Source organism: Schistocerca cancellata, chromosome 1 (assembly GCF_023864275.1).
Source record: "Schistocerca cancellata isolate TAMUIC-IGC-003103 chromosome 1, iqSchCanc2.1, whole genome shotgun sequence".
NCBI classification, from domain to species: domain Eukaryota; kingdom Metazoa; phylum Arthropoda; class Insecta; order Orthoptera; family Acrididae; genus Schistocerca; species Schistocerca cancellata.
In genome coordinates this window covers 316,934,412-317,078,590 of record NC_064626.1, presented here as the reverse complement: position 1 = coordinate 317,078,590, position 144,179 = coordinate 316,934,412, and the positions used below count along the sequence as shown (strand labels likewise).

The window sequence follows — 144,179 nt, the reverse complement described above, 5'->3', positions numbered from 1 at the left end:
GTAATGAAGGAGTAAGTGGAAGTACATACTCATAGAATGGACCATCTTTTGTAACTACACTGTGCAAAAGAATTTAAGGATCACTTTTTCGAAACATCGTAATTGCCTTCCATTGCACCACATAACTTTGAAGTTTACCTCAAAGGCGCCTAAGACATTCCTCTGCAACGGTGCAAAATCGTGGCGCCCTCCGTCGTCACACTTCGGCTCGGCGACGCTTCAAACAGCGTGTAAAACACGTGTAAAAAAAGGTCATACTTCAGAAGTTCGTGTGAGCAGCAAAGTTGGCTTATAATGTCACAGAAAATCTGCCCAACGCCACCGTGGATGTTAACACGATGAGAAGGTCGTAACAGCCCCTCTTACCCACATTTTACTCCTTCTTATCATATCTATGCGATGGAGGTGAGATGCGGCAATGAAACCACCCCTATCCCTGGAGATTCCACACGTTTCGCAGCCGAAATCGACAGTTCGCTATACGATGAGCAGCGAGAAGATATTTTTGACAACCTTTGACACTCCCGACTGCTTCGGACGTTTCAACTTTTCTCTAAGGAACTTGTGGGGTTGCATCCCCATCGAACGTCATCGCACCACTTTGGAGTACAGAGCGAGTCCAAGTTTTGTTCTTGTGTATAGATTGAAACCATTAGGGACCGTTCATAGCTACTGAACGACATCTGAAAGTGATCCGAAACAGCAATGGGTACCTGCGCTTTTTCAACCGTTCTGTTTCCGTCCTCCTGTGGCGTAATAATGGAGGAGTGCAACATTAACAAGTGCGTGGGTACAAGGGGTCCATGGAAGACAAACTCAGCCCCCACTCCCCAGATCTGCAACATCATCGCTGTCTCCCACGCACATTAGAAATGTACCTTCAGAAATTACGACACCAAATCAGCCTGGCGGCTGCTCTAGTGCGTGAGGGTTAGGCAGCCCTTTCGACAACCCTTGGGTGTGGTTTGTCTATCTTCAGGCAATAGACCAGTCACCAGACTGCATTCGTGTCAGAGTTTCTCACAGATACGTTTGTAAAGTGCTCAAAAAAGTGCCAAGGGTGGCACCGAGAGTGTTGTCCAACTGGGGGATCTTAGAGGCACCCTTTGCCGTTTTAATAACGCACGAATTAACGTTGCACTCCCGCATGATCACTCTAGACTGCAGGGGCGGGCAGGAATCCTGCACATATGCGGTGCACTTGCACGCGTGCAGTTAACAGGTGTTCCACGTGCACACAGGGGCAAGCTGGCCACCCGCTTATCTTCCATCCCCACCATACCTTCTGTCCGGTCCTTCCTCTGTAATGCGTTTTGTTTCCTAGCTTGTTTTATTGAGTGAATGAATAAGGTTAGTAGGAGTGCTTGACAGAAATCATGGTTTGAAAGAGTACCTATTACCTACGATACGTTTTATTTAATTATCACAGGTGGAGTTTACAATACGTTTAATATCTGGAACAAAATTTCTACATACAGACAAACACAAACAGTTACGTAAATTTTCATCACTGATGTTTGCTCTTAACCGAGACTTATTAATTCAGCAAACGGTTTTCCAGCTCTCGCTATATTAAGCGCAGTCTTATAACTTGCACATACCGCTGGGCTGTTATTGTTGTCGTCCTGAAAACTTGAAAACAGTGCTCCATAAAATGTTAAATCAGTTAGATGAGAGACATGACGAGAGAAAGTCGCAGGTCTCTCGTGACAACAGCAACAACGACAAATTCAAATGGCTCTGAGCACTATGGGACTTAACTACTGTGGTCATCGGTCCCCTAGAACTTAGAACTACTTAAACCTAACTAACCTAAGGAGATCACACACATCCATGCCCGAGGCAGGATTCGAACCTGCGACCATAGCGGTCGCGCGGTTCCAGACTGTAGTGCCTAGAACCGCTCGGCCACTCCGGCCGGCCAACTACGGCAGATTCATCTGGTATCGTCAGATCGCTCTTCTTAAGCTCAGTCAATTCCCCATCCGCTCAAAATCCGACAATAAATTGTACTCGTCCTTGTGAAATTTATTATAATGGCCTTCAATACTAAACTTCCGTTGACCAGCGAAAATACTGCCACATATTAAACATTTCGAATTTTCACGTTTTTGTACAAAGAAAAAATGATTCTCCCATTACTTTTTAAAAGATAGCAAATCTCCTCTTCTCCGTTTCTTGAAATACAACGTTCACTACATAGTGCTCGCTTCGCGTCAACGTCCGCAGCTTAGCCTGGCACTACACTGCCGCAACCTGCCGGCTGTCGCCACAGCCCCGGTCGACGCCTGCATGCGAGCAACACACGTGCAGCGCTGTGCGCTCATGAGCCGCGTGCAACGTTTGCCCGCCCCTGCTCTAGAGGAAGAAGGAAAACAGGTGGGTTGAAAAAGCGTATGTGCCCTTTGCTGTGTTACGGCACAGAGTAATGCGGGTTCCATGTTATGAAATTTTTAACTGAGTTCAACCACCTTGACGTAAGATAGGCTTTTTACGCCACGATTAGCGGCGGGCGAGGAAGCGCCGTGGTGCAAGACAGATGGGCAGCATAGTTTGCAACTGTACAGTAGCTGAGTGAGAGGGAGCACACGCAATGGGGAAAAAAAATGACTAAGCAAAATAACACGCACGGTCGTTCGCACGGGGGATGCTGCAAGAAGCAATATACACGGTTAGGCAAGACTCTCATAAAAACAAGCCGCTGAGAGAATTAAAGCAAGGGGAGCAGAATAACGAGGCCACATGCGGTCATCGTTAGTTAACCGCACGTCGCAGAACTACGGAGAGCTCTTTAAATACCGGAGCCCCAGCTCCAAGTAGAAGCAAACGGTTCAGGTCAATGGGAACGATGGAGTCTGTGTCGACGACATTCCGTTCCATGACCATGTTGTTTTAGTAAGTCTTGTCTTAGATCAACCAGCGCCGTACGAGCTGGTCGTGGAGCGCCGCAGAGCTGAACTCTGCTGACGAACCCCGTACTGTGTCAAACCAACCACTACTGGTGGGAGAGCTGATGAACTACCAGCAGCAGTGCAGAACAGGTGCTGCACTCTATGAGTGTGGGACGGAAGACGACGACCAGGGCTCCCAGCAGACCGCCATCCGAAGCGTCTCCAGGTGCGGGACCTACCAAGCCGACGGTACTGGGTTCGACGCCTGCCGCCTATACCACACCGCGGATAGTGTAGTGGGAAGAAGAGGCATGGAGTAGGATCGAATTCACTTCTTCAGCCGGTAGCAGTTATCCATGCTGTACCAGACTGGGCTAAGCATCCGTATCGATGCAAGAGGAGCAGCGTCTTGTTAGGACGCTGGCGCCAAGGACTGGCGTGACCAGGGCAGGAGGTAGCTATGGCCAACGGTGCACCACTCTTTGTAAAAGTTGTCAAAATAAACGATTCAATGAATGTCTTCTTAGCGCTACAATCGCTTCCAGACCAATCCTGACAACGTGCAGAGGTGTCATCCGCTCGGCCCTTCTGTAACTGTTTCGGATCACGTTCACATTTCATTGAATGGTTTTGAATGGTACCTAGTGGATCCTCTCTGTACACAAGAACAAAAGTTGCTCTCGCACTGTAACCTCCCCCCCCCCCCCCCCCAACGGGTTGATATCATGTCCAACGGCGATGCAGCCCCACAATGTCCTCAGAGATTGGTTGAAACATCCAGCGGTGACAGCAGTGCCACAGGTTGTCAAAAACATCTTCCTGTTCCTCATCGCACTGTGAACTGTCGTTTTGACGGCGAAATATGTAGGAATCAACGCCTCATGGAAAAGGATTGTTTCATAGTCGCCTTTTATGCCACTTCCTCAGGCCTTTTCGTGTCGACTCTGCGCGGCGGTGAGATCTGAAATGTTTTTCTCGGCCACCCATGAGAAAATCACGTGATTCAACGCTGAGTGTCGTGGTTCTGACATACACGGCATAGACGTTAAAAGCAGGGTTTAAAATAGTACCTTTGACGGCTTTCTCATCGTGTGACACGCCCACGATGGCGTTGGCCAGAAGTACTGTGAAATTTGGTGTCAATGTGACTTCATTAACCCACCTTGCAGCTCACATGGCTTTTTTCCAGGTGTGTCCACACTTTGCTGTTTGAAGCGTCATCGACACCGAGGGTGACGCCGCAGGGGGGCACGCTCATGCGCTATTACAGGGGAAGATTTTATGGACCGTGGTGCCAAATTTCAAACTTACTCACTGGGAGGCAACACGGAGATCCGTGAAAGTGATCCTTCAGTTGTGTTGCGCAGTGTAATAGTTACAGCGTTCAGCTTGCCAGGGGATCGTCTACATTTAAAGAACCCAACAGAACGCCGCATTTGAGTGCGAAACATCCCAACATCATGCTGGCGGACAGAATGCACTGTCTGGCAGACGGAATAGGTATTCTGATAGTTGTAAGATATGGAGACGTCTTCCGGACCTCTATTCTGATGTAGTTGAGACGCCCTGCTATGCCCGCAGGACAGGACAAGTAGTAGGAATTGTGGAAGGGGACAAGAATGAGCGGCTGTCAGTTACTCTCCAAACATAACACTTTATTTAGTTGTCCAAACATTACAGCGCAGCTTCTAAGCTTGACTATCGACAGAAAACGTCTTTAATTCTAAAACGGCTAAAGGGCCATGAATTAAATACAACTGCTTTATATATATATTTCCAGGAGTGTGTGTGTATATATATATATATATATATATATATATATACACTCCTGGAAATTGAAATAAGAACACCGTGAATTCATTGTCCCAGGAAGGGGAAACTTTATTGACACATTCCTGGGGTCAGATACATTACATGATCACACTGACAGAACCACAGGCACATAGACACAGGCAACAGAGCATGCACAATGTCGGCACTAGTACAGTGTATATCCACCTTTCGCAGCAATGCAGGCTGCTATTCTCCCATGGAGACGATCGTAGAGATGCTGGATGTAGTCCTGTGGAACGGCTTGCCATGCCATTTCCACCTGGCGCCTCAGTTGGACCAGCGTTCGTGCTAGACGTGCAGACCGCGTGAGACGACGCTTCATCCAGTCCCAAACATGCTCAATGGGGGACAGATCCGGAGATCTTGCTGGCCAGGGTAGTTGACTTACACCTTCTAGAGCACGTTGGGTGGCACGGGATACATGTGGACGTGCATTGTCCTGTTGGAACAGCAAGTTCCCTTGCCGGTCTAGGAATGGTAGAACGATGGGTTCGATGACGGTTTGGATGTTCCGTGCACTATTCAGTGTCCCCTCGACGATCACCAGTGGTGTACGGCCAGTGTAGGAGATCGCTCCCCACACCATGATGCCGGGTGTTGGCCCTGTGTGCCTCGGTCGTATGCAGTCCTGATTGTGGCGCTCACCTGCACGGCGCCAAACACGCATACGACCATCATTGGCACCAAGGCAGAAGCGACTCTCATCGCTGAAGACGACACGTCTCCATTCGTCCCTCCATTCACGCCTGTCGCGACACCACTGGAGGCGGGCTGCACGATGTTGGGGCGTGAGCGGAACGCGGCCCAACGGTGTGCGGGACCGTAGCCCAGCTTCATGGAGACGGTTGCGAATGGTCCTCGCCGATACCCCAGGAGCAACAGTGTCCCTAATCTGCTGGGAAGTGGCGGTGCGGTCCCCTACGGCACTGCGTAGGATCCTACGGTCTTGGCGTGCATCCGTGCGTCGCTGCGGTCCGGTCCCAGGTCGACGGGCACGTGCACCTTCCGCCGACCACTGGCGACAACATCGATGTACTGTGGAGACCTCACGCCCCACGTGTTGAGCAATTCGGCGGTACGTCCACCCGGCCTCCCGCATGCCCACTATACGCCCTCGCTCAAAGTCCGTCAACTGCACATACGGTTCACGTCCACGCTGTCGCGGCATGCTACCAGTGTTAAAGACTGCGATGGAGCTCCGTATGCCACGGCAAACTGGCTGACACTGACGGCGGCGGTGCACAAATGCTGCGCAGCTAGCGCCATTCGACGGCCAACACCGCGGTTCCTGGTGTGTCCGCTGTGCCGTGCGTGTGATCATTGCTTGTACAGCCCTCTCGCAGTGTCCGGAGCAAGTATGGTGGGTCTGACACACCGTTGTCAATGTGTTCTTTTTTCCATTTCCAGGAGTGTATATATATATATATATATATATATATATATATATATATATATATATATATATTCGAGACAGAAGGCTCTACGCTTTAACCTTAAATAGTATTTAGGCCAAGCGATGTAAGACGTGACTAGTCAGATAGACTAAGTTTTTTAAAAGCGCCCGAAGGCCGATAAATTTAAAACAACATAACTACAGTAACCTTTCAATAGGCAGAAGGCCCAAGCTTTATGACCAATAAGAAACCGTACTCCAAAACGACTGAAGGCCTTTGTTAAAAAAAAAAAAATAATTAAATAAAATAAAACTGCAACCAGTTTTCCAAAACAGAAGGCCCAAAGCTTTTAACCTTAAATAGCATTTAAGCCCAAATGATGTAAGACTTGATAAGTAAGAATCCAATATTTTAAAGCTGATGAAGGCCTATCATTTTAAGAACAATACAACTATGATAAATTTTCAACAGGCAGAAGGCCCACAGCTTTATCGTGAAAGAATGTAATACTTGATAAGTAAGATCCTTAAAACTTAAAACGGCTGAAGGCCGATGCTTTAAAACAGTACAATAAATTTTCAACGGGCAGAAGGCCCAAGCAATATCTTCAGACAGTGTAAGACTTCTCCTATTTAGAAAAACTTACTTTTAAAACGGCTGAAGGCCTTTGATTTTAAAAACACAATTACAAGAATATAAATTCCAACCATCGGTTATGAGCCATTAAAAATACACTGTTAAACGCCAAAGGCAGTATAGGCAATGGCGCTCAGAAGTTTCCAGGGGGTTCGGTCTGCCCTTGAAAGCTTAACGTTTTCTTAGATGAGACACGAATTTCGCCCAACTATACTCGATCCGCTGGCAACACAACCAAGAGACAGTCAGGAACCGACCTACAAGACGACTTGCTAACCACCGACCAGCATACGAGAATTCAAAAGCCAAAACGTTACATACATAGCTGCCCACTACCAAAAATACATTTAGCTATCAAAACTACACACCGTGTTGGACAGCGACAACAGGTGAGGAAAGGACACTGCCTTAATTCACGTCAGCGATCAGGGTAGATAACCGGAACACCAACGGCCACAAGGCAGAAAATTCCGCTGGTGTACTTGTATTTCAAACCGACAAATATACTTAATTCCACCACACGGTGGCTAAATCTTCACCAACTCGAACACTCGCTGTTGGTTCCAGGAATACCGCCAACAGCGAACCACCAACCGAGGGCACAACGTGAACAGACGTAGCTTCGGTAATTACATCACGACTCAGCTTTCACGTCCTGGGTCGGTGAGCCACGAACCTCGTAGCACTCGGAGCAGCCCCCACACGCTCTGACACTGCACACAGACCGCCAGGGCACAGCCGACTGCGTCGCGCGGAGACTTACTTGCTGATCCGCTCTAACCGACCGACTCACTGCCAGTACGCGGACAACATTTAAAACAAGTTGTCAGTGGAAATGACACCAACTACACACACAGTTTGACAAACACTTGCACAAAGGCTTGAACGACACTCACCAGTGGCTGTGCAATCACGAAGACAAATCGGGGGTCGATACACACACACACAGCCAACCCATAAGCGATCGGCGAGTCAATTCACGTTGTCCAGTAGGACGACCGACCGACGATCCACGAACACCGTCCCCGGCTCAAGTGTGGCAGCAATGGTCGGGCGAGCCGTGAACATGCGGTCCTCAGTGCTGCTCCAACCCGACTGAACTAGTGCCGCGTTCCAACTCCACGACTGGCAGATCAGAACTGCATTCCTGGCACGTTCCAACTGACTCCACGACAGACGACAACCGGGAAGTAATAGCAGTGCAGCAAAGATAACACGTTAGGGCTATATTTATAGGCGCTGCTTCCCACTGACGAGCAGTCAAAGCAGCAACTCAGTGACAACAGAAATTGAAACTAACATAACGAGGTGGCAACACGAAAAAAAAGAAAAAAAACAGTATGTAAAATAAGAGATGGCACGAGCGCGAGCCACGAACGACTCGGTAGTTGCTGACGTAATTTTCTGATGTAATTTCAGTTTTGTGAGCGACATAAAACTTAGTGACATGGAGCTCAACCGGTGAGCGATATACTAAGACTACCAAGCATATACATATCCGGGTTTCGCTAGGAAGATATGTTTAATCTAGACTAGCATCATCCTCCCTACTCACATTTGTCTACCGTAACAAATTTAGCTTCTTCATAAGTCGAAAATTATCTTCAGCAGCTACACTGTAGTAGCCATACTTGGATACATGACGCCTGCGTTCTGCAGTGTTATCCATTAGCGATCGCGACGCCATAAGACCGATGTCTCTAACGTTTCTGAGCTACTGCACTGTTACAGAAATGTATCTCTTATGTCTTTAATGATGTAGGTGAGGCTTATGTATCACCGAAGTTAATATATTCGAGAATATACTTATGTAGCCGTATGTTCACTGAAGCGCCAAAGAAACTGGTATAGGCATGCGTATTCAAATAAAGAGATATGTAAAGAGGCAGAATACGGCGTTTCCGGTCAGCAACGTCTATATAAGACAACAAGTGTCTGGCGCAGTTGTTAAATCGGTTACTGCTGCTACAACGGCAGGTTATCAAAATTTAAGTCAGTTTGAAGTGGTGTTATAGTCGGCGCACGAGCGATCGAACACAGCATCTCCGAGGTAGCGAAGAAGTGGGGATTTTCCCGTACGACTATTTCAGGAGTATACCGTGAATATCAGGAATCAAGTAAACCATCAAGTCTTCAACATCGCTGCGGCCGGAGAAAGATCCTACAAAACGGGACCAACGACGGCTGAAGAGAAACGTTCAGCGTGACAGAGGAGCAACCCTTCCACAGATTGCTGCGGATTTTAATGCTGTGCCATCAACAAATGTCAGCTTGCGAACCATTCAACGAAACATCATCGATATCGGCTTTCGCATTCGAAGGCCCACTCGTGTACCCTTGATGACTGCACGACCCTAAGCTTTATGCCTACCCTGAGCCCGTCAATACCGGCATTGGACTGTTGATGACTGGAAACATGTTGCCCGGTCGGACGAGTCTCGTTTCAAATTGTATCGAGCGGGTGGACGGACGTTTACGCGTATGGAGACAACCTCATCAATCCATGGACCCTGCACGTCAGCAGGGGACTGTTCAAGCTGGTGGAGGCTCTACGGTGGCGTGGTTCGTGTGCATTTGGAGTGATATGGGACCCTTGATACGTCTAAATACGACTCTGGCAGGTGACACGTACGTAACATCATGTCTGATACATGCCCCCATTCATATCCATTGTGCATTCCGACGCACTTGGGCAATTCCAGCAAGACTATGCGACACCGCACCGTCCATAATTGCTGCACAGTGGTTCCAGGAACAGTCTTCTGAGTTTAAACACTCCCACTGGCCTCCAAGCTCCCCAGACATGAACATTATTGAGCATATCTGGGATGCCTTGCAACGTGCTGTTCAGAAGAGATCTCCACCCGCTCGTAGTCTCACGGATTTATGGACAGCTCTGCAGGATTCATGGTGTCAATTCCCTCCAGCTTTACATCAGACATTAGTAGAGTCCATGCCACATCGCGCTGCGGCACCTCTGCTGCTCGCGGAGGCCCTAGACGATATTAGTCGCTGGACAGTACGTCAGTGACACCGCATGAGAATCGTGTATAAAATGAGCTGTAGCATCTCTGACAAAGACCTGCTTAAAAGTACGACCTGTATTCAGGATGACGCTCCACCCCGTACTGCTACACATGTGAAACATTCGTTGCGCGCGTCGTGTTGCGAGGATAATGTGTCCATCATGCTCGGCCTCCAACGTTCCCAGACCTTAAGAACGTTGTCCCTCGACTACAAGTGTTGTTGATGAATTACGGCTGGCATATTGAGCATTTGTTGTAAATAACATCTTCTTTGCTACAAATCATTAGTGTAGTGGATCAGGGTTTAGCGGCACTAGATACGGAGTGTCAGAGACAGAGTGGAGAAAAGGTCATTATTTTGTCAGGGATTGCGACACGTTGTGAATGGTGGAATGTTTTTTTACTTGGCTCAATGGGTGAGGCGTGAGAGAAACATTGGTGGTTCCACTAACACACATTTACTGAGGCGTAAGTCCCTTTAAACAATCAGAGTAATACAATATATTTTAACTCGCTCAGAATCGTAGCGTGCAGATTCCAGTAACCGCTGATACGGAGACGGCTCGTGTTGTAGCGAAGCACCGAGCGCCGTATTCTTCCATTCAGCACCGTACCCGTGATTCATTGCGGCGGCGGCGCCGTCTTCTCCTTTGAATTCACTCGTTGGGTTATTAACAAGCGGCTAAGGGGCGGCGCGGAATGCTCCGTTCCAGAATCGAACCAGCGACCCTCAGGTTCGAATTCTTCTGGCGGAGTTCATGAACCTCTAGGTTCACAGATGACCCATTTGGTGAGGTCACAGTCCCTTCGTCCTCACCAGCCTCCAGGGTAAGTACCACACGAACTTCTTTCTGGTAAAATCTGGGATGGTATTCACTGTGTTGACCTACTGGCGCAATACCGACCTCTTCTTCTGTGGTTCAAATGGTTCAAATGGCTCTGAGCACTTTGGGACTTAACTTCTGTGGTCATCAGTCCCCTGTAACTTAGAACTACTTAAACCTAACTAACCTAAGGACATCACACACATCCACGCCCGAGGCAGGATTCGAACCTGTGACCGTAGCGGTCGCGCGGTTCCAGACTGTAGCGCCTACAGCCGCTCGGCCACTTCGGCCGGCCTCTTCTTCTGTCGAGCAGTGTAAGCGGCTAACTCGTTGTAACGAAGTATGACGTCCACTGATTAACCATAGGTCCGTCCGTCCAGGCGATGTTTCTTCGTCCTTTCTTTCTCCTCTCGAAGGACGCCCTCATGCCTGTTTGTCGGGGGTATTTATACGATGTTTTCGCCAATGTCGCGAAGTTTGATCTGTGCTTCTCACGTTGTGCAGAAACGTGACAAATGTTGACACAAGTTCCGGCTTTCCATTCTTTTACCTCTATGCTGCCGCTATCGGGCATTGCCCTTTCTACCTCCTCCGCATCGCCAGATACGTCATGCACTTGAGTTCAGTATGCTGACAGTTCCTGGAGCTTTGACCGCTGATGTGCGAAATGCGCTGCTTGTTGTTCTCCTTGGAAGCATTGACCGTCTGCTTGGCCCTCGACCTGTCGAAGTGCTGACAGGTGCTGCGCAAACTCAGCTGGTCATCGGCCTTCTCACGTTGGGCAGAAACGTGAGCAATGTCGACACACGTGCCGGCTTTCCTTGTTCTACTGCAGCTGCTCCCGAATATTGTAGTTTAACGTGCAAAAGTGTCTAAAAAGTGTTCACTTAACCTGTAATAAGTCTTTACGTATTTTTCTACTGTATCTCTGCTTTGAACAACTATAAATAACACATAATTATGACATACAACCACAAATAACATTTAATGCATACGTGCATCCCCTTCACGTGTTTATGCTAATTATTACGCACATTTATGCGATCGGGAAATCTCAGTAGCCGCCAGGCTACATGCCCATCTGACAATTATGCGTCAGCAAGGGGCATAACGAAAACATCATAACTGGCAATGTTGTGCAACATTAGTAGGGATAAGATACGACTATTTTGGAGTAGTATCTTACAATCTGAGACAGTTTGCGAGAGAAGTTTCAGTCACAATATCCGCAAACGTGACGTCAGATCCGCCTGGCAACAGCGATCTAAGCGCCCATTGGCTTAGAGTTTATATACTCTAAGCCAATGGGCCCTTAGATCGCTGTTGCCAGGCGGATCGGTACAGTAGTAGCGCTCAGGCACCAGGTTCAAGGTAGGTCTGTGATCCTGCTGAAGTGGGGTATGTGGGGATGCCAACTGTTAAATGTTAACAACGTTTTGTAATATACTCGTTTTAATGAAGAATACTTTGAAACACTCACACACACACACAAATTATTACAAATGATTGAAGCGATTTCACAGCTCTACAATAACTTTATTATTTGAGATATTTTCACAATGCTTTGCACACACATACAAAAACTCAAAAAGTTTTTTTAGGCTTTCACAAATGTTCGATATGTGCCCCTTTAGTGATTCGGCAGACATCAAGCCGATAATCAAGTTCCCTCCCACACTCGGCGCAGCATGTCCCCATCAATGAGTTCGAAGGCATCGTTGATGCGAGCTCGCAGTTCTGGCACGTTCCTTGGCAGAGGAGGTTTAAACACTGAATCTTTCACGTAACCCCACAGAAAGAAATAACATGGGGTTAAGTCGGGAGAGCGTGGAGACCATGACATGAATTGCTGATCATGATCTCCACCACGACCGATCCATCGGTTTTCCAATCTCCTGTTTAAGAAATGCCGAACATCATGATGGAAGTGCGGTGGAGCACCATCCTGTTGAAAGATGAAGTCGGCGCTGTCGGTCTCCAGTTGTGGCATGAGTCAATTTTCCAGCATGTCCAGATACACGTGTCCTGTAACGTTTTTTTCGCAGAAGAAAAAGGGGCCGTAAACTTTAAAACGTGAGATTGCATAAAACACGTTAACTTTTGGTGAATTGCGAATTTGCTGCACGAATGCGTGAGGATTCTCTACCGCCCAGATTCGCACATTGTGTCTGTTCACTTTACCATTAAGAAAAAATGTTGCTTCATCACTGAAAACAAGTTTCGCACTGAACGCATCCTCTTCCATGAGCTGTTGCAACCGCGCCGAAAATTCAAAGCGCTTGACTTTGTCATCGGGTGTCAGGGTTGTAGCAATTGTAAACGGTAAGGCTTCTGCTTTAGCCTTTTCCGTAAGATTTTCCAAACCGTCGCTGTGGTACGTTTAGCTCCCTGCTGGCTTCATTCGTCGACTTCCGCGGGCTACACGTGAAACTTTTCCGCACGCGTTCAACCGTTTCTTCGCTCACTGCAGGCCGACCCGTTGATTTCCCCTTACAGAGGCATCCATAAGCTTTAAACTGCGCATACCATCGCCGAATGGAGTTAGCAGTTGGTGGATCTTTGTTGAACTTCTTCCTGAAGTGTCGTTGCACTGTTATGACTGACTGATGTGAGTGCATTTCAAGCTTTAAACTGCGCATACCATCGCCGAATGGAGTTAGCAGTTGGTGGATCTTTGTTGAACTTCTTCCTGAAGTGTCGTTGCACTGTTATGACTGAGTGATGTGAGTGCATTTCAAGCACGACATACGCTTTCTCGGCTCCTGTCGCCATTTTATCTCACTGCGCTCTCGAGCGCTCTGGCGGCAGAAACCTGAAGTGCGGCTTCAGCCGAACGAAACTTTATGAGTATTTCTATGTATCTGTAGTGTGTCGTGACCATATGTCGATGAATGGAGCTACAGTGAATTTATGAAATCGCTTCAATCATTTGTAATAGCCCTAGCAGACGAGTGGAGTGTCCCTAATGGCTGAGGGAGAAAGGTGGGGTCTCTCCTGTGAATCGGGAAGGCAGGGCGAGTTAGCAGGGAGGCGTCACTCAAAAACGCACGGTCGAGTAACCGGAGGCGGCTAGAAAAGAACGGTCGCGAGTAAATATAGCAGTGATAAACAAGATATAAAGTTAAAGTGAGGATGTTAGTTATCAGTGAACGCCACGTGTCGTGGGCAGTATCTATAACGACCAGGGAAAGTGATCAATGTCATGTAAAGGGTTACGTATAAAGGCGTAGCCAAGAGCCGCCATATTGGAAAGTCTGTGACGTGTGTTTCAAAGTATTCTTCATTAAAACGAGTATATTACAAAACGTTGTTAACATTTAACAACTGGCATCCCGACATACCCCACTTCAGCAGCAACACAGACCTACATTGAACCTGGTGCCTGAGCGCTACTACGATGCGGCGAGGGACAACAAAAGCAGCAAGACACCGGATTAGTGATACAGAAACCAGACAAGTAAGGCAGAGGCGCTTCCTTCGTTGTAAACACATAATTATTATACATATTATTATACACCCTACAGTTGTTATGCATAACACCATTTCATTTCAAACATTTGTGTAATTTTTTACCTCTGTACTTACATTATTTCGTGAATTATTGAATTTTCAAATGTTAACAGACTTCTGGGTCACCTTGTATTTCAAAGAAAGAAAACTGTGGACAAAGAACAATACCATACGATATTTCCTACTTACGGGAGTCCATTCTTCATTTTAATATCTGTGACATCATTTATCGCAACATGTCTGAAGTGAAGGACATTATGTGTCGTCATCTTCACCTAAACCCACAGAGTTTCACCATGGAGCGTCGTTCTTATCATTATCGTATTCTCTCTTATCGCAGGGTCATGTAATACACTGACTGACTCTTCCCAATGTTTATTTGCTGTCCAAGTTTGACAACGAGGAAGGAATCTCCCTCCTTAATTCAGCAGTTTCAAACCTTGTGATCAGTTTGAAAAGCTAGACAGTCTTATGAAGAATCACTTCACCACAATCAGTTCACCTTTCAGTGCTTACAGTAATATTTATTGACAGCACTGAAACATTTCAAGCAAATTCGTCAGCCCCATATTGTGCAGTTTTTACCACGGAAGCGATAGCGGTCGGCCGTAGTGGCCGAGCGGTTCTAGGCGCTACAGTCTGGAACCGCGCGACCGCTACGGTCGCAGGTTCGAATCCTGCCTCAGGCATGGATGTGTGTGACGTCCTTAGGTTAGTTAGGTTTAAGTAGTTCTAAGTTCTATGGGACTGATGACCACAGCAGTTAAGTCAGAGCCATTTGAACCATTTGAAGCAGGACAGTAAAATGAATATTCAAATGCTGAAGACTATACGAGAATCATTTCAACGTAAGATAGCGGTATGATAATCTTTTTTTCTATGAGCCCGTGGAAAGACAATGACAAAGTTGACCAATTGGCGATGGAGGCCAGTGTTTGTGGCACTAGACTGGACGTCAGCCTACCATACATCGATTTCAGGTAATGGATACGGAAACCAAGTCGAGGAAGAATGGGCACAGGTACGAATGAGTACTAACCATGGTTCAATTCCTTCGCACTTGCATCGGATAGGCAACAAGCAGAACACTTTCTGTGAATGTGAGAAGAACGAAGAAGGCGATGGAAACCATTTGTTGCTTCCTGCAGTTTCTTAGAAGTACAGCAAAAACCGCTTATCGCAAAATCTTGCGGAACTGAAGGTGCCCCTTCCAACAGGTGCTTCTGTTTTATTGTGTCATGAAGTTCCTCAGATGCATAAAATCCGTTTTGATTTTATACAAGATTGTAATTTTTGTTTATGTAATTTCATTGTCTATCTGTGGTTGCATAACACTCTAATCTCCAGATGTATCCTCCCAGATCTCTGTTGACTTCTTTTTTTATGTTCAGTTTTGTTTGCAGTTGGTCTCATGCCAAAATTTTTGAACTATTAGTATGTCTACGTAAAATAAACTTAAATCGTTGTTCAAACTCTTTATTTTGTAATTTCTCTGTATATATGTTTTAATATAGATATTTATTCCGAATCTGTATAGTTCAATAAGAACAAACCAGAATTTTAAAATAAAAAAAAAAAATTGACAGATTTAGTTTCTCCGCTGTGTTGGTATCCCTCCTACAATTTCATTTTACACATCCCCTTTAACCATTTATGAGATCGATGATTTCTATACCCGCATTTGTACACTAATGCGTCCTGTTTGTACTCTTCTGCTTTAATATTCCATCTGCGGCTGGATCATTAAGGGAGATGGTTGAACAATTCTGTTTGTGTGTAATGCGTGACACCGCCTGTAAATCGCAATGGCCAATGCGTTGTCATGTTGCCAGTTTCCGCCCCTAATTGCCGCATCGCTGCATGCGTCTGTGAGCGTCTCTTGCTCTTTCACTTTTGTCTCCGCATCCCTTCGCGAATATACTATCAGACATGTGTTGTTTTATGGAAACTCTGGTGAGTATCATTTTCAGAACATTTACTATACTACCAAGAAATAAAATATTTACAGTAGCCTCATCCCAGGTTTTAGCGCACACATATCAATTTATTTTACGTATTAATAAATACACAAAAACGTGTTGAACTTTTTTCCGAGTTACCTGTACTGCACACTTATACACAAGCTACCAAATAGGAAGTCTTAATTAAATACACAGAGTGATTCAAAAAGAAAGATCAGATCCGGTCAGAGTGGCTGAGCGGTTCTAGGCGCGACCGCTACGGTCGCAGGTTCGAATCCTGCCTCGGGCATGGATGTGTGTGATGTCCTTAGGTTAGGTAGGTTTAAGTAGTTCTAAGTTCTAGGGGACTGATGACCTCAGAAGTTACGTCCCATAGTGCTCAGAGCCATTTGAACCATTTTTTGAAAGATCAGATTTCAGTTGTTTATTGTAGACCAACTGTGAAAGATTTAAACACATGGCGCATGTCACTGGATAGAGGTAGGTCCAAAGTTTAATGTTCGCACGGACGCTATACCACACACACAACATGAGCACCATGCGTTGTTCAAGAAACATCGAAACGGTAGTCCATTTTATTCCACTCACAAATCAACAGGTGTCTGTTTATCGAATTGACAGCTTCAGTAATTCGATTTCTCAGCTCTTGAAGAGTAGCTGCGATGGGTGGGACAAAGACTCTGTCTTCTACACGCCACCACAGAAAAAAAAATCGCAAGATGTGAGGAATGCACGTTGCACTTGGAAAATGGGTTGACGTTGAGCAACGTCCAACATACAAAATGATTTCTCTTGTAGCGGAGTCTCCATGTTGTTACAAACAAACACAGCGCAGCAATCTCAAAGCTTTGAACCTTCGTCTGTCCAGCGATATGCGCAAAGTATTTCTATCTTTTATAGACCGTCTGTTATAAACAACCGAAATCTATTCTTTCTTTTTGAATCACCCGGTATATATCCACACGCATGATTTATTCCTGGCGTCCAAATGCCACTATTGTTTATGAGTACTTACATGTAAAGTTTTTTTTTAAGTAGTTCATAAATGTATAGCCCCGGTGCATTACCGGTGACAATTTTGAACCCTGCTGTAGTCGTAGGGAGCGGGCAGGACTGGTAGGGAGCTGCACTGAAATTAATTGCTAATTTAATATTTTCACAAATATTTTATTATACTCAGTGTCAAAATACAGTAAAGAAATTACGAAAACTAAAGAAAGATGATAGCTTTAACATTTGCATAAAATGATCCAAAACCACTGATCTGAATTTTCAAGCTAATTGCTTTATAAAGCAAAATTTTCACACACTATTCTGAAGGAAGTTAAATTTTAAGAAAGTAAATTTTAAAAAAAGTTAATGCGGGCAACCACAAAGCGGAAGTTAATGCTACTGCATGGAAAACTAAAGAACCGTCAATACAACCTGAAATCCACTTAAAACTTAAATATTTTTCTATAAAGTCAGTCTTAGCTAACTGTAACTGTAGTTATGTAACATTTGTCGATAACTCAATAACTAAATAACGTGACTTACATAGCCTGAAACAAATGTCTGCTTCTCGAAGCCTAATATTAATGCCTAAAGATAATATCAAGACTCAAGGTTGCAGCAAACATAAAACGGTCAAGGATCAGAATTATGTAATTACAAGAGAGGCAGCTTGTAAGAGAGTAAATGAAGTTTACAAAAATAACTCAGCTGATGCAGATGGCGTCGTATTCAGCCATTAATAGCACGAGAGTCACCCGCTTTTGAAGCGGCCACCGTCATGCGAGTCTGCCGCTTCCTATAGCGCAGGCTGAACTAGCATGCTTTTGGACAGAACGAAACAAGTATGCAACCAAGTGCTTTAACATAAGCGATTGCTACACGCAGCTAACCCTACACAAAGACACACAAGGCTAATCACTTACAATGGAATCTTTTTAGTTACTCGTACTTCTATATTCATAACAGTTCAAATACACTAGAGCAACAAATAACGCGAGAAGCGGCCAGTCACGGTATGTTTAAGGACTGCTTAGAACACTGTAACGTACTTAAGTACTTAATGAATTTTTCTGGGATGGTAATGTGGTAATGGTAATGACACATCAAAATCACAATAGTAATCTGTTGTAGTTGCTACATATTTTATTACAATGGAGAGCATTATAAAATCACAATCACAGTGATACAGGAGACTGCCTTACAAGGCCAGATCACTTGGACAAATAACAAACAAATTTCTTTAACCAAAACAAAACCCATAAAACTTGAAATTTGAATATGACTAGATAAATATACTCATGTAAAGCTTTACTTAAATAGTACAAATGTCAATACAGTTCCCATCAGAACACTCATTACTTCCAATCAGCCGAGAAACAGATTAAGGGTAAGAACACAGATCTTTTAAAAATTTGGCTAGCCAACTTTCATAAACAAAACTAAAACAATTAAGGAGGTGCTTCAAGTTTACTTACTCAGTTGATTAATCAACAATATTCTTAGAATGATTACAACTAGAACACGCCCATATGACAATACCCCTAAAATGAGGTTGCTTCAATATTGAATTAGCGATAGACGCGAGCAGGCCAAGGATCCAAATCAATACGGGAGTTCCACGAGACAGGAAATGACATAGAAATGTACTCAACTTTGCACTGCAACTGAACTTCAGATGTTATAATTCTCCACCGGAAAGATGGAATCACGCAACATTGACAACATAACCCAAGATGTAAAGTTGAGGACAGGGCCGTAAATATCTGTCTGCCCCCGTGGTGCTCTGCTCCCAGTATGCTCGCGTCGACAGCTGCCAATTATCTGTAACACAACACACACCAACGGCAGACAGTATTCTGAGACATAAAATACACAATCTTATCTAGAGAACAGGCGATCAGTACAACTAAATAGAAACAAATTAGCCTCCGTGAGTTACTTGGCCAGTGCCAGTCCTTAAACTTTGGTTAAGAAGTTCGCTAAAATTCGTGCATTAAAGTTAAGATGACCAGAATTATCTCGGCGCACATTTACACGCCAAACAACCAAATGAACTACAAGATAGAGTAGAGGACGTATCTCGGCGTGTCTTGAAACGCCAGAGACGGACTTATTCACTACTCGTTGAACTTTTGGCTACGTCTTTAACCACGCCTCATGTCGGTTGGTTGGGCGTAGCCACACTTCGTCAACGGCCATCAAGGTAAGTGATCAACAACTAAAACAATTCCAACGGATTTTTAGTACACTGACGTATCCAATTAAGCCGCACGCAACCCACCGAAGCAACAAGGCGACTCCAATTCAATCGGCCGGCGTAGCTTATAACAGACTCGAAGGAGCTTGTCCTTCCGACCTCTAGGACAACCAAATCACCACGGGCGGTGGATCTGCCCTCACGAATCAACACGCCGTGGCCGCTGGCCCTGCTCCTTCGTTGTCCGACTCGTCCTCTTGCCGTCCTACCTGCGTACACAGTCCCACGTGACTCTCGCTCACCGCCGATGCCGACAGACCCCCAGCAGAGCGCACCCGCTCCGTTAAAAGCGCCCCGCCAAAGATGAGCAAAAGACAAATAAGCATCGAAGTCAACTCAAAGATCAAAATGACGATCTATGGAAACTGGCGCTAGAAAAGCACCAGCTCACTGAGGTTTCACGTAAACAAACACTCTTCAGCCAGAGGGCAGAGAACTAATCTATCAACACAGTACAATTTCTCACCCCCTTTTAGTGGACCTGAATATTGCGGAACACGGTTTGAATATTATAGTTATCTCTGACTAATTATAGAAACATCGTGGTGATATACTACCGGATTCCCGTGATTAGCTCGTCAAAATTATGAGAACGGGCCACAGTACTAGTGAGAAATCAGCTCTGACGTATATTCCAGACCATTCGGATCCGCAAACATGCACCTCACTGTGCTGACAGAGCACCGCCCGCATGTGTGTAGGCTGCCTTCGCTGAGGCAACTGATACGCCGCCCTTTACTTAACCCTCAGCCGTCGCGATACTCGCCACCTGACTCTCTATAACCTGGCAAATCTGCGACGCTGAAATAAAGTAACCTCAGTTCTCAACCCAAAGGCAGAAAACCCCAAAGCCAATTGCCAACATCACGGCAAAGTCATATCAGCACGAAACAACGATTTAAAAAGAACTTATGCAAAGATCTGCATGGTGAGAAGTACCCCATAAAACAAACGAAATCACCAGAGTATGGTATCAGTATGTAAATGGTCACAAAATGACATACTCCTCCAACATACTAGAAATAATAAGAAAACAAACCGCTAAACAGCTAATTCCACTGCGTAGCTCAAATGACAACGTAACCTGCGGGGTCCATGTAGGAGCAATCTGAAGGAGCAAATCTTGTTTCTCGCCCTTATATCGACATCACATTCTGAGACAGCAACTCTCCCGAAAGTAAAAAGTATACTAAGCTCGTATTCAAATAGTGGGACACCGGAAAACTTTAAACGTATGCCTCCTACTGTAAATTGCGTAACATTATACTTAAGGGGGGTAGAACGTCAAATGGGTCTACTTGGAGCAGGAGAGGCACCACAGAACGTTTCAAATTCCACTGTCTGTTCTTTTACAAATAAATTGAAGAAACTTTGTCAGTATGATCAAGAAGCATTCACGATTCACACTCATAGTAGCAGAAGTTCAAAAACCTAACAAAATAATTTTTTTTTACATGTGAAATTTCATCATTTTTTCACGTACTGCATTTGTTGTTATAGGTACACTTTTCTTCATAAGTAAGAGAGATTCTTCGATGAATTTTGCACAGCATACAAACTTTACTTACAGATGTATGAAACTCTACTATTTTCCAAATCTGTTTGTACTAAAAATTGTGGCAAAAATTGAGATAATTAACAATAAAATATGAGTTTCTTCTAAACATGAAGTTTAAAATGTAACAACTCATTCATGGTTTCATAAATTAAATAAATTCTAGCGTTTCATACACCTGTAAATATGGTTTGTGTGCTGTGCAAAATTAATCGAAAAATCTCTTTCTTATGGAGAAAAGTATACCTCTAGCAACAAATGCAGCCAATAGTAAGTTAAAAAATTATGAACTTTCACATGTAAAAAAATATATTTTGTTATGTTTTTGAACTTCCACTAGCATGAGTGTGAATCCTGAATACTTCATGGTCATGCTGACAAAGTTTTATGAATTTATTTATAAAAGTAAAGACAGTGGAAATTAAAATGTCCTGTGATGCCTTTCCTGCTCCAAGTCGGTCTGTTTGACTTCCTACCCCCTCAAGTATCAAGTACTGGGCAGTCATCAAAGTCACGTGATATAATCGAAAAAGATAACCACTCCCGCCCTATGTTGCCTCGTAACTAATTACTGTACAAACACCGTGATAGTCTGCTCATAATGATACAGTTAACCCGATAATTCGAGATAACGTACGCAAACCAAAACCTAATTAGAACACACCAAAACAACTTACATGTATATACGGCTCAAAAGGAGCCATTTTCTGTGTGCAGTGAAAATGAGCTCCAAAAGCCGTAAAACCGTGTGTGCGGTGGGACCGGGGGGGGGGGGGGGGGGGAGGAGGAGTAGAAACATATCCCATATAACACATAGATCGATACTTCAATGAAACGTAGTGATAAGACATACAATCCGCGTTAGATAAGACCAGACTTTACACAATCCTTATGCCCAAATAAAAATACCACTGTTACAGCAATTGAAGAAAAATAAGACATCTTTAAGCAGTAAGACCGTAACCATTCGTCGATACTAGGTGGACAATTTATCACAAAACTTGCGGGAAAAACAGATTATTTTAGATGCGATTGCTTGTGGTAGTATTGGCAAATGTTTATAGGCACAAAGATCGACGTTTAGCCAAAGATTCGGTGTACTGACAATGTTTATGCTACACTCATAATAGTCAGTCACCTTTGCCCAGCAGCACATGAGAACTCAGTACAATACGTCAAACTACACCTAGTGAAATCCGTGTAGTAGCGATTGACACCACAAAGCGTATATCATTCGTAATAAAATACGGCTCGAGGGTATGATAATATCCGACACTATACAACAAACCCCGCTCGTGAGAATATGTTGTTAGTCCACGAACCCACGCGAATTGCAGATGGTTGCGAAAACACACTTGACCTCTTAACCACAAACAATCCAGAGCTAATAGAGAGCATCATGACTGATACAGGTATTAGTGATCACAAGGTCGTTGTAGCTAGGCTCAATACCGTTTCTTCCAAATTCACCAGAAACAAACGCAAAATAATTTTATTTAAAAAAGCGGATAAAATGTCACTAGAAGCCTTCCTAAGAGACAATCTCCATTCCTTCCGAACTGACTATGCAAATGTAGATGTGGCTCAAATTCAAAGATATAGTAGCAACAGCAATTGAGAGATGCATACCTCATAAATTGGTAAGAGATGGAACTGATCCCCCATGGTACACTAAACAGGTCCGAACGCTGTTGCAGAGGCAACGGAAAAAGCATGCGAAGTTCAGAAGAACGCGAAATCCCGAAGATTGGCTAAAATTTACAGACACGCGAAATTTGGCACGGACTTCAATGCGAGATGCCTTCAATAGGTTCCACAACGAAACATTGTCTCGAAATTTGGTAGAAAATCCGAAGAAATTCTGGTCGTATGTAAAGTACACAAGCGGCAAGACGCAGTCGCTGCGCAGTGCCGATGGTACTGTTACCAACGACTGTGCCGCTAAAGCGAAGTTATTGAACGCAGTTTTCCGAAATTCCTTCACCAGGGAAGACGAATGGAATATTCCAGAATTTGAAACACGAACAGCTGCTAGCATGAGTTTCTTAGAAGTAGATACCTTAGGGGTTGCGAAGCAACTCAAATCGCTTGATACGGGCAAGTCTTCAGAACCAGATTGTATACCGATTAGGTTCCTTTCAGATTACGCTGATACAATAGCTCCCTACTTAGCAATCATATAGAACCGCCCGCTCACCGATAGATCTGTACCTACAGATTGGAAAATTGTGCAGGTCGCACCAGTGTTTAAGAAGGGTAGTAGGAGTAATCCATCGAACTACAGACCTATATTATTGACGTCGGTTTGCAGTAGGGTTTTGGAGCATATACTGTATTCAAACATTATGAATCACCTCGAAGGGAACGATCTATTGATACGTAATCAGCATGGTTTCAGAAAACTTCGTTCTTGTGCAACGCAGCTAGCTCTTTATTCGCACGAAGTAATGGCCGCTATCGACAGGGAATCTCAAGTTGATTCCGTATTTCTAGATTTCCGGAAAGCTTTTGACACCGTTCTTCACAAGCGACTTCTAATCAAGCTGGGGGCCTATGGGGTATCGTCTCAGTTGTGCGACTGGATTCGTGATTTCCTGTCAGGAAGGTCGCAGTTCGTAGTAATACACGGCAAATCATCGAGTAAAACTGAAGTGATATCAGGTGTTCCCCAGGGAAGCGTCCTGGGACCTCTGCTGTTCCTGATCTATATAAATGACCTGGTGGCAATCTGAACAGTTCTCTTAGGTTGTCCGCAAAGCGATTTAGAAAAGATTGCTGTATGGTGTGGCAGGTGGCAGTTGACGCTAAATAACGGAAAGTGTGAGGTGATCCACATGAGTTCCAAAAGAAATCCGTTGGATTTCGATTACTCGATAAATAGTACAATTCTCAAGGCTGTCAATTCAACTAAGTGCCTGGGTGTTAAAATTACGAACAACTTCAGTTGGAAAGACCACATAGATAATATTGTGGGGAAGGCGAGCCAAAGGTTGCGTTTCATTGGCAGGACACTTAGAAGATGCAACAAGTCCACTGAAGAGACAGCTTACACTACACTCGTTCGTCCTCTGTTAGAATATTGCTGCGCGGTGTGGGATCCTTACCAGGTGGGATTGACGGAGGACATCGAAAGGGTGCAAAAAAGGGCAGCTCGTTTTGTATTATCACGTAATAGGGGAGAGGGTGTGGCAGATATGATACGCGAGTGGGATGGAAGACATTAAAGCAAATACTTTTTCGTCGCGGCGAGATCTATTTACGAAATTTCAGTCACCAACTTTCTCTTCCGAATGCGAAAATATTTTGTTGAGCCCAACCTACATAGGTAGGAACGATCGTCAAAATAAAATAAGAGAAATCAGAGCTCGAACAGAAAGGTTTAGGTGTTCGTTTTTCCCGCGCGCTGTTCCGGAGTGGAATGGTAGAGAGATAGTATGATTGTGGTTCGATGAACCCTCTGCCAAGCACTTAAATGTGAATTGCAGAGTAGTCATGTAGATGTAGATGTAAACGTAGATGACTTCACGGTAGCTCAGCGAGTTCGCTCAGAGGGTAAGCTATCCTCTGTAATAAAAAAACTGAGAGAACGGATCAACGAACAAACTAAACGGCTGTCATCGGACGTCCGCAACGCACAAATCAACGAACAATGTACAACAAAAATGAGATTAAACAATAAACAGGAGAAAAGAATGAAACGTAACGCAAGAGAGTACAGAAACAATAGATAATTCCTAAAACAAGGTTTGTAAATCACGAAAACAGTTTAAAAGACCTCTAAATTTAGTGTCGGAAGTTCCATGCGGCTTTTCGCGGATGATGCTGTAATATACAGAGAAGTTGCAGCATTAGAAAATTGTAGCGAAATGCAGGAAGATCTGCAGCGGATAGGCACTTGGTGCAGGGAGTGGCAACTGACCCTTAACATAGACAAATGTAATGTATTGCGAATACATAGAAAGAAGGATCCTTTATTGTATGATTATATGATAGCAGAACAAACACTGGTAGCAGTTACTTCTGTAAAATATCTGGGAGTATGCATGCGGAACGATTTGAAGTGGAATGATCATATAAAATTAATTGTTGGTAAGGCGGGTACCAGGTTGAGATTCATTGGGAGAGTCCTTAGAAAATGTAGTCCATCAACAAAAGAGGTGGCTTACAAAACACTCGTTCGACCTATACTTGAGTATTGCGCATCAGTGTGGGATCCGTACCAGATCGGGTTGACGGAGGAGATAGAGAAGATCCAAAGAAGAGCGGCGCGTTTCGTCACAGGGTTATTTGGTAACCGTGATAGCGTTACGGAGATGTTTAACAAACTCAAGTGGCAGATTCTACAAGAGAGGAGCTTTGCATCGCGGTGTAGTTTGCTCGCCAGGTTTCGAGAGGGTGCGTTTCTGGACGAGGTATCGAATATATTGCTTCCCCCTACTTATACCTCCCGAGAAGATCACGAATGTAAAATTAGAGAGATTAGAGCGCACACGGAGGCTTTCAGACAGTCGTTCTTCCCGCGAACGATACGCGACTGGAACAGGAAAGGGAGGTAATGACAATGGCACGTAAAGTGCCCTCCGCCACACACCGTTGGGTGGTTTGCGTAGTATAAATGTAGATGTAGATGTAGATGTAATAACACAAAACTAAACAACTAAGAGCAGCATAGAAATATAGGAATTCAAAACGTCACAATTTGATAATAATAAACTTGATAAAAATGGATTAAAATTGACCATAAATGTCTACCAAAGAGTGATATATTTCTATTTCTTCTGTAATTTGTAGGGTAACGGCTTTGTTCACACTGTCAAACAATATTCTGGACATCCATAATCTCTTGTTTAGTGTCGAGTAAGTGTGTAACAGATCTTGAACAACTACACCCCTTGAGTTTAGGTACACCTTAAGTCTTTTCCATCGTGCCTGGCTTACATAATATATCTAATAATCACTGCACATTATTCTACAAAAGCCTGTCTGTATATAAAATACAGTCTTATTAACACAGTTTACAAGTTTGTTATTGCACAACTGAAAAGTAATTTTCACTCTGCTTGTGAATAAATGCCTCCCTATTTTATGTGACGAACGAGTAGACCTAAGTATGATATTTACGAAAATATAATCATATCTCTGCTTCCCCTTGGTTAAATTAACTTCATTAATTAAGCTAACAGCATACCACTGATGCATTTGGCACGTAAATGCGGTACTGAACCTTGCGATACCACTAACATCAGTAGCAGGTGCAAGTGCACATTGTCTAAACGCAGGGCCTATAACACCACAGTCCATAATGATGTTAAGTAACAGCCCTCCTTATCACTGACGTCATTATCATCACTTCCTTACCGTCTCGTTATCATCCTCTCCACTTACCTCTCCTACTTCCCTCTTCTTTCCTCCTCATCCCTTCACTAACTTCCTCTCTCCTACAATCAGAGCCTAGTATTTTATCCGCCATTAAAACGAAACAGTCGATCTCAGCATCGTATTTCAGCAGCAGTTAAAATGAAGAGTCAGCTACAAATGTAACATCAGGACAGCCACCTTGGCCATACTCAAAATTATCTGAAAGATCTAAATTTTTGCACCATCTTCAGACGTATTTCCCCAATAAATTACATTAAGGGTGTGACTTACAGTATTAAGATACTTCCATTTCTGAGTTGAGTTCTTCACATTTTCGTCAACCATCATAAGCTTTAATCAATAATCAATTCTTCTCGAAGCTCTTCTTCAGTAGATGTTATTTCTTTATCTTGTGAATTATTGCCTGCTGATTTCGAAATTAGCAAGAAACTAACAGCTCCACCATTATTCCAGCGGACTATACCAATACGTTCTCAGGACTTGGTGGAGAATAACTTCCAGTTACGAACGTGAAATATATTTTCATTCTCTCCCTTACCAATATGTATATTATTTCTTAATAACGTTCAGTATCACTTGCAGCTTATGCAGGCTTGACGAATGGGTATATTTGTAGCCTGTGTTTTAATTTACTTGTCTGGAGGAGAGATATTTCCGTTTATAAGCACAGATAACCATTAAAATATTATTTGCTTTAAGAGATTTAATTTTAAACAAATTATATAATCAGCCCGTTCCTGGGTCTCTTATACTGTGAATTACTAAATCATTTTCAACGACAGTTACCTGTGACTCATCAATCATTCCCGTTTTTTCTATCAATTCAAGTCCGATGCTATATATAGGGTGGCCCATTGATCGTGACCGGGCCAAATATCTTACGAATTAAGCGTCAAACGAAAAAACTACGAAGTACAAAATTCGTCTAGCTCGAAGGGGGAAACCAGATGGCGCTATGGTTAGCCCGCTAGATGGCGCTACAATAGGTCAATCAGATATCAACTGCGTTTTTTGAAATAGGAACCCCCATTTTTATTACATATTCGTGTAGTACGTAAAGAAATATGAATGTTTTATTTGGACCACTTTTTTCGTTTTGTGATAGATGGCCCAGTAATAGTCACAAACATATGACTCACAATTTTAGACGAACAGTTGGTAACAGTAGGTTTTATAATTAAAATACAGAACGTAGGTACGTTTGAACAATTTACTTCGGTTGTTCCAATGTGATACATGTATCTTTGCGAACTTATCATTTCTGAGAACGCATGCTGTTACAGCATGATTACGTGTAAATACCACATTAATGCAATAAATGCTCAAAATGATGTCCGTCAACCTCAATGCATTTGGCAATACGTGTAACGACATTCCTCTCAATAGCGAGTAGTTCGCCTTCCGTAATGTTTGGACATGCATTGACAATGCGCTGACGCATGTTGTCAGGCGTTGTCGGTGGATCATGATAACAAATATCCTTCAACTTTCCCCACAGAAAGAAATCCGGGGACGTCAGATCTGGTAAACGTGCGACGACCAATCCACCTGTCATGAAATATACTATTCAATACCACTTCAACCCATCATGTTGGAAGTACATCGCCATTCTGTCATGCAGTGAAACATCTTGTAGTAATATCGGTAGAACATTATGTAGTAAATCAGCATACATTGCACAATTTAGATTGCCATCGATAAAATGGGGGCCATAATGCCGCACCATACATTAACCCGCCGAGGTCGCTGATGTTCCACTTGTCCCAGCCATCGTGGATTTTCCGTTTCGCAATAGTGCATATTAAGCCGGTTTACGTTACCGCTGTTGGTGAATGACGCTTCGTCGCTGAATAGAACGCGTGCAAAAAATCTGTCATCGTCCCGTAATCTCTCTTGTGCCCAGCGGTAGAACTGTGCACGACGTTCAAAGTCGCCACCATGCAATTCCTGGTGCATAGAAATATGGCACGGGTGCAATCGATGTTGATGTAGCATTCACAACACCGACGTTTTTGAGATTCCCGATTCTCGCGCAATTTGTCTGCTACTGACGTGCGGATTAGCCGCAACAGCAGCTAAAACATATATTTGGGCATCATCATTTGTTGCAGGTCGTGGTTGACGTTTCACATGTGGCCGAACACTTCCTGTTTCCTTAAATAACGTAACTATCCGGCGAACTGTCCGGACGCTTGGATGATGTCGTCCAGGATACCGAGTAGCATACATAGCGCACGCCCGTTGGGCATTTTGATCACAATAGCCATTAATCAACCTTATATCGATCTTTTCCGCAATTGGTAAACGGTCCATTTTAACACGTGTAATGTATCACGAAGCAAATACCGTCCGCACTGAAGGAATGTTACTTGATACGACGTACTTATATTATACGTTTGTGACTGTTACAGCGCCATCCGTCACAAAGCGAAAAAAGCAGTCCAACTAAAACATTCATATTTCTTTACGCACTACACGAATATGTAATAACAAATGGGGGTTCCTATTTAAAAAAACGCAGTTGATATCCGTTTGACCTATGGCAGTGCCATCTAGCGAGCCAACCATAGCGCTATCTGGTTTCTCCCTTCAAGCGAGTTTCGTACTTGTAGTTTGTCCGTTTGATGCTTATTTCGTGAGATATTTGGCCCGGTCACTATCAATTGACCACCCTGTATAGTACCACTTGTTTTGCCTGCTGGTTCGCTAAAAAATGACACTGCCAGTTAACCCCTTCTCTCTCTTAAAATCTCCTTTCGTGGCTCATCATCATCATCATCATCATCGTCACCATCTTCCTTATTATATTCATCTTCTTCTTATTCTTTTTCTCCTATGTCTCCTCCTCCTGCCTTAATAAATAAATTTTTTTCTTTGGGTTCATCTCCTTTGTACTTGTCTATCTTCTTTAACTATCTTCCTTAGCCGTTTAGGAAGAACTCTCTTTTTTTTTATTTTTATTTATTTTTTTTTTTTTTTTTGTAACACCAGTTTCCCGTGGATATTTCGCATCTCGCTGGGACTTTTAAGACTTATCTTTCCTCGAATGAAATTCAAAGACGTGTTGACAACCGTAATACATAATCATATGTAGCAATTATAAGCAAATGTCTCAATATATCACAATAAGGAACTGCTCACATGTAGCAGATGACGCCAAATACAAATGTAGTTACCGAGTTTTAAACCGTGGCATTTATACGGACCGTTTAAAAAACGGAATGGGTTGGAATTACTTTCGCACAGACTGTTTTAAAGGAACAGGTCGGAATTTCATTCACCCAGACCATTTAAGCAACAAAGCAGTTCGGACTTTCATTCAACCATACCGTTTATTAAACTTATCGGGTCTGAGCAGCTACCCCTTGTCACGGTGACGCAAGATTTTGACAAATCAGGACCAGAAAGCATAACACACTAACAATATCTACTTATCCTCGAAACCTAGTCTGTAGACATGTCCTTGGAACCTCAGAAAAGTAAAGCTACACAATATCAAGCACTCTAGTTTCATTTTAACAAATGTCGCCAGAATACTTCCTACAGCGACCTGTTAGCCCGACAGTCTAATACAGGATTGTCCTCGAATAATAACCCTATATCGTTTCTCGTACATCATAAAACAATACAAGTCACAAACCTATGCTTCGGAAATTATAAAAGCAACAGAAATTTCAACAAATGCCGAAAATAGCTTCCATCTCGCTTAGCCGAAGACAAAGGAACAATTTCTAGGAGGCTATTCCTAGAGAGTGAGTGAGAGAGAGAGAGAGAGAGAGAGAGAGAGAGAGAGAGCTGATCGTTGTCTCAAAGTCGGCCAGATAACGTACACGAGTTGCAACAGCCTCTTGTACTGCAGTTAATGCGCGTAATTTCACTTCAGAGTCCCACAGCCTTCTGCCTTTCCATTTCCTATTTCTGTGTGGAAATATACTTGTCGTACGAAGTTACTGTATTATCTTCGAATCAAATGGAGTATGATCTCAATTGTGCAAATGGTGTTATGATCTCCTGTTACGTAGGTTGGTAGTCTTTAACGGGAAGTCATCTAGTAAAACTGAAGTTTGAGGGGTTCTCCAAGGAAGCGCTATACGCTGTATGTTGTTCTTATTCTTTATAAATCTTGTAGGAGACAGTCTGAACACATCCCCTTAGATTGTCTGCTGATGATGCCATTGTCTACTTTCTAGTAATCAAACAGTAAAAACGAATTCTAGAATAATTGAGACAAAATAAGTATGGTTGAAGAAGTGACAAGAATAAAAAGTAACGTCCTCGATATTGATACTAAAAAAATTGGTTACGTGATAAATCACACATATTTAAAGTTCATTATTTGAACTGAGCACCTAGGGATTACAGTTATGAACATCATAAAATGGAAACATCCCATACAAAATACCATGGAGCACGCGAATCAAAGACTGTATTTCTTGGAAGAACACTCAATCGGTGTAACATACATGTGTAACGAATCTACAAATGTGCAATATTGCAATCTACGATTGCCCGTCCTCTTCTGAACTATTCCTACACAGCATGCAACCCTTAGCATATATGATGCACAGAGGTACTTTTCGTTACGAAGAGACCTTTCCGAAATTTCTGTCATAAACTTTCTACTCGTAAGTGTAATTAATTTTTTGATTCCCGTCCGCATAAGGAGAAATGACCAGAGAAATGACAACTCGCCTGGAAAATTTTCTCAAATAATTTTCGAGACTGCGAATTTTTCTTTGGCGTTGCGTTGCACAGAATGTGTACGAGGCAGCTGCTCGCCATCGTCCTCTTCTTTCTCAAAATATCTACCTTTGAAAGTTACACACTTCTGCTGCATGCGTTAGTTTCAAAACTCTGCAAATAGTTTTAACGTTTTGTCATGAAGCTACAGTCGTTTTTCCACAGATTTAAGTAATCTGATAACTGCCTCAGAACATTCCTCAGAAACATTATACGTTACAGAATAGGAACATCTTACATGTCAAGTTTTCACAATACGTGTGGAACGCCACTGACAAACTTCAAATCGAACTGGCAAACACATCGACTGGATTAGTCTGATGAGTGGTTAATACCAACAGTTAAACAGGGAATAAAGTTTGTACAGTAGTAGAGGTGACAGAGCCTATGAGTATTTGGGAAGAAGACTCGCAGCAACGAGTCTTGGCTCTCGCAGGCAGCGGAGCTCAGCTGGCACCAACGATTAGTGGCCCGGCGAGTTTGCAAGACTGGATGATCAGAGCGTCCTTACGAGAGCTACACAACGTTAATTTCACTGCGAAATTATAATTATTGCTAAAAAAAATAGCCACGTAACCGTGCAGTTCAGGCACAGAGGCAATACCTGAATTTGAGTTTCCTGGAATGTGCATATTTGGCCGTCTGCTGTGGCCGAGCAGTTCTAGGCGCTTCAGTCGGGAACCGTGCTGCTGCTAAGGGCACAGGTTCGAATCCTGCTTCGGGCACGGATGTGTGTGATGTCCTTAGGTTAGTTAGGTTTAATTAGTTGTAAGTCTAGGGGACTGATGACCTCAGATGTTAAGTCCCATAGTATTTAGAAAGTCTAGGGGACTGATGACCTCAGATGTTAAGTCCCATAGAACTTAGAGCCATTTGAACCATTTTTTTCAGCATGTTTGTTTCCTGTTGCTTGAAATGTGGGGATACTACATGCAGATTTGAGTCTGGGTTTCCTTCATTATGCGTATCTTGGAGGACACATACCTTTCAGATCATGTTCCTTGAAATGCGGAAACGTAATATGAATCAAACGTCAACAAGACAGGACTTACTGCATATTTGCCTGTTTGAACTGGTTGAAACACGGTTAGATTAAGTGGGAACATAATAAATAGGCATTCCGTTCTAGATAAGAATGATCGCACAATCAGCTTAACAGCTCATGCGTCCAGGTTGCTGACAAGAATAATATACAAAATAATGGAAAATAAAATTGAGGATGTGCTAGATGACGTTTAGTATGGCTTTAGAAAAGATAAACGCACCAGAGAGCCAATTTTTGCGGCTGATAATGGAAGCAAGACTGAAGAAAAATCAAGACACGCTCATAGGATTTGTAGACCTGGACAAAGCCTTCGACAATGTAAAATGGTGCAAGATGTTCCAAATTCTGAGAAAAATTGGGGTAAGCTGTAGGGAGAGACGGGTAATACACAACATGTACAAGAGCCAACAAGGAATAATAAGAGAGGACGACCAAGAACGAAGTGCTCGGATTAAAAAGGATGTAAGACAGGTATGTAGTCTTTCGTCCCTACTGTTCAATCTATACATCAAAGAAGCAATTATGGAAATAAAGAAAGCTTTAGGAGTGGAAATAAAATTCATGGTGAAAGCATATCAATGATACGATTCGCTGATGGCATTGTTATCCTGAGTGAAAGTGAAGAAGAGTTGCATGAAATACTGAATGGAATGAACAACCTAATGGCTACAAAATATGGATTCTTAGTAAATCGAAGAAAGACGAAAGTAATGAGAAGTAGCAGAAATGAAAACAGCGAGAAACTTAACATCGGGATTGATGGACACGAAGTAGATGAAGTTAAGGAATTCTGTTGCCTGGGAAGCAAAATAATCGACGCACAGAGCAAGAAGGACATCAAAAGCATACCAGCCCTGGAAAAAAGGACATTTCTGGCCAATAAAAGTCCCAGCATTGTATGGTAATGAAACATGGGCTGTTGGAAAATCGAAAAAGAAGAGAATCGAAGCATTTGCGATGCGGTGCTACAGGCGAAGTTGAACATTAGGTGGACTGATAAAGTAAGAAATGAGAAGGTTCTGTGCAAAATCGGAGAGGAAAGGGATATGTGGAAAATACTCACACGGGAGGACGACGGTTCAATCCCGCGTCCGGTTGGTTGGTTGGTTTGGGGAAGGAGACCAGACAGCGTGGTCATCGGTCTCATCGGATTAGGGAAGGATTGGGAAGGAAGTCGGCCGTGCCCTTTCAGAGGAACCATCCCGGCATTTGCCTGGAGTGATTTAGGGAAATCACGGAAAACCTAAATCAGGATGGCCGGACGCGGGATTGAACCGTCGTCCTCCCGAATGCGAGTCCAGTGTCTAACCACTGCGCCACCCCGCTCGGTAATCCCGCGTCCGGCCATCCTGATTTAGGTTTTTCGTGAATTCCCTAAATCACTCCAGGCAAATGCCGGAATGGTTCCTTTGAAAGAGCACGGCCGAATTCCTTCCCCGTCCTTCCCTAATCCGATGAGACCGTTGACCTCGCTGTCTGGTCTCCTTCCCCAAAAACAACTCAACCCAACCCAAAACACTCACATGGAGAAGGGACAGGATGATAGGACATATGTTGAGACATCAGGAAATGACTTCCAAGTTACTGGAGGGATCTGTAAAACGCAGAAACTGTAGAGGAAGACAGAGATTAGAATACAAACAGCAAATAATTGACGTCATAGATTTCCATTGCTACTCTGAGATGAGGAAGTTGGTACAAGAGAAGAATTCGTGCCGGGCTGAATCAAAGCAGTCAGAAGCCTGATGAAAAAAAAAAAAAAGAAAAAGATCCTTGGATACGTATGCATACGACCTTCAATAGGAAGGTGGGTTGTAAAAAAAGGGCCTCCACTGAAAGCAAGGCATTGATGTATCATCACAGCTGTCATGCCATATTTATTTCAAGGTAACTTGCAGTAGCGTGAGTAGAGACTGTTGTTTCCTAGAAAAAAAGAACAAATGAAATTCAAAGCTTCTGTGCCACGTTGCAGTTCTGTAGGAGAATCATTATCTTTCGCCTACTACTACTTCTCTCTGAAAAATTTCTGCTTCTATAAATTGTTCGCAGTTTATCGTTCAGACATTTATTATACATGCTTCTGAGTTGCAGTCCTTTCGACAGCTTTCAGTGTATTCAGACCTTGCATATACATGGATACAACAAAATTTACCTAGTTTTGTAACTCAGACAAGCTTTTTCTGGTGTCCAGCTTAGCGGAAGTTGAATGTCAGCCGGAGGAAATAACCTAGATGGCCGTTAGAGGGCATAGTATAGCCACAGCACTGCGCCCGTGTAAGGAGCGCGACACTTGTCTCGTCACTTGAGTAAGCCAGCCAATAGTGCTTCTCGCACACGGCATACATACGGCCATTCGGTGTTCACTCATTCGTGTTGTTGTGGTTCAGCTGGTAGTCGGTTCTGAGGTCCACACAGCGCTGTTGAAACTGAATCACTAATCGTTGGAGGACATCCTTCGCATCGCACACTTGTTCGAAATTGTGCAGGGTACAGACTGTTAACGAATGACTCATGGCGACTTCACGAGTTTTCGCAGTTAACGTGCTACCACGCTTTCCATCCCTGCGTCGCAGGCATAGGACGACCTGCAGATAGTAGCAACGTTCGTCTTTGTCCAACGTCTCTACAGGGTCCGAGCCTCCAACTGCCCCCTGAACCTCGTCGATAGTCCCTTCGTGCCTGCAGTGTTTTTCCGCTCACTCTCAAACAGACTGTCTGGATCGGTGGAGTCTTGTACGCCCTGTGGCAAAGATGGGTGTCTCCACTCAGCAGCACCGAGAGAAGTGGTGCAGTGGTTAGTACACTGGACTCCGATTCGAGAGGACGACGGTTCAAACCCCTTTCCGGCCATCCCGGTTTATGTCTCCCATGATTTCCCTAAATAGCTTCAAGCAAATGCCGGGATGTTTCCTTTGAAAGGGCGCGGCCTACTTCCTTCCCCATCCTTCCCAAAATCCGATTGGACTGATGACCTCGTTGTCTGGCGCCCTCCCCAAATCACCCAACAATGAACATCCGCTCATCATGTCGAAGCTGCTGAACTGTCCTGCCCTATGAGCGTACAATGATACTGCACATGTGCTGCAGTCAGGTACCCTCCAGATGACCCCTTCATGTGGATACTGTTTCTCGCTATACGCATTTTTCATCAGGACACCTATTTCCAGGTGGACACGGGAGCCAGAGATTTTTTGATAAATCAAGCAACGTACACACACCTGGGCTTGCCCGAGCGTTTGGTGGTCTACAGGGATGGTTCTATTTCTCTTCGTGGGCAGTTCTCTATCATTGCAGCCTACAAAAGCGTTATGCAGCTTATGAAGTTTTTGTCGCAGTCTACCCATCTACTACCAACGTTTTCGGCCTCCACGCCTTTACATTGTTTGAGTTCTCTGTTTCTGATGAAGATCCTAATCTCAGTTCCTTTCTAGGAACTGTATGATCTCTGCACTGCATTTTTTATTTCAGACAGATTTGGGATTCGCTTCAGACTTTCAGACACACATCACCCTTCAGCCGAACGTTACAACTCCTTTTTACCGTGACAGACCAACTCGATTTACCTTGCGTGCTGCTGTGAAGCAGCATGTAGACCATCTCCATGCTGATGGGGTTATCGAACTGGTGAAATTTAGTGCACGATAATTTTTCCTATCCTCCCAGCCAGAAGACCTCATCACTAAAATTGCTGGAAGGGAATTCTCTCCATAATTGACCTTGCCGATGCTTACCTCCAGTTACCCCTTTACCCCTAGATGAGGAATCGAATAACATTGTTGTTTTAATATACCTATTGGATTATACAAGTACAGGCAGCTGCCATTTGGCATAGCCTTGGCTCCAACAATTTTCCAAAGGTTTCTGAAACAGCTGATGCAGCGTAGTCCTGCTTGTATGAATTATTTAGAAGGTACCACTGTCATGGGACCGTACGGCCAAGACCATTCGTAAAATCTCTGTAACATTTCTACTATCTTGGGGACGCGGGACTCTGTTATCGTTTAGAGATGTGCATGTGTTTTCAGCTGGAAGTGGCGTATTTTATGCCACTGGCTCACTAAAGACGTAATCAGGCGCACTGCTCAGAATGTAACCTCGGTAGACTCCTTACCCAACCTACAAACTTACCTGAATTGCAGGTGTTTTGGGGCAAAATCAACTGTTCTCCCAATTGCTTACTCCACGTGGCACAAATTGCGTAAGCGCTCAATCAGTTGCGTAAAATGGGCGTACTCCACAACTGGACCCCTGCCTGTGACTGGACTACTACCCAATTGAAAACACTACTGAAATTCATCCCTAGCCTGAAGCCATTCTCTCCCAGTCGCAAGCTTATTAAGGCGGCCGACACATCCGCCCATGGCATTGAGGATAGCTCCAAACAACTTACAGCATCGAAAAGGAGGCACTAGTAATGGTATTTGATGGTAAAAAATATCATGATTGCCTTTTTGGAACACAGTTCTCTTAAGTAGTCGATCTTATAAATATTTAGGGATACTGCTGCGCTGGACATGGTGGAACGCCTCGCATGCCCTTCACTGGTGCTATCCCAATAGACGCTGCCGAACACCCTTCCTTCCTTCAATCGAAGGACGAGGTTCAAAATGGTTCAAATGGCTCAGAGCACTATGCGACTTAACTTCTGAGGTCATCAGTCGCCTAGAACTTAGAACTAATCAAACCTAACTAACCTAAGGACATCACACACATCCATGCCCGAGGCAGGATTCTAACCTCCGACCGTAGCGGTCGCTCGGCTCCAGACTGTAGCGCCTAGAACCGCACGGCCACTCCGGCCGGCGAAGGACGAGGTCTTCACTCGTGCCTCCATCCAACTCTCTGGGGCGTTCCCAGTTATACGAGCCTGTTTCTGAGGGTGGGAGGGAGGGGGAGGAAGGGGGTAAGATGAATCTGGAATCAGCTCGGCAAAACTTGAATACCTGCGAGGAAATGGACCTAGATGTCCATTAGAGGCCATAGTATCTCACACTGTACTGCACTTGCGTAGCGAGTGCGCCACTCGCCATGGCACATGCATACGCCAGCCAGTTGTACTCCTCGTGGCCGCTCAGTGAACGATCAGTTAATTCTGTACTCGTGTCTGACATTGTAGGTTACGATCGTTGTACTACAGACTATTGGATAACAATTTCGCTTGGTTCTTAGTCTCTCTCTCTCTCTCTCTCTCTCTCTCTCTCTCTCTCTCTCTCTCTCGCCCTCTCTCTCTCTCTCTCTCTCTCTCTCTCTCTCTCTCTCTCTCGCCCTCTCTCTCTCTCTCTCTCTCTCTCTCTCTCTTTCTCTCTCTCTCTGTGTGTGTGTGTGTGTGTGTGTGTGTGTGTGTGGTCGTAATTCTGATTGTCTCCCACTTCGCTCTTGGTCTGTTGACATCACTGTGGCGAAGATATCCGCTTTGCAAGTCGTTGTTGCTTACGGGGCACTAGATGTGGTATTGCCCATAGCTCTTGGAGACTTGACGTTGTCAACAACAAATTCATAGCCATTCGTAACGACAAAATTGATGAATATTACATTAAACCAGGATTCTCTCCTAAGAGTCGTCAGCCGCGCGGCAGGGCCGAGCTCGTTAGCATCCGCGTGGTGCCTCACAACGGCAGGAGCACGTGGTCCATCGAGCACTTGGCTGGGAATCCCTCGGTGTCGCTGTGCGCCAGGAAGGCCAAAGATGGCGGACTCTGTGAAACCTTAATGGCAGACACTTCACAGTCCGTATAGAAATTAATAGTAGCCAGATGAATCATTGTACCTCAAAAAGGAACGTGTACATTACTCTTATTTGCACGCGTATCTGATGGTGCAATCAGATTTTCAAAAAATGGCTCTGAGCACTATGGGACTTAACATCTGAGTCATCAGTCCCCTAGAACTTAGAACTACTTAAAACTAACTAACCAAAGGACATCATACACATCCATGCCCGAGGCAGGATCCCAACCTGCGACCGTAGCGGTCACGCGGTTCCAGACTATAGCGCCTAGAACGGCAAGGCCACTCCGGCCGGCTCATATTTTCAATATCTTTATTAGTCTATAGTTTAGTATCTGGTGGTAACTTATACAAGTAACACCCAGCAACGAATTTCCAAAATATAAACACTGCATTCGATTTTGTCGATCGCCATGTCTTTAGAAAGCTATTAGTGTAAACCTAAATTGGTATAAATTGCAGGCATGTAACTTTAATAGTACATGAGTTATTGGAGGTCAAAGTAGCCGATTGCTATCGATCGCGTCAGGCCATAAATACTCCACAGTTATACGAAAAAACGGTAGCAGCATTCTTATAAAAATATTTATTCATCTATTTCCTTGTTTATGTCCGATATATACTATTCATGAAGAAAGTGGTTAAATATTTACTGTGTTTTAGAAAGCACAGAGACTATAGGCTACTGCCCTACCTTTTGTTCTATTCCTTCGATATACGTTTATTTAATTTGTTTATGTGTTTAATAATGTGTGTTAGAGCGTGTTTGTGGTCCAGCCGTAGGAATATTTATTTAATTTCAAGTTATTTAAATGTAAATCCAGTAATTTGAAAGTGTTTTATGTTTGTGAGTGTACGTTGGCCTGGAGACATGGAGGGAGCGCTCTAGCCAGTCACATCGCTCGTTACTGAAAGACACGCATGAAGGTTGTGGAGGAGCATCGTTTCCGGAGAGGACACGGGATAGCTCTGGCAGTGCGGCAGTGCTGGACAATACAGCACAGGACGCGGGAGTGTTGGACGTGACGGCGCGCGGTCGCAGAGTCAAGACAGACTCTTGGGGAGTGAGGAGCAGTTTGCGCGTGGTCCCGGCAGATAGAAATACTTCGGAGCGCCGACTTTTGAACTTGTGAGATTTCGGTGGTTTCGACAGTGAAGATGTATTGTGCATTAAGAAGTGAATATCTCGCGAGCTATGATGTCGTTCATAAATAATTATGTGCTGTAGGAATCTATTGTTTCCCTGTCATTCAACTTATAATTTATTTAATTGCTGGACCATCGACACCAATAAGTGTTTGCCAGAAATATACCGCATTGTCAAAAGTACCTCTACTATTGTACTCATCATTTAAAGTCGTTAAGATAAAACCTGCAGAGTTTATTTAATTGCAATCTTTCATTTATAAATGTCTATATCACCTCAAAATTCTGAATTGCCGAGTAATAGGAACCTTTGACCATTCGATCCATGTATATATTAATATTGTATACTGTAGACTCAGCAGTATTTGGCTTGTAATGCGGCAACTACGTATCCCAGCCCCTAAACTACGAAACCAGCCAAAACTTCTAATATTGCAACATTGAGTCGGAGGGTACGTAGTTGAGGGCCACACCACAACACACCACCAGTTCACATTTATTGTGAAATCCCGCAAACGTGAATGAACAAGCACAAGTAAACCAAGACCAGGCAAAGCTCATGTACTAACGGACAAGGAGCATTGCAGAGAGTGGTTGTAAAAAACGACATTAAATCAGTGATAGAAATCACTCGCGAGTTCCAGTGTCTTACCATCTGTCCAGCTAGTACAATGACAGTGCGTAGGTAGTTAAAAAGAATGGGTTACCAGTGATCGAGCACTTCTTCGTGAGCCACCCATTTCTGTAGTCGTACCTGAGCGATGCGTGTGGTGGTGTACAGCGCGACACCATTTGGCAGTGGATGACTGGAAACGAGTAATTTGGAGTGATGGATCACGCTATAACCCGGGGCAACCCGATGGTAAGGTCAGGGTTTCGTTAGTGCCTGGAGAACACCACCTCCCTCCGTGTCTAATGCTAGCAATGAAGTATGGAGGAGGTGATGTTAGGACGTGGTCCGCTTAAGAAAATGTCAAATATGGAAGGATATGAACAGCTTTTACAGCATTGTTTATTTACAGCATTGCTTACTGCGTACAGGAGAGGAACAGTTCGGAAATGATTAGTGTACCACCATGACGATGCACCCTGGCATAAAGCACCATCTGTCATTGAGTGACCCGGAGTACTTCGGGATGAATTAAAACGTCGACGCAAGTGTCCAGCCTCAGTATCATCTCCGTTTTCAGCTCATGAGTAAGAATAGGCTATTTCTTCACAAACGTTCAGATACCTGTTTGAAACTGTCTTCAGCACAGTTCAAGCCTTCACAAAGGCAAAGCGTGGACGCACCTCATATTAATGTCTACAAATAAGTGCCAGGATACTTTTGATCAGATAGTACTTTTATGCAGCAAAATGGACATTCAGGCAAAATCAGTGAGATTCGGGATTACACATACACGTACCAACAACCGTTCGTCCTAAAAAAACTGCAATGATAGTACGAGAAGCATAGTGGGACGTGGTAATTATAACGACACACAACGTACACTTTGATATACCCCATAAGTTGGTCCGCAGCTCGTGGTCGTGCGGTAGCGTTCTCGCTACCCGCGCCCGGGTTCCCGGGTTCGATTCCCGGCGGGGTCAGGGATTTTCTCTGCCTCGTGATGACTGGGTGTTGTGTGATGTCCTTAGGTTAGTTAGGTTTAAGTAGTTCTAAGTTCTAGGGGACTGATGACCATAGATGTTAAGTCCCATAGTGCTCAGAGCCATTTTTTTACCCCATAAGTTGCCTTTTGAAGCGCAAGTTCGAAAATGGTTCAAATGGCTCTGAGCACTATGGGACTTAACATCTGAGGTCATCAGTCCCCTAGAACTTAGAACTACTTAAGCCTAACTAACCTAAGGACATCACACACAGCCATGCCCGAGGCAGGATTCGAACCTGCGACCGTAGCAGCAGCGCGGTTCCAGACTGAAGCGCCTAGAACCGCTCGGCCACATTGGCCGGCTGAAGCGCAAGTGTGCAAATGGATCTATGACATGGCCGGTCGATTCTTCACGATTCTCCCCCTCTCGTGCTTTCCTTCTAAAAATTCTTTCACCAGCTCCTCTGCGGGCGAAGTCCGGTATTGAAAACGCCGGTGGCTGATTAGCGTCGGCGGCAGCGGCTGCACCTGATGAGGCCAGCGCGGAGTAGCCACGCCGCGGACGCCTTTGATGCGCTCCGCTAAGTTCGCGATGAGCGCCCCGCCTCAGCCGCGGCTGCTGTGTGCGCCCCAATAGGCAGCCAGAGCATTCACTGCGGCGGATAAAGTTCTGTAGCAACTGCACAAGTCCAGAGTCTGTATGAAGTCAGCTACAGGAATCATCATTTGAGGCAGAAAATTTGATCTATTGGGACAGATACATCCAAGACGCCGTATTGTATCTCTTATAGCGTATCAAATCTACAAGAAATTCATACTACGTTAAAATCCACTATGCCGTTCCGAAGCTAAGATTACATTCCACAAAAACGATCTTGAACTTTCCATACCATTGGAATGTAGTCGAGAGACATTCTTACGTGTTGATACATTGATGGATGAGCAGTTTCCTTACGTTCTTTTTCATGTTAAACTGACCAGTCATTTAATGTGAACACCTGTCAAAAGCCTGAATAACCAGCGTGGACGTACGGGAAGAGGGTCAGAGAGGTCCTAGAGGGAACCGGAAGGGATGTGGAGACATGCAGACTACAGCGCTGTGGCCAGCTGTGGTACGTTTGTCGGTTGAGGAACCACGGCGCGAATAGCACGCTCTAGGTGGTTTCAAAAGCTCTCGATTGGGCTTTAATCCGCGGAGTTTGGTGGGCAGACGAGTACAGTAAGTTCATCCTGATGGGCTTCGAAAACACACTAACACAGTGAGCTGTGTGACATGTTGTATTTTCCTGCTCGTAGATGTCATCGAGCCGAGGAATAACCAAACTGCATGTAGGGCTGGACTTGGTCTATCAAGGATAGATGCATACTTGTGTTCATACATTGTGCCTTCCAGAATGACGAGATCACACAGGGAACACCACGACAAGATTCCCCAGATCACAGCCGTCCCTTGTACAGTCTGGACCATCCTCCTCCACCCCCATCCCCCACCCCCAACCCCCTGCCAGCCAGGGGATTGTAGCAGGGCCGTACATACCAATGGCCATCTGTCCGATGGAGCAAGAAATGTGGTTCGTCTGAAAAGGCCATCTGTCGCCACTCATTGGCCACAGCTGTACTAGCGAGCAGATTCCAGTTTTCGTCGCCGATGAACAGCACTCCGCGTGAGTGCATGAACCACGCACCTGCTGCAGAGGCCCATCTGCTGCAACGTTCGCTGTAGGTACGCCCTTGGTTCAACTTAGTGATCAGTTGCTCTACAATTGCACAACTGTTCACCCATATACCGGGTGATCAAAAAGTCAGCATAAATTTGAAAACTTAATAAACCACGGAATAATGTAGACAGAGAGATAAAAATTGACACACATGCTTGGAATGACATGGGGTTTTATTAGAACAAAAAAAAAGTTCACAAAATATCCGACAGATGGCGCTGGACAACAAAACGTCAGTGACTGCGCATGACAATCGTGTATAAAAGGAGCTGTAATGAGAGAGAGAATCAGATGCGCCAGCAGTCGCAGCATGTTGACGTTACCTGAAAAGGCGCTTTTAGTGAAGCTGTGTTATCAGAATGGGGAATGTGCTAGTTCAGCGTTACGATCCTATCGCCATAGGAAGGGGATTCGAACGGGTAAATGTCCGTTGACAAATGCAGCTGTGGCAAGAATGATTTCGAAGTTCGAAGCCACGGGTTGTTTAGACGATAGACCCCGTAGTGGCCGACCGAGCACAAGGCGTAATGCTGCTGAGACATTTCTGGAAGAAATGGAGACCGTAGCGGGTTCGTCTATGCAAGGGGAAGTCAGCGCTCGTGCAGGCGCACGTCGCACCGGCATTCCATACACTACTGTTTGGTTGGCACTGAGGCATACCCTCCGATGCTATCCGTACAAAATCCATCGGCACCATGAACTGTTACCTGGCGATTTAGTGAAGCGGAGGGCATTTGCGGTGTGGGCGTTTCAAAAGATGGCGGAAGATGACGATTGGTTGAGTAACGTGTTGTGGACCGACGAAGCTCATTTCACGTTCCGAGGGTCTGTCAACGCCCACAACTGCAGAATTTGGGCTACCGAAAATCCTAGAACAGTCATGGAAACTCCATTGCAGGACGAGAAAGTCACGGTATGGGTTGTGTTTACCACATCTACCGTTATCGGGCCTTTTTTCTTCGAGTAAATGCGTGATTCTGGTTTTGTAACTGTTACCGTGACGTGTGGGAGGTACGCCGTTATGTTACAGAATCGCATCATCCCCAACCTGGCTGATAAACACTTGCTGGAACGTACGATATTTATGCAGGATGGCGCTACACCCCATGTTGCTAGACGCGTGAGAGATCTCTTGCGCGCGTTGTTTGGTGATGATCGTGTGCTCAGCCGCCACTTTCGTCATGCTTGGCCTCCCAGGTCCCCAGATCCCAGTCCGTGCGATTACTGGCTTTAGGGTTACCTGAAGTCGCAAGTATATCGTGATCGACCGACATCTCTAGGGAAGCTGAAAGACAACATCCGACGCCAAAGCCTCGCCATAACTCCCGACACGCTTTACAGTGCTGTTCACAACATTATTCCTCGACTACAGCTATTGATGTGGAATGATGGTGGACATATTGAGCATTTCCTGTAAGGAACATTGAAAGGGTCCTGTAGCCACCTTTCATTGCCAACTCTCGTAGTGGTCAAGTCGGCAAAGAGGTTTCCGCTACTTGTGAGAAACCCACCTGCGTTAGGTTGGTGGCGGAAATGGCATCCTGGGGTTTTCCGGTCCACGCGGAGCGTGGAAGAGGCTGGAGAAGCGGGAGGCAGTCTGCCGCCGGTACGGGAAGCGTACACAGCTGTGCTCCAGTCGAAGAAGGGTGAGTTGGACTGACCGCGTGGCGCGTTGTCACATAGAGAGGGGAGCTTTTAGCTTTTGGTCACGAATTTCGTCTTATAAAGATTTACTTGCTGGGTTGCAGCAGGGAATGCAAGGCTTTTGTAGACTTTCAGTTTGATTCCCAATGCAGTCTTGACTTTGATCCGTAAGAGGAACGCAGCACAAGGGAGTTGCATATGTTGAAGTGCCCTCGGTTCAGTGTGAATGTTTATGTGCCTACAACTGTGTGTGTATGCTTCTAATCTTTTACGGATATTGGTAGTTTTTGTGTATTTGTGAATTTTCTTTGTCTCATGTGATTAAAATTTGGCCACGGTCCATAGAAATTGTCTCCACGGACCGAGTGGGCACGCGAGTCTGTTATGAAACGTGTAGTATTTCACAAGCAATTGTACATAGTTAGCATGCAACAGCAGTCTATAGATGCACTACATCAATGTTTTAAGAAATAAATAATTTTGCCTTCAATCTTATCTTGTGTACCGATGTTACGTCGCCGTTACCTTATAGTTTTCCTTGTTGGCCCACCTATAGCGTTTCCATGTGCACAGGTGTAGTGATTAGTGTCCTTTTTTTTTTATCTGAAACAAATGCTCTGGAATAGATCGTGTTTTCACGAATCTTGCTGCAGGCTGCACTTACGCATGGTGTTCATGACCTCTTTACTTTACTCAATATTTGATTCACGGGAAGAATGCCTGGATCATATTAATAACTACATCCCATTCATTATCAATGACTTTACAATGAATGTTCTTTTGTGAGTTTTTCTTATTAATAAGTTAAGTAATTTTCCGACTCAGTGCTACCTCTTCTTGTCGTGTGGCTAGAGTCGGTGGCGACCCTATCTTTTATATTGATTTCAGTGTCAAGTAGCATTTTCTTATTCAAAGTGCGCGTGGCTCTTTTAGCTATCAGGATACATTCGAAGGGCGCTTCATGCTTCTTGCACCTAGCGTCCTTTTATTCACGCTACTTATATTCACGCCACTTACACATGGCTTACCCTGCTCACGGATTTCGGTAAACCAGGGAATCTTCTGATGCGCAGTGAGGATTAGTTATTTTCGGTTGGATGTGCTAATTGGTATGTTGTCTTTCTGTGATACAGAATTTACGTGAATTTATGATATAGGTGTGCATTTTCTTACATGTTTTATCTTGTATATGTATTACTGTATAGATATTGTGATTTAGTATTCAATTGTGTTACAAGTGTGGGTTGACTCTTGTCCTGTGGCGTGTATCGGTGTCATATAGTAAATCTTGGGTGCTTTGTGGGGACTGTGAGTCCATTAGGAGACTTTGGCATTATTCTTGTTGTATTTTGGAGCACGGAGTAATCCTTATGATGGAGACGCGTAGCTGTTCAGGGAGCCGCGATCGGAATAACCTGCCAGACAATAACCCTGAACAAGGACGAGGTCAAAACGTCGAGTCCGACCAGGAACGAAACGCGGAAAACGCAAGTACAAGTGTTGTCCATCCTGAGCCCGCCGTAGTGATTTCGAATCATTCGATAGATGCAAATTCATTACAGGCTATGCTACGACAATTACTAGACAGTAATAGGAGACATATCGAGGAGGTGAATAAAAAACAAGCAGAAGAAAATAGGAGGCATATCGAGGAAGCGAATAAAAGATTGACTAGTGAAATAGTACAGGGTGTTGGGGAGAAACTGGCGATCATTGACCAACGCATCTCCGCCTTAGAAGAGGGGCACCAAGTCATTAACAAGCGGGTGATGGAGCAAGAAGAAAGGTTCGCTGGGAATATACGTGTACTAGCAGAACAATGCCAGAGTGAACAAGCGGCTCTTGAGTCCCGAGTAGGACGACATTCCGCCAGGGATCTCCGCGCGTTAGCAGAACAATGCCAGAGTGACCACGCGGCTCTTGTGTCCCGAATAGAGGACTCTGCGGCTAAGTGCCCGGTCCACCTTAGCGCGCAGGTAGAAACCCTCAGCCAGGCGATAATAGCTCTCGAGCGAGAGCAAGGGCTTACGCAAACAAAGCAAGACACGGCCCACCGAGAGATGCGAGAAGAAATAGCCAGGATCTCAGACGCAGTGGCGCGTAAGTCTGACAATAATAGGGAAACGATTACCTCGTCATCAGCGGATGCAGACGAAATTCGGTCGATAACGAAATGTCGGCGTGGACAGTGTGAAATAAACATACAACAAAGAGGGGTTACCGAGGGAATATGTGAGCGCATTGCCCGTTTAGAACTTCACCTAAAAGGGTTAAAGGCCCATGAAGTTGAAAGAAATGAACGAAAGGACCATTATTCCGACGATGATTCCGGGAACGATGGCGAATTTGATCATCGTCATGATAACGGATCTCGTACCAGGTGGGAACGGCGCGGATCCCCTCAGGAACGTTCGCCAAGGGAAACTCACGAATTTGACTTTAAACATTTTCTGACCGTGAGGAAGTTTGAAGTCTTCCGTAACTCGGCTACGGGGATTCACCCGCGGGCCTGGTTACAGCAGTTCGAGTTCTCCCTCCCTCCTACGTGGCCCAGTGCGCACAAAATAGAGTATATGTGCGGCTACCTCGAAGGTGAGCCAGCGGCGCGGATGAGGTCAATTGCACGCAATTGCTACACTGTTTGGGAGTTTCGTCAACACTTCCTGTCGATATATTGGTCAGTGGCAGCGCAAAGTCGTGTAAAACACGGACTCATTATGCTACCAGAGTTAAACAGGTCAAAATTCTCCAGCCCTGTGCAGATGTTCGAGCACATGCTGCAGGCGAATGAACATCTTGACGATCCTTATGGACCTGCAGAAATTATTCGTATTTGCCTGGGAAAGTTTCCAATGCAGTTGCGGCACGTTATCCTTGCAGGACGATGTAAGGATGACGTAGAGGGGTTTCGCAATTTCCTTTTAGAGCTTGAGTGCGATGCGAATGGCACCACGCAGAATTACGGTCAGAGCGCCTACGAGCAGCGGCCGCGCGAGCGAAGCCGCAGCCGTAGAGACAGGTGGCACTCCAGACGTAACGGGTCGCCTCAGAGTTACAGGGCGCGCGAGCGTTGGCAGCGTCGCGATTCCTCACGGAACGCGGGCAGAACGAACGATACCAATCGTCATCATTCGCCTAGAGGAAATCAAAGACACCCCTGGGAGTTTAGAAGATATGGTAATGAGCAGAGATTTAGGCGCAATTACAGCGGACCTAGGAACGGTAGTCGTGACCGACCCCCGAATAATTATCGAACAAGCAACAACAGGGGTGCCGTAAACAGTACGGGTGGTCTGCCAGTGGGTGTTGAAATTCGTCCCGCAAACCCGCGGCACAATCCGACAAATGCCTCTAATCAAAGGGATCAATGACTGTTGGCTGGCCCGGTTGGCGTCAAACTTAATGAGGACCGGTGCTATTGATGATATTGATGTGCATTTGAATAAAGGAAGACGATATTAGGGAAGATTTGTTGAGGGAGGGCCACAGTATTGGTGTGTCTGCGGTAAACCCAGTCGCTTCTGTTTCATAAAATTACAGTTCGTATTTTCCAATGTTTTGATTCACTCTGGTGTGATTAAAATTAACGTGTATATTTTCTATGAATTGTAAAGGGTCCCCCAATATGTGTGTAGTTAATTCTTCTTGTCAGCAGAAAGGCGTAGTGTTGTGCAGTTTCAAAACATCTGAATGTGAATGAGTATGAGGCTCATATGAAGCGTTTCCTATTACAGTAAGATGGCTTTCGTTCTTTGATGACTAAAAAGGTATCGGGTGTGTTGGCGTGGCGAGTCAATGGTCGTAAGGTAATTCTTGATGATAAATTACAGTTTTAGTGTTCTTATTCCCCTTAGGTGAGCAAGATTCAGTGAGACTTTTCAAATGTACTGCGATGTTGATGAAGCGACTTGGTGACTTGTAGGTGAAGGATTTGTGTATGAAAGGAGATTAATAGTGTTTGATTTTCAGAGTTGCCATCTTATAAGATATTTGGAAAGTGTAACTTGCCGCCACATACTACTAGGTACGGTTGAGGGCACCAGAATATGAAACCCCAGAAGACGTATATGGAAACAGCTTATTAACTCAAGCAACTTGATATTTAATAGAGAATCAATGCGACTACCTCCAAGCTAAAATAACATGACGGTAGGTGAGGACCCCTGGGGGCATGTGGTGAGTAAGTGTGTAATCATTATGAGTATCTTATGATAGCAGTAAGTTGGGTACTCATGGCCCTGGACAATGGATTTCTTTTGACAGTATTTTTTTATGTACTTATAGGACGAAGTGTTTATGTGTTTGCTAATAGGATAGGATGATTTTTATTTTCATTTTTATGCCCACTGACCTTTTGCATTAGTCTGATGAATAGATGTTGAAACATTTACCATTCCAGATGTGACTTGAATGAACCTTCTGTGTCTCATTAATCATAACTTTTATTATGCAATGTCCATAGAAAAGAAGTCTCGGAAATTTTTCACAGATCAGCAAACACGTTCTGCAAACCTTGGAGGAGCAGTCAATGAACAACGATATGGGTATTGGTGTTGAAAGGAATATTTTGTTTACATGTGGGAATTGTAGTCGGGCTATATGGTGATGGTGACTAGTACGAGCTGTGTAGATTGTGTGTGAGAGCGTAGTTAGGAGCAGGTAGAGTTTTGTGTCTGTAGCTAGCAGCGGCGCCAAATCCTATCCAAATCCTGACCAAACCTTGTACAAGATCTACCCTGAATGATTGACAGCAGATGTAATGCTGGAACTATATTTCATAAAAAGGATTTTTTGTTTGTTTGAATATTGGTTATTTAATTTTCTTCATTGTTTTTTTATTAGTAATATTAAGAAGGCCCTTTTTGTCAAGTTAATTTTGGGCACTATTCCATGTATTGATCAGGAGTGAGAAACTCCTAAGATTTTGTGGTAATCTGTACACATGATATTTTGTAACGATCCCTGTGAGCGCAGTTCTTAAGTGGGTGCAAGGCCGCCTAGGGAGCCACCGCATCAGAAAGCACAGGGCTTGGTCCACCGGCAGGCGTTGCCGAACCCTGGTATCAACGGCGAAGCAGTGATGCGGCGAGCGGTCACAGCTGTTTCCCCGTCAGAGGGGAGGGGACGCTGGTCTTCCCCCAGGCGCAGGCTCACACCGGAGTCCGCAGGCGTGTCACCACAGCAGCGCCAGCTGATGGCCGGCGTTCCACCCCATGCGCTAGTCATCTGACAAGCGAAAGGGAAAGTATGACGCACACCAGGCGAGGCCGCCGATCCCTGAGCGCCGATAGTCCAGACGGCTGCTGCGGTGAGGTAACGCCCACTGCCCGGAGGGACGCGGGTCCCACCACTGACGCATCAGCTGAGACGGTGCAAAGAGGTGATAAGCGGGTCTCGAGCCCGACACCCGCACGAGTTTACATCGACCTCGATGCGACGCAGAAGAGCGCGTGTCTCCCCATTGACACGACAGGAGACGGGGGCGTGTGTTGGTAAAACACACTCCTCCACAACACACGGACGACGACCGCCAAGCCGCCTTCTCGATGATGAGGTAGGGCCCACAAGTGGCGATGTCCTGCAAATCTGCAACGCCGAACCATCCCACAGTATGGGCACAGAGGGTGGAAACGGGCACGAGGCAACGTCGCGGGGTGCTGTCTAGGATGAACAACCTGGGTTACAACGGACGTTACAATCAACGCCGCTGCGAACTCCCCAGTTCAGTGTTGTGGTCCCCTAGTAGCTTATCCTCCAAGTCGCCTTTAGAAGAGACGCCCACCCCAGCACCTAAAGAGAATACCCAGTGAAACAACCATGTGGCGAAACTGAAAAAAGACAGCGTGTCAACGAGTTGATTTCTGGATGTGTTTTTGTACTCATGTCTTATTTTCCATAGGTGATTATTTACCAGCTGTCATACCACTGGGTTCATTAATGATTTTGTATCACGGTATTTGTTGTGAATATTGTATTTTGCACTTTCACTTGCATGTTTTTATATATGTCAGCACCAGATGATACTGCTTTGGTTCGTGATAATGATTTTGCATCTTTGTATTTGTTTATATATTTATATATATTATATACCTGTTCACCTATGTCTCTATGTTAACTTTTGATAGTTGGTTAAAGCAATTTTAAAATAATATCTCATGGTTGTGGTCGTAGTAGGTCAGATGACATGATGTTAGCGTAGTATATCACGCTTAATTTAATTTGTTCTGTTTGCTTTGCGGACCGCATGAGGTCACAATTATTGACTAAGGTCAGATAAAGCTCACTTGGATATAAGAGATTAATCAACTCCTTTGTGCTGCTGTTTACGGTTGCAATTGTTACTCGTTAGGGTATGTTTGTTTCGAAGACTGTTGGCGAATCTCCTAGCATGGCGAGAAAATTCGCGGCACAGTCTTCTCCGGGACGTTTGGGGTGATGAAAGGGTCCTGTAGCCACCTTTCATTGCCAACTCTCGTAGTGGTCAAGTCGGCAAAGAGGTTTCCGCTACTTGTGAGAAACCCACCTGCGTTAGGTTGGTGGCGGAAATGGCATCCTGGGGTTTTCCGGTCCACGCGGAGCGTGGAAGAGGCTGGAGAAGCGGGAGGCAGTCTGCCGCCGGTACGGGAAGCGTACACAGCTGTGCTCCAGTCGAAGAAGGGTGAGTTGGACTGACCGCGTGGCGCGTTGTCACATAGAGAGGGGAGCTTTTAGCTTTTGGTCACGAATTTCGTCTTATAAAGATTTACTTGCTGGGTTGCAGCAGGGAATGCAAGGCTTTTGTAGACTTTCAGTTTGATTCCCAATGCAGTCTTGACTTTGATCCGTAAGAGGAACGCAGCACAAGGGAGTTGCATATGTTGAAGTGCCCTCGGTTCAGTGTGAATGTTTATGTGCCTACAACTGTGTGTGTATGCTTCTAATCTTTTACGGATATTGGTAGTTTTTGTGTATTTGTGAATTTTCTTTGTCTCATGTGATTAAAATTTGGCCACGGTCCATAGAAATTGTCTCCACGGACCGAGTGGGCACGCGAGTCTGTTATGAAACGTGTAGTATTTCACAAGCAATTGTACATAGTTAGCATGCAACAGCAGTCTATAGATGCACTACATCAATGTTTTAAGAAATAAATAATTTTGCCTTCAATCTTATCTTGTGTACCGATGTTACGTCGCCGTTACCTTATAGTTTTCCTTGTTGGCCCACCTATAGCGTTTCCATGTGCACAGGTGTAGTGATTAGTGTCCTTTTTTTTTTATCTGAAACAAATGCTCTGGAATAGATCGTGTTTTCACGAATCTTGCTGCAGGCTGCACTTACGCATGGTGTTCATGACCTCTTTACTTTACTCAATATTTGATTCACGGGAAGAATGCCTGGATCATATTAATAACTACATCCCATTCATTATCAATGACTTTACAATGAATGTTCTTTTGTGAGTTTTTCTTATTAATAAGTTAAGTAATTTTCCGACTCAGTGCTACCTCTTCTTGTCGTGTGGCTAGAGTCGGTGGCGACCCTATCTTTTATATTGATTTCAGTGTCAAGTAGCATTTTCTTATTCAAAGTGCGCGTGGCTCTTTTAGCTATCAGGATACATTCGAAGGGCGCTTCATGCTTCTTGCACCTAGCGTCCTTTTATTCACGCTACTTTTATACATGCCACTTACAACATCATCTTTGCTTTGTCTTACTTTGTTACGCTAATTATTGCTATTCTGATCAGATGAAGCGCCATCTGTCGGACATATTTGAAATTTTGTATTTTTTTGGTTCTAATAAAACCCTATGTCATTCCAAGCATGTGTGTCAATTTGTACGTCTCTATCTACATTATTCCGTGGTTTATGCAGTTTTCAAATTTATACTGACATTTTGATCACCCGGTACCTCTCCGCAGCCGTCTTTCACTCCTGTCATCTATGATCCTTAGTGCTAGTTTTGGATAGTGCCTTTTCTCCATACACAGCATATGTTAACCACGGTAGCAGGCGGACAGTTTACAAACTTAGCCATTTCGGAAATGGATCCACCCCGCCCCGAAAGCCAATGACCATCCCCTTTGGGGCATCCGAGAAATCGCTCCATTTCCACATAATGACAATGACTACACTGCTTTCCGTGTCTCCCCGACACGATTTATATACCCTTCACCGCTAATGCTATGAGTTTTTCTAATGCTGCCACCTGCCATCTATAAGTGGTTATTGCACGTTGATTTCGAACATTGTGTGATGTGATAATGTGACCCGATCTTGTAAAAAATTTACTAATGATTGGGATACTTAAAATGCAGCCATATAGCGCATCTACCTCTAGTTCTCACAGTAACTATTTACCCAGGTCACTATTCCTTTTCAGCAATCGGACTTCGTTTTGGTTACGGCACTGAGCAAGATTCAGTTATTTAGAGTATGCATGATCAAAAGTTATTAACGATAGAAACGCACGTTCTACATAGACTGCTCACGTTCCAGTTCCTACTGCAGTTCGTGAAAGCCCGTACAAAAACACTCCGCCCCTAGCAATAAGCTCTGCTGAAACCACCAGTTATTTCAACCTCTACTGTTCCCCTTCTCTTTCTGACTTTTCGCCATGAAACTGACACGCCACAACGCAAAAACTGGTACATGCATGCCGCTTCTCCACGTTACTGTTACGTCTGTAACCACTGCTTCGACTAAAAACATTGAAAGGCAATTCAACTTCACGTATAAGTTGAGCTCAACAGATATGTGAACAAAATGGAAAAAAAAGTCTTACTTATTTTACTACAGAGATGTTAATGACAAAAGAAACAGCAATTAAACATATTTCTTCTAACAACGAGTGTCAACAGTGACACAATTAATTAAGCAAAAAATGCCTGAGCTAGATAACTCCATTGTTTCAAAATTATGTTCCCTACCTGCTCGGATATGTTTCCCCGCTAAATTCACAGGAAAAAAATTTGCAGTGTGGTCAGAGTAAGTAATTTACAAGTATGGTAGCTTATGTAAATGACATTCTGAACCACCGTTACAGCATTACCATCCACACAAATTATAAACATGAATGTTCATTTTCATGTATGTTGTACATCTCCTCCTGAACCACTGAACCGATTTCAGCCAAGCTTCCTGTACATATCATTCACTATCTGGAAAGAATCACTGTGGGAATAAGAACTATCAAAGGGGTGGTGGTGAAAAAGCAAATACACCAGTTCGGGAGATACGACGTCATAAACACTGACATGTGTAAGAAACTGCCGCATCTTGCGTGATGTTTCAATTTATGACTTCTATACCACTAACTCTGTTTGCAACAAGTTTCACAGACGGTATCCATATATGTCGCTAAAGGTACCAAGAAAAATACATCATTTTACGTCACGTAGTTCATAAGATACGAAATCATAAACACTGAAACGCGTAAGAAATTGCCTAATCATGAATGATGTCTTAGATTATTATTTATTTACTATTAATTCTGTTCACAACTTATTTCGTAGGCAGTAAGCACATGCAAAATTATATCACTCTACAGTACATAGTTCAGAAGATACGTCGTCTTAGCATTCAGCTGCGTGAAAATAAAACTGCAAGGTGAAATTCACTTTATGCAGGTGAAACATGTGTACAGTACGAGTGAAATATGTTAAATATGTGTGAAATACACTGAAGGGATGAACAAACTGGTACACCTGCCTAAAATCGTGTAGGGCCTCCGCGAGAACGCAGAAGTGCCGCAGCGCGACTTGTCATAGACTCGACTAATGTGTGAAATAGTGCTGAAGATAATTGACACCATGAATCTTGCAATGCTGTCCATAAATCCGTAAAAGTACAAGCGGGTGGAGATCTCTTTGTAACATCAGGCTGCAAAGCATTCCAGATATACCCAATAATGTTCATGTCTAGAGAGTTTGGTGGCCAACGGTAGTGTTCCTGGAGCTAATTAGTTGCAATTGTGGACGTGTGGAGCGTCGCATTGTCCTGCTGCAATTGCCCAAGTCGGTCGGAATGCACAATGGACATGAATCGAGGCAGGTGATCAGACAGGATACTTACGTGGGTGTCACCTGTCACAGTCGTATCTAGACGTATCAGGGGTCCTATATCACTCCGACTGCTCATGTCCCACATCGTTACAGTGCCGCCACCAGCTGAAACAGTCCCCTGCTAACATCCAGGGTCCATGGATTCATGAGGCTGTCTCCATACCCGTACACGTCCATCCGTTCGATACAGTTTCAACCGAGACTCGTCCGACCAGACAACACATTTCTAGTCTTCAACAGTCCTACGTCGGTGTTGACGGGAACAGTTGAGACGTAAAACTTTGTGTCGTGCAGTCATCAAGCGTACACGTGTGAGCCTTTGGCTCCGAAAGCGCATATCGATGATATTTCGTTCATTGGTTCACACACTGATACTTGTTGATGGCCCAGCATTGAAATCTGGGGCAATTGGCGGAAGGATTGCACTTCTGTCAAGTTGAACGATTCTGTTCAGTCGTCGTTGGTCTCGTTCTTGCAGGATCTTTTTCCGGCCGCAGCGATGTCGTAGTTTGATGTTTTACCGGATTCCTGATATTCACGGTGCACTTGTGAAATGGTCGTGTGCGAAAATCCCCAGTTCATCGCTACCTCGGAGATTCTGTGTCCCATCGCTCGTGTGTCGACTAAAATACCATTTTCAAACTCACTTAAATCTTGATAACCTGCCAATGTAAAAGTAGTAACCAATCTAACAACTGCGTCAGACACTTGTTGTCTTACATAGGCGTTTCCGACCGCAGCGCCGTATTCTCCCTGTTTACATATTTCTGTATTTGACATATCTCTGTATGTGACACAAATTCCTCTTCTCCCCAATTCTATTCAGTACCTCCTCATTACCGAGCGAGGAGGCGCAGTGGCTAGCACACTGGACTCGCATTCGGGAGGACGACGGTTCAATCCCGCTTCCGGCCATCCTGATTTAGGTTTTCCGTGATTTCCCTAAATCGCTCCACGCAAATGCTGGGGTTGGTTCCTTTGAAAGGGCACGGCCGACTTCCTTCCCCGTTCTTCCCTAATCCGATGAGACCGATGACCTCGCTGTCTGGTCTCCTTCTCCAAAAACAACAACCAACCAACCTCCTCATTACTTATGTCATCTACCCATCTACCCTTCAGCATTCTTCTGTAGCACCACATTTCGAAATCTTCTACTCTTTTCTTTTCTAAAATGTTTATAGTCCATGTTTCACTTCCATACATGGCTACATTCCATATAAAAACTTTCGGAAAAGACTTCCTGACACTTAAATCTCTACTTGATGTTAACAGTTTTCTATTCTTCAGAAACGTCTTCCATGCCATGGCCAGTCTACATTTTATATCCTCTTTACTCCGACCGTCATCAGTTATTTTGCTTCCGAAATAGCAAAACTCATTTACTAATTTTATTGTCTCATTAGTCTAATACCCTCAGAATCCCCTGATTCAATTTGACTACATTCCATTATCCTCGTTTTGCTTTTGTTGGTGTTCATCTTATATCCTTCCTTCAAGACGCTGTCCATTCCGTTTAGCTGCTCTTCCAGGTCCTTTGTTGTCTCTGACAGAACTGCAATGTCCTCGGTAAACATTAAAGCTTTTATTTCTTCTCCATGGATTTTAATTGCTACTCCAAATTTTTCTTTTGTTTCCTTTTCTGCTTGCTCAATAAACAGATTGAATAACATCGGGGATAGGCTGCAACACTGTCTCACTCCTTTCACAACTATTGCTTCCCTTTCATGCCCCTCGATTCTTATGACTGCCATCTGGTTTCTGTACAAATTGTAAATCCCCTTTCTCTCCTAGTATTTTACCCCAGCCACCTTCAGAATTTGAAAGAGAGTAGTATTCCAGTTAACACAGTCAAAAGCTTTCTAGCTGTCTCTAAGTCTACAAATGCTAGAAACGTACGTTTGCCTTCACTTAGCCTGTCTTGTAAGATAAATCGTAGAGTCAGTATTGCGTCGCGTATCCCATCATTTCTAAGGAGTCCGAACTGATCCTCCCTGAGGTCGGCTTCTACCAGTTTTTCCATTCGTCTGTAAGGATTCGTGTTAGTATTTTGCAACCGTGACTAATTAAACTGATAGTTCGGTAATTTTCACACCTGTCAACACCTGCTTTCTTTGGGATTGGAATTATTATATTTTTCTTGAAGTCTGAGGGTACTTCGCTTGTCTCATACATCTTGTTCACCAATTGGAAAAGTTTTATCATGGCTGGCTTTCCCAAGTCTATCAGTAGTTCTACTGGAACGTTGTCTACTCCCGCGGCCTTGTTTCGACTTAGATCTTTTAGTGCTATGTCAAATTCTTTACGCAGTATCATATCTCTCATTTGATCGTCATCTGCGTCGTCTCACATTTCCATAATATTGCCCTAAAGTACATCGGCCTTGTATAGACCGTCTATAAACTCCTTCTCCGCGCGGAGTAGCCGTGCAGTCTGAAGCGCCTTGCCACGGTTCGCGACGCTCCCCCCGTCGGATGTTCGAGTCCTCCTTCGGGCATGGGTGTAAGTGTTGTTCTTAGAGTAAGTTAGTTTAAGTTAGATTAAGTAGCGTGTAAGCCTACAGACCGATGACCTCAGCAGTTTGGTTCCATAGGAACTTACCGCAAATTTCCAATAACATTTACTCCTTCCACCTTTCTCCTTTCCTTTCTTTGGTTTTGACGGGCTTTCCATCTGAGTTCTTGATATTCATACAAGTGGTTCTCTTTCCTTCAAAGGTCTCTTTAATTTTCCTGTTGGTAGTATATCTTATCCTTAGTGATACATGCTTCTACGTTTTTTCATTTGTCCTCTAACCATCCCTGCTTAGCCATTTTGCACTTCCTGACGATCTCATTTTTGAGCCGCTTGTATTCTTTTTCGCCTGCTTCATATACTTCATTTTTGTATTTTCTCCTTTCATCAGTTACATTCAATATGTCTTCTGCTACGCAAGGATTTCAGTTAACTCTCGTCTTTTTACCTACTTCATCGTCTGCTGCTTTCACTATTCCACCTCTCAAAGCTACCCATTATTCTTCTGCTGTATTTCTTCCCCCGGTTCTTGTCAATCTTACCCTAATATTCTCTCTTAAATTCTCTATAACTTCTGATTCTTTTTGTTTATCCTGGTCTCACCTCCATAAATTCCTACCTTTCTGCATTTTCTTCAGTTTTAATCTACATTTCATAACCAATATATTGTGCTCAGAGTCTACTTCTGCCCCCAGAAATGTCTTACAATTTGAAACCTGAATCCCAAATCTCTGTCTTACCATTATATAATCTGTCTGAAACCTTCCAGTGTCTCCAAGCATCTTCCCTGTATACAGCCTTCCTTCATGATTCTTACACCAAGTGTTACCTATGATGAAGTAATGCTCTGTGTAAAATTCTACCAGGCGGCTTCCTCTTTCATTCCTTACCCCCAGTCCTTATTCACCTACTACTTTTCCTTCTCTCCCTTATCCTACAATCGCGTTCCAGTCCCCCATGACTACTAAATTTTCGTCTCCCTTTACTATCTGAATAATTTCTTTTATCCCATCATACATTTCTTCAATCTCTTCATCACCTGCGGAGCTAGTTCGCATATAAACTTGTACTACTGTGGTGGGTGTTGGCTACAACAATGCGTTTACTCTGCTACTCTGCTGTTCGTAGTAGCTTATCCGTGTTCCATTTTTTTTTATTTTTTTTATTATTAAACCCACTCCTGCACTGCCGTTATTTGATTTTGCGTGTATAACCCTGACCAGGAGTCTTGTTCCTCCTGCCACCGAACTTCACTAATTCCCACTATATCTAACTTTAACCTAACCATTTCCCTTTTTAAATTTTGTAACCTGCCTACCCTATTAAGGGATCTGACATTCCACGCTCCGATCCGTAGAACACCACTTTTTTTCCTCCTGATAATGACGTCTTCCTTAGTAGTCCCCGCTCGAAGATCCGAATGGGGGACTGTTTTACCTCCGGAATATTTTACCCAAGAGGACACCATCATGATTTAACCATACACTAAAGCCGGATGCCCTCGTGAAAAATTACGGCTGTAGTTTCCCCTTGCTTTCAGCTGTTCGCAGTACCAGCAGAGCAAGGCCGTTTTGATTGATATTACAAGGCCAGATCAGTCAAGAATTCAAGCCGTTGCCACTGCAACTCCTGAAAAGACTGCTGCCCTCTCCAGGAACCAGACGTTTGTCTAGCCTCTTAACAGATACACCTCCGCTGTGGTTGCTCCTACACCATGGATATCTGTATCGCTGAGACACGCAAGCCTCCCCACCAACGGCAAGGTCCGTGGTTCATGGTGGTCCTCTTGATTATGTTCCATAAATTTCCGATAGGATTCATGCCTGCAGACTTGAGTGGCCAAATCTTATACTCGAATTGTCTAGACCGTTCTTCAAACCACTCGCAAACAATTATGGTGCCCTGACATGGCGAATTGTCATCCATAAAAATCATTTTTTGGGGACATTAAGTCCATAAATGACTACAAGTGGTCTCCAAGTAGCTTAACGTAACCATTTCTAGTCAATGATAGGTCCAGTTAGAGAGGACCCACTCCATTCCAAGTAAATACAGCCTACACCATTATGGACCCATCAACAGCTTGCACCGTTCTGATAACTTAGGCTTATGGATTGTTGGAGTCTGCACCACACTCTAACACTACAGTCATCTCCTACCAAGTGAAATCAGGACTCATCTGACCAGAGCACCATTTTCCAGTCGTCTAGGATCCAACCAATATGGTAACAATCCCAGGGAGGCACTATAGGTGATGTCTTCTTAAGCAAAGACACTCGCGTTGATCGTCTGCTGCCATAGCCCATTAACGTCCAATTTCACAACCTTCTCCTAATGGATATGATCATTGTACGTCCCACATTGATGTCTGCGGATATTTCACTCAGATTTGCTTGTCTGTTAGCACTGACAACTCTATACAAAAGCCGCTGCTCTCGCTCGTTAAGTGAAGGTCTTCGGCCACTGTGTTGTCCGTGGTGAGAGGTAATGCCTCAAATTTGGTATGCTTGGCACACTCTCGACACTATCTCGGAATACTAAATTCTCTTATGATTTCAGAAATGGGATGTCCCTTGGGTCCAGCATCAACTGTCATTCCGCGTTCAAAGTTTTTTAATTCCCGTCATGTACCACAATCAGGTCGGAAACCATTTCACATGACTCAATTGAGTACAAATGATAGCTCCGCCAATGCACTGGCCTTTTATACCTTGTGTACACGGCACTACAGCCGTCAGTATATGTGCATATCAGCATCCCTTGAGCTCTTTCACCTCAGTGTACATTCAGTGCCCTTTATATCGAAAAAAGTGCTTCTTTGGATTAAGGAATCCATCAAGTAGACTAACATGTAGAGTGCTGAATCTGAAATTAATTTTATTTTGAAGTAATTCACAAATCTGAAAAAAATTTAACGTGGGTGGTCTCAGTACAATGATTGGTATAATATGGACAGTAGGTTACACCATTGTGGAGTGGTAAAGACTGCGAGCTGTGACAAGGACTGAAAAATATTTGGAATGCAACCACAGTTCGTCATAAAGACAACAAAGCTTAAGCCCTGTGTTGTGATTCCGGTCTTAGTATGAGAAGAAGTGACAAACGGAAATGTGGTTATGTATTATCTGTTGATGAAGGGCATAAAACAACTGAAAAATGAGTACCTGAACAATATCAGTGTTGTATATGTAGACAAGATGTAGAGCAGTATGTTAAAAAGTCTGTGTCATGAGCACGTCATGGAAAGCTGAGCCATCAACATATTCTACTGCAAAGATTATCAGAAATTAGAAAAAATTCTTAAATGTTTGGGATGGATCTTTTATGACCTTTTAGCCAAACAGTCGGGAACCTGTAAGTTTTGATAACAACTGACCATTTCTCGCATTATGTGGGAATGATCGCAGTCCTGAATCGGCGCAGGAGATAGTGACTAACTGGTTACTACAGTTTGGTGTTCCAGAAACTTTAATCCCGGATTAGAGCATCAGTTTTATGTCGGAATGTATGAAGCAGTTTGTTTCCACGCAGAAAACAAGCCCTTTACACCCACAGGTGAATCAAAGATTGGAGCATGTACACAACAAAATGCTAAGCCACTATACGAATAGCCATTATAACGATCAGGATGCTTTATTCCCATACGGTGTTGCAGCTCAGCTCACAATTCAAAGAACTATGAGAAGACAGGTCTATTGTTTTACAAAGTAGTGTTTTTCTTTTCATCAGTTCAAATGGTTCAAATGGCTCTAGGCACTATGGGACTTAACATCTGAGGTCATCAGTCCCCTAGACTTAGAACTAAAACCTAGCTAACCTAAGGACATCACACACATCCATGCCCGAGGCAGGATTCGAACCTGCGACCGTAGCAACAGCGCGGTTCCGGACTGAAGCGCCTAAAACCGCTCGGCCACAACGGGCGGCTGGTGATCAGACTTCTGACTGGTTTCATGCGGCCCGCCACGAATTCCTGTGCTAACCTCTTCATCTCAGAGTAGCACTTGCAACCTACGTCCTCAATTGTTTGCTGGATATACAATCTCTGTCTTCCTCTACAGTTTTTGCCCTCTACAGCTCCCTCTAGTACCATGGAAGTCATTCCCTCATGCATTAATATATGTCCTATCGTCCTATCCCTTCTCCTTATCAGTGATTTCCACATATTTGTCTGTAGCACCACATCACAAATGCTTCGATTCTCTTCTGTTCCGTTTTTCCCACAGTCCATGTTTCACTGACATACAATTCTGTACCCCAGACGTACATTCTCAGAAATATCTTCATCAACTTAGGGCCGTTATTTGATGTCAGTAGACTTCTCTTGGCCAGGAATGCCCTTTTTGCTATTGTTAGTCTGCTTTTGATGTTCTCCTTGCTCCATCTGTCATTGGTTATTTTACTGTCTACGTAGCAGAATTCGTTAACTTCATCAACTTCGTGACCATCAATCCTGATGTTAAGTTTCTCGCTGATCTCATTTCTACTACATCTCATTACCTTCGTCTTTCTTCGATTTACTCTGAATACATACTCTGTACTCCTTAGACTGTCCATCCCGTTCAGCAGATCATGTAATTCTTATTGACTTTCACTCAGGATAACAATGTCATCAGCGAATCGTATGATTTCCACTCCTTTTATTTCCATCATTGTTTCCTCGATGTAGAGATTGAACAGTAGGAGTGAAAGGCTACATCATTGTCTTACACCCTTTTTAATACGAGCCCTTCGTACTTGGTCGTCTACTCTTATTATTCGCTCTTGCCTGTTATACTTATTGTATATCACCCGTCTCTCCCTATAGGTTGCCCCTACTTTTCTCAGAATTTCGAACATCTTGCGCCACTTTACATTGTCGAACGCTTTTTCCAAGTCGACAAATCCTATGAATTTGTCTTGATTCCATTATTCTGTTATTAACAGCAATGTCAGAATTGCCTCTCTCGTGCCTTTACCTTTCCTAAAGCCAAACTAATTATCATCTTGCGCATTCTTAGTTTTCTTTTCCATTCTTCTGTATATTATTCTTGTAAGCAAATTGGATGCATGAACTGTTAAGCTGATTGTGTGGTAATTCTCGCACGTTTCACCCCTTGTCGTTTCGGAATTGTATGGATGATGCTTTTCCGAAAGTCAGATGATATGTCGCCAGACTCGTACATTCCACACACCAACGTGAATAGTCGTTACGTTGCCACTTCCCTCAATGATTTTAGAAATTCTGATGGAATGTTATCTATCCCTCCTGCCTTAGTTGATCTTGAGTCATTTAAATTCTGATTCTAATACTGGATTCCCTATCTCTTCTAAATCGACTCCTGTTTCTTCTTTCAGTGAATTCCTTCCACCTATTCTCTCTCTCCTCTGCATTTAACAGTGGAATTCCCGTTGCACTCTTAATGTTATCACGCTTGCTTTTAGTGTCACCGAAGGTTGTTTTCACTTTCCTGTATTCTGAGTCTGTCCTTCCAACAGTCAGTTCTTTTTCGATGTCTTCACATTTTTCCTGCAGCCATTTCGCCTTAGCTTCCCTTCACTTCCTATTTATTTCATTCCTCAGCGATTTGTATTTCTGAGTTCCTGAATTTCCCTGAACACTTTCGTACATCATCCTTTCATCGTTCTGCTAAAATACTTCTTCTGTTACCCATGGTTTCTTCGCAGTTACCTTCTTTGTACCTATGATTTTCTTCCCAGCTTCTGTGATTGCCCTTTTTAGAGATGTCCATTCCTCTTCAACTGTACTGCCTACTGAGCTATTGCTTATTGCTGTATCTATAACCTTAGAGAAGAACTTCAACCGTATCTCATCATTCTTTAGTGTTTCCGTATTCCACTTCTTTGCGTATTGATTCTTCCTGATTATTGTCTTAAACGTCAAACTACTCTTCATCACCACTATGTTGTGATGTGAGTCTATGTCTGCTCCAGGGTACGCCTTACAATCCAGTACCTGATTTAGGAATTTTTGTCAGACCATGATGTAATCTAACTGAAATCTTCCCGTATCACCCGGCCTTTTCCAAGTATACCTCCTTTTCTTCTGATTCTTGAACAGTGTATTCGCTATTACTAGCTGAAACTCAAATAGTCTTTCCCTTCTCTCATTTCTTATCCCAAGCCCATATTCTCACGTAACCTTTTCTTCTACTCCTAACCTACAACTTCATTCCAGTGCACCATGACTATTAGATTTTCATATCTCTTTAGTTACTGTATTACCCTTTCAATATCCTCATACACTTTCTCTAGCTCTTCATCTTCAGCATGCGTCGTCGGCATGTACACCAGAACTATCGTTGTTGGTGTTGGTTTGCTGTCGGTTCTGATAAGAACAACCCTACGTTCCTACCCATAACGAATCCTACTCCCGTTATACCATTTTCTGCTGCTGTTGATATTACCCTGCACTCATCCGACCAGTAATCCTTGTCTTCTTTCCACTTCATTTCACTGACCCTTACTACATCTAAATTGAACCTTTGCATTTCCCTTTTCAGATTTTCTAATGTATTGACGCAAAATGTCACCGCCATTCAAAACAGTCAAACTGCAATGTACTATGTGGTTTATGGTAACACATAAATGAAGTGAAACTAATCGTCAAATGAAACCAATTTGTTGCTATCTGACCACCAGAGGCCGTGCATACAACCATATAGAACTTAGGGCTCCACTGCTAACCTACGGAGCCTGTTGCGCACTGATACATTGTGGCACGTTTTTAAAGTTTAATTATAATCACTCTGGGTATTTAAGGGGCTCCGGAAAGGCTCAAAATCATGAAAAGTTCAATTTTTACTTTTTTGCGTTTTCTGAATCTGCAGACTATTACCTTTTAATAGATATATAATTTATTCAATTCCGAAGACTACAACTATTTTTAAATGTTTTTTGAAATGTGTTCTACATGGGCGTGACCCACTGTGGCGCTGTTAAACTGCTGTCAAATGGTGTTATTATTAACGTCCGTGTTCATCAGGTACATTTTAGTGATGTGAGATAAAGTATGTGTTGTGGCTAACCTGTGATGGTTCAATATATATCGCTGGTGTGATTGTCGATTGTTTCATGTTTATTTACTCTGTCGTTATCTCGAAAATATTCGTAATTAATTCTGTTTCTTGAGTCTCTGTTTTGTTGAAGTATAATAATGAATAAAAGTAAAGTTATTAGAAATCCTCTGAAGGCTTTTAAGAAAAGGAGATATGTTGGAAAGCCAAAGGTATGTGTTATTACTGTAAATAATAACATTGTAACATGTTACGAGCGATGCTTGCTTTAGACAAGGAACGCCTTCGGGCTGCAGACAGGGCTGTAAAGAGTCTAGAAATACAAGCAAGAGCAAACAGGAGGAGGAACAAGAGGAAGCTGGAGGAGGAGCTTTCAGAGGATGAAGATAATCCATCCTATGGACCTGGAATGCACTAAAAAGTTAATCCAATCTTTGTCGCTCGATTCCCAAAACTTTTATTTTCTCATACTAATTTCATGTTTTCTAAGGATCTTCCAAACATATTTGTTTCAAACTTTCAGTAAATGTTACACAGTACCTTCTGCATAATTTAACACAGCCTTTTTCCAAAAAACTGTATATTTTTGAATATATAAATAAAAAATTGCAAAAAAAGTTGTGAATTTTCATTACAATTGAAAAAAAATCATCTTTAATAACTGAACTAAAATTTTGTAAAATCCCTGTGTTAAGTTGTAGCCCATATTCCAATAAATAATCTGTAAAAAGTTCAACTTCCTACCTTAAATACTTTGTGAGGAAAGATGTAATTTATAAGCGTTATTTTCACATTGCAAGTATAGGGCGTTCCGGAGCCCCTTAATATGTATGTATTACCTGTTGTTTTGTTATAAAAAATTGTACACCTGTCACTTTCACAGTATTTGTTTTATGGTTATGATACTAATTTTATTGAAACAGTTTCCTCTTTGCAGTTTCAATAATGTTATCAGATTTTCTGCAGCTTGTCTGGAAATTATTTTAATGAATGGCTTCTGTTTTTAACACATTCAGCCGTGATACGTAGCGTCTATGGCCACGCAGTGTCTCGATTTTACCCCTTACCTCCCATGGAGATCTTTAAGTGGCTTCCGCTTACTTGCGCGCAAGATACCAAACCATTTCCTAGCTCAGCTCACTGTGGCACCTCGGATATCTGGACGGCACCTTCTTACCTGCCAGATTTGGCCTCTTATACCGCAACTTGTTAGCTACATATCACACAACAGAATCTCCTGTTCTTTAACCAGTTTATGTAAGATATATCATTTGTTGTAGCATAGCAAAATTTAAGATGGGGAAATCGTGAGCCAGTGCTAAATTTCACGAAGGCTTCGTGAGAGGTAAGGAAGTGGGTACAGAAAACCAAAGCCAGTGCCTTAAACGCCAGGAACCAATAGGACAGCGCAGTGCTGAACTCCTGGAGCACCTTGTACGTCAGTGAGTAATACTGACAAGGTCATACACCCCAAAGCGGGAAACGAAGAAATTCGTCATCCAGCATCTGGGTCCATATCAGATAATTGGGTGGTCTTACCACTGAATGTGAAACCGCAGTTTCCAACAAGAGGAATGGTCGTACGTGTCGGATGCATGTGTCCTTTCTGGGGCACACCAGATTCACTGCTACAAGCACCGCCGCCACTCTCAAAAAAGGACGGAGCGTAATGTAAGAATAAAAGATAGGCCACACCCTCACAAGTTACATGCACATTACTGTGTGTGTCAAGGCCAAGGTTCAATGGTTCAAATGGCTCTGAGCACTATGGGACTTAACAGCTATGGTCATCAGTCCCCTAGAACTTAGAACTACTTAAACCTAACTAACCTAAGGACATCACACAACACCCAGTCATCACGAGGCAGAGAAAATCCCTGACTCCGCCGGGAATCGAACCCGGGAACCCGGGCGCGGGAAGCGAGAACGCTACCGCACGACCACGAGCTGCGGACTAAGGCCAAGGAAGTGGTAGTGTATTAGGTACGTTTTGTGTTTTATTAAGTGTATTTGTTGTGTCATTACCACAGTAAAGAAGGTATACGAATTTTGTACAAAAATGGAGGTTTTTTGTGGTAGCTTTGAGATTTTGTTTTACGGACTATAATATGTGGGTAGATTTCGTATTGTGATAGGTTGAAAATTATTTTGGGAGATATATGTATGTATTTTACTTGAATTCTTTGGTCCTGATGTTATAGTAATTAAGGGTTGTTTGTGTTTGCAATGGAACACTGAGCATTCTAAACAGTAGCTTGGATCTCAACCTATTCAGTTCCAAATTACAGAGTCAGAGCCGGAAAGGTACTGAGTGCATGACTCGGAACTGTAGTGGGGGTGCTTCCCACATGTTGGGTCCAGACACTTGGCCTGGGCCCCGCACATGACCGGAAACTGCGCCTTTTCAAAATAACGCCAGGGTCCGCGAAGATTATCTGTCGTCGACTGCTGCCCACACCATGAACGCCTCCATCCCAGCCGTCAATCCAGTGTGGATCATCCAGCGTCGTCTACAACTGGTCTCTTCCTCTGTCAGCTGCTGGTCTATGGGCCGCACCTAAACCTGTTGCTATCTAGGCCTGAAATAGCGCCTTCCACTTGGCACATGCTGCAGGCTGACATAAATCAGCTCCTTTTCGCCACTTAGGGGTTCTTGGTTTTCAGGCCGTACTTCAATGCCTCCTGCGCCTGACCCACTACGAGTTGCTGGCTGGTTACTGCCTTTACCTCTAACAGCGCGTCCGGCCCGCATCCAAGATTCATGTCACTGCGTGTCAGATATATGCTGTCCCGACGTAGCTGTACAATCACCGAAGCACTGACACCGCTTCTTTGATGTGGCCGCTTTCTGGCTGGGCAACCTTGTTGCTGCTCTCACTGCCACGTGCATCACTGGACAAGCGCTGCTGCCTAGGTCATCGCACGCCATTGGAACACTGTCTACATCTGCTGTATGATTTCTGCTGAATAAACATGTTGTTGTTATCTCTGTGTTTATGATTCCATTATGGCCAAAAAACTGGTTCTTTACACCTGCTGCCCAGCCATCCATCCTGCAATGTCATTCTGACATACACTGACAGAAAAAAAATCGCAACACCAAAAAGGAGTGTTTCTACATCTGAAAGATGATGTCTGATCAAATTTCGCACCATTCGCATAAGAGTGGAGCTAGTAGCGCCACTGTGAGGATACAAATCACGTTTGCTTTAAATGCACGTTGTAACGGTCGTGTACGTAAGTTACCGCTGAGATTGGATGTGGTGAGTTGATGCTAATCATGAACGCCCTCAAGACGACAAAGACGCCATTATCACTGAGTTTGAACAAGGTCATGTACTTGGGCTACGAGAAGCTGGACGTTCCTTCTGCGATACTGCGGAAAGACTTGGTAGGACTGTAGCCACTGTACATAACTGCTGGCAGTGCTGGTCACGAGAATGTACGGTCTCAAGAAGACTGGGCTCCGGACGACTGTGTCGCACTACCAAGAGGGAAGACCATCGTGTTTGGCGCATAGTTGCGGAACATCATACTGCATCTACAACAACAATTTGAGCAGTCCACACAGTGACACAACGAACTGTTACAAATCGGTTACTTCAAAGACAGTTACGACCCAGATGCCCTGCAGTGTGCATTCCACTGACCCAAAGCCACCACCTCTGCGAATGCAGTGGTGTCAAGCGAGAGCTCATTGGAGGGCAGGATGAAGGCCTGTTCTGTTTTCTGATGAACGCTGGTTCCGTCTTGGGCCCAGTGATGGCCGTATGTTGGTTAATAGGAGAAGCTAGTTGAGGGCCTGCAACCAAGCTGTCTCAATGCTGGAGACACTGGACTCACACTGTGTGGGGTGCGATTTCGTATGACAGGAGGGCCAACTACCCTGTTATCCAACTACCCTGTTATCCAACTACCCTGACTGCAAATCTCGTGATTCAGTCTGCTGAGACGCCATACATGAACAACATCCCAGGGGGTGTTTTCCGACAGCATAACGCTCGCCCACATACCGCTGTTGTAACCCAACATGCTCTTCGTGGTGTCGACACGTTGCCTTGAACTGCTCCATCACCATATCTGTCTCCAGTTGAGCACATATGGGACTTCATCGGACAAAAACGATCAGCCAAAAACAACGGAAACTGTCCATTTATTGATCGATCATGTGCAACAGACAATTTCGACCCACAAACTGACAACCAGCTCCTGTACAATACCATGCATTTACTTTCGCATGCTTGCATACAACATTCTGGCTGTTACGCCGGTTATTCATGTACCAGCATTTCATGTTGCAATGGATTTTCTAGTGTTTTCATTAACATGCGATCTTGCAATGTTAATCACCTACATATATTACCTAGACAAATTATCCCCGAAATTTCATTATTCTACATTAATTATTTTTGATGCCGCAATATTTGTCCGTCATTTTATTACTAAGTCAGTAAAGTTCGGACCATCCTGATATATTTTAACGGAAATGATGTTCTTCAGCCGGCTGCTGTGGCCGAGCGGTTCTACGCGCTTCAGTCCGGAACCGCGCTGCTGCTACGGTTGCAGGTTCGAATCCTGCCTCGGGAATGGGCATGGATGTTTGCAATGTCCTTAGGTTAGTTGGGTTTAAGTAGTTCTAAGTCTCGGGGACTGATGACCTCAGATGTTAAGTCACACAGTACCTAGAGCCATTTGAACCATTTTTTGTTCCTCTTCGATAGTATTTAAACCTCATAACCGTAAGACTTTTCTCTCACGTCAGCTGATTTGACAGACTTGCACTGTTTGCTGGATCGAGACTCTCGAGTGGCATGACCTAATGACTAGGAACTCCGTGTAACCACCTCTCCTCCCCTTACCAGCCAAATTCTGGTCATGAGACATTTCCCTCCAGTCATAATTTGTACGAACTGCCTCCAGTGCTGTAGAAACTTTGGCTCCATTCTTTTCTCCATCGGAAAAAGATTCCAGATTGATCCCCCATTGGGGTCCCTGTTAGGGGCTAGCAAACGGGAGGTAACCATAAAAAAAAAAAAGATTGAATAACCAAGAAAGGAGATTCTACGAGGTTCAAATGGCTCTAAGGACTATGGGACTTAACATCTGAGGTCATCAGTCCCCTTGACTTAGATCTATTTAAGCCTAACTAACCTAAGGACAGCCGGCCGGAGTGGCTGAGCGGTTCTAGGCGCTGCAGTATGGAACCGCGCGACCGCTACGGCCGCAGGTTCGAATCCTGCCACGGGCATGGATGCGTGTCATGTCCTTAGGTTAGTTAGGTTTAGGTAGTTCTAAGTTCTAGGGGACTGATGACCTCAGAAGTTAAGTCCCATGGTGCCCAGAGCCATTTCAACCATTTTTAACCTAAGGACATCACACACATCCATGACCAAGGTAGCTTCTACGAGGCGTGGCATGAATATTAGAAGTCTGAACATGGTAGAGAAGCCATAAAATCTGAAAATGGAAATGGTAAAATTCAGTGTAGATATAGCGGGGGAGGGGGGGGGTCATTGAAGTGAAATGGAAAGAGGATTGATGGTCAAACGAAAACGTGTTTCGTTATGAATAGGAATTTAAGGCAGAGAGTGAGTCACTACCAACAGTTCAGTAATAGGGTTCATCTAATCAGAATCGACAATAGGCCAACGCCAACAATAATAATTCAGGCAGACATGTGACTGTCACAAGTAGAAGATGAAGGTACATGTGAAATTCGAACGGGTAACTCAATATGTAAAGGCAGATGTTAATGTAATAAACTTTTGGGATTGGAATGCAGATCAATTTCAGATGTTGAAGGCGAATACACAGCTCAAATATCACAAGAGCAAGATGTATGCTTGGAAAAGGCCCGGAGACGTGGGCAGATTCCAGCAGAATCGTGTGTTAGACGTTAAGGATTATTCAGGATCAGATATAGACTCGGCTCACAATTTAATAACGGTGAAGTGTAGACTGCGATTTAAGAGAATCGCCCAGAAGAATAAGAGTGGAAATAAGCTGGATACTGAAGGACTGAGGAACTATGGCATGCCGTTTAAGTTGTGTAAAGCCAACTACCTCCGCAGATGATGATGATATTGAAGAAATGTATGATGCGATAAAAGAAATTATTGAGATAGTGAAGGGAGACGAAAATTTAATAGTCATGGGGAACTGGAATTCTATAGTAGGAAGAGGAAGAGAAGGAAAAGTAGTAGGAGTATATGGAATGGTTATAAGGAATGAAGAGGAAGACGTCTGAATAGAATTAGGGAGAGAAAGAATTTGTGGCACAACTTGACTACAAGAAGGGATCGGTTGACAGGCCACGTGCCGAGGCGTTAAGGGATCACAAATTTAATACTGGAGGGAAGCGCGGAGGGTAAAAATCGTAGAGGGAGACCAAGGGATGACTACACTAAGCACATTCAGAAGGATGTACGTCGAAGTAGTTACTCGGAGATGAAGAAGCTTGCACAGGATAGAGTAGCATGGAGAGCTGCATCAAACCAGTCCCTGGACTGAAGACCACAACAACAACTAGGCTGTATACTGCGATAGTGAATACCACAATTGGCAGTTCAATTGGAGAGCAACGGATAGCTCTAAAACGAGCAGTCATTGAAGTTGGGCAGATTAACAACTGCGAAGAAGCCATGAGTAACAGAAGAAGTACTTGACTGATCGACCGAAACTAATGTACCAAAACGTTCAGGGAAAGTCAGGAATGTTGTTAATATGAACAGCAGGGAAGACAAGGCGAAATGCCAGCAGGAAATCGAAATAGAAATGGTCGTCGGAAGGACAGATTCAACATATCACAAACTATAATAACCTTCAGTTAAATGAAAAGCAAGGACATCAACATTTAAGGTGAACTGAGAATTCGACTGAAGCGCAAAGGAGAGAACAGAACAGAGGTTGGTTGGTTGGTTTGTGCGATTGAAGGGACCAGACTGCGATGGTGATCGGTCCCTAACAGAACAGAGGAAAAAGCACAATGAAGGCAGACATATCTGATGACGTGACTGAGGAATAAAGTAGTAGTAGTAGTAGTAGAAGGGTTGTGTGGGCGCACGACAGCAAGGTCTTCAGCGCCCGTTCAGTGTCATAGTGAGACGGGTGTCAAGAAAAAAAAACTCAGAACATTTACATATAACGGAACAGAAAACACGGGGAACAATCATTGAAAAACATGTGCTCACCCACACCGAAGCGTGGGATGAAGCAGGGCGTCAACAGTAAAACATGAACAACACGGGAAGAAAAAGGTAGAGAGTGCTAAAACAATGTAGCAGATGGAAGTGGCTGGCTGACCGCAAGGAAAAAAGGGGAGGAGTCAGCCACTCTGCAATACACTAAAACCTCCAGCCTAAAAGTTTAGGCCAGAGTCCAGACGCATCACAAAACTTAAAAACCCTAGACACACACGTCTCATCGTTAGCTAAAACATAGGGCAGATCCCCATCAACTTGTGCTTCGGCCCTTGCATCACGGTATAAAATGATGCAGTCTGTTAAAATGTGCCGGACAGAGATGTGCACATCACAAGCATCACAAAACGGAGGATCCTTCCGCCGTAATAAATAGCTATGTGTCAGAGGACAGTGCCCGATCCGAAGACGTGTGAGCGCCACCTCTTCCCGCCTGAGCAGCCGGCAGGAGGAACGCTACGGCCGAGTGGTTGACTTTACCAACCGCAGTTTATTGGCCGTCACCGCCAGCCATTCGTCCTCCCACAACTCCATGCACTTCCTGTGGAGTGCAGCGATGACTGACTGCAAGGGGATGGAACACTGGACCACATCCTGCTCTCTGCAGGCCTCCTTGGCAGCCCGATCAGCCTGTTCATTGCCCCATATGCCGACATGACCAGGCACCCAGCAGAAGGATACCTCTTTACCCCGCCGTTGGAGCAAGTACAGTTGGTCATGTATCAGCTGGACCATCTCTTCAGTCGGGTACAGGTTCTGCAGCGACTGTAAGGCACTAAGAGAATCGGAGCAGAGAAGAAATCGATCGCCCCGAACACGATGCATCTGCTCCAGTGCCGTCAGGATCGCGTGGAGCTCCGCTGCGAAAACGGTATATTCAGCAGGGAGGCGAATCCGGGTAACATGATCAGGGAACACCACAGAACAGCCAAGGAAAGTCTCCTGTTTGGAGCCATCAGTATAAACGACAGTGAAACCATGATGCACATCTAAAATGTTAAAAAACAGAGATTGGAACGTAAAATTTGGTGTGCCAGCTTTCTTAAAATTAGTCAAATCTAAAATAAGTTTGGGTCTCCGGAGGAGCCAAGGTGGAGATCTGCTCCAACCGCGACGTAAAACATGAAGACCAGCCATAGACATCGCACCGAGGCAATCCTGTGCGCGAATCCCATAGGGCTGCGTCGCACGTTGCCGGTTATGAAACAATCGTGCCAGAGGAGGCTGAGCAACGGTATGGTATGCAGGGGTGTATGGTGTGGACAAAGTTTTATACGCCTGGCGCACTGTAAGTAGCCGTCGCCGCATATGAAGTGGCGGTTCACCAGCCTCTGCACAGAGGCTTGGTATGGGGCTAGTTCAGAATGCCCCAGTGGCCAACCGAAGCCCTTCATGGTGCACAACATCCAACAACTTTAAGTAAGAAGGCCTCGCAGACCCATACACCGTGCACCCATAATCGAGCCGAGATCGCACAAACGCCCTGTAAAACTGGAGCAGACAAGTCCTGTCAGCTCCCCATGTACTGTGGCTAAGACATTTTAAAAAGGGGAGTCGATATGGAAGAGAGAAAGGATCAGAAAAATAGTAGTGTAATAGAACTTTGGAAGACTTGCGATCTAATGCAAATGTCCAGGACAAATTTTACTGAACATCAGATGAGCACATTGAACGATACTGGATTTTTAATTTCTGAGTTCGATGGAGGAAGTGGCAAACCAGGCGACTAATCAAACTGATGTGTAGGTTGTATGTGTATGGAGACATAACAGTAGACTTAAAAAAAAAAAAGCATTCATCCGATCATGAAGGTTGTTGTTGTTGTTGTGGTCTTCAGCCCTGAGACTGGTTTGCTGCAGCTCTCCATGCTACTCTATCCTGTGCAAGCTTCTTCCTCTCTGTACTTACTGCAACATACATCCTTCTGAATCTGTTTAAAGTATTCATCTCTTGGTCTCCCTCTACGGTTTTTACCCTCCACGCTGCCCTCCAATGCTAAATTTGTGATCCCTTGATGCCCCAGAACACGTCCTACCAACCGGTCCCTTCTTCTTGTCAAGTTGTGCCACAAGCTCCTCTTCTCTCCAATTCTATTCAATACCTCCTCATTAGTTATGTGATCTACCTATCTAATCTTCAGCATTCTTCTGTAGCACCACATTTCGAAAGCTTCTATTCTCTTCTTGTCCAAACTATTTACCGTCCATGTTTCACTTCCATACATGGCTACACTCCATACAAATACTTTCAGAATCGACTTCCTGCCACTTAAATCTATATTCGATGTTAACAAATTTCTCTTCTTCAGAAACGCTTTCCTTGCCATTGCCAGTCGACATTTTATATCCTCTCTACTTCGACCATCATCAGTTATTTTGCTCCCCAAATAGCAAAACTCCTTTACTACTTTGTCTCATTTCCTAATCTAATTCCCTCTGCATCACCCGACTTAATTCGACTACATTCCATTATCCTCGTTTTGCTTTTGTTGATGTTCATCTTATATCCTCCTTTCAAGACACTGTCCATTCCGTTCAACTGCTCTTCCAAGTCCTTTCCTGTCTCTGACAGAATTGCAATGCCATCGGCGAACCTCAAAGTTTTTATTTCTTCTCCACGGATTTTAATACCTACTCCGAATTTTTCTTTTGTTTCCTTTACTGCTGGCTCAATATACAGATTGAATAACATCGGGGAGAGGCTACAACCCTGTCTCACTCCCTTCCCAACCACTGCTTCCCTTTCATGTCGCTCGACTCATATAACTGCCATCTGGTTTCTGTACAAATTGTAAATAGCCTTTCGCTCCCTGTATTTTACCCCTGCCGCCTTTAGAATTTGAAAGAGAGTATTCCAGTCAATATTGTCAAACGCTTTCTCTATGTCTACAAATGCTAGAAACGTAGGTTTGCCTTTCCTTAATCTAGGTTCTAAGATAAGTCGTAGGGTCAGTATTGCCTCACGTGCTCCAATATTTCTACGGAATCCAAACTGATCTTCCCTAATGTTGGCCTCTACTAGTTTTTCCATTCGTCTGTAAGGAATTCGCGTTAGTATTTTGCAGCTGCGGCTTATTAAACTGATTGTTCAGTAATTTTCACGTCTGTCAACACCTGCTTTCTTTGGAATTGGAATTATTATATTCTTCATGAAGTCTGAGGGTATTTCGCCTGTCTCATACATCTTGCTCACCAGACGGTAGGGTTCTGTCAGGACTGGCTCTCCCAAGGCTGTCAGTAGTTCTAATGGAATGTTGTCTACTCCCGGGGCCTTCTTTCGACTTAGGTCTTTCAGTGCTGTGTCAAACTCTTCACGCAGTATTGTATCTCCCATTTCGTCTTCATCTACATTCTCTTCCATTTCCAGAATATTGTCCTCAAGTACGTCGCCCTTGTGTAGACCCTCTATATACTCCTTCCACCTTTCTGCCTTCCCTTCTTTGCTTAGAACTGGGTTTCCATCTGAGCTCTTGATATTCATGCAATTGGTTCTCTTTTCTCCAAAGGTCTCTTTAATTTTCCTGTAGGCAGTATCTATCTTATCGCTAGTGAGATAAGCCTCTACATCCTTACATTTATCCTCTAGCCATCCCTGCCTATCCATTTTGCACTTCCTGTCGATATCATTTTTTAGACGTTTGTATTCCTTTTTGCCTGCTTCATTTACTGCATTTTTATATTTTCTCTTTTCATCAATTAAATTCAATATTTCTTCTGTTAGCCAAGGATTTCTACTAGCCCTCGTCTTTTACCTACTTGATCCTCTGCTGCCTTCACTACTTCATCCCTCAGAGCTACCCATTCTTCTCCTACTGTATTTTCCCCCCATTTCTGTCAATTGTTCCCTTATCCTCTCCCTGAAACTCTGTACAGCCTCTGGTTTTATCAGTTTGTCCAGGTCCCATCATCTTAAATTCCCACCTTGTTGCAGTTTCTTCAGTTTTAATGTACAGCTCATAACCAATACATGGTGATCAGAGTCCGCATCTGCCCCTGGAAAAGTCTTACAAATTAATACCTGGTTCCTAAATCTCTGTCTTGCCATTATATAATCTATCTGATACCTTCTAGTATTTCCAGGATTCTTCCATGTGTACAACCTTCTTTTATGATTCTTGAACCAAGTGTCAGCTATGATTAAGTTATGCTGTGTGCAAAATGCTACCAGACGACTTCCTCTTTCATTTCTTTCCCCCAATCCATATTCACCTGCTATGTTTCCTTTTCTCCCTTTTCCTACTCTCGAATCCCAGTCACCCATGACTATTAAATTTTCGTCTCCCTTCACTACCTGAATAATTTCTTTTATCTCATCATACATTTCATCAATTTCTTCATCATCTGCAGAGCTAGTTGGCATATAAACTTGTACTACTGTCGTAGACGTGGGCTTCGTGTCTATCTTGGCCACAATAATGCTTTCACTATGCTGTTTGTAGTAGCTTACCCGCACTCCTATTTTTTTATTCATTGTTAAACCTACTCCTGCATTACCCCTATTTGATTTTGTATTTATAACCCTGTATTCACCTGACCAAAAGTCTTGTTCCTCCTGCCATCGAACTTCACTAATTCCCACTATATCTAACTTTAACCTATCCATTTCCCTTTTTAAATTTTCTAACCTACCTGGCCGATTAAGGGATATGACATTCCACGCTCCGATCCGCAGAACGCCAGTTTTCTTTCTCCTGATAACGCCGTCCTCTTGAGTAGTCACCGCCCGGAGATCCGAATGGGGGATTATTTTACCTCCGGAATATTTTACCCAAGAGGACGCCATCATCATTTAACCATACAGTAAAGCTGCATGCCCTCGGGAAAAATTACGGTTGTAGTTTCCCCTTGCTTTCAGCCGTTCGCAGTAACAGCACAGCAAGGCCGTTTTGGTTAGTGTTACTAGGCCAGATCAGTCAATCATCCAGACTGTTGCCCCTGCAACTACTGAAAAGGCTGCTGCCCCTCTTCAGGAACCACACGTTTGTCTGGACTCTCAACAGATACCCCTCCGTTGTGATTGCACCTACGGTACGGCCATCTGTATCCCTGAGGCACGCAAGCCTCCCCACCAACGGCAAGGTCCATGGTTCGTGGGGGGGATCACGAAGGTAGGAAGGGCAAATAAGTGCAACAGCTATTGCACAATCAACTGAATAGCTCATACAGCCAAGTTGCTGAGAACAATGATACCGTAAACACAAGAACGGGAAAGAAAATTATGATGTGTTACATGGCGATCTGTTGGGCTCTACTCCAGTAAAGGCACCGGACGGGCAGTTCTGACGTTGCGCTTGATAATGGAAACAAGACTTAAGAAGAAACTGTCGGCCTAGAAATGGCATTCGACAATGTAAAATAGTACAGTGATATTCGAAGTTCTGACAAAAATAGGAGTAATACAGATGGAAAGACGGTAATGTAAAACATGTACAGGAGTCAGGCCAGTAATGAAGAGAATTAAGTGCTCGGATTAAAGAGGGTCTAAGGTGAGGGTGTACTCTTTTGCTCCCATTTTTCAATGTGTACATCAAACATCAGTGGTAATGTTTGCTGATGGTATTGCTTCCGTGGCGAAAGTAAAAAGAAATTCCGTGACCTCTTGAACTCAATCAACACTCTAACGAGTAAATCGAAAGGGGAAAGATAAATGTAATGAGGATTAGCAGATATGAGATTACCCAAATACCACACGATGGGTGAAGCAATGATAATATAAAAAGTATTTTAGTATAGGCAAAGAGATCATTCTTGGCCAAAATAAGTTTACCAGAATCAGAAATAAGTCTTAATTTGAGAAAATCGGAAAAGAAGAGAGTCAATGCGTTTGAGGTGTGGTTGCAGTAGAATGTTATTCAACGTTAGGTGAACTGATAATGAATAAGAAAGCTTCCCACAGAAATGACGAAGAATGTACGAAAAACACTGACAAGAATAAGAGAAGGAATGACAGGGTACGTTTTAAGATATCAGGGAACAACTTCCATGACACTAGACCAAAATTATGACAAAATCTGTAGGGGAAGACAGAGACTGAAATAGATCCAAAAAATAATTGAGGACGTGGGATAGAAGTTCTACCCTGCAATGAAGAGGTTGACACAAGCTAAGAATTCCCGAAAGGGTACGTGAAACAAATGAGGAGACTGATGACTCAAAAAATTTATGTTTGGAAACAAACACTCAGCTGATTTAGAGTAATATGATTAACACAAAGTTCAGATTGGATCATTATCCGCCATTTGATACCCTGTAGCTATGAAAGCTAAAGAGAACTTCATTGGGTCAGTTACCCCTCTGTTGTAAACGTCCGTCAGACTTCCATTTACTTCACTTATACCACAGTCATTCCGTCTCGCATTCAAGTTTGTTCCCTGATCCATTTACTCGTTATTCTGTACCCAAGCAGAATGTCTGCATTAACTTCCGACCATCAGTTTTTTGAATGTTTTTCGCATTGGATGTATATGTCTCACTGTCGTAAATTAAAACTGATAACAGACTAATTGCAGACGATCGTATATTCATGTAGATGCAGATCCATTTCAGACATCACTTAATCTTCGTTTTGAAGGCTTTAACTTAGTGAACCCAAAGCACTCCAAGCCAGTTTTCCGTATACGTTTACTTCTTTGTCCTTCAGTCTGGTCGTCTACATTTGCCCTAAAATATTCGTATATTGTTACGTTAATTATTTAAAACATTGCCTGCTATCCAACATAAAGAAAAGTCTCCCATTGTACGAGTAGCGCTCCTGGTTCAAACATTTGTAGAAGTATGCTCTTACCGCCTGTGGCTATCCCGTGGTTTCCGCACGAACATTACATGTCGGCGAGAGAAGATTCATTTTACGGCCAGAACCTGTTGCTGCAGCAAGTGTGGCCACCGTAAAACTCGAGGCTCTGCCCGTTTGAACGTACAGCCCTAATGTACCGTGTGATCAAAAAGTAACAGAAACAGTGAAAACTCAACAACTGCCGAAGTGGTGTCAGTAATAAGACGCAATCTTAAGCGCACAGGAAAATGCTTAGTTTCAGAATAGAAGCATCTCTCATAAACAGCGCTGTACTAGTCGGAAATATTAGGGCCTAACAACATTGGACTAAAGTATGCCGTTGAACAAGTTACCGACTCCACTTCTATCGATGAAGAATATAATTAAGCGAGAAATAATTTTTTTCCTATTATAAAATCCCACTTTATTGCTGATGTTACTGAATAACTGATCTTCCCAGTTTCTGTCATAAAGGTTTCTTGAACAAGCGCTTACGGATGTCGGTGTCACAGCTCCACGCAACATACTTATGGCTGCCTCATCCGGAGTACTGAAGCGCGGCAAGGGATCCTTACCAGATAGAAACGATATAACACATCGACAAATTCAGAGAAGGGTGGTCCATTTTGGATTATCCCGAAATAGAAGACAAAGTGTCATGCATATAATGCTGTAGTTAATATAATTTTTTTCCTTTCTACAGTGATCTTTACACTAAATTTGAGAGAAATCATAATTTTTTCACAAAAGGACAATTGCCAGAAAAAGACATTCCTGACCGTCATTATTTTGTGCTATTAGTCTCGCACATAGTCCATCACAACAGAAATTAAGTGCCTCATGCCGGCCCCTAAATCCTGCTCGTAAAATTAACGACAGCTCAAGTGCAGCCAGACTGCGTAGGAGTGCACAAAACTAGCTCTCTTCTCCATGGTTGCAAACGAGAGTGGAGAGAAAACAGATCAGTTTTCGGGTAATAAAGATAATTTCCCACATCGCACGATGCAGCAGTTTGTAGATTGCAATTGGATGTGTACTCTGCTGAATGAGGGAAGATAGGCGACACGCAAGCGACCATTGAGCTGAAACAAATCGTCAAAGGCAGCACTCACGCCAGAACTCTACACGTACACTAATGAGCCAAACTACTGTCCACGAAATGCAAATTCTACACGATTCTCGGCTGTTCGCCATTCAATACTGGTGCTAACTCTTATATTAATTGACATGGGTTAATATATAATTGGAATTACCGGTTTTGGCTAAATTAGACCATCTCCAGATATAACACTATGATAATTAAGAACCAAATCATTATGTACTTCTTATCTGTGTCATTTATGATGATATACGGTGAAGGTTTATAAGTAAATTACCTGGTTACCTAAAATACAGATCAGTTGCATCAGCTGATGGCCATCGTTACTATTGAGAAAACATCGGAAGTTCCGCGATTGCATATGACCGTATGTCAGCAAGTTGTCGTTAGTATATCAATAAAACAGTACGCCAAATACGTACATATTGACATATATACTGATTTTATTAGTAAATTTATTATAAATGACAAAAAACAGAAATTTAAAAAACGAGGATACAGTTTTGCAATATGTTAGCTTCGCCCGCATCTCGTGGTCGTGCGGTAGCGTTCTCGCTTCCCACGCCCGGGTTCCCGGGTTCGATTCCCGGCGGGGTCAGGGATTTTCTCTGCCTCGTGATGGCTGGGTGTTGTGTGCTGTCCTTAGGTTAGTTAGGTTTAAGTAGTTCTAAGTTCTAGGGGACTTATGACCACAGCAGTTGAGTCCCATAGTGCTCAGAGCCATTTGAACCATTTTGTTAGCTTCGTTATCGGGACAGTGTAATATGTTTGCTTCCACTAAAATGTTGCAGAAGCGGCCCAATTTGGCGATAATAAAAGGATTATAACCTCATACAATAAAGAACAAAACATCTAGCAACTGAGTGGCTACAATTAAAGTGCAGCTACTCACGGAGATCCAGTGCGGATTCTAATAACACTGCCCAAAAAAAAAAAAAAAAAAAAAAAATTAAATGTTCTTGCACTTCATGAGTCAATTCCCACTAATTTTGGGTTGAGAAAAATGAATATGACAATGAAAAATTTTTCTTAGCTCTAGTTTCTGTGTTACACAGTAGATGGAAGTATTTCATATTAACTGATTAAGAGAAAAACATACATTTTAATTACATATGCCAACAATATCGAAAGTGTACTTGAATTTCTTAAAACAGTAGTTACATTTTAAGAGTTCTAAATTGCTGGAAAAATATTTCACAGATAGGTGGGTCTGAAGAGAATCATGTGGTGGCTGCATGAGATCGTCGTCTTTTAGCTTGCCACTTGTAATGGAATTCCAGGGCATACCTACACAAAGACCAACAGTAATCCACAAGCACTGCTTAATTCCAATATCCCTGGTCTCTTTGTGCCATAACAGAAATGTCTTGATGGAATCTGTCTCCATGTTCATCACTGGCATCTCCACAACTAGGAGGGAAAATGTCTAGGTGGGAGTGGAGAAAATGGATTTTAAGGGATGTGTTGCATCCAAGGTTATGATATTTTTGCAGGAGCACTATCACCAACTGAGTATAGTTATCACCTCTTTTGGTGCCTAAAAATCCACGTACAACTCCCCTGAAGGTTTCCCAAACTTCCTTTTCTTTCCCCTCCAAAATTTGGTCAAAGGCAGGAACCTTTACAAGTCCTCGAATTTATGGCCCGACAAAAATACCCCCCTTAACTTTGGCATCACTTAATTTCGGAAATTTCTCTCTTATGTACTTAAAGGCCCATCTTCTTGGTTCATACATATGACAAAATACTTTCATACTGAAATAATGCTGTTAGGCAGTCTTCACATGAGGCATCAGATTGCATTTCTGTGATGAAAATGTTATTTCACCATAAATGTAACACTACTAAAGCACTCTCAAACCAGAAATTCTCCTTCAATTACAGCAGAAACTATATGAAATTCAGAGTTGCAGCAACAGTATCTATGTTTATTACTTACAAACAGCTTAAGAGAATTTGTGTTTTGTTATTGGACAGGTGTGCCAACTCTGAAAACAAACTTTCCCCCAAACTGAAAATGTTGATTATAAAAATGAAATGTCACTTTTCTCTAAAGCAAGAGCTAATCTATCATTTTTAAGGTGATTTTTTAATTCAGCAGATGGAAATACACGAGAATTAACTATTTTTGAGCCAAAAACATTTTCATTGTTGGCCAGTGTAATCGTATGGCAGCGAAACGTGGTAGACATGCTAATGTATTAATGCGAGACTAATTTATGCTGGAAAAAATTAGTTCTAATTGTCAACACCAGACACAGCTCTGGCGCTATACATAATCTCGTCGACGTCTTCGGTGCTCATACCTGAAGAAATTGTTTAAGCAGCAGTCAATGCCAAAATCATCATTATGCCATTCTCATTTGCCTTACGTTTTCTACCCATGTCCTGTTTCTAAACCAATACATATCGAAATATTTATCTACGTCATTCTTGAACGAATAGCGCTAGATTTGCATATGATGGGCAAAATTGGAACTAATTTTTTTTTCTTGCGAAAATCGGTTCCACATTAACGCATTGAGGTTTCGCTGCCGTACGATACGTTCAACCGACAGTGGACATCTGCGAGTAGTTGCATACACGGTATACAAAAAGTAAAACTTGTGCCGTAACTATCACTGAATCATGTAGTCGTAGACTGTCTCTTCATACGGAGTTCACTTCTGAAGAAGCTGGCTGGTGCTGGCTCAATTGTAGCTCCACTGTCGATACAGACTATGGTCTCACACTGCGATCAGTACGACTTTCAGAATAGTGTCTTCGAAGGTAAGGCTCACTCATTTATCAGTACGTACAAGAAGAAATATAAATGGCATGTGATAAATTAAATATTTATTATGATGACTTTTATTGTGTGCATTGAGTTTAGATCGTAGTCTGTTTGTGTTTTTGTGTGAAAAAAAATGGTTCAAATGGCTCTGAGCACTATGGGACTTAACATCTATGGTCATCAGTCCCCTAGAATTTAGAACTACTTAAACCTAACTAACCTAAGGACATCACACAACACCCAGCCATCACGAGGCAGAGAAAATCCCTGACGGGAATCGAACCCGGGAACCCGGGCGCGGGAAGCGAGAACGCTATCGCACGACCACGAGCTGCGGACTGTGTTTTTGTGTGAATTTCAGATTCTTCCAACAGGTTTAAGAAGTGTCGTTTTGCTTAGAATTTAAAACAAATTTACGTCTACCCTTTTAACATAACGATGGCTCTTCAACTGAGGCAATGCAAAGCTGTTTTCTTATTCTGTGTGTGAGAGTTCTCCTTGTAGTATATTTCAAAAGTGTTTCCCTGTTTGACATGTTAATTATAGGAATCTTCGTCTCTAATTTTGGTAGCTGCTGGTTATATGTACACTGTCGGCCGTTAGTACTGCAATACATAATATTTTGAGAACAAAAAACACATCACAGTTGTTCCATAAAACGTAAAACAGAAATGCTCATGGGTTTTGTATTGGCACTATTGATGAAATTTACAGGTCAAGCTACACTGGTTGATGACAAAAATCCCTTATATGTACCACACTGTTCAGGAACGATATAATCACATATTTCTACATCAAAACTATTTGCATTACTCGTCAAAATACATGAAGATTGCTTTTTGACACTACTAAAATACCATGTTAGTCGACGAGCTTAGTTCAGTCTTTGCGCCACAAACTGAATGTGACGGAATAAATAACAATTTGCGCTATAACACTGCATAACACAAATGAACACTACGGCTTAAGCTGCACTTATCGATGAGACTAGTTTGATGATTGTACCAAAGTAGAAAATGTTATTTCCACATTTTGCATGTTAGGTGCGATAAAACTGATATTAAAGTCATCCAAAGTTTATGGTGATTTCATGTTAGAGTATTAACTTAATCTTGCAGTTAAAAACGTTTTCATGTTCTGCTATCACACAGCGGAAGCAACATGCAACATTCCCCCTACATCGCCATTTTGCAGCAAACATGTAAAAAATTGCCCCAGACATCGCCATATTATACCTAAATTGTTACAAATTGTCCCCTTTTATACAAAAATTGTAAAAACATCACCCAATTCATCACAATGTTACAGCAAAATTGTAAAAAATTGCCTCATGTTTCAGCAAAAATGTTACAAATTGCCCTCCATCTTACATAAAAAATTTAACAATATGTACCACGTTACTGCAAAAATGTAGAACGTCCTCCCTACATTGACATATTACAGCAAAATTTTAACAAGTTGCCCCATACATCACCTAGCCGCAGCAAAAATAAAATATTTGTTTCCATATTATAGCAAAGATGCGACAAAATGCTCCATTCATCATTATGTGAAGGAAAAGCTGTTGAAAATTCCTCCACGCTGGAACATAAATGCAATAAAATACACTTACGTTATCACAAAATTGTAAGAAAATGCTCTATGTTACAGCAAAATTGTAACAAATAACCCCATAGATCATGATATTATGTAACAGATTTCTCGTTTTTACAGCAAAAACGCAACAAATTTGTGGAACATGGGGAAACTGTTATACTTTTGCTGTAACTTGGGGCTATTTGTTATAATTTTGTTGTAACATCATGATGTATCGACTTCTACACTACTGGCCATTAAAATTGCTACATCAAGAAGATGACGTGCTACAGATGCGAAATGTAACTGACAGGAAGATGCTGTGATACGCAAATGATTAGCTTTTCACAGCATCCACACAAGGATGGCGCCGGTGGCGACACCTACAACGTGCTGTCATGAGGAAAGTTTCCAACCGATTTCTCATACACAAACAGCAGTTGACCGGCGTTGCCTGGTGAAACGTTGTTGTGATGCCTCGTGTAAGGAAGCCTTTGATAAAGGTCGGATTGTAGCCTATCACGATTGTGGTTTATCGTTTCGCGACACTGCTGCTCGCGTTGGTCGAGATCCAATGAGTGTATGGAATATAGAGTAGGTGGGTTCAGGAGGGTAATACGGAATGTCGTGCTGGATCCCAACGGCCTCATATCACTAGCAGTCGAGATGACAGGTATCTTATCCGCATGGCTGTAACGGATCGTGCAGCCACGACTCGATCCCTGAGTCAACAGATGGGGACGTTTGCAAGACAACAACCATCTGCACGAACAGTTCGACGACGTTTACAGCAGCATGGACTATCAGCTCGGAGACCATGGCTGCAGTTACCCTTGACGCTACATCACAGACAGGAGCGCCTGCGATGGTGTACTCAACGACGAACCTGGGTGCACGAATGGCAAAACGTCATTTTTTCGGATGAATCTGATGATTCGGATGAATGATTCTGTTTACAGAATCATGATGGTCGCATCCGTGTTTGGCGACATCGCGTTGAACGCACATTGGAAGCGTGTATCCGTCATCACCATACTGGCGTATCACCCGGCGTGATGGTATGCGGTGCTATTGGTTACACGTCTCGGTCACCTCTTGTTCGCATTGACGGCACTTTGAACAGTGGACGTTACCTTTCAGATGTGTTATGACCCGTGGCTCTAGTCTTCATGCGATCCCTGCAAAACCCTATATTTCAGCAGGATAACGCACGACCGCATGTTGCAGGTCCTGTACGGGCCTTTCTAGATACAGAATATGGCCAGCACATTCTCCAGATCTGTTACCAATTGAAAACGTCTTGTCAATGATGGCCGAGTAACTGGCTCGTCACAATACGCCAGTCAATACTCTTCATGAACTGTGTATCATGTTGAAGCTGCACGGGCAGCTGTAACTGTACACGCCATCCATGCTCTGTTTGACTCAATGCCCAGGCGTATCAAGGTCGTTATTACGGCCAGAGGTGGTTGTTCTGGGTACTGATTTCTCAGGATCTATGCACCCAAACTGCGTGAAAATGCAATCACATACCAGTTCTAGTATATTTGTCTAATGAATACCCGTTTATCATCTGCATTTCTTCTTGGTGTAGCATTTCTAATGGCCAGTTGCGTACATTTACACTCTCCAGACTCCTGTAAAATGAATGGCAGGGTGTACATCCCATGGTATCAGTAACTGAGGCTCTCTTCCATTTCGTTCATGTATGGATCATAGGAAGAATTATTGCTTAAATGCTTCAGTAAGTGCTGTAATTAGTTTTTGTTTGAGTACATACACCAAACATCTGCTTACAATAATTAATGTTTATTTACAACAGACTGGACACACTGTTTCGGCTTAATCGCCATTTCCTAGTACGTCTAAATTAATGTGACGTTCGTATTGCGTCGTTAGTGTCCTATTTTGTAACTGTCACTGCTTTATTAAGATTGTAAATGATGTTAGGATGTTGAAATTAAATGTGACATCAGTTTGACAATTCCACTCTTACGACGCTATATGTAATTAGTCTAATCTTATCTTCAGGATCTGTATGACAGCAATATTTAGTGGGCTGTAATATATTCCTAGATTAATCACTTACAGTTGAGTTTAGGAACTGTCTAAGTAGGATAGTTTCGGTCTGTCTTCAAGAATATTCCAGTTCATTTCTTCCAGTATCTTTGTGGCACTCTCCCATGGGTGAAGCAAAAGTGAGACCGGTATTGCTGCCGATCATGTTATTCCTATTTGGAACAGGTCCCATAAAATTAAGCAATATTCTTAGATTGGCCGCATGATCGTTTGGTATGCAATTTCCTTTGCTGACCGATTGTATTTCTCTAGCATTCTACCTTTGGAATGGTGTCTGCAACCTAGCTTATCTATGACAGATTACGTGATCGTTCCGTTTCATATCACTGCAAACTGTTACATCTAGTTACTTGTATGAGTTGACTCACTGATATTGTAGTCAGAGGATACTACGTTTTTTTGTTTTGTGAAGTGCACGACTTTACATTTCTGAACATTTAAAGAAAGTTTCCAGTCTTTGTACAACTTTGAAATCTTAAAATCTGACTTAATGTCTGCCCATCTTTTTTTCAGAGAGTACTTTGTTATAGTATATCCAATGTGGAAGACGAACTGCGATTGTAATTTAAATTGGCGTTTATCTGATAATAAATATGCAACCAGTCGCTTTTTTCGATTTATTCAACCCTGGACATGTTGTCGAGCCACTGCAGGCTCGTCATCAGATGGAGGTGTTACAAGAACATTATGTTGTGGACCAAATGTAGCTAGATGCAGTGCTGGTGCTACTGGCGGAAATGACGGAAATTTAGTAACCTGTGACGAAATATTTACGAAAATGTTATGTCACCAATTAATAGGTATGACAATTGGGACAATACCACAGAGCTTTTCTTTCTAGAGGAACATTTGAAAATGGACCGCTTTTGCTCGACAGTATTGTGTTGTGGTAGTCACTTTAGGTGTCACATTTTCTTCTTTTGACAGTCAAATACATTTTATTCGGTAGCTCTCCATTGCTAGCCCATGCTTTGTTTTACACCTGTTATGCAGTAGTCTCTGTTTCTTCAGAAGTTACTTTACAATAGCTGTATTCTATGAACGGTCCCTACCATTGTAAAGTCTTCTGCTCGTTACATGTCTATCCAGTGCATGGTCAACTGTTCTTTTAAACTCTACATGCTCCTGTCCAGAGCAAAAAGTATCAAGTTCCTTACAAAGATATTACATTACTGCTTCAATATCTAGTTCACTGAAATTTTTTTTCTGTTTCTTTTAGTTTCTCTTTGTAGTTTAGAGATCACTGTTTCTACAACTGCCTCATTATCACTGATAACAGTTTCAAGGTGGCTGTTCTCAAAAAGGTCAGGTCTGTTTCATGCCATTAAATCTAGTACATTCCTATCATGAGTGGAGTTCTGAACCATCGATTATAACTAGTTTCCAGAGGAAGTATGTCAGTAATGTTTCACAGGATGTGGCCCTACCTCAGTTGACTGTTGAATGATTTAAGTCTCCTATGATGATGACTGTTGTCTTGTGACAGCCAGAGCGAGAGCATCAGCAGCAGCGAGTACTGTTTGTATAAAGCGTTTATTTTGCATTTTGTTTACGACCTTCCAGTAAGGAAGGGATTCTATTTGTGTTTATCTGCTCTGCATAGTAACTAACAGTTCTTGATAAAACTTTACGTAGTTTTCGTGTTAGATTTCTTAGTGTTTTCTTGATCGTTTAGAACAGAAAGCGCCCTAAAACCGTCTTTTGTTTGTTTCGCGGCCGTTAGCCACTAGTCACTTGAATCAGCAGTTGTCTTGTGACAGCCAGAGCGAGAGCACCAGCAGCAGCGAGTACTGTTTGTATAAAGCGTTTTTGTACTTATTTGCTGCGCTTAGCTTTTAAATAGTTTTTCTGGGAAAACCTAGCGTAGTTTTCGCGTCTCGTATTTCAGTGAGTGTTTCTTGATTATCAGAGTAGCTCATCAGAAGATTATCTTGGGAATTTGTCACCGTATAGGGTAGGGTAAACATAGTCATGTGTAGGGACTGTGGTTGTTGTGAGCGGACGCAAGGAGAATTGGCCACTCTTCGGGGGCAGGTGGAGGCTTTGTCTGTTAGGCTCATCGAGCTCGAGGCGCAGGCGTCGGCTCGTAGTGGCGTTGGGGCAACTGTGGTGAGACTTATGCCTACTTCGGTGGCCTTGGAATCACATGGAACCCCTGATGTCGCTGCGTCTTCCGGCAGTGAGCATCTTACCGGTCAGCCATCACTCCAGGGTGAATGGCGGACAGTGGTGGGCTCGCGCGTGCCTGGCCGAAAGGCGAAGGTGGGATCTGACCGCGTGGCGGCTGCCTTACCCCTTTCCAACAGGTACGGGGTGCTTCCTAGTGGTGATGACATCGTTTCCGAGCCACCACAGGATGCCTCGCCTGTTGGGCCAGTGGCCGATTCTCCGGCAAGGTCCCGACAGTCACAGAGGGCGGGCCTATTAGTTATAGGGAGCTCCAACGTTAGGCGGGTTATGGAGCCCCTCAGGAAAATAGCGGGTAGGTCGGGGAAGAATGCCAGTGTGCACTCGGTGTGCTTGCCGGGGGGTCTCGTCCGTAATGTGGAGGAGGCCCTTCCGGCAGCTATTGAACGCACTGGGTGTGACCGGCTGCAGATAGTAGCACATGTCGGAACGAATGACGCCTGCCGCTTGGGTTCTGAGGCCATCCTTGGTTCCTTCCGGCGGCTGGCTGATTTGGTGAAGACAACCAGCATCGCACGCGGAGTGCAAGCTGAGCTTAATATCTGCAGCATAGTGCCCAGAGTCGATCGCGGTCCTCTGGTTTGGAGCCGTGTGGAGGGTCTAAACCAGAGGCTCAGACGACTCTGCGACTATAATGGTTGCAAATTCATCGACCTCCGTTATTGGGTGGAGAACTGTAGGGCCCCCCTAGACAGGTCAGGCGTGCACTACACACCGGAAGCAGCTACTAGGGTAGCAGAGTACGTGTGGCGTGCACACGGGGGTTTTTTAGGTTAGAGGGACCCCCCCTTGGGCGAAACGATAAAATACCTGACGGCTTACCAGAGAGGACATTATCATCGTTGATAAAGAACGTCCGTCCTCAGAGACCAAAAACAGGAAAAGTTAACGTAATATTGGTAAACTGCAGGAGTATCCAGGGCAAGGTTCCTGAATTAGTATCTCTTATTGAAGGAAATAGTGCGCATATAGTATTAGGAACGGAAAGTTGGTTAAAACCGGAAGTGAACAGTAACGAAATCCTAGACACAGAATGGAATATATACCGCAAGGATAGGATAAACGCCAATGGTGGAGGAGTATTTATAGCAGTAAAGAATTCAATAATATCCAGTGAAGTTATTAGCGAATGCGAATGTGAAATAATCTGGGTTAAGCTAAGTATCAAAGGTGGGTCAGATATGATAGTCGGATGCTTCTATAGACCACCTGCATCAGCAACCGTAGTAGTTGAGCGCCTCAGAGAGAACCTGCAGAACGTCGTGAAGAAGTTTCGTGATCATACTATTGTAATAGGGGGAGACTTCAATCTACCAGGTATAGAATGGGATAGTCACACAATCAGAACTGGAGCCAGGGACAGAGACTCTTGTGACATTATCCTGACTGCCTTGTCCGAGAATTACTTCGAGCAGATAGTTAGAGAACCAACTCGTGAAGCTAACGTTTTAGACCTCATAGCAACAAATAGACCGGAACTTTTCGACTCCGTGAATGTAGAAGAGGGTATCAGTGATCATAAGTCAGTGGTTGCATCAATGACTACAAGTGTAATAAGAAATGCCAAGAAAGGAAGGAAAATATATTTGCTTAACAAGAGTGATAGGGCACAAATCGCAGAATATCTGAGTGACCACCATCAAACGTTCATTTCTGAGGAAGAGGATGTGGAACAAAAATGGAAAAAATTCAGAAACATCGTCCAGTACGCCTTAGATAAGTTCGTACCGACTAAGGTCCAAAGCGAGGGGAAAGATCCACCGTGGTATAACAATCATGTACGAAAGGTACTACGGAAACAAAGAAAGCTTCATCATAGGTTTAAGAGTAGTCGAATCATAGCTGATAAGGAAAAGCTGAACGAAGCGAAAAAGAGCGTAAAGAGAGCAATGAGAGAAGCATTCAACGAATTCGAACATAAAACATTGGCAAACAATCTAAACAAGAACCCTAAAAAGTTTTGGTCATATGTAAAATCGGTAAGCGGATCTAAATCCCCTATTCAGTCACTCGTTGACCACGATGGCACCGAAACAGAGGACGACCGAAGAAAGGCAGAAATACTGAATTCAGTGTTCCGAAACTGTTTCACTGCGGAAAATCGTAACAAGGTCCCTGACTTCAGCCGTCGCACGGACGCCAAAATGGAAAATATTGAAATAAACGATATCGGAATTGAAAAACAACTGCTATCACTTAGTAGCGGAAAAGCATCCGGACCAGACGAGATACCCTTAAGATTCTACAGTGATTATGCTAAAGAACTTGCCCCCTTTCTATCAGCAATTTATCGTAGATCGCTGGAAGAACGTAAAGTACCTAGCGACTGGAAGAAAGCGCAGGTCGTTCCCATTTTCAAGAAGGGTCATAAATCAGATGCGAATAATTATAGGCCTATTTCGCTTACGTCAATCTGTTGTAGAATAATGGAACATGTTTTGTGTTCTCGTATTATGACGTTCTTAGATAATACAAATCTCCTTCATCATAACCAACATGGATTCCGCAAACAGAGATCATGTGAAACTCAGCTCGCCCTATTTGCCCAAGAAATTCACAGTGCCGTAGACACTGGCGAGCAGATTGATGCCGTATTCCTGGACTTCAGGAAGGCATTTGATACGGTTCCGCACTTACGTTTAGTGAAAAAAATACGAGCTTACGGAATATCGGACCAGGTTTGTGATTGGATTCACGATTTCCTAGAAGAAAGAACACAACATGTCATTCTTAACGGTTCAAAATCTGCAGATGTAGAGGTAATTTCGGGAGTACCGCAAGGAAGCGTGATAGGACCTTTATTGTTTACAATATACATAAATGACTTAGTTGACAACATCGGTAGCTCCGTGAGGCTATTTGCAGATGACACGGTTGTCTACAAGAAAGTAGCAACATCAGAAGACTCGTACGTACTCCAGGAAGACCTGCAGAGGATTAATGCATGGTGCGACAGCTGGCAGCTTTCCCTAAACGTAGATAAATGTAATATAATGCGCATACATAGGGGCAGAAATCCATTCCAGTACAATTATGCCATAGGTGGTAAATCATTGGAAGCGGTAACGACCGTAAAATACTTAGGAGTTACTATCCGGAGCGATCTGAAGTGGAATGATCACATAAAACAAATAGTGGGAAAAGCAGGCGCCAGGTTGAGATTCATAGGAAGAATTCTAAGAAAATGTGACTCATCGACGAAAGAAGTAGCTTACAAAACGCTTGTTCGTCCGATTCTTGAGTATTGCTCATCAGTATGGGACCCTTCCCAGGTTGGATTAATAGAAGAGATAGACATGATCCAGCGAAAAGCAGCGCGATTCGTCATGGGGACATTTAGTCAGCGCGAGAGCGTTACGGAGATGCTGAACAAGCTCCAGTGGCGAACACTTCAAGAAAGGCGTTACGCAATACGGAGAGGTTTATTATCGAAATTACGAGAGAGCACATTCCGGGAAGAGATGGGCAACATATTACTACCGCCCACATATATCTCGCGTAATGATCACAACGAAAAGATCCGAGAAATTAGAGCAAATACGGAGACTTACAAGCAGTCGTTCTTCCCACGCACAATTCGTGAATGGAACAGGGAAGGGGGGATCAGATAGTGGTACAATAAGTACCCTCCGCCACACACCGTAAGGTGGCTCGCGGAGTATAGATGTAGATGTAGATGTAGACAGTATTCTTGGGGAACTGACATACCAGTAAGGTGAGGCTTTCACTAATGTTTTCAGTTACATCACCAGGTAATGGCTGGTGTTACATATTTGTTATAGCATGGAGAAAGTTGTTACATTTTGCTGTAACATTATGATTAATAGGGCAGTCTGTTACAATTTTCCTGTAACATATCGATGTATGAGGTAATATGCTACAGCTTTGACGTAACATGGTGATATACATGGTAATTTGTTACATTTTTGCCGTAACATGAGATAATTTGCTACACTTTTGTCGTAACGTAATTTGTTACAATTTTGATATAACAGTAGGCAATTCGCTACAATTTTGATGTAACAGTAGTCAATTTGTTATAATTTTGTTGCAAAATGGCAACGCAGGGGAAAATTTGTTAAATTTTTTCTGTAAAATGTGAATGTATGAAGCACGTGTCACGTAGTCTCCGCTGTGGGACAGTAAAAGATGATGAACGTTTGTGTTGCAAGACAAAGCTAATAACCCTGCATAGGTTTCCTGTAGGGTTTGACTGGCGTAGAAAGTGGCTAACTGAAATCATAGCAAGTCTGTTTTTCACCTGAACAAATCTTCAGTGTTCCATTTCAATGAAGTGTCATGTAGTTCTCACTATGTCTCAGAATGATTTAGCTTTATGAGCAGAACATGACAAACATTTTGAACTGCAAGATGAAGTTAATACGCTATCATGGGGGCACTAAAAATGTTTGACTGACTTTGATATCAGTTTTTTTGTTTGTATGTAATCAGATGTTGAAACACTGCAAGTTACACCATTGACTCTGGCAGTGCTAACCAGAGGCACTCCAAAGCATCGCGCCTCATGCTGGGTCCATACAACACTAACACACACAGTCTGGCAATTTCCATTCCCCTCAGAGCCTTCCCACACACACGTATACGTCCATAGTGACTGCAGGAATCATGTGAAAAGACAATGTGGTGCCACTCTCGTGCCGTTGGATGCATCAGAGTCGGTACACCTCTCTCTGTTGCTGCGTCAAGGGAAGTTGCAAGATTTTTCGTTGTGCTGACAGTCTCTTATGCTCCAAACATCGTCATGATGTCCATAAGGATACTAGTCGTACTGGGATTAAACCCATTTTCTGACTCAATGTATGTGCAATCAGTTATTCGGCTTGACACTGATTGATGGAGTTGTTGGATGCCGTCCTGAGGGACATCGTGTCAAATTCTGTCCGATTGGTGCGTTATATCGTAAAAATCCCGACCTGGTTGGAGAGCCCTGTCCATACCGCTCCAAACATTGTCTACTGGGTAGAGATCTGGTGACCTTGATGGGCAAGGTAGGGTTTGGCAAACACGAAGGCAAGCAGTAGAAACTCTCGCTGTAATCAGGCGGGCATTATCTTGGTGAATTGTAAGCCCCGGATGGCTTACCAGGAAAGGCAACAGAACGTAGCGGCTAATATCGTAGACGTACCGCTGTGCCGCAAGGGTGACGTGGATGTCAACCACAGGCGTCCCACTATGAAATAAAGCGGCACCCAGAGCAGCTGGTTGGCGGGCCGTATGGAGGGCGACAGTCAGGTTGGTAGATGCGTCATTGCTGGTCATTGGAGCTCAATTGGAGTGGGGCTCATCACTGAAGACAGTTCTACTCCATTCAATGAGGTTCCAGCCCGAAGATTTGTCTGGAGACACTCCGGAAATAGTAAACATTTGTTTGTGTGTACATGTTTATCACATTTGTTTTCCGTCGCAGATAATTCCTTCGTGGTGCGACTTTTTTTGTGCATTTTCACAGATATTTGACACTTTAATGTACCATTGCAACACTTGACATCGCTGATTTTTTTTCTTTTCTTTTTTTTTTACAGTTCGTGGAAATAACGGTAATATAAACACTGTGTTGGTGATGAAGTTTACATACTTTTGCAGCCACAGAATTAATATTCTAATACTTGAAAATTATCATGTTGTCCTAGAATAATTGAGATGTTGAATTAGCAGTGTGCCAATTACAACGATGGTTCACAGAGATCTACCTCTAATTCTGCATTTATACACATATTCTGCAAGTCATAAAATTTCAGAAATTTCAATTCCTCTTCCATTCGCAAATAGAGCGAGAGAAAGATGAATGTCTATATGCCTCCGCGACGAATCCTAATTTCTCTTATCCAGTCTTCGTTACCTTTACGCGAGGCGTTCTTTGATAACAACAGAATCGTTCTGCAGTCAGATTCAAACGCCGGTTCTCTGAATTTTCTCAATAGCGTTTCGTGAAAAGAACGAAGAGTTCCCTCCAAAGATTCTCACTTGAATTCAAGAAGCATCTCCGTAATATTCTCCTCTTGATTGAACCTACCGGTAATAAATCTAGCTTTACGCCTCTAAACTGATTTCATGTCTTCCTTCAATCCTGTCCGGTTGCAGCCGGCCGTTGTGGCCGAACGGTTCTAGGCGCATCAGTCCGGAACCGCGCTGCTGCTACGATCGCAGGTTCGAATCCTGCCTCGGGCATGGATGTGTGTGATGTCCTTAGGTTAGTTAGGCTTAAGTAGTTCTAAGTCCAGGGGACTGATGACCTCAGATTTTAAGTCCCATAGTGCTCAGAGCCATTTGAACCATTTGTCTAGTTGGGATCTGAAACATTTGGGCGATGGTCAAGAATGAGTTGAACTACTATTCTATACGCTGTCTCCTTTATAGATGAGCTCTGCTATTCTAAAAGTCTCCCAATGAAACTTAATAGACCATTCGCCTTTCCTAACGCTTTCCCTACGTTCTCGTTACATTTCATATCGCTTTGAAACGTTACACCTAGAAATTTAATCGGCATGACTGTGTCGAACAGCACACTACCAATGTTGTATTCTAACATTAAGGGATTTTTTCTCCCATTCATCTGAAATAACTTAGAATTTTTCAAATATAGAATAAGCTGCCGTTCGTCACTTCAGTTTTGGCTATGTCGTCTTATACTCTCCTACAGTCACTCAACGACTCCTTCTCGCACACTACAGCGTCATCAGTAAAACGACACAGTTTGCTGTTCACCCTGTCTGTCAGATCATTTACTTATGTAGAGAATAAGAGGGGTCCTTAAACTTCCTGGCAGATTAAAACTGTGTGCCGGACCGAGACTCGAACTCGGGACCTTTCCCTTTCGTGGGCAAGTCCTTTGCCAATTGAGTTACCTAAGCACGACTCACGCCCCACCCTCACAGCTTCAATTCTGCCAGTATCTCGTCTTCTACCTTCCAAACTTAACAGGAGCTCTTCTGCGAACCTTGTAGAATTAGCACTCTTGGAAGAAAGGATATTGCGGAGACACGGCTTAGCCACAGCCTGGGGGATGTTTCCAGACTGAAATTTTTCACTCTGCAGCAGAGTGTGCGCTGATATGAAACTACCTGACAGTCTTGCTTCGGTAGCTCAGTTGGTAGAGCACTTGCCCGCTAAAGGCAAAGGTCCCGCGTTCGAGTCTCGGTCCGGTACACAGTTTTAATCTGTCAGGAAGTTTCATATCAGCGCCCACTCCGCTGCAGAATGAAAATTTCATTCTGAAGGAGGGATGAACACTCGCCATCGAGGACGTGGTAGTGGGTTCTGTTGCTTAAAAAGTCTTCGGACCACTTACGAATCTCAGAGTTTACTTCGTGTGCTCTGGCCTTCATCCGTGATTCAAGTGAGAAAAGGGCAAGCTGAGTTTCACGTGACCGGTGCTTACTAAATACATGCTGATTTGTGTACAGAAGCTCTTCTGTCCCTAGGAAAATTATTATTCAGTATTGACAAAATGTTTAAGATTTCTGCAGCATACTGATGATTATGATATAAGTCTGTAACTATGCCGGGCAGTTTTTCTATCCTTCTTACACACGGGAGCCCCCATCGCTTTTTCCCAGTTATTTGGGACTTGTTCCTGGGCAAGAGATTCGTCGTGGTACAGACAAGCTAAGTACGGGGCCAATGTCGTGGAGCACGTAGTGTAAAACCGAGTCGAGAAACCATCCCAACGACGACTTTTTTGTATTCAACTATTTCGGTTGCTTCTCTTCGTCAGAGATGCCTGTTACTTTGTCCTCCATCCGGGAGTCTGTGTGCCTATGACGTTGTTTGTATGATCCTCCTGTTGAATGATTTCTTTGGCGCGTAATTTAAAAATTCAGCGTTTCTTTTGCTGTCTTTTATTCTCACATCAGATGAGAGACTGGATAGAAGCTTCTGGTGTGCTTAGACATTTCACGTAGGAACAGAATTTTCCCAGGTTCTCGGCAAGATCTTATGCTGTGAGAGTAGTCGTATGCAACGCGCTTCGAACTTTTCAAAGACGCATGAATTTCCAGTAACTGTTGACTGTTGTCATTTGTGAGATCTTTCTTGAACCGAGAGGACAACAGTCTCTGTTTCCCCAGCGTTCTCTGAATTCCGTTCTTAAACCTCAATGTGTCTTTCCCGTCCATAATCCACTTAGTCAGCACATAATTCTCCAGAGAGTGATTTACAGTCCGTTTAAATTTTACCTTTTATTCCTCTGTATCCACCATACTGGAAGGAAATGACGTCCAGTGGGATGCTAACAACTGCTTATCGTCTCTTTCCAGCAAAAACACTCTCCTAGCCTTCTAAAAGGTCTTGTTAATGTTAGTAACCATCGTCATTATGATAACATCATGATCATTAATCTCTGTCTCTATACCGACATCGTTGATAAGGTTTAGTCCTCTTTCAGCGACATGGTCTACAACATTTCCGCTGAATGTAGGCTGTCGAGCTAGCTGCACAATACAGGTTTCGTAAAATGTGTTCATCAGTACTGCTTCCAACCACCTACAATAACCCCATAAACATTCAAATCTAGGCTGATGTTGCCTCCAACTACTACTGCATGACCTAGGTATTTTTGCACTGCTGGACTTTGAATGGTAGTAAAACTGTCGCAGCGGATTCAGATGTCTGAATCTGTTACAAGCGTCCAGATAATTCCACAGTTAGGCACAGTTTCGACCGCTACAGACACTATGTGACTGTCGACTGAATGAAGAGTGCCCCTCCTATGGCGTCTAATCTGTATTATCGGCATACGTTCCATGACTCGCGAAATATCTAGAACTTTCTACTTCGGTTTTCAGCCAGCTCTTCGCCTCAATAATTATTTGAGCGTGACATTTTTCCTGGAGGATACTAAATTCAGGAACTTTGTTCATATACTTTGACAATTAACGGTTAAAACTTCGACCGTCAAAGTGTCTTCAATTCGAAAGCTGTCTGCTTTTGCTCTCTGTATATCGACTGGCGAGCAGGCGCCGCCCCCAAATAGACATACCGAATACACATTGAATTTCCAGAATGAGATTTCCACTCTGCAGCGGAGTGTGCACTGACATTAAACTTCCTGGCAGATTAAAACTGTGTGCCGGACCGAGACTCGAACTCGGGACATTTGCCTTTCTCGGGCAAGTGCTCTACATTCTGTAAACATCCCCCAGGCTGTGGCTAAGCCATGTCTCCGCAATATCCTTTCTTTCAGGAGTGCTAATTCTTCAAGGTTTCGCAGGAGAGCTTCTGTAAAGTTTGGAAGGTAGGAGACGAGGTACTGGCAGAAGTAAAGCTGTGAGGACGGGGCGTGAGTCGTCCTTGGGTAGCTCAGATGGTAGAGCACTTGCCCGCGGAAGGCAATGGTCCCGAGTTGGAGTCTCGGTCCGGCACATAGTTTTAATCTGCCAGGAAGTTTCACATTGAATTTATTTCCGGGCCTGGGTGCTACTTCTCAAAGGAGCCCAATAACGTTCCTAGCACTGGAGGTCCCGATAACTAGTAAACCTGAGGTGTCCCGTTCTCCGTCACCGCTGCACCCCGAGGCAGCAGCCTGAAGATCGATGACCATAGGCTAAAGCGTCTTCGTGAACTGTGGCCAGGTCCTCCAGTACCCAGACAGAGCACGCACACAACCTGTCCATCCTACCACTACCAAGAGTTAACTATTAAAGCACACAAATAAAGCTAACTATGCAAGTTGCTACCATCCTGATGGTTTAAGTACCACATATTGATTGCATTTCTCGAGTGGCTGACAGTAATTCAGTCTCCCTATTTGTTCGTTTGCTTGCACAACTTGTGTTTTCTAATTTTATTTCTGTAGTCATGTACATTCTGGTACGTCGCCTCATTTACGCCTAACAATGGAATTTTAGCTATCTGCTTAGGATGTTATTTTTCAGCAACATGTGTTTTGTGGCAGTAGATACAGTATGGGGATACTTGATTGACGTGTTAGCCCAAAAATTTCCCAGATATAAGTGAGTGTGAAATAACAGTATGATGTTTGGCACAAACAATGCATAATTTAGTTGGTGACTTATTTCCCAGATATTGTAGATTCTGAATTGACAAGCATTATATAACAATTTAAATGTGGAATTATTTGAGAGTCTGTTCTGCCTTATATCAGTATGGTACAGAGGACGAAATATAGACGTTCACAAGCATTGTAGTTCAGGTAATAACAAATTTGTGTGTGTGTGTGTGTGTGTGTGTGTGTGTGTGTGTGTGTGTGTGTGTGTGTGTGTGTGTGTGTTTTCCTGATGATACAGCTTACCTGTATTAAATGTTAAAATACTGCAAGTTAGTCTCTTTACGTAATTATTTTGATAAATGCTTTGAACATGGCGCGTAAAATTCAGGTACATTCAAACGTGGACCCTTAATTGTGATTGGCTATTTCATTTCAATGGTGCTAAAATACTAGGCTGCGACTGGCTGTTTCGCTGTAGTGACCGATGGAATACTTGGATGTGATTGGCTATTTTATTTTAATGGCCGCCAGCATTCCAAGAAATGAATGACAAGTTTAATTGTAAATGACTTCATAGACAATGGGATCATTCGTCACATGATGATGATGAAATCATAGATAACAAGGCGTGGTTTGTGCACATTATGTACATGCGACGTCATGCATTCAATGCCAATGAGCGAATTCAAGGTCATTTTCGATTCCAAAAGCACATTGCTATGTTACTCGGCTTAATTGTTAACAAGGAACATCTGGGTCCAGAAACGTATACTGCACTGTCGTCAAGTTGTCTGCAGGGAGCCAGATAAGACAGTCATCTAGGCTCTTCATAAAAGCACGAGTCCTACCTCAGTTCCATCGATGCTTCCACTTGGCGATATTATTAGCAGAGAGGTAGAAACAGTGTAGCAATTGCCTCAAGAAGTGGCGGATATGCTAAGTCTTGCTGCCAGCTGGAGTTTAGCCACAGCCAAACCCCCTGAGCATACTTTTCGCAGAATGGAGAAGCAAGGACTGTAACTTTGGATAAAAATTAAGAGTTAGTTGTGTTATCGGCCCAAAGTGATGCAGATTATCAAACATCGTTGCCCCTGTAACGTAGTACAGCACATACCAGATTCTGAAAGGAGATCCCATGTTGGCACTCAGCAAGAAGACAGATAAGCTGCTAATGAACTCCGTCCACTCTAATGAGCTTGTGGAGAATTTAAGGCCATGTGCATCTCTGCCTTTCTCCCCTTCCCCTCCGGAATGTGGTTTGTTAAAAATTCATAAAGAAGCCATATCACAGACGCCAGGAATTAGTAGAGCTTGAAAAAGTATTTAGCTACAATACTGGCAATAGTCATCTACGGTACACCAGATTAAGAGCGCTTAAATCTTTGTCAGAATAACGGGAGGAGGCTCAGCTGAAACTGAATCGATGTGGTTTCTCTGTTTAAAAAGGTACCACGAAACGAATATTCAAGCTGTTGGCTGATAGTTTGTCCCCTGATTTTGCCAAATTTATTCGGTACACCTTGAGGACAACGTGCTATCTTTTTCTATTTTTTTTAGGTTGAAACGTATTACCAAGAAATAGACGAGCAGTCACGTATTCGCCACTGTCGCCAACTGTTACTAACTTTCTATGGAGGATTTGGAAGAACGAATGTTGAACACAGCTTCCTTCCGTACATAGGCTTCCTCAGCTGTGTTTAGCGCACAAGCGCCAAAGAAACTGGTATGGGCATGCGTATTCAAATACAGAGACATGTAAATGAGCAGAAAACGGCGCTGCGGTCGGCAACGCCTTTATGATGCAACACGTGTCTGGCGCAGTTGTTAGATCGGTTACTGGTGGTACAATGGCAGGTTATCAAGATTTAAGTGAGTTTGAATGTGGTCCTATAGTCAGCGCACGAGCGATGGGACACAGCATATCCGAGGTAGCGATGAAGTGGGGATTTTCCAGTACGACCATTTCACGAGAGTACCGTGAATATCAGCAATCCGGTAAAAAATCAAATCTCCGTCATCGCTGCGGCCGGAAAGAGATCCTGCAAGAACTGGACCAACGAAGACTGAAGATAATCGTTCATCATGACAGAAGAGCAACCCTTCCGTAAACTGCTGCAGATTTCAATGCTGGGCCATCAACAAGTGTCAGAGCGTGAACCATTCAACGAAACATCGTCGATATGGGCTTTCGGAGCCAAAGGCCCACTCGTGTGCCCTTGATGACTGCACGACACAGAGCTTTATACCTCGCCTGGGCCCTTCAACACCTACGTAGGACTGTTGATGACTGTAAACATGTTTCCTCGTTGGGTCGTTTCAAATCGTATCGAACGGATGGACGCGTACAGGTATGGAGATAATCTCATGAATCCTTGGACTCTATACGTCAGCAGGGGACTGTTCAGGATGGTGGAGCTGCTGTAATGGTGCGGGGCATGGGCAGTTAGAGTGACATGGTACCTCTCATACGTCTAGATACGACTCTGATAAGTGACACGTACGTAAGCATCCTGTATGATCACCTGCATCCATTCATGTTCATTGTGCATTTCGACGGAATAGGCAATTCCAGCAGGAAAATGCGGCACCCCACACGTCCAGAATTGCTGCAGAGTAGCTCCAGGAACAGGAACTTTAAACACTTCCGCTTGCCAGCAAATTCCCAAGACATGAACATTATTGAGCATATCTGGGATGCCTTGCAATGTGCTGTTCAACAGAAAAGTCGTGGATTTATGGACAGCCCTACAGGACTGATGGTGTCAATGCCCTCCAGCACTACTTCAGACATTAGTCGAGTCCATGCCACGTCGTGTTGCGGCATTTCCGTGTGCTTACGGGGTCCCTACACGATAGTATGCAGGTGTAACACTTTATTTGACTCTGCAGTGTACATTCTGGAATGTAAGTCAGGTGCTGCAGCAATTCACCATCCGCATGAGCAGCATTAATCAAAATTTCTGATTTACAGCGGGGATAATGAAGGATAGGAAGTTTCCTTCATTGGCAGTTGAACAACAAGGCAACCTTGTGTGTTTCGAAACCAAATTCTTACGAACTTATATAACAATGGTCATAGCTTTCTTGCTCAGAAGAGACCTCCGCGTCCATAATTCCGGAGTTCCTGCTACAAAATGTTGTAGCAAAAATCGATGCGCGAAGCGTACAATATCTTCCACCGTCAGTGTTGTGTTGGCAGAAGAGCCAACACTGTGTTACGAGAGGAGCCCGAAATGCACGCGCTTTAGCTCACGCAGGCTGGCGTGAAGAGGGAAGAACTATACTGACGTGAGGTCTGGAACATGACAAGGAATGAGAGTTCAGAAAGCGGACGTAATTAGTTGGATACTTAACTTTAATCCATTAATGATGAACGTCGCTCTTGACGGTACATGATTCACAATATTATCTGTTCAAATTATAGTAACTGAATATGGTGCCTTGCTAGGTCGTAGCAAATGACATAGCTGAAGGCTATGCTAAACTGTCGTCTCTGCAAATGAGAACGTATGTAGACAGTGAACCATCGCTAGCAAAGTCGGCTGTACAACTGTGGCGAGTGCTAGGGAGTCTCTCTAGACTAGACCTGCCATGTGGCGGCGCTCGGTCTGCAATCACTGATAGTGGCGACACGCGGGTCCGACGTATACTAACGGACCGCGGCCGATTTAAAGGCTACCACCTAGCAAGTGTGGTGTCTGGCGGTGACACCACAGTCAGCAAAACATCTTGTCGAGATGCTGATAAAACTCTAGTCCTCGCTAGGACGGTCGAAGGTTTCTATTCACGTCACTCGCTGACCAGTCTGATGTGGCAGTACAAGACAGCAAAACGCAAACCGAAGTTTTAAATTTATCGTTAACAAGTCATGCATACTGTCTTTTTACAGTCGCACAGGCTCCCGTATCGAGGATCCCTCGCATCTAGAAGAAACTGAAAGAGTAGAAAACCAGAATGAGATTTTCACTCTGCAGCGGAGTGTGCGATGATATGAAACTTCCTGGCAGATTAAAACTATGTGCCGGACCGAGACTCGAACTCGGGACCTGTGCCTTTCACGGTTGAGTGCTCTACCATCTTTCTTTTTTTTTAATCTCATTTTTTTCGGTTTCGTTCGTTGCATCTGCTCGTGGCGGACGTCGTAAGACATCCATTTAAGTTTGTTGTTGATCGATTAACTCATTTTTTTTTTATTACAGAGGGCAGCTAACCCTCTGACCGAACACGCTGAGCTACCGTGCCGGCAAACCATCTGAGCTACCCAAGCACGACTCACGACCCGTCCTCACAGTTTCAATTCTGCCAGTTGAAACCCAGTCGCCAGGTCCGAATGGAACCGCATTTCGGTTTTACAGAGAATACCCGACAGCACTGTCCCCGTATTTAGCTTGTATTTAGCTCGAATCGCTCACGTATCCCAATGTCCCAAACGACTGGTAAAAAGCGCAGGTGATTCCTGGTTGTAAGAAAGATAGAAGAACGGACCCACATAGCTACAGACTAATATCTTTATCATCGGTCTGCTGCAGAATTCTTGAACGTATTTTCAGTTCGAATATAATAAATTTTCTGGGGACATATTTAGAAACGTTGCCCTTTTCTCACATGATATACTGCAAATCCTGGACGGAGGGCAACAGGCAGTTTCCTTATTCCTAGATTTCCGGAAAACATTGACATGGTGACCCACTGCAGCCTGATAATGAAAGTACGAGCATACAAACTAGGTTCCCAGATACTTGAGTGGATCGAGCACTTCTAAAGCAGTAGAACCCACTACGTCGTCCTTGACAGTGAGTGTTCATCAGAGAGAAGATTATCGTCAGGGGATTCCGAGGGAAGGACCGCTCTTATTAACTATATACACAAATGATCTGACAGACATGGAGAGCAGCAGATTGTGGCTGTTTGCTGTTTAAGCTGTGGTGAAGGCGTCGTTGAGTGACTATAGGAGGGTACAAGATGACAGGCAAAACTGGTGCGATAAATGAAAGCTTGCTTTAAATGTGAAAAATTATAATTCAGATTATGGGAAGAACAGTCCCATAATATTCGAATAAAGCATTCGTAGTGTGCTGATTCACACAGTCACGTCGATTAAATATCTAGATATTGCCGAGTTATATAGAATGGAGCGAGCACGTAAGAATGGCAGTAGCGAACGCGAATGGTCAGTTTAGCTTTCTTGCGAGAATTTTAGAAAAGTGTAGCTCATTTGTAAAAGAGACCGCGTATAGATCGATTCTTGAGTACTGCTCGAATATTTCGGATTCTCATCTGGTCAGATTAAAGGAAACTGTCGAAGCATTTCAGATGCGTGCTGCTAGATTTGTTACCGTTAGCTTCGATCAACGTGCGAGTATTACGGGGATGCCTCGTGAACTCAAATGGGAATCCCTGGAGGGAAGACGACGTTCTTTTCGCGAAACACTACTGACAAAATTTAGAGTACCGGTATCTCAAGCTGTCTGGAAAAATATTTTACTGCTACCAACGTACATTTCGCTTAAGGTCCAAGAAGATAAGAGAAATAAGGGGCCATATGGATAATCGTTTTTTCCTTTGCTCCCTTTGCGAGTTCAAGAAGGTTCCCTCCATCATGCACCATACGGTGGTTTGCAGAGTGTATATGTAGAAGTGAAGTGAAATAACACGTAGTGCGCCTTCCGTTCTGTAGTGCGGTAATTAGGAAGATAGGCAGACTCAAAACAGACAAAGAATCAGACCAGTCTTCTGGCAACTGATGAAAATTAAATAAACGTTGCGACCTGTGAAAGATGATTCAGCCTGAGGGTCGCAAGAATGCACAATATTCCTTGAGAAAAAGGAAAATAAGGGTTTAACGTCCCGTCGTCATCTAGATTATTAGAGGTGGAGCAAAAGCTTGGGTTGTTTCAAGGTTGGGGAAGGAAATCAGCCGTGCCCATTCAAAGAAACCACCTCGGAATTTGCGAAAATAGCGGGAAACAGAAATCTGGATGGGCGAACGTGGAACTGAACCGTCGTCCTCTAGAAGATGAGTCCTGTGTGCTAACTCCTGTAACACCTCGACCGATACATTCCTTGCGACTGTGGCGGACATTACTTGGGGCAGCCTGAACGGACTACAGCCCACCACTGTATTGAGCGTCAACGACACCTCAAGTACAGAATTTCTGAACAATTAGCGGTGGCCATTCACAGTCTAATGCTTAGAAACAAGATAATGTTGCAACGCACGACTGCTCTGACTCAGGCTACTGGGACTCGGTAATTAGCGAAGACGTGGAAATTATGCCATGTGACTGCAGTTTCAATAAAGAACCGGCTGCAGAGTTACCCATCCATGAAGGGAGCTCTTGACGCAAAAAGGTAGCAGTAGAAGACCTCACACAGTTTAGCACCTGATATGAATGGTAGCGCTGCAAGTAACTCCGGACAGTGAGCGCACAGGTAATATCAGTACGCAGAGGGCGCCACGCCAGTATCCGTATAACCGTGAGGTCATTATTACGTCATCTACCCTGTCAGACCTCCTTCTCTGTCATAAAAACGGGAAACTAATCAGTTGCACCATAGTCTGCCATAGCCCCTGACGACGGTGGTAGAGACAATTTCCGTGTCGAGGGTCGTGTTCTTAGAGTCAGTTATTTACCACGAGCGCTTCAAAATGTGTGAGAAGCACTGCAGACTCGATGGATACCTATTGAGTCTTGGCTCATAGAATGCCTACCTGCCTTTCGTGCTGAAAACTTCGGCTTTTTGGCTAGAGGCAGGTTTTTTGTAATTATATTACTCGACAGTGAATATATGTGAACAGTGCAATTTTTTTGACTTGCAAGTAAGGTAACATCGTAAAATCGAGGGCCAGCTTAAAAGTCATGCCTCTAAACTTTTTTTTTGTTCTGTTCTCAATATCTATTGAAGTATTACATGTCATGTATATTACTCGGTCGACTTACCCACTTCGCTGACGCAAATTGCAATCCTCTGCTGCTCCGAATTGTAGTTTGTAACATTGCTGTGCGTAACGTATGTCGGTGCGTCAGAAACAGCGTGCTGTCACCGAGTTTATAATCGCAGAAAACGTGCTTCCAATTGAAATCCAAACAAAAATGAAAGCTGTGTATGGTGATGGTTCTGTTTAAATCGGGAACGTGTGGCCTAGGATTGTTCGTGTTCGTAAAGAAGGAAACAGCAGCGCTCACCCCAACTTGTGTGACTGAGCTCGAGGGTTTCCAAAAAGAACATCTTCGAGGACTTCAATTTGATAGTGATAAAGCGGTGCAAGCAGAGATGAGGTTATAGCCCCGCCAACAAAGCCAAAGATACTACAGTGACGATATCAACAAACTAGTCTCTCATTGGGACTGTAACCTCCCCACAAAAAAAATAATAATATTAAATATTATGGATAATGATTCTAATTTAGTGTAACCTCAGAACAAAATTGGTTCCCATTTATAATCTCCGTACAGAAATGCATTCACATTTAATGTACCCACAAAATTCTTTTCTCATCTAATGTAAGCTTGAAACAGAAAAATTCCTAAACCTCGTAATAAAAAATAAATTCAGTAACCTGGTAAATTTTGGACGACAGCAGTGCTGCGTCATGGTCCTGTAAGATCATTCTGAATAAAAAGCAAAAATTCTTACCTCAATAAAAACGGCGAATATATCTGCTCTTACCTAAAAATTTTCCGGCGCAGCTCTGTGCAATGCTGGCCGATAGATTTGTCATTTATGAAAGAAAGCATATGATCTTTCTTTTGCAACAATAGGAATGATCATGGATTGAAGAAATTAGTAAATTCTTTAAATTGAAATGAATGTTTGTTAGAAACTACTTTATATCACGAAGATTATTATTAGGACATTTTTTAAAGATTTACATGGGAGTTCACATAACATTACTAGATATGCGCGAGGCTGCTTTTTACCTTATACAATAATACTCAGGCTCCGGCATCGCTGCACCGCGACCGGCCCAGCCAACATGATACACTATACCAGAGCGGACTGCAGACAAGTGCAGACTAGCGCAGACTAGCGCAGACTAGACCCAACTTACTGCTACAGCTACACAGTACCTACTGCAGTCAACACTGCTCTCTGGTCAGCGATTCTCTTATACCTTGCACATCGCAGGCAGCGCATGAGCAATACATCGAAATTACATCTGCTCGGACCTCTTACATAACCCTCCACTGGGGGGGGGGGGGGCAAAAATTTGGCAGCGATGGTGAGTCAAATGGACTTGCCGTGAGCAACAAATTTTTCTAAAATCTACTTAATTAACTAAGTTTACAGACACAGAGTATATATATATATATATATATATAAGTGCAGAACATAAAATGAAATAAAGTGTACATGCACTGAGTACAGAACATATCAAGAAATCACAAAATGTATACGCAATGAGTAAAAAAATATTAACAAATGACAAAGTGCACACGCACTATATATACTTTTTTTACCATTTTACAAGAACTAGGATAGGAAAGGGAAGGATTGCATCATGGTTGTAGCACAGTAGGTTGCACGTAGCTGCACTGAAAGTTCATATCTTTCTACAGAAGCACAACACCAAGTGAGACAATCTGAAGTTCTCTTCCCTGAAGTATTAATCAGTGTAGGCAAGACACTGAAATGTCGTATTAATATTCAATGTTATCATTTTGGTAGTACATTAGGTACACCAAACAGTGGGACCATAATAATATCTCCATCGTTCAAGGTGGTGGACAGCACGTCGTGTCAATACCACATTCTTGTAAGGTACACCAACGTAGAATTAGTGCAAAAACCAAATATAGTGCTCCATGATCATGAGGATGGACAGGACGAATGGATATTGCAGTAATTTCTGGTAATTAGGTCAGAAGGTGAAGGACATTAAGTCTTAAGCTAATCATCATTGAGAATTACACTATTCTAGCAACCGATTTGAGTAATTGGTAGCACTCATTGCCTAGTTACTAAACATTTCTGTACTATGTATGAAGTATTACAGAATATTTTTTCATAAGTTATCTGATTAAAGTGAACATTGGCACTCATTGGCCAGTTACAAACCATCAGAAGTCATCATTCAAAACAGGAGCTAATTAATGGCATAGCATTAACATAATTCATCTAGTTATAGTAATCATTGGCACTCATTCGCCAGTTACAAACCATCAGAAGTCATCATTCAAAACAGGAGCTAATGAGTGTAGCGTCAAGCTACTGGTATTCGTATATAATAGCATGTAAGTGACATAAGACAAATTTAAAATATAAGAAACAGTGGCATTCATTGGGCAGTTACTAAACATTTAGCAAGTATTGAATATTACAAAACACTATTCATAACTCATCTGTTTGTGGTAATTATTGGCATTCATTGGCCAGTTACAAAGTATTCATATCGTTTTATAAAACATTATTCAGTATTATTCAGAAGTCATCATTCAAGTGACATAACAAAAATATTATATACAGAAATTATTGGCATAGCATTTATACATTGTTACAAAACATCATTCAGTATTACTCAGAACTCATCATTCAAGTGACATAGGACGTATTTAAAAATGTAACACAATGTAACTATTACTCAAGGTCTGTTGTTAGAAAACATCATTCAGTATTACTCAAAACTCTCTTAAACTGGTGCATTCGGGAGGACGACGGTTCAATCCCGTCTCCGGCCATCCTGATTTAGGTTTTACGTGATTTCCCTAAATCGTTTCAGGCAAATGCTGGGATGGTTCCTTTGAAAGGGCACGGCCGATTTCCTTCCCAATCCTTCCCTAACCCGAGCTTGCGCTCCGTCTCTAATGACCTCGTTGTCGACGGGACGTTAAACACTAACCACCACCACCATCTCTTAAACTGGTAGCATTATTTAGGACTGGTAATACATATTTTTTTTGTGCTAGCAATGCATTGCGTTGGGATCGATAATTAATTGCTGGGGGATGAAAATATTTGCTTTTGACTTATTGCTGTAAATATTGATTAGTAACGTCATTCGTCATGAGTCAGCTGCAGCAAGGCTATGAAACAAGTAGAGTATATGTGATCACATTCATGAATGACACACACAAATGGGTAACAAAAAATGCAAGTACTAGAACAGGTTTATTGACTAACTGCTTAGAGCACATTAATTTCATGAATAGCTTCTCCTGGAAAAATACAAAATGGATTATTGAACTGAAAGAAGAAACGCATATTATGCTGAAAAGTAGTGAACTTCGAATCAACAAGTAATGAAACGTGTACTCAATATGTGTATACTCTAGCTGTCCTTTCCAAAACATTCAGTCATTATACCATCCGACATAAGACATACTGTCAAAACGAAATGAAACAAATAATTAAATAACTACATAGCATTTCTTAACTAACAGTAAATATATAAACTTCATCATTATTCTCATCTGCAAGGAAAAAACTTCATTATTCATATTACCACAACTTCGTTACTATCATCACCTGCAAAGAAAAACTTCATTATTCATATTACCCATATTCTTCATCACTATTCATCATCATTCATTACCATCTGCAAAAAGACACTTCATTATTCATTATTCATATTACCATTTACTTCATACAACTATTCATAGTATAGAGTTTCTTATTTGTAGCATATTTCATCACTAAAACTAAGATGTGTAGTTCTGTCTGACTGCCTGCATCAATCGCCTCGTATTCTGAAATAAAAAATTAGTTAAGACTGCTATCATACGATGTGTATAGTATATTCTTGTTAATGTGTATTAACTCTGATCCATTTACTCTTCGTGACGAGGTATTGCATCTTCTTTCGTTCATTCCGAAGGTGAAATTCCCATTTCATAGTAATCCACTGTGGTTTGTTTAATTTATTTCTTTTACACGTTATTGCTTTCTGAAAATGATGAATAAGGATTAATATCACGCATTTAAATCATATACCCATTAAATAAAAAATGGTTTCTCGTGATATAATTAAGCATACAGCATAGCATGACAGAAAACGCATTATGTCAAAAACAAAGAGAGTGTTCAGGTGCAAAAATGTACACAGAGTATCATAATGTAGTAGCAAAAAAATGTAAAATAGTCACGATGTTGAGATATCATAAGGCAAAATGTCAAAGTCAACTAGTGTTTGTTACATCTTAAACATTTCATAGTACATACAGACGAAACAGGAAAACAATCATACATACACGAAAAATGGAAAATGTGCACGGTCTGATATATAACGACAAGAAAAGCGACCTGCTAACCTTACCTTATCGGGCACTTGCCAAGAAAAAATACGATAATCATCAGTAAGTGTTCATATAAATATAATTGCATAAGTCGTCATATAAAAATCAGAAAATGGCATTACAGTGTGATAAATCATAAAGTATGTTCATTCAATAAAGAGTTTAATATTGGAGACATGGTGATTGCCTTTACTTTTTCTGGTTCTCAGAGTTTCGACGTGTACTACATTGGGGTGAGGAATGCTGCGAATTCGATATGGACCTAAGTATAGAGGCTCAAATTTACTGCATCTACTTTTTCCTTTGTTGGATAAATAGTGTGTACGTACTAATATCTTCTGTCCAATGTGAAATTCACGGCGTGTACAAACCTGTTTTTGCTGTCTTCTCCGGCGCTCTGCGGCACGTTTGATGTTGTTCAGCGCAATGTCAATTATTTCATGGCGTCGCAGTCGACGAGATGTAGGAAAGGATACTAATTCTTTAACTTTATTAGGTGGTTCAACATTTTTCAGTATAACAGTCAGAGATAGCATAGTAGATTCATTTGGTATGGAATTAATTACATCCTGGAATGAGAGTATGTGTGTGTCACAATCAATATGTCTTTTATGGCAGTATATTCTACATAGTTTACCAATTTCTTTCATTAGTCGTTCACAAGGGTTCGAAGAAGCGTGGTACCTGGATATATAGATCGGATAAATGTTTCTTGTTCGTAACATGCGTGTCCATATAGCAGATCGAAACTGTGGTCCATTGTCGGAAATTACTTTCAATACATGCCCTACATGAAATAAAAAATGTTTTACAAATGCATTCGAAACAGTTTTAGCAGTAGCTTTGCGTAACGGAGTGAAGGTTACAAATTTTGAAGTGAGTTCAACAGCGACAAAGATGTAGCAAAAACCTCTATTAGTTCTGGGAATCGGACCAAAAATGTCTACAGCGGCCATGTGTCTCAATTTAACAGGTACAATGGTATGTAACGGAGGAATATGTGAAGTCGTGTCTGACTTAGCTTTCTGGCAGATTTTACATGACGCTAAAACTCGTCGAATACGTTTCTCCATGTTGGCAAAATAACAGTTCTGTCTCAGTATAAGAAAACACTTTCTGGCTCCGTAATGTGCGTAACTTAAATGAGTATACCAAATTAATTTGTTAACAAGTTCGTCAGGAATGCATAGTAACCAGTTGTTGCTGTCAGGGTGAGAGCGGCGAAACAGAATATTATTGCGTACAGTGTAATGGTTTCTAATGGTAACATCATTCCTATCTTGCCAAAGGTGTTTAATTTCTTTACATACGTGGTCTTTACTCTGTTCTTGTGCTATGTCTCGTAATGACGACGAAATGAAATTTTGTTGAATATACATGACGCTGAAATTTGCTTTTCAGAAGTTGGTTGCGATGTCTTGCTGAGAGAACGGGATAGTGCGTCTGCTACAATATTTTGTGTGCCGGGAATGTGAACAATTGTAAAATTAAATTCCTGTAAATAAAGTTTCCATCTGCTTAATCTGTCGTGTGTAAATTTAGCGGAAAGTAAAAACTGGATAGCTCTATGATCTGTGTAAACGGTCGTATGTCTTCCATAAAGAAAATGCCGAAATCTCGTAAATGCCCATACAACACATAATGTTTCAAGTTCTGTAACAGAATAATTGCGTTCAGCAGCTGACAGAATGCGACTAGCAAAGGCGATGTTTTTAATTACTGTACAACCATCTTCTTCAATTTCCTGAAAATGTGTACGCCTAAAGCGGTGTTAGAACTGTCGGTGGCAATGGAAAAATTACTGATAAGATCTGGATGTGATAAAAGTGGTGCATTCAACAAAGCTTGTTTCAGATTGACAAATTCAGAATGTGCTTGGCTATCCCAGGACCAAATAGTGTTTTTACCCGTCAATTGACATAATCTAGGGGTGTCTAAAGCAAAGTAATGAATAAATTTACGAAAAAAGTTAATTAATCCCAGAAAGCTGCGTAGTTGTTTCTTCGTCGTAGGAACAGTAATGTCACGTAAAGCTTGAAGTTTTTCCGGGTCAGGCGCAATGCCTTCTGCTGAAATTACATGTCCAAGAAATTTTATAGAAGTTTTGCCAAAGTGCGATTTACTGAGATTAACTGTGACTCCTTGTGCACGAAAAGTTTGCAACAGTTGTTCAAGAATCAGATTGAGTTCAGACCAGTTAGCTTCTGCAATAAGAATGTCATCTACATACGTTGTGATTCTGTCTTTTAATTCTGTCGGAAGTATAGTATTCAAACCGCGAATAAATGCTGCTGAAGAAATAGTTAAACCGAACGGTAATTTACAAAATTGATAACAGTCACCAAAACAGAGAAAAGCTGTGTACTTTTTGCAGTTCGGATGGAGCTGAATTTGCCAAAATCCCGATTTCAAATCTAATGTGGAATAAATAGCAGTACCATGAAATTTCTGTAGAAGTTCTTCTAGTGTTTGAGGGCGATCTGTTTCATTAATAATAATGTCATTGATGTGGCGCGAATCAAGTACGAGGCGAAGTGAACCATCCTTTTTCTTAACAATATGGAGTGGGTTTATGTACGGAATAACTGCCGGTTCAATAATACCTTGGTCAAGCATAGCTTGCAATTCTTTCTTAACTTGTTCTCTGTGAATATACGGAATGGGATAATGTTTGGCTTTAAATGTATCGTGCTGTTTAACTTGAAATTCATACATAAAATTGGACATAGTACCAGGGACGTTGTCAAAAACTGGAGCTTGCTGTAAAAGAATTTTGCGTAGTTGCGTGCGTTCGTCGTCTGTATTTGCACTGCTCTGTTTAACTTTATCAGAAATCATCTGTATAACGTCATAGTCGGCTTCGTCAGGAGTATTATAGTTGTGTACGTACGTATCTGTGAACAATGTGGAATGACAGTCTATGTTACGTGATGCGCAAATGACCTCTGTACGATTAATTGTTTGTTCTTCTGCAGATAAAGAGTGCTGAAATTCTAATGCCAGTTGTACATTTTCATCCTTTAACATTAAATAGGAATTTTGAAAGTCAATAACTGCGTCGTGTTGTACCAGAAAATTCGTACCTAAAATAACGTCTGTTGTCAATAAGGGAACAATCCAAAAATTTGAGTGAAATGTATGACCTGCAATACAAAACGATAAGTGTGTCTGTAATTTTACATCTACTCCTTTACCAGATACTGCTCCTTTTACTTTAGTTTTGCCTAATGGTAACGTAGGATAGGTATTCTCTTTGTTACATTCGTTGAAAGTTTCCTCATTTATAACTGACATAGGCGATCCAGAATCGATTACTGCTGAAAGTTTGGATGATCCAATCTTTATTTCAATGACAGGGTGTGAAATGGTTTTTTGAATAACTGGTTTTTCCTGCAAAAGAGTGTCTCGGATGTCGTCAAAAGTAATAACATTTTCGTGAACATGATTCTCTGTGTCAAAAGTATTGCTTGCGTTGCTGGAAGATGCAACCTGTACTGTATCTAGTCAAATTCTATCTGACGTGCTGTTATTTGCGGGAGGATGCTGTGGCATTTCGACTATTTGTCCTGTTCTGTTATTTCGTCCTGACGTATTACGTTCGGGATGATATCTACTGTCTGGTTCATTCATGATAATTTGTTGTTGCGGATGATTTTGTTGCTGGTAAGACCGACTGTTACGCTGAAAACTGTGCTCATTACTTTTACGTCTGTCATGATAATCATTGCTATACAGCGCATTGCGATATGAGTTGAAATGGTGTGTTTTCTGTACGTACTGATTTCCTTGTTGCTGTGCGTTACTATTTGGTGTGGCCGAAGCTATACGTGTAAGCGGCGAAACATTAAAGCTTGGTTGACCTTGCACATTACATTGTTGGTTAGGTATGCTAACCGGCTGGTTTTGCTGCTGTTGTTGGGAAAAACCTCTATTGTTACCAAAATGTGGTTCCTGTTGCTGATAATTTTGACGATACTGATAATTAAAATTTTTCCTGTTATTAAAGTTCTGGTAGTTGTCGTTCCTGAAGCGTCTATTACCTTTGCTATTGAAATAGCGTGGCTGATCGTAATTGCTGTACGCTTGTTGACCTTGGTTATTATATGAAAAATTTTTGTTTATGAAGGAATAATCTGATTGCTGAACTTCCAAAAGCTGTAACAGATCTCTGAATGCCAAAATATTTTCTTTCTGCTGACCTGTTAAAAGTGATACTCTTAATGATCGTGGTAATTTAGAAATACATAATTGGATAAGTGCAGATTCACTGTATGGCTCACTTAAGTACTGGTTTTGTTGGACCATGTGTTCAAAAAATTGCGTGACAGTGGGAAAATTTGAGTTCTCATAATTCGGTAAACTAATTAGTTGATCCTTGATTCCGCGCTGTGTCGTCTTCGACCAATACGCTGACAAAAAAGCATTCTGAAATTCTTCTACCGAATAGCATTGTCTCGCGATCGGTCTCATACGAGCTGCCGGTTCGCCTTCCAAAAAACTGCAAATAAATTCAAGTTTATGTGTTACGAGCCAAGTCGGTGGTAAAGCAAAGCTAAATTGTTGTATCCAATCCAAGGGGTGAATCTGTGTTCTGTCATTTTTAAATACTTTAAATTTTCCCACGGATAGAAAGTGCTTGTAATCAAAATTATCGTCTCTGTATGTCTGAACAGGTTCGGGATTGTATGATAATCTGTTTGTCTGTGACTGTTCGGAATCTAAGTCACGTACTCTCTGTAAATTACCTAAATTATATTGGCTGTGTGAGTGTGAGAAATATTCAGAATTTGGCGTATGCTGTGACGTGTTAAAGGCTGAAACATTTTCCATCTCTGTCACTTCTTGCTGTAAAGTTGACAATTTTCTGCGTAATATATTATTGGACGATCCTATCTCACTGATCGTCTGCTGTAAATTTTGGAATTCGGGTGTTTGATTAAACGAAACAGGTGACGTATCGTCTGATTTAGTGTCATTATTACTTTCGATAACGTCAACACGACTGGCCAATTCATCATATTTTTCAGTCAGTGCCTTTACCTGATCATCGTTTTTAGTATCACAAGCATTAATTTCTTTTTGTATTTCACGTGTGGTTTTGTTCAATTTATTAACGTCTGCTTTGATGGCATCCGGATCCTGTATTAGTTCTAATTGTTCAAGTCTGTCGGTCACTGTCTGAAAGTCTACTGTGTGTGTGTCTGTTTTTGTTTTAAGATCGGAGATTTCATCATGCAATTCGGTGTTCCACTGTTTGATAGTATTAATTTCGTCTGATATTGTAGCAATATTGTTGTCTACGTATGTTTTTACTTTCGTAAACAATTTACGCTTATCTTCCTGTCTCTGTGCAGTAATTGTTTCCATGACTTGTCGCTTTACTTTATTCTGTTCCTGTATAAATTTACTGTAACGCGTTTCACTGTTTTGTAGGTGGTGATTAAAACGTTCGTCAATTTGGCTGTTCTGTTGGTCAAATTTCGCATCTACTTTCGCGTCCAGTCTGTGTGAAAGTTCTGCTGACATTAATTTAAACTCGTCGCGTAACTGTGTTGCGTTTTCAGAGCATTGTTTGGCGACTGCACTAATTTCGTCTCTAAGTATTTTAGTTGTGGCTGCATGTGTATTACTTAATTCTTGTGCCACAGCTCTAATTTTTTCACTACTGCTCCTAGCACAAGCCTTAATTTCCTCACGTAATTGTTCTTTAGTATCATGACATTGCACGGCAACGGCTGTAATCTGTTCACTAAGTTGTTTGTAATTGTTGTCTTGTTTTACATTGTTTTCATTACGTTGTTGTTTGAGATTTTCATTAAGTTGTAGCACTAATGCCATAACTTGATCCATGCCAATATTACATACTGTATTCTCTGTGCTGTGTGATGATGTATCTGCTTTTGTCGCGTTTTGTGTAACCATTTGGTCATTCTCTGATTCTTGAACAGGTTCGCCAATTGGATGTGCATTATTAGTCACTACCTCGGAATCAAATAAATCTGACGTATTTTGACTACATTGTTCATCTTAGTGGGAAAAATTTATCTGATTATTACGTAAATTTTGCAAACCGGGTGTGTCAAACTGGGCAGCGTTCATTGTAATGGAACGTCCCGCGTCATCAATTGTCATTAAATTAACAGAGGACACAATTGAATTTGTTTGCTCATCATTAGAATTAAAATCATTACTAGTGATCGGTACGCACTGATTGTCTGTAAATGGAGGACTATCATTAAGACACTGAGTATCGCAACTATTATCGGTCAAATTATTCGAGTCGGCTGTTTCACTCATTGCACATCGCGATGTACTGTTAACAGTTTTTCGCGGCATTTTTCACAAATCAAAATTAAGCACAAAAAAATGAAACAAAGGAAAGCAAAAATGGAACAAACAATTACAACAAAGAGCAATAAATTGCCGATGATCTGTGAAAGAAAAAGTGACACATTAGTAAATGCGTTGCGCCAGATGCAAACTATATTTAAGTAAATAAGAGCGGATATATGACTACTTCTCAGAGATTCACAAAGAAATACGATCCTGGCCGGTTGTCGCCACGTGTAACCTCCCCACAAAAAATAAAAATATTATTTTGATACTATGGATAATGATTCTAATTTAGTGTAACCTCAGAACAAAATTGGTTCCCATTTATAATCTCCGTACAGAAATGCATTCACATTTAATTTACCCACAAAATTCTTTTCTCATCTAATGTAAACTTGAAACAGAAAAATTCCTAAACCTCGTAATAAAAAATAAATTCAGTAACCTGGTAATTTTTGGACGACAGCAGTGCTGCGTCATGGTCCTGTAAGATCATTCTGAATAAAAAGCAAAAATTCTTACCTCAATAAAAACGGCGAATATATCTGCTCTTACTTAAAAATTTTCCGGCACAGTCTGTGCAATGCTGGCCGATAGATTTGTCATTTATGAAAGAAAGCAACTGATTTTACTTTTGCAACAACAGGAATGATCATGGATTGAAGAAATTAGTAAATTCTTTAAATTGAAATGAATGTTTGTTAGAAATTACTTTATATCACGAAGATTATTATTAGGACATTTTTTAAAGATTTACATGGGAGTTCACATAACATTACTAGATATGCGCGAGGCTGCTTTTTACCTTATACAATAATACTCAGGCTCCGGCATCGCTGCACCGCGACCGGCCCAGCCAACATGATACACTATACCAGAGCGGACTGCAGACAAGTGCAGACTAGCGCAGACTAGACCCAACTTACTGCTACAGCTACACAGTACCTACTGCAGTCAACACTGCTCTCTGGTCAGCGATTCTCTTATACCTTGCACATCGCAGGCAGCGCATGAGCAATACATCGAAATTACATCTGCTCGGACCTCTTACAGGACAAATGTGTTCGTCACCAGAGTGAGTATGTTGAGATATAAAAACACGAAGAATGAATATGTATTATTTTAATAACGTTTGTTTTATTCAAAATGTTTTAAGGCTTTTCACGTAAAACATTTGGAGGCGCTACTTTTCTGAACAACTTCGTATTTGAAACTTCCTGGCAGATTAAAACTGTGTGCCGGAGCGAGATACGAACTCGGGACCTTTGCCTTTCGTGGGAAAGTGCTCTACCATCTGAGCTACCCGAGCACGACTCACGCCCCGCCCTCATAGTTTTACTTCTGCCAATATCACGTCTCCTACCTTCCAAACTCTACAGAAGCTGTCCTGCGAACCTTGCAGAACTAGCACGCCTGAAAGAAAGGATAGTGCGGAGACATGGCTTAGCCACGGCCTGGGAGGTGTTTCCAGAGGCTGGCGGAATACGTCGTAGTCACGTGGCAGTCTGGCAAACCCGTGGTTGGTGTTTCCTAATTTAGCGAAAAGGGCAGTAAAATGCGGAGTAGGTGAGCGAGTTGCGAGCGGTGCAGTATGGTAGGGTATACTGCTGGCAACGATTATGGACAAACTTTGTAGTGTTGGGATACAATACCTCGGTCGTGGGTTTGAGTGCAGCTTCCAGAATGAGAGTGATCGCTAAGTGGTTTACAATTTACTTTATATAGTTTATAACTCGGTTCAAACTGAAAGTGCCGTGTATTCTCACTACTTTAGAATGCATGGAAGCCAGCCAGGCTAGCCGCGCGGTCTAACGCGCTTCTTGACGAGCGGGAAGGTGTGCCGGCCCCCGACGCGAATCCGCCAGGCGGATTAGTGTCAAGGTCCGGTGTTCCGGATGCTTTTTAAGTCTGTTTTCTATCTACCTCGGCGAAACCGGACTGGTTCTCCTTATTCCGCCTCAGTTACACTGTGTCGGCAATTGCTGCGCAAACACCGTTTCCATGCAAACACTTGGGGTTACACTCGTCTGGTACGAGACGTTCCCGGGGAGGTCCACTGGGGGCCGAACCGCACAGTAAGCCTGGGTTCGGTGTGGGGCGGCGGTGGGGTGGGTGGACTGCTGTGGGGTTGTGAACCACTGAGGGCTACGGCACGACGAAGCCTCTCCGTCGTTTCTAGGTCGCCGTTTTAACACAATACGATACAGAGCACGGATGGATTGATTTAAAATTGCTTTGCGCTTAACAGCGATTCATCTGTGTTCGTTCTCAAAATCGTGGTGAGTAATTACTCTTGTTACAACGAAAAGCAAAGATAGTATAAATACAGCCACAGTCATACAATATTTCACATACAATCTACGGTATGTCTACCCGTATTGTTGTCATACGGCAATAGTCTTAATAAAACAATGGGTAACAAAAAGACAGCTGATAAATCGTGGAACTAAAAGAATGAGTTAGGCGCCCAAAACCACATTAAAATCTTCATTCAATTAATTTCAGCAATAGTCCCGACGCTACACAAAATCTCAACAACTTTCTTGCTATTTTCTCTTCGTCTCCTATAGCTAAGGTTAAGTCCTTCGGTATGCCAAAGGCTTCCCTGTTAAAAGTAAATAAATAAATAAAATAAAAAGCAAAGCTTGACTTAAACGCATGGTGCACCGTGATTGTGTCGTCACAAACACTTCATTTCAGCGGTTCTTGATGCCGCGAGAGATGAAAGCACGTGATTGGGCAGTCTCTTCTTTGCGTTCCAAAGGAAGCGGGCCATGTCTGAATAGTTGGTTTCAGCAACCGCAGCTTTTTATTGGCCACTTCTAGTCACTGTTCTTCCTCGTCAGCCAACAGTCTCTTCGTCAGCCACGACAAGATGGACTGGGGACTGTAGACGGACGCTAAGATGACCTGTATCATCTTTATCTCTATTGGTGGAATTCTCTCCCCATGTGTCCAGGGACTCTTCCGCCTGTGCAGTGTGCACGAGAATTTCATTCGGAGAATGTGTTGGATTCCAATTGCAGTTGTTTATGATAGCGTCTAAGGATTGTGTTCGGAAGCCAAATCAAATCAAAACTGAGGAACTGGTACTCTTGTACTGCAGCGAAATCAGTACAAAATGACTACCAGCAGAGACATTTGAACTGCGTGGAACAGTTCTTCTCCGCAACCTTATTAAAGAGACGGGAAATTATACTTGCTCTAAAATTTGTAGATATTTTCGGCAACTGCTGCCGTTCGGAAAAACATACCTGATCATAATGCTGAAGGTATGGCTTCGAAAAGATGGCTATTGATTCCAGCAGAGGGAGAGAGTAATTCTTGGCTGCTTCCAGAAACCAATATAGACCATTTCCTCGTGCAATATAAGGACGGAAGAAACCCGCCCATGTTTCGGTTTCCATTCCGCGAACTGCTTCAGTGCCGTCACTTTGGGCAGAAGGGAACGCCGGGGGCAGCAGTTAATGAACCGCCAAGTAATTCGTTGCCGACAAAGGGGCGGCTGCCTTATTCATGAAACACGGTCAACAGCTGCGCAGCCAGTGATTCCCACGCCTTACCCTGTTTGACTTACATCGTTTTTACTCCATTATGACGGTCGTGAGCTCTCCGCCTTTGATTACACCATTTTAATTAAACATTAATGTAGTGCTTCCCTGTTCCGCTTACATTCTGAATTCTAGAAGATGCATGCGTCTCAGGGGCCTGTCTCAGGAAAGGCCTTCAAAAATCTACAGAACTGACGTCATTTATCTACATATTTATGCTATTAGATACTAAAGACAAATTGATTAATTAAAATTTACCAACATTTAAGGACGAAAGTAGCTTTCTTGTGATGTGCCACTGCCAAGTAATATAGCTCGATGAAACTTCGACCATACATAGAAGGAATTGTTATAGTATGTTACAGAAGATAATCGAATGAGACGAACAGGAATGATACTTTTCTTCCGAGACAATAATTACATTGAAGTCGTGGGAATCATGATGCTCCCCTGGACATTAGAAAATCTTGGACATCTTTCTCAATAAGGTGTGAGTGGTGATCACGGACGGCATTGCGTACTCTGCAACGTGCTCTCATTTTGGTCACAGGATTGGTAAGGTGTTCTTCTGGTATGGCGTTCCATTCTCGTACCAGCGTGGTTGTCAACCGTTGGATGGTCGTTGGTGCATGTGGACGTACTTCTGACTGTCTCACCAACGCACCCCACACGTCCTCCATGCGATTTGAATCTGGGGAATATGCAGGTCAGTCCGTTCGCTGAGTATCCTCTCGTTCCAAGAGCTCCTGCATCAGTGCTCTTTGATGAGGTCCCGCATTGTAACCCATAAAAACAAAGCCAGCACCAAATGCACCGCTGAAAAGACGCACATGGGGCATGAGAGTAGTGTCACAATAATGTTAACCAGCGAGTGCGCAGCTTTCAAACATTTCGAGCTCAGTGGTTCACGCAACATTATGCTCCCCCATACCATATCACGTGGGCCACCATAATGATGATGTTCGACAACGTCCCTCGGTGTATAGCCTGCCCCCCACCACTCGGTATATGGGGTAGGTCCAGTGTGGGATGGTTGTGATAGTGCGGATGCAATCAAATCTCAGCCCCCACCACACCACTCTGGTGGCAAGCCAGTCCCACCTCTTAACCCACAACGCACCCTGCACCCCATACCGCGCACTCACGCCACCAGTGCCTTTTTTCTTTTTTTTCCCAACATCATATCACTGGCTTCCTGGAGCATAGACGCTAAATGCATAGCCGAGACTTATGGCCAAGCCTAAAAATCTCCTTCTTTATGTAGTATTATGATGAAACAACAAGCGAGTATTGTTGGAAATGGTGGCTCTGCCAATTGCATCACGTCCACACACTGCGCTCAGCCAGAAAGGTTATTGCTTCGACCGCTGTCATGCCTTTTTCAACACATCTAATATTCAGTATGCATTAAGGGGCTCCGGAAAGGCTCAAAATCATGAAAAGTTCAATTTTTATTTTTTTGCGTTTTCTGAATCTGCAGACTATTACCTTTTAATAGATATATAATTTATTCAATTCCGAAGACTACAACTATTTTTAATTTTTTTTTGAAATGTGTTCTACATGAGCGTGACCCACTGTGGCGCTGTTAAACTGCTGTCAAATGGTGTTATTATTAACGTCCGTGTTCATCAGGTACATTTTAGTGATGTGAGATAAAGTATGTGTTGTGGCTAAACCTATTTTCAGAGACTTAGCAGCACCTGAACTGTTGAAAAAGTGTATTCACGGAAAAACTCAAAACCCCAATGAAAGTGTAAATAGTGTTATATGGTCGAGAATCCTCAAGACTGTATTTGTTGGAATAGAAACACTTCACTTTGGTGTGTATGATGCTGTTGCGACTTTCAATGATGGCAACATTGTAAGGTGCAAGGTATTTAGAAATATGGGAATGAAGATAGGTTCTAACATGGTACGAGCGATGCTTGCTTTAGACAAGGAACGCCTTCGGGCTGCAGACAGGGCTGTAAAGAGTCTAGAAATACAAGCAAGAGTAAACAAGAGGAAGCTGGAGAAGGAGTTTGCAGAGGATGAAGATAATCCATCCTATGGACCTGGAATTCACTAAAAAGTTAATCCAATCTTTGTCGCTAGATTCCCAAAACTTTTATTTTCTCATACTAATTACATGTTTTCTAAGGGTCTTCCAAACATATTTGTTTCAAACTTTCAGTAAATGTTACACAGTACCTTCTGCATAATTTAACACAGCCTTTTTCCAAAAAACTGTATATTTTTGAATATATAAATAAAAAATTGCGAAAAAATGTTGTGAATTTTCATTACAATTGAAAAAAAATCATCTTTAATAACTGAACTAAAATTTTGTAAAATCCCTGAGTTAAGTTGTAGCCCATATTCCAATAAATAATCTGTAAAATGTTCAACTTCCTACCTCAAATACTTTGTGAGGAAAGATGTAATTTATAAGCGTTATTTTAACATTGCAAGTATAGGGCGTTCCGGAGCCCCTTAAACAACTAAATATTACAGATCAACATATCAGTAAGCAATCGCAAGCTGAAAAGCAATTCTATCACTTTGTTTTAGAAAAGTACACTCGATAGCAGTTGGCTAAAATGTATACAATAACACTTCATTTTTAAAAAAACACAATTTTAAGTTGCAGAGTGAAGCACAGCACTCTCAGTAGCAGCGGGCTTCCCATACCAGTATCATGCTCCAGGTACTGATAGAGTTGCTAGGCTTTCCCTCTAAAATTCCATAATGCTATCATTATCATATCGATCAGAGACTTATAATTACGACAAGCAAGCTGCATGTGTGTTGTAGGAACTTAAATGGGACTTCGTCTATTAGAGCCGAAGTAGTTCTCACCATATCATATTATATGTTACAGAGCACCATATTAGTAAGTAATTATGAACTGCAGAGCAATCCCAACACTTGAATTTAGTGAATCACGAATGCAGCCAATGTAGAGCTACTTTAAGATTATGGAAAGATATAGGTGTTTAATACACGTATTGTTCACTTTTCCCACACCTTATTCGAGAATGGAATAGTTTTCAACTAGGGATGGGATATACATCCTGCCCAAAGTTCATCGCAGCGTAGTGTATGACCTAAATTGCGCACACATAGTCTGATCAAAAGTAACTGTGAACATTGGCGTAGGGTGTGTCTACTGATCGAAACACACACTGTTTTCAAAAAAGATCTCGACTGGCAGTAGAAAAAAGATATTTTATAAACAAACCCATTACTTACAAGTACGAGATTTGCGACCATTTCTCAAGATCACAGATCAAGCTGAGAGTGCTGTTTTGGCTGGTTTGTAACATTCGCATATGCAATTCCTGTGGTTAGTTTCTCACCTCCACAGTACAAATGGTAATACGTGCGCGTTAAGTGTTTCAGTTTCGAGGAAGTGTAGCGTAATATTCTCAATTATTCTCCAGGAGTCATATCAAGATCCGAAAGTACCATTGCATTAGACAGAAAATCATCTCGACCCCAACCTGTCCCTGATTATATAGACAGCTACCACAATGAGAAAATAATCCGCTAATTCTACATATAAAATTGACAGCCAAGCAAGATTTACTGTCAAAACTGCACAAACACGATGCACAGGCCAGTAAGCGAGTGATTAAAGAAATAGAAGCCAAACAAACGCCAATAGCCGACCGCTGTGACGGAGCGGTTCTAGGCGCTTAAGTCTGGAACCGCGCGACCCCGCAGGTTCGAATCCTGCCTCGGTCATGGATGTTTGTGATGTCCTTAGGTTGGTTAGGTTTAAGTCGTTCTAAGTTCTAGGCGACTGATGACTTCAGATGTTAAGTCCCATAGTGCTCAGAATCATTCGAACCGAACGCTAATACTTCGCGGACGACGGATCATATTTAACAAAATTAGGTCTAATTACACAGGATAATAAACGGAATAATAAATTAGATCCCAAATAAACACCAACGTCTCTCTTCCAGCCAATAGGATATCGCCCCAGGGCAATAAATTAAATCTTAAACATAGCACAAATGATCTACTGCGACAGAGGTGAGGAGGTGAGGCAGCGGGTAGGAAGAGGGGGTGATCTTGAATGTGACAGGCAGGAGAGGGTGTTAATAAATCATTTCGTTAGGACTGGTACAGCCATCATACTGAGTACTGTTCCATAGGTGAAATACGTTACCTGGTACAATTATTGACGTCTTCAATATGACGTCTTCCACTTGACAAGTGTTCATGTGAAAATGTTTGCAATCTACTGCAGCTGATTTCGTATAAGTGTAGTTCTGCCACACCATAAATTCGATATGGTTCATCTCATCCATGTTGCAACTACTTATAGCAAATGCTGTAGCCTTGTTCATATGTGTAACGGATGCACACAGCAGACGGTCACTTCAGTCTTGCGTGTTATGATTACTTTCCACATATTAGATGCAAGATTTAGTGCGAGAACAAGCACGGTCCTGCTGGAAATGCTTGCAAATTTTTACTGTTCATTTGTCGTTATCACATCACTAGACAGGTAAATGAAGAACAACCTGAGTGGATCAGATCTACAGATATTGTGAAACATCTTTACTACGTGGCCCTCTTTTCTGTTTAATCTTGAGGAGAATGATTTATTGCTGTGAGCATAGTAGGCTTCTGTATAAGTCGAAAGTAACACCGCCAGTGCATTCTTACTATGAACCAAAAAATTTATACTATGCTTCATACAAGTAATACCAGTTAACAAATAAAGTTTCATATTGATAAATTAACAATAGATTTCGTGCAATATAACGGAGCTTATCCTCTACGATGGAGACTGCATTGCCTCTTCCGACATAAAAGACGTTATAAGCGCTCTCACTTGATTGACCATGGCCTATACTCCCTGTATCTACCGTGCTTGGTGACTGCAATACTATACTGTGTAGGAGTCAGGTAGCAACGACAGTACATGGAGAACACAAACTGGCAACCTACAGGAAACACAAACAATCGCTTCCTCTGAACGGTGATATGGACTCGTCCAGTTCGCAGGACGGAATTGTGTCTTCCACGGTAGTTCATCTTATTATCAGTGAGGCCTAGCTTGTGACAACTTGTGTGAGATGATGTCACAGTTGAATGGAACAATACTTTTGTTGCCTCTATACATAGACTCAAAAGTGTTTCTGAAATGTTAGTGGCGTGTTACTCGCGCGCGTCGCTGTTTTCGTTCATTGCACTAAATTTAGGATGATATTTGGTGCAGCGGCTGAAAGAGTTAATCCGTACGTTTGTAATGGTAACGTAGACCTATATGCAGGCGACAGTAAGAACGATGTGTGGCGGAACGTAGACCTCTTGGTATAAACTAGTCCTGAAATAAATTTTACCTACTAGGTGCGAATCATTCCTTACGGGATACTACATCAAGCATGATTACTGACTGTGACATTTCATCAGTGCGACGCTCCAAAACGTAAGCTTGGTCAAATTAGGCGAAAATGTTTCTTCATTAGTCTACAGTTAACAGTTCTTTTTGGTATCAGTTCTTTTAGCAATACACTGGAAAGTGAACACGTTGAAGGTTATGTAGCGATACTCCGAAGAGCAGCCATTGCTCCAGGGACGTCGTAGCCGTAAAACCAGACGATTCGATCATAATTTTACGAGCATTATCATGCAAAGGACAACGTACAACGGCATACGTAGATCATGATAGAATAGAGAACGCGTCTTCTTAAGCTTCTCTACGGCCGGATTTGTATCGTACACGTCCACTACGCAGCTGTCTCTACAACGCCCTCGTGCAGTCAGTTCCATTTACGTGCAAACTTTCTGAAAAAAAGGTGAGTTGACGGAGGTGAAAATACACACATCAAAAAATGTTTTGCATCATCTCGGTTCCGAAAGTTCCGGAACCTGTACAGAAAATTGGAAGAGAGATCAACATTAACATCATTTCCGCCCTTTTTATTGCTCGTGGAAACCACACATTGCATATTGTACCTCCATACAGCGAGAATTTCAGTCGGTAGTCCCGATTGCTGTACTCACCGGTACCTCTTGCATTGATGCATGCCTGTATTCGCCGTGGCATACTACGCACAAGTTCATCAAGGCACTGTTGATCCAGACTGTCCCACACCTCAAGGGTGATTCGCGTAGAACCCTCAGAGTGGTTGGTGGGTCACGTCGTCCATAAACAGCCCTTTTCAATCCATCCCAGGCACGTTAGATAGGTTCCGTGTCTGGAGAACATGCTGGCCACTCGTTATCCTGAAGGAAGTCATTCACAAGATGTACACGATGGGTGCGCGAATTGTCGTCCATGAAGACGAATGCCTCGCCAATATGCTGCCGATCTTGTTGCACTATCCGTCGGAGGATGGCATTCACGTATCATACAGCCGTTACGGCGCCTTCCATGACCACCAACTGCGAACGTCGGCCCCACATAATGCCACCCCAAAACGGCAGGGAATCTTTACATTGCTTCACTCGCTGGACGGTTAGTCTAAGGCATTCAGCCTGACCGGGTTGCCTCCGACCACGTCTCTGAAAATTGTCTGGTTGAAGGCATATGGGACACTCATCGGTGAAGAGAACATGATGCCAATCCTAAGCGGTCCATTTGGCATTTTGTTGGGCCCATCTGTACCGTACTGCATTGTGTCGTGGCTACAAAGATGAATCTCGCCATGGACGTAGAGAGTGAAGTTGCGCATCATACAGCCTATTGCGCACAGTTTGAGTCTTAACACAACGTCCTGTGGCTGCGCGAAAAGCATTTTTCAAAATGGTAGTGTTGCTGTCAGGGTTCCTCCGAGACATATTCCGTAGCTAACGTATGCAGTGTATGACCTGCAGTAGTAGCCCTTGGGTGGCCTGAGCGAGGCATGTCATCGACAGTTCCTGTCACTCTGTATCTCTTCCATGTCCGAACAGCACCGCTTTGGTTCATACCGAGACGCCTGGACACTTCCCTTGTTGCTTCACTCGCTGGACGGTTAGTCTAAGGCCCCAATGAGTACCTGACGAACCGCGGTATTCAGCATCTAGGCATGGTTGAACTACAGACAACAAGAGCCGTGTACCTCCTTCCTGGTGAAATGACTGGAACTGATCGGCTGTCGGACCCTCTCCGTCTAATAGGAACTGCTCATGCATGGTTTTTTACATCTTTGGGCGGGTTTAGTGACATCTCTGAACAGTAAAAGGGACTCTGTCGGTGATACAATATCCACAGTCAACATCTTCAGGAGTTCTGGGAACCGGGGTGATGCAAAACCTTTTTTTGATGTGTGAATAATAAACGCTCCTTTGAATCGATTTCGTGACGTACTGACGTCTTACTTCCAAACCGTAATCGAGTAAGAACAGAGAGATGTTATAACAATGATTTTGCCTTATGATGAAACTCACACAATTCAAGTACACGATGAGCCAAAACGTTATGAACACCGCCAACCGCGAGACTGAACGCCGCCTGGTGGTGTTGTGGGCGTGTGACGCGGTTGTTGTTGTGGTCTTCAGTCCATGAGCCAATACGTTATGGACACCGCCAACCGGGAGACTGAACGCCGCCTGGTGGTGTTGTGGGCGTGTGATGCGGTTGTTGTTGTGGTCTTCAGTCCAGAGACTGGTTTGATGCAGCTCTCCATGCTACTCTATCCTGTGCAAGCTTCTTCATCTCCCAGTACCTACTGCAACCTACATCCTTCTGAATCTGTTTGGTGTATTCACCTCTTGATCGCCCTCTACGATTTTTACCCTCCACGCGGCCCTCCAATACTAAATTGGTGATCCCTTGATGCCTCAGGATATGTGATGCGGTAAGGAAAGTATATAAGTGGAGCGCAGAGATGAATAAAGAAGCAGTGCAGTGACGATTTGAAGCGCGATAGGGGAAATCCACTGACATAAGCTATCTTGACAAGTGGCAGATTGCTATGGGCCGGCGCCTGAGATCAAGTATCTCGGAAACGGCATAGCTGATCGGCTGTTATCGCGCTGCTGTTGTGGGCGTCTGTATAAGTTGGTTCAAGGAAGGTGAAACTACGAGAAGGCGACTAGGTGTTAGAGAGCTTCGCTTCATGACGTAAGATGGAAGTCAGAGGCTTGTCCACTCTTTAAAGAAGGATACACGGCGAAATGTAGCAGATCTGGCGACAGAGTACCATGCCAGCGCGGGCACGGTAGTGTTTTGGAGCGCACCGTTCAGCCCACATTGTTGAACATACGGCTCCATAGCCGAGGACCCAAGGAGATCATCCATTATTATTGTAGTTTTCTCGGGATCCTAGAGATTGGCCTCTGGGTCGATAGAAACTTGAGTCTGGAGGGATGGATCACGTTTCTTGTTAAAACAGGTCGCTGGTTGAAAACGGTTACTCCAAATACGTTCTGAGCTACGGTCGCAGGCCGGTGGAAGCTGATTTACGCTACGGGGAACATTCATCTAGGCTTCCATGTGACCTGTAGCAGTGTCCGAAAGCATCATGACAGCTCAGGACCACATGACAGTACTGCAGGCAACCTGCATCTCTTCATGGATGATATCATCCTCTACGGCGATGACGTCTCCCAGCAGGATACCTGTCAGCTTCACAGCGCCAAAATCGTGCAGCAGTGGTTCGAGGAGTACGATGGTTAGCTCACGCTGATGCCTTGGGCGCCAAATTCGCCTAATGTGAACCCGCGCCCACAAGCCACCTTGCCATTGTGTGACGGGCCACATACCTCCAGAAACCTGTCAAGTACGTGATCCAAACCGCGCACAGTCGCTGTTGCAACGCATTCCAAAAGTGGACCAAAACGCTGTTTAGCAGGTGGTCACGATATTTGGACTCATCGGTTTGTCTCACGTGTATCTCACGAGGCAAGTAGCTGTACACCACATGATCTGTGATGCCTCTTCCTTTTTTCTAATCTTAGTAGCTCAGTAGTTCCAATACCACCAGGAAGAGTGCAGGTATGGCTAGCGACAGAGAGTACCGGACGAGCAATCCTCTGAAGGGACTTAGGGAAACGGAACACAATCTGGTTCTTTCCGGAATATAAACCAGCGCCTTTCGGGCAAAACAGCACTTGTTTACATCTGTGCCAGGTAATTCTCTGGATCTTCGACAACGACCGAGTGCATTTTTAAAACACCCAATTGTTCTACGACGTACAACTGTAATTTTCAATGTCGATTAGTACCTATTTCGTTCCATACGTAATAATGCCCAGAATAGGAGCGGCCTTGTGGTCACTGTTTATTAATTTTGCCTTGTTAACTTGCTTATTTTAGAATGAGATTTTCACACTGCAGCGGAGTGTGCGCTGATATGAAACTTCCTGGCAGATTAAAACTGTGTGCCCGACCGAGACTCGAACTCGGGACCTATGCCTTTCGCGGGCAAGTGCACTACCATCTGAGCTACCGAAGCACGACTCACGTCCGGTACTCACAGCTATATCAGCGCACACTCCGCTGCTGAGTGAAAATCTCATTCTGGAAACATCCCCCAGGCTGTGGTTAAGCCATGTCTCCGCAATATCCTTTCTTTCAGGAGTGCTAGCTCTGCAAGGTTCGCAGGAGAGCTTCTGTAAAGTTTGGAAGGTAGGAGACGAGGTACTGGCAGAAATACAGAAGTAAAGCTGCGAGTACCGGACGTGAGTCGTGCTTCGGTAGCTCAGATGGTAGAGCACTTGCCCGCGAAAGGCAAAGGTCGCGAGTTCGAGTCTCGGTCGGGTACACAGTTTTAATCTGCCAGGAAGTTTCATATCAGCGCACACTCCGCTGCAGAGTGAAAATCTCGTTCTGGAAACATCCCCAGGCTGTGGCTAAGCCATGTCTCCGCAATATCCTTTCTTTCAGGAGTGCTAGTTCTGCAAGGTTCGCAGGAGAGCTTCTGTAAAGTTTGGAAGGTAGGAGACGAGGTACTGGCAGAAGTAAAGGTGTGAGTACCGGACGTGAGTCGTGCTTCGGTAGCTCAGATGGTAGAGCACTTGCCCGCGAAAGGCAGGTCGCGAGTTCGAGTCTCGGTCGGGTACACAGTTTTAATCTGCCAGGAAGTTTCATATCAGCGCACACTCCGCTGCAGAGTGAAAATCTCGTTCTGGAAACATCCCCAGGCTGTGGCTAAGCCATGTCTCCGCAATATCCTTTCTTTCAGGAGTGCTAGTTCTGCAAGGTTCGCAGGAGAGCTTCTGTAAAGTTTGGAAGGTAGGAGACGAGGTACTGGCAGAAGTAAAGGTGTGAGTACCGGACGTGAGTCGTGCTTCGGTAACTCAGATGGTAGAGCACTAGCCCGCGAAAGGCAAAGGTCCCGAGTTCGAGTCTGGTTCGGGCACACAGTTTTAATCTGCCAGGAAGTTGCTTATTTTAATTTGACGATATAGCGCTGATCGCATTACATATTATGGAATTACAGTTCCAGAGAACTACTTGACTTTTTTCGTATTCACTTTATACACGATGTAGAGTAATTACTTACTTTCCTGGACTATTCAGGAATGTTATACATGCGAGTACCCAGTGTCCATCATCGGACGTTACCTGGTTCTGCTTCAGAAGTGTCTGATGCGAGGCATATCACGACTTGTAGATCTAAAAGTGTCGTTGTGCATATTTCCTTGAGGAAAGCCTGTCACTAAACTTCGCGTGCTAATAATAACAGAAGCGTCCTTGAAATGTTGCATATTCTCTGGAAATGCAGACCCATAATGTCGATAGCTGGTGTGTAGTAACTGAGTGTGACTTCTTGACGGCATTTCAGAATACGCAGTACCGATGATTGAGATATGCTGAGTTCATGTTTGGCCTGTATTGGGAATTTCCTAGTGCTACTATAACGGACACTTTCTCCACTGCTAATAAACACCATGTATTTTAGCAACAATATTTACAACCAATTTTAACTCACTATACCCTGTATCTTACTCTTTTTTATGTATCAGCTCAAATGTTAAAAAAATAGCGTAAATGTTTGTATCCCAGGTTTTGTATGATTTTTGTGTAATGTAAATGCAAAAAAGAGTCCTTTAGTTCGACAGGTGAAATTTAATCTGTGGAAATTTGTATTAAGAAGGAAGTGACAAAGGAAAGCGAATAGTTGAAATTAGAACGTTGAAGTGTTAGACGAATGGATGGGACGTGCCATTTTATTAGTGGGAAAGAGTGATGATTTTGCGGAAATTAACCAGTGTCCTTTCCGTTATTAGTTGCAGGCTGTACCGGGTGAAGGAAATTACAGTACTAAGAATCTGGAAACAGTTTGACCATGCAGATACGAGCGGAACGAAGAAGTTGGCATCAGTATATCACAGTGGCATTGTTGTAATGAATTACCAAATTTTAAGTAGAGACGACAATTTCTTAAAATTATTAAAGAAAACGAGGAGACGAGAGAGGAATGCAAGAGTCAAAGACTCAGTACTGGAGAATTAGTTAGAGATTAGAGCAGAAGATAACAGGCGTGCGAAATTTACGGGGTATCGCAAAGAAATGGACTGCTGGCAGTTTTCAGCACGAAAACGTGAATATTTTGTATATCAGCAGAGACAGTATGTACGAATGAGGTAATGGTACTATTTCGTCTGAGAAAAAGAGTGAAATTATGAACTAAAACGGATGTGTAGACCATAAAAGTGATCGTGTATTGAATTTCGTGTGTGATAAATGGACTGCTAACTGAGGAACTCTGCTAATAGCTTTTACTGTGAGGACAAAATCACACCCAAGTGAAGTAGTAATAAACAGATGCCATGCTACTCTAGTAAATACTTAAGTAAATGTGCACTGTTGTGCTTGAAACCACGTGTCGCACCTGAAGTGTTCAATAGTTGTATGTCATCATTTTATTTTCTGAAGAGTAATTAGAAAGAAGAGTAATTTCCTTTTCATTTTCAGCGCGTGCACTTTGCATCTTCCTGACACATCTAAGACAGGTCCTGTACTGGGAGAGTCAGAGATTAGCAGCAGGTTCAGCCAGAGGTGAAAGAGAAAGAAATCACATTGCAATATCTCTGGCGGCATCCATTATTTTCAACGCATGAGTGGCTGGTTACGTCACAACTGAACATTACGTAGCATATATCATGTATAGACAAATAACAGCAAACAATTTATTGGTAACATCAGTTATTTGAGCATAATAGTAGTAAATCCTAATATATTTTGATAAGGGGATACATCGGCGCCTCATAAAAAAGCCCATAAAGGACTAAATGGAAGGACTGGACCTTGGAGGGAGGGAGAACTTCATTCACGTTTTATTCGTGTACACAATTAATTCAGATAACAATTGTAATGAAAAATTTTGCCACCTTTGTGGTTACCAAAAACCTAAACAGGTAGAAGTTTTCAAAAATGGTTCAAATGGCTCTGAGCACTATGCGATTTAACTTCTGAGGTCCTCAGTCCCCTAGAACTTAGAACTAATTAAACCCAACTAACCTAAGGACATCACACACATCCATGCCCGAGGCAGGATTCGAACCTGCGACCGTAGCGGTCGCTCGGTTCCAGACTGTAGCGCCTAGAACCGCACGGCCACTCCGGCCGGCGCAGAAGTTTTCCCTTGAGACAATAATTCTGATACAAATACCATCAGTACAACCAACATACTAGGATTTATTAACAGTTCACTAAAAAGCTTGTCGTTATAGTGATTAATAGTTACACATCAGACGGCAGCAGCCGATTTCGCTAATACAACTTTCATGGGATTATTTTGCCGTGATTAACAATAGAATGATAGGAATCAATCGTTACGGATGAAACGGCAGAAGCCAATTTACGTTAATACGAATTTCATGGGATTATAGTAATGCGATTACAATAAAATGCTTTCAGAGGACTAGACTGACTACATACTGAACAGTGACGAAATTGACTTACAGACAGTAAATGGCACGCTTGGTAAATGCATTCCTAACTAAATAAATAGAATAAGCAACTTTAAACATGCAAGTCTTTCATCTGAAACGCAACATAGCTGACGCCTGAAAAGGCTACATTTCTTTTAAGTTTGTAGATCTCGGACCAATAAACGTCACTTATCTTATTGATATATCTGAGCTCCAGGCGCCAACCACGTACAGACACGAACCCTTTACACAGCAGGCAACGTGGAGAACGGCCAGTTGTCCCGCTCGACCATCAATTGTCGTCACGACCAATAGTGCGAGGTATACAAGTATCAGACCTACTTCGTTTCACATGTACTCCCTCAAATTGTATTTGTTAGTTTCAAACCAGGCAACTGTTATTGGTTGTACCTGGAGTGTAAACGGAACGTTACAGTCTACAACATGAGAAGGGGCCGAAGGCGTAGGTCAAACCCACAACCCAGGCTCAGGGATACGACAAATGTTAAGAAATTACGATCCAATCAATCGCGCTTCCCCAATACGACAACGCACTCGAGACAACTGATACTCCTTAAATAAACAGTCATATCCTAGTAAACCCAAGGCAGTGCACTTAGAACAATATTAAAGAAAACATCAAATTAGCACCAAAACACGTTAAACAAATTGTCACTGCTTCCAAGCAGTAACCAAATCACATTCAAGCCACAGGTATTTTTAACAAGCAATTCAGATCACACTAACATAAGATTACCTCAAGAAAAGGCATAAAATGATAAATTAACCACGCAATAATTGTACGTCCTTGATGGACCCAAAAATTCAAGATTCCGCAGAAATATCTGGCGAAATGACCATACATTGGTGCTTCGTTCTGTTCAGTCACACATAGATCTTTCGGAAACAGACTGAACACTAAGACTGAGAAATAATGCTCTGCTAAGCCCAAAGGTTTAAATGGAAACCAGAATATCGACACATTCAGACGACAACACGAATTACTAGAATCAGAATGGCACAACAAGTCTCGTAGCGGCGAACCACAAGATAAGAGATGTGGAGAGTTTAGTGACTGAGAATCAGTCGGTAATCTGTCTCAGGTTCATCACACTTGCAACACGGAAGGCGGAAAATGTATCTCCAACGAATGATATAACAACAAAGATATCACCTTATTAAGTCAGGTGAAGTCCCTGTCCAACAGCACCGGGAACGGGTTACGAGTCGGGATCCCCAACAACATATGATCGGCTAACGACCACAAATTTCTACGCTACGCAGTCCATCTCAAAACAGCCCAAATACAGCCGGCACCGATCCGAATGGGCTTTTTCACAGCGACAGTCTTCGCCGCTAAGGTTGCGAAAGGGTACAACCTCTGGAGGAGAATGGATAGGATGAAAGCCGGGAGGGCTCATATTCAAACCCGTTTACATTGGGCTCCCAAAACCGGATTTCGTAAAGTCAGTTCAGTCACACATACATCTTTCGGAAACAGACTGAACACTAAGACTGAGAAATAATGCTCTGCTAAGCCCAAAGGTTTAAATGGAAACCAGAATATCGACACATTCAGACGACAACACGAATTACTAGAATCAGAATGGCACAACAAGTCTCGTAGCGGCGAACCACAAGATAAGAGATGTGGAGAGTTTAGTGACTGAGAATCAGTCGGTAATCTGTCTCAGGTTCATCACACTTGCAACACGGAAGGCGGAAAATGTATCTCCAACGAATGATATAACAACAAAGATATCACCTTATTAAGTCAGGTGAAGTCCCTGTCCAACAGCACCGGGAACGGGTTACGAGTCGGGATCCCCAACAACATATGATCGGCTAACGACCACAAATTTCTACGCTACGCAGTCCATCTCAAAACAGCCCAAATACAGCCGGCACCGATCCGAATGGGCTTTTTCACAGCGACAGTCTTCGCCGCTAAGGTTGCGAAAGGGTACAACCTCTGGAGGAGAATGGATAGGATGAAAGCCGGGAGGGCTCATATTCAAACCCGTTTACATTGGGCTCCCAAAACCGGATTTCGTAAAGCGATTTCCCAAGACTGCTTCTCGGTGGTCATGTAAAGATTTCAAAACAGATTCAGGAAATCCGCCTGTAGTTGCAGGTTTTCCAATTCTGCAATCGATTTTCGCTCCCATGTAAACGCAACCGGATATGAAACGTGCCTGGGATTTTGGTTTCGTCTCGTTTTTAAAAATTTTCGGCTAATATGGACGGAGTGGCTGTTTGTACAGTGAAGGAGAAGTTGAAATATTAGACTGAAACTGTTTATACATCGTCTAATTGAAGAGAAATAGCGATTGTGCTGACTAAATCAGGAACTGTAACGGCTGTTTTTCATGCGCCATATTTAGCTGAGCTAGCAAATCCTCTTCAGACGTTAACATGCAAAAACGACAGCGGAAACGGTTTCCCAAATTCTATTTCCCTGTTTCTAAAGATGTGTCGTATGTAAAAGTAGTGATTCTTCACAAACATAGAATTGTTTACCTCCCCTACCTTTAGTAACTTTGCAGTTTCGTTTTGTGAAGATTTGTTCATTTGTACCATTTCATGTCAAAGTATATCAAAGAGAATTGCACATGACTGGTACAGCTCCATGCCTGCAGAAGTAATCTCACCATAGACAGTTCACGTTAGCGTTGCTATTCGATTATAGTTTCACGTCCAAGAAGCTCAGTACTTTCAATATATTCTTGAAAGTATAACCATTCTTACTTTCGCACAACAAAATCCACTCTAGTTATATTGATGTTCAATCAACGTATCAAAACAGAGAAATAACTTATAAATCTGAAGACTTATTTAAATATTACTGTACATGTTTTATGTAAGTGTGACTGTGGATGCGTGCATGGAATTAAATTATCTGCCATAAGATAGAGCAGAAGTGAGTCTAGCCACGTACAGATTAGGCGGAAGCATTTGTCTAGTACTGAATTATTTTTGCGTAACAGAAGGAGGCTTGATCGCAACCTTTCGAGTGTTGATCGTTGACAAGAAAAATTTACAGTTCAGCTGGCATTCCTACATAATTGTAAAGAGCAGCATTCAAGCGTACTTCAGTAATACTCCAGTGATACTCACGTAGCCGGTCTGTCATACATATGTATTCACAAACTTCAACCGTCATACGACGAAAGAGGCTCTCAAACGCTTCATATTTTCAACAGAAGTGCGTGGGCGGCCCATGCTTTACTGTCTGCAATTTAGATGCCAATCAAATCTGTTTAGGAAAAAGCACCGGTTCGTTTAATCTTCTGCGCAAAGCACTTTGGGCTTTAATATTAATTAATGGTTTCGAAAATGCAGCCCACGAAATAATCGTTCATCAGTTGCGGTCAGTTGTCTGTGGGTGAGCAACAGTATCACTGTCTACGGTTTTGCATGTTATCCTTGCGCATACGCCGTGCTCATCGTCACTGTATCCTTCCTATTTTAGTGTACGTACGACCGAAGCCACTACAGTAGTATCTGAGAGAAGGGGTGCTGCGAAAGTGGCTGAGCTGTTGCTTCATACCAGAATGACTTTCCAGCTTTGAGAGCTCCTGGCAGATTAAAAGAGTGTACTGTGAAGGAACTAGTCTCACATGGTAAGCCACCCACGCTGTCCATAAATGTCTCACTGTTTCCATCTATAAATATCAAGTATCTCCATAGTTCGGTCAGCAAAAATATTGCCTCCGAAACGCAAATGCCTGGTCCCCATATGGCTCATCATTTATTTACCAGAAGTTTCACAACAGCAAGCATCACAAAACGGATGCGCCCATGGATTTTTCCTACACGCTATGTGGTCCTGACCACTCCCCAGTTTATGTACAGTTTGTGATCTTGTTATTCTTTGAGACAAGCTATAGTAAAAACGCGATTGAATAAATATTAAACTGCAATATGGTTAAATGGGAATATTAATGTGAGCCTAGTAACGTGGCTTCAAGGGCGATACTTGCAACTTCGTGTGTGATGTTCCACTTAGACCAGCTTTGAGCGATCAACGACAAAGACAGATTCACAGTTTCCCATTCAGCCTTGGGAGGAAACACTCCGCCAGTTGTTAATGAAAAACAGCATGGAAAGAAGTTAGTACACCCGAGCACCCAAAGATTTGTTAGCAACATAGAGAGGAATACGAATCGAGCATGATCATAAACATCGTGTAAAAATGTACCGGATGATGAAACAAGTGAAAAATATAGATTTGTTTGACGCCAACGAACGACGAGGGGCAGTGCTCGGCAGACTGGAGACACATTATAGACGGATGAGGTTCGAACCCAAGGCCGGCCACCCAGATCTGTGGTTTCCCTAATTCCTTAAAGAACACTGCCAGAATGTTTCCTTGGAAAAGAACACTACTAATTTCTTCTCTAAAACGGGCTTGTGCTGCATCTCTAATGGTCCTAATCTTCCTTCCTTCCTTTCCTCTGTATTCAGGTTGAGCATGAATAAAAGCTTTTTGAGTATGGTTAGCAGGAGATAGGCACAGATAGATGGGAATTTCGAGGCTGACCGAAAAAAGTGTCGTATAGCTCAATCAGTAACAGAATTACTTGTGAAAGGGTTTCGGTTTTAATCTACCACTGCACTGGCTGAGAAAATCCACATCGCCCTACACCATGGGATGATAATCGGAATTTACATCCACTGTATCTATACTCCTGAAGCCGTCATATAGTGTGTGGGGAAGGTACTTTGTATGAAACTCACTTCCCTTATTCCTGTTCGTCTCGAACAATACGCTACAAGATTCATTGTTGTTAAGCCTCCGCGTCTAATCTTGCTTAATATACTTCGAGGGAAGCAATAGCGTGGCTGACTATTCTCGAAACGAAGGCACTTGAAATTTTAAATGTAAACCACTCCCCACTCCGCAATATACCTCTCTTGTAGCTTATGCCACTGTAGTCAGATGAGCATCTCCGTGACGCTTCCGCACTTACTAAATGAACCTGTCATGAAATTCACTGTTCTTCTTTGGGTCTTCTGTAATTCTTCTACCAGTCCTTTTTAGTAATGGTTCCAGACTGATCAACAAAACTCAAGTCTCGATGGAGCGAGAGTTTTGTAATTTAGCTCTTTCGTAGATGGACCAGAATTCTTACAATGAATCTCTGCCTGGCATCTGCCTTTCCTACAACTAGTTTTGTGATCGTTCCACTATAAATCGTTACGTAAGCAAATATACAGGGTATTACAAAAAGGCACGGCCAAACCTTCAGGAAACATTGCTCACACACAAATAAAGAAAAGATGTTATGTGTACATGTGTCCGGAAATGCTTAATTTCCATGTTAGAGCTCATTTTAGTTTCGTCAGTATGTTCTTCCACCTACGCTCAATGGACCACGTTATCATGATTTCATACGGGATACTCTACCTATGCTGCTAGAACATGTGCCTTTACAAGTACGACACAACATGTGCTCCACGCACGATGGAGGTCCTGCACATTTCAGTCGAAGTGTTCGTACGCTTCTCAACAACAGATTCGGTGTCCGATGGATTGGTAGAGGCGGACCAATACCATGGCCTCCACGCTCTCCTGACCTGAACCCTCTTGACTTTCATTTATGGGGGCATTTTAAAGCTCTTGTCTACGCAACCCCGGTACCAAATGTAGAGACTCTTCGTGCTCGTATTGTGGACGGCTGTGATACAATACGCCATTCTCCAGGGCTGCATCAGCGCATCAGGGATTCCATGCGACGGAGGGTGGATGCATGTATCCTCGCTAACGGAGGACATTTTGAACATTTCCTGTAACAAAGTGTTTGAAGTCACGCTGGTGCGTTCTGTTGCTGTGTGTTTCCATTCCATGATTAATGTGATTTGAAGAGAAGTAATAAAATGAGCTCTAACATGGAAAGTAAGCGTTTCCGGACACATGTCCACACAACATATTTTCTTTCTTTGTGTGTGAGGAATTTTTCTTGAAAGTTTGGCCGTACCTTTTTGTAACACCCTGTATGTATATATATATATATGTAATGACTGTGACGGCTTATAGTGAGTATGGTTCAAATGGCTCTGAGCACTATGGGACTTAACATCTGAGGTCATCAGTCCCCTAGAACTTAGAACTACTTAAACCTGAATAACCTAAGGACATCACACACATCCATGCCCGAGGCAGGATTCGAACCTGCGACCGTAGCGGTAGCGCGGTTCCAGACTGAAGCGCCTAGAACCACTCGCCCACAGCGGCCGGCAGCTGTGTTATCATACAGTAACGGGTGTTTCTTGATTATGCGAAATGTGCTGTATTTACGTATGTTGACAGTCAACTGCCAATCGAACATCAAACATCGATTCTCTGCAGGTCTTCCTGCATTACTTTACAATTACCGTGAAGCAACCTACTTTGTGCACTACGCCATTTAAACAGATTGTACACAGTAATGATACCTCCTCGGAACCCACCTATAGTTACTTAACTTCGGAAGAATGACATCCTGTGTTCTACTTGGAGGGTACCATTCATTCCCACTACATCACTCGTCTGGTATTCCGTACGCAAGCATTTTGTTCTTCTGGCGACAGTGTAGAACTGTATCGCACGCTTACTGGAAGTTAAGGACCACGACATCAAGCTGTACGCCGGTATCTACTGCCTTCAGAGTCTCAAGAACAGTACGAGCTGGATTTCACAATGTCGTTGTTTGGGGAATCCATGTTGATCCCTGCAGAAGAAATTTTCAATCTTAAGATCGTAATACGCAAGCATAAAATGTGTTCCAACATTGTACACCACACTGACGTCAGCAACACAGGCTTATAGCTGTGTGCGTCTATTCGACGAATCTTCTTGAAAACAGTAATTACCTGCGCTTTTTTTTTTCCTTTGAGTTGTTTCGTGCGTCCACCGACATACAGAAGAGGAGGGGTAATTTATTTCGCGTTTATTTATAGTAGCACTTAAAACCTACGTGCCATTCTCTGTCTCCCTCTATAGTTTTTAGCCTCTACAGTTCCCTCTAGTACGACGGAAGTTATTCCCTGATGTCTTAACATAAGTCCTATCATTCTGTCCCTTCTTACTGTCAGTGTTTTCCATATACTCCTTTCCTCGTCGATTCTGCAGAGAACTTCCTCATTCCTTACCTTATCAGTTCACCTAATCATCACTATTCTTCTGTAGCACCATATCTCAAATGTTTCTGTTCTCTTCCGTTCCGGTTATCAAACAGTCCATGTCTCACTTCTTTGCAATGTTGTGTTCCAAACGTACATTCTCAGAATTTTCTTCCTCAAATTAAGATCTATTTTTGGTAATAGCAGACTTCTCTACGACAGGAGCGCCCTTTCACCAGTGCTAATGGGCCTTTCTATGTCCTTTTTGCTCCGTCTGTCACGGGTTATTTTGATGGCGAGGCAACAGAATTCCTTAATTTCTTCTACTTCGTTATCTCCAGTTCTGATGTTAAGTTTTTAGGTAATATCATTTCTGCTGCTTCTCATTTCTTTCGTCTCTCTTCGATTTATTCTGAGTCCATATTCTGTACTCATCGTAGTGTTCATTTCATTCAACAGATTCTAACAATACCACCACTTGCAAAGTAGGTTAGAAATCAGATTAATAATGTTGCTCACGCAGCATATGTTCGCTTTAGCGGGCAACAACAAAGTTATTGACTGTAGATGGTATCGTCAGAATGGAAATAATGAAGTCACTGTAAAAAAAGTCATTAACTTTGGCACTTATCTTGAATGGATTCCCACATAGATTTCGTCGAAATTGGTATGGCCCATCTTGTTGATTCTAGGGTGATTCCACTTTGACTGCTAGAAGGTCCATATCTGTACTTTAGCAGTATTTGAAGACCTAACAAATGCGTTTTTCAGGAAATTCTTAATGATCAAACAATCCCAGATCAGAACAATGGTATGGCAGAAATAATTTTTGACTTGGTGTTCACGATCCACATTTTTATTAAACTTCATGGAAATTCACATATACTTCTTCTTAATTGTCACATCATCAAGAAAACAGTTTTGTATTAATCTTCATATATTTAATTTCCACTTTAACCAAACACAAGACTTGACTGTTCTTTTACAAAGCGAAATTACAACTTAACTTCTGCAAAGTGAAACAAAGACTGCACTGTGCGCATTCGCGCCAAAACGGTTACAAGTAAGTCAAAGATTATGACAGTCACAGAAATGAATACACACAAGAACCATATCACTGTAATATATCGATACATCGGAGTACCTATACATTAATAACACCAAATGTGAATATTGTCACAAAAATATGTGTGTTACTTCGCAGAAATGTAGTACGATATTACTGGTATCGAGAACTGGGGTTGGAGTGCCGTAATGGTCACGTAAATAAACAACCATTACAAGATCCTGTAATTCTTCCACTTCTAGTGGTGATAGCTAAGCCATCAGCGAATCTTAACACTGATATACTTCCAACTTGAATTTTAATCCCACTCTTGAACCATTCTTTTGTATCCGTCATTGCTTCTTCGACATAAAGATTGAACAGCATGGGCGAAAGATTACATCCCTGTCTTACACACTTCGTAATCAGTGCTCCTCGTTCTTGGTCTTCCTCTCTTATTGTTCCCTCTTGGTTCTTGTACATGTTGTGTATTACTTGTCTCTTTCCCTAAAGATTACCCCTATATTTTATTTTATTTCGCGTACTCTATGTAAAACCGTATACGTATCCCATCAGATAGACTCGTCTTACTCCTGTAAAATGATTTTAGTTCATTCTCCCTCCCGCGGTAAATTATCTCGATATTTTTCAGGTAAATACAAGTCGCAGGGGACAGATATCAACGGAAGAGCATAAAGCGTGAGGATAGTTGGGCAGATTTTACATTTTAAGAGTGCTTCTTTAAAAACAGGATAAATTTGCATGTACAGGATTCGTTCGGTTCAGAATAGCGCTCAGTTAATCGATGGTGCAATCCAAGTGAGTCAGGCGGAAGGGTGGCGTGGGCCAGATTCGCGGAAGGGCGCCTTGGACCGAGACCTCTCACTGTGTGCCTATGAAACACACGTGGGGAGCGGCGCTAATCAAATCCATTACACACGCCGGCGCTGGCCGGCCGGCCGCTATCTTATCGCGACTACAATTAGGTTTTTATGGTCACCGACAGGCGTCGCGCGGCGATGAATCTCAAGTGCGGAGCGCTGGGGACCGCGTTTTATGCCCGTTGTATGCTCTCGATTACACACAAAATGGTATATCCGTGTACAGCTGCCCCCTGTTTGCACTTCAGCCCGGAACTAGTGAAGAAAAAAATTTCCGTTAGCTGTGACGAAATGGAAGGTCATAAACGGGACGGAGCGTAACACGATATCGTGTAGCACTCGACTGGCTCAAATGGCGAAATAATTTAGCGGGCTTTTTTGCAAGCGCGGCCGTTCGAGGTCGTGCACCAGCACAGACGGATGAAGAGTTGGCTTGTGAGATTGATGAAGGAAACGCCCCAGCATTTGCTAGAAGATTATCTCAGAGTGACACACACAACGTCCTCAAATATTTGCTTCATACAGGGTTTTTCAGATTGTGGTAGTACAGAGACTAATTCGATTAAAACAGTCCACGCAACATGTGTCCATTATTTACTGGTTAGAGATATACAGCCGTTGGAGTGTAACCCAAAGAAAAGTACACAGAAGGTGTTATGCAGTGGCAAATGATAAATTTCAGAATTGATCTTTAGAAATTCCACCTCCAACTTTAATGCGCTTAAGAATTATTCTCTTAACAACACTATGTGCAGCTCTTCAAATGATCTTCTTTGGGGGAAGCACTAACTACATTCCTAACACTCAATTCGTCTCCTTTGCATCCACCTGGCACCTAGAAAGTGCAGGGGCATCGCCATGCTGGACGATCTTGTGCGGTCTTTGTAAAAATTGTCTTGACACAGCTATGAGTGGGACACAGTTAAATCAGTCTTACCGGACGCACGAACATTTTAGATCTTTAACAAGTTACTTGATGCAGCGATGTCGTACATACATTTTATATCTGACTACAGTCCCATTAAGCATGGTTTTAAACTAGTTAGTTTTACCTTGCATGTTTATTCAGCATTTGCACGGTATACTTTAACCATGGAGGCACGCGACCAGTTTACGGGCTCAGTCGTTTCGGAAATAGTTCCGTCCTTGGCCCAAAAACCAGTGTTCATGCGCTTTTGGACATCAGATAAATAGCTCCATTTCCGCATTACGACAGTGGCTCCGCTATCATCCTTGCTCCCTCGACACGACACGACAGCCGTCTATGAGTGGTTTTTGCACACCGGCGTCGAACACAGGCGATGGTCGCATTAATGTAACTGGACCGTGTATCTTCTCGTTATCCAACACTCTATGCACCTGCATGTCTACGTAAGATACGACTGCTGAGCACTGCAGCAATCTACCTGATTTAGTTAAAACACAAGTCGCAAGTCGTGAATCTTGTAGTTTGAGATTAGAATATCCTCTGTTGCTTTCTCTACAGACGGCAACAGCGTTTCCATTGCAAAGCCCATAAAGAAATATAATACCGGTATACTTAGCATATGTAAATACAAGGTGAGTCAGGAGGAAAGGTACATGGTTTTAGGGTTGACAGTATTAGTGATTCTGAACAAAAAACTTTATAACGACATATGGCTTATTCCGAATGGTTTAAGAGATAGAACACATTTAATATCACCTTTGTACATTTTCTCTTGAGTATCTCGAAAACCACTCCCTCCAGTGAAAATGTGTCACAGCCCAACATTAAACTATATCTAATTTCCTACAAAACAGGGACTTTCATTTTTGGCGCTAGGACTAGTAGTTTTCGCGAAGAGAGCGAGAAAATATTCAAAATTTTGCGCAACGCTCGTGCGCTGTAACTTAGGTAGTTTTTCTACGCCAATGAGAGGTCGTTTTCCGATTTAATAGATCACAAATGTCCCGTATCAGACAGTTCGTCTCAGCTTCCTCTACAATACTGCTGTACATTGCAAACGGTGACTGTTGTGAATTGGCAGGAGCCAATTCACGGAGTTTGGAGGAAGCCGAAAGGCACGCGATTAAGCTCACGCAGGCTGGCGTGAGGTCTGGAACAGGTCAGAGAAATAAGACTAGCAAAACAAGAGTAACTGGTAGAATACTTAACTTTAATCCACAATTGGTGAACATCTCTCGTTACTGTACAGGCTTCACTATATTAATTATCAAATGCTATGGCGCCTTGCTAGGTCGCACCAAATGACGTAGCTGAAGGCTATGCTAACTATCGTCTCGGCAAATGAGAGCGTATTTGTCAATGTAGCATCGCTAGCAAAGTCGGCTGTACAACTGGGGCGAGTGCTAGTACATCTCACTAGACCTGCCGCGTGGTGGCGCTCGGTCTGCAATCACTGACAGTGGCGACACGCGGGTCCGACGTATACTAGCGGACCGCGGCCGATTTAAAGGCTACCACCTAGCAAGTGTGGTGTCTGGCGGTGACACCACAGTGACTATGTTTGAAAATACAGAAAATAAAACACAATCCACATTAAATGTGTTCTACCTCAGCAACTGTTCGGAAGAGAGCGTATGCCCAACTAACCTTTCTTGTTCAAAATCACAAATACTATCACCAATCAAAGCGTGTACCTCTCCTCCTGAATCACCCTGTATATGCGACATGCGTAAACGATACAGCAGAACTGGGCACCACATCACAGTCACAATCATAGCTGAAAAATTTGAAGACGTTCGCAGTAAACTACGATAAGCGATAAGTTGGCTGTTTTGAGAAATTTTGCTGTGAAGTTTCAATAAATCTCATAAATAGAATATTTCAAGTACATCGACTATGACTTTCTTAATCAGATAAATCATTGTTTTCAAGTACACTGATGGAAATAAATCGCAACACCAAAAACTAATTAATGTAATAAAATTTCAGGGATACGTCTGTCTAGGAAACATATTTAAGTGATTAACATTGCAGTATCACAGGTCAGTGTGCGATCGAGATAAGCAACTGCGAATGCGAAATACTGGTACATTAACAGCCAGTGTAGCCACCAGAATGTTCAGTGCAAGTATGCAAACGTGAATGGATTGTGTTACACAGGTACCGGACGTCAGTTTGTGGGATGGAGTTTCATGCCCGTTGCACTTCATTGGTCAATACAGGGGGTTAATGTTGTTTGTGAATGACGCTGGAGTTGTTGTCCGCTGATGTGTTCCATATGTGCTCAATCGGAGGCAGATTTGATGATCGAGCAGACCAAGGCAACATGTCGATACTCCGTAGAGTATGTTCGATGACAACAGCGATATGTGGGCGAGCGTTAACCCGTTGGAAAGCGTCCCCCGGAATACTGTTCATGAATGGCAGCACAACAAGTCGAATCACCAGAATGAGGTACAAATTTGAAGACAGAGTGCGTGGTAAAACCATGAGAGTGCTCCTGCTATCATAAGAAATCGCACCCCGGACCATAACTCCAGTTTGTCTAATTGTCCTCCTCCTAATCAACACACGGACATCACTGGCACCAAGACAGAACCATGAAAGGTCTCTGTTGGATTCCTTTCATGTTTAATTTCTTAAATCTGTTGCTATTTATGGAATAAATTCCTCTTCTAAATGTACTGTGGCGTTTCTGACTATCTGGGAGGAGACTGAGCAGTGGAACGTGTTACTTTTACACATAAACAAGAACGATCTGTCACACTACTACACTTTAAAGCACAGTTTATATGTAATTCTTATATGTAATTCATGTCACACAGTCTCATACGGAACCTACATCCGCTTTCTTTTATATACTGTATATGATAAGGTACTGTCATCCCCCTTCCCTTTTGTGTGAGAGGATGAATGAGCATATGTATTTCTAGTTGCATGCTTGAGGGTAGCAGACAAGGCTGTCTGCTAGAGAACAGTAGGACCAACGTCGGAACAGGTAGCTACGCTTCCTAAAAGCAAAGAGGTTTCTATCCTTAGTATGGTCCTGTCCGTCCGTTGTCATGTTGGTATAGGAAGCTGCCCCTCTGGCCACTTCCGTTGGTCTTTGTGAGCCACCCTCAGGAAGCACGCTCGGCAGTAGGGCAGTTGCAGTGTGGCCGTGGCGAGCGTCTGAAGTGGTAAGATCTCCGGCTAAG

At 43.0% G+C, this 144,179-nt stretch overlaps 1 non-coding gene across 1 annotated transcript; it reads right to left on the bottom strand.

Moving 5' to 3' along the window:
- Positions 1-134,412: 134,412 nt before the first annotated feature.
- LOC126097324 (U6 spliceosomal RNA) lies at positions 134,413-134,517 on the bottom strand. Its single transcript, XR_007522103.1, has one exon. It is a non-coding gene; the product is annotated as a U6 spliceosomal RNA (small nuclear RNA).
- Between the last annotated feature and the right edge of the window lie 9,662 nt (positions 134,518-144,179).